The sequence below is a fragment of the Ixodes scapularis genome, unplaced genomic scaffold (assembly GCF_016920785.2).
Source record: "Ixodes scapularis isolate PalLabHiFi unplaced genomic scaffold, ASM1692078v2 PGA_scaffold6__148_contigs__length_123643588, whole genome shotgun sequence".
In the NCBI taxonomy this organism is placed as follows: domain Eukaryota; kingdom Metazoa; phylum Arthropoda; class Arachnida; order Ixodida; family Ixodidae; genus Ixodes; species Ixodes scapularis.
Window position 1 is genome coordinate 52,815,865 of NW_024609881.1, and position 144,179 is coordinate 52,960,043.

Below are 144,179 nucleotides of genomic sequence, written 5' to 3' on the forward strand. Positions count from 1 at the left end.
CTTCCCCTCCCATCCCCCTCCTCCTCTTCCACGCAGGTTGTATCATGGGGAATGTCCCATAATGCACTTCACGGGCCCCTCGTGACGTCACCTGTAACGTCACGATTCCCGCGCGTTGCATTTTGAGACATTCTCCATAATGCACCGCGCGGTTACGCCGACGGCGACGCCGACGCCGAAGCCACTCAAGCCGGAAACGGGCGCCTAAGAGCGCTCTAGAAAAGCAAACGACCAATCCAACAGATAAGAGATTCCGATAGCACTTGTCTAGGACCACCTCAAGGACGACGTCTAAGACGACGTCCTAGAGAACGACATCGTCAAGAACGACGTCGTCCTCGACGTCGTGGAAAGCGACATGAAAAGCGACGTCTAGGAAGACCTCTAGGGCAATCTGAAGGGAGATCTTAAGGAAGACGTCGAGGGCGACGTCTAGAATATTTTTTTAGGGCGATCCGAAGGACCACTTCAGAATGATCTCAAGAAAGACGTCGTAGACATCCTGGACGACGTCAAAGACGACTCTAGGACGACCTCTAGGGTGACCTCCTGGACGACCCCAAGAATGACGTCTAGGATGACCTCAAGGACGACCTTTAGGACAAATGCAAGGACGACCTTTTATGAAGACGTCAAGGCCGTCATCTAGGATGACGTCGAGGACGACGTTAAACTCGTCAGGTTCTTCGAAGAATGTGTGAATGTGAAAATGTGAGCTGAAACGCTCTACTGCTCATTCCTACTGCGTATTAGGAGGCCGTAGAGTATGGGGGGTAGCTGAATAATACTATCGCATTAAAAGGACGCTCGTGCGCACTGCGCGGCTCTCGGCAGAAGGCACGGCGGAGCGTCAGGGAACGCGGCGATGCAAATCCATTGGCGCTCCGGAGGTATGTGTGTGACCTATCTTTCGTCAAAGTGAAAGTTAAATTTGGGAGTTTTCCGTGCCAAGACAACGACGGGCATCTGGCACACCCCAGCGGAGGACTGAGGATTAATTTCGACCACCTGGGGATTTGTTTTACGTGCAACTAAATGCTCGGTTACACGGCGCCTTCTCCGCAAGAAGCCTCCGTCAGATTGCGAGCACCTCGGCAGGGATTCGAACCCACCACATGGGGATCCCTATGCCGGCGCTCTCGCCTCGGAGCCACCGAGGCGGCACCTCTCTTTCGTGACCACGTTTTCGTGAGATCGGTCTCTCAGCTTTGCAGCTCCTTCCAAGCGCGGAGAGAGGCGTACTTCTGCGTCAAAAAACCGAAACCTGACCTGGGTACTCTACGACGCCACCTCGCAGACCATGCACGCAAAGGGATAAGTGCTGTCGACAGATGGCGTACGCACCGTCGATGCAGCCCCAGTCGATTCGGGTTCCTTTGCAGGGTCGTATGCAGGCTATCGTAACTCGATTCGCCCGGCAGTCCCTCGACGTGGCGTACGCCATTTGTCGGCAGCAATTATCTCTATGCGTGCATCCTCTGCGAAGTCGCGGCGTAGATTGCCGAGAACAAGTTTCTTTATTTTGTTTGCTTCTTTATTTTAAATAGATAAATTTACTACCTGATTTTTTTTTGCTGTGAACTTCCACCACCTGCTTCCACTTCTGTAGTAAATCGCAGCGCCATAGGTTCAGAAACCGATTTTGCGGGCCGTCTAAATTGCCCTAAAACGTTAATCTTCATGCTGTAGATTACCGCGCTCCTTTTTCAAACTGCCTGATCCGTAGCAGGAGAAACCATGTGCACTTTTCTGCGTGGGGACGCTGCAACCCCAATTATTTTTGCTGTTCTACGCTGCTGCTCAGCGGGTTCTGTTTCACATTGCTCAGTGATTTACCCTTGTGTCCCGAAATGCAGGTCGACATTGGGGAAGACTTTTGGCGCGCCTATCTACCGGTGTTTCAACGATGAATTGCTATGCAACGCGTAGAAGACAATACTAAGGGGAATCTTTATTACGTCTAAGCGGGCTTTAAAGGGGAACTCCGCCGATTTTTTGGTATACTTCGATTTGGCTGGGAATTTGCAGACCGCGTCAATAACCCTTTCTCCAATGATAAACAAAATATTTTAAGAAAAGAAAAATTTTCCGTGAAGTTATTGAATTTTCAAGATACGCCGGCCGCGAGGGTTCCAGGAGGCGACTTTCTACTGGCCACAATGAAAAATCCCTACTTTTCCCTACCCGCGTACGTCACGAAGGTGCTGGCAGACGAGCGACTCGGGCAGCCGCGGCCCGCGAAGTGGCTTTCCGGACGCCAGCGATCGAGATAATTTTTCCGCAGCTTCAAGTTTGAAAGTTCCTTTGCAATGGGTAGCAATACGTGCTCCGCGATAGACTGTAAAAACAGTGCCGGGAAAAAGCTTCTTTTTTTACCCTTCTTTTCGTGGGAGAAATAAAGACAGCGCTCCCCGGCAGCATTGGAGGCCAGCCGCGTCCAGGTGCTTTTGCGCGAGCTGTGTGCCGAGAAAACGAGTTTCACGTGAAACATTTTAACTTTTGCTCGGAATACTTTATAGCCGCGTTCTGCGAGTTCAGTTTCCTTCAGCAGCTGAAACAGCTTCAAAAGCGGCAAGCGCAAACTCAAGCCGGCTGTGACCATTACGACACCCGTCTAAAGAAGGGCGCTAATAATATCGAGAAATACAGTACACGATCTAGCACTACAGTCGACATTTCGCAAAGTCACATTTGTTATTTACAATTGGCTGAGTGATTTTTTTTTTTACTTTTTATAAACGCTTTTTGTTTCGGACATCGAATCTAGCTCGGGCTACTCTCGGAGTTCTACTCACGCGGCCGATATGTTGAAGACGAGAAGTGAAACGTCTAAACAAAGTTCAAGTCTGAATTTAGAGATGGCTTTCGACATATTGCCATTCCTGTCTGCTATTACAGGGGTTTACGGAGCAGGTGTTGAGCTCCTTAAAATACGACAGAGCCTTCCTGGTTCGTTAAACGGTTGGCGTGCAATATTGTTTGCAGAAAAAGTGGTGACCACGTGTTTAATTTATTCCATTGCGGAGAAATTTTATATAGGGCTGAAGTTTTTTTTAACAATGAAAATATTAATGTTGTTGAGGGGAGGCATTCAGATTTACAGCTGATGAAAACTGTGCTAACAAAAAATGTTATATAGAATTACCCTTTTCCCAAGAGCTCTCGTGGATGGGTGTTTGAACGCGTTGCATTCTACTCGAAAAGTAAAGAGAAAAAATACGGGTACATATTTTTAGCAACTTTTGTTAACTTATTTTTAATTAAAAGATTTATGATGTCTTTCTGTACTTCACGCACTATTGTATCTTCAAGCAAATATTCTTCATTTTGAGATGAACAGTGTATTTGTGTATTTTATAGGCATTCCAAACCAGTCCCATGACCCGTATTCAAGACTTCTACAATACCCTCAGGGGAGCAGATATTGATGTTTTTAACCCAAATTTTGTAGCTTTCAAGACTGTTGTAACTAACCTGTGAACATTTTGTTGTGCATCGTTACCAAGGCGTCAAGCTGTTCATGAGCCCAGAAAATAAACAAATGAATGAATTCCATTGCACCTTGATGTTTGGCTTGGTGGTTTCGAAGTTCTTTTAATCGTCATTTTAAAACGATCTTCATGACCTGCCATCTGATCTACACGAATGCAGTTCATTCATTCTATGCATTTCATTGTTCACGAGAATCACAGTTTACATGTCTTAGGTCCCAGCCCAGCACGACCATGTTCATAGCATTGGAAGGCGAGCAATCTACGCGCCACACGCACTAACGCTGAAAATGGCATCGACCAGAAGCGCGTTTCAGAAATGGTCTACGGATCTTTTGCTAAATTACTTAAGCACCAAGGAGCATATTCATGCCACATGAGTAGTTACACGTGCTGACGCCTGCATCAGCAACTTTTCAAAAGGAGATCTAAAACAAATGGCAGGTTCCTTCAGGTCATACGAGCGTGTGGGGCATCTGTACCCACATTCCGAGCATTTTCCGCGATGCTTTGGCAATTCGTCAAATAATATATTGCGTGACCTTCGACCTTTCTTCACCAGCCATCTTCTAATAAAAGAAGAACGGGTTTACTGGCGATATTACGAAATAGCGAGCCGCGGCTTGAGCGTAGCGAGTTGCAAAAACGGTAAAATTCCAATTGCTTCCGTTCTTATTTTATTTTTTTTTTTACTTTCTTATAGGAAGCATACACTGGACGCCATATTTGTGGGTGCTGTTTAGAGCGCATGCCCAGAACGAGCTCACATCAGTAGGCTGCTAAGACCGGCGTTCTCGATGCTGCGGAATGCACGTTTCAAAAGAACTGTGGAAGCTCGCCGTCAGCACGCGCTCAGAATTCGCGCACACAGCTATGGCCGCCAGTGAATACTCCCTATAGTTAGGCACGTAGGCCAAGGCCATACTTTGTGCAAATATAGATAATTATCAGCTTCAAACAGCACGAACGGCCGGGCTCTTTTGCTCTTAGACGCGAGAAAGGCGGGCGCGAGCGTACCCGATTGCCGGCCGCGCGCATCGCTGCACACAAGTGACGTCACGCTTGGGCGGCGGGGAAAACTGGGGAAAACCTAGGGAGAACTATGTTTCAGTTTCGGCAGCAAACAAAATATCACTTTTTTAATTAACTAGAGTGAATCTGGGAGAACGACATAGCATTTCGGAATCAGGAAGCCATCCGCATTCAGATTATACCTTTGGATTAGGTAGCTCAAAGTGGCGGCGGAGTTCCCCTTTAAACAGAGAAATTGTGTACCGTGATTTTGCGCAAAGACGCTACTTCTTGTGCCCTGCTCACGGCATTCGCTGGGTCTTCGAAGGACCAAATGCCTGCACCTAAGAAAGTCTGAAGTGTACTCTGTTTCTAAGCTGTCGGCATTTTTGGCTGAAATGCAGAAAGCGAAATATGAAAGATGTTTACAAATCTCTGTGATGCGAAATTAGAGCACAGCTTTTGAGGAGGAGGGGGAAGGTACCGAAGGGGAGGTGGAGGGGAGCGCAGGATAAGGAGGAGGGGAGAAGAGGGTAATTAAAGGAGGAGGAGGGGATAGAAGAAGGAACAGAAGGGTGGAGGAGGTGGAGGGGAGGAGGAAGGGAGGGTATGCCCCTCCTCCTCCTGCGTACCCTCACCTCCTCCTCCTCCTCCTCCTCCTTCCATCCTGCTCCCCTCATATCCTGCTGCTTTCCTCCTCACCTCCTCCCCTCCTTCTTTCTGCTCCTCCTCTCCCCTCTCCTCTCCCCTCCTCCTCCTTTCATTATCCTCCTCTCTGCTGCTACGACTCCTTTCTTTCTCCTCCTCCTCTTTCCTTAGGAAATTGGAAACAGCGCACAAAAAGACGACGACAACGAGAGAAGAGCACAGGACAAGCGCTGACTATCAACTGAAGTTTTATTAAAAACGGCTCAAATAAGAAAAAACACTCAGCCAACCAACGCCGAAACAACCAATGGCGTTTCGCTTACCATGCATCTATAAAATCGATGTCTTTTTTGTGCAGATAAACCGAAGGCTGGCTGACGCAGTGCCCCGCGCCAGCTTTTTCGATAGCATACGCCTCCAGCACCTCTCTTTGCACTTTTGTGCGCCCCCTGCCAATGATTAAGGTATCTTGGAAGACGGGGTGACACTGGCGGTCTCTGCAATGTACGTATAAGTGACCTCCTGTCATTGACCGCAGGGAATTCGCATGCTCACGCATTCTCTCGTTGACGCAGCGTCCCGATTGTTCTACATAAACCCGCCCGCATGACAATGGAATTTTGTAGATGACACCCAGAACGCAATCCACGAACTTGTTGACATCCTTAACCGTACATGACATCTTGTTACTGCTTGCCTGGTTTACGCGCGGGCAAAGTTGTGCTAATTTTTGAGGCACCGAAAAAAACAATGGCACATTGAACCGGTTAGCCACTTTTTTTTTAAATTATGTGAAACCTTATGTATATTTGGGACAACCTGAGGACTTTGTTTAGGCTTTACTTTAGGTTTCTGAGAACCGCTCTTGACTTTTTTCAAGAGTGTCTGAGAGACACCAAGCAAAACGGACAGAGGAAATCCTGCTCCTAAAAGACGCTTGACCTGAGCTTCATAGCTGTCAAGCATGGCATGGTGACAGGACCTGTACAGTGAAGCTTGGAGGCATGACGTGGCAATGTTTCGTTTCACAAGTTTAGAGTGGGCGGAATCGTATGGCAGGATTTCCTTCTTGGTTCGCGGGTTGTAGCGCCAACACACATGTTGCCCAGTGAATTGCAGCCGTAAATCCAAAAACTGCAAGTAGTGACCGTCTTGCAGTTCGTATGTGAACGTTAGGCCTGGAGAGCAGCGCTTGAAAACGGTTATTACATCATCTACAATCTTTTGCAAAGACAATCTGCCGACACCCCTTAAGAACATCAGATAATCGTCAACATATCTGTATATCTTGCACACCTGTTGACACAATGCCGTTTGTATAGACCTATCGAACTTCGCTAGGTAAATGTCGCATAGCAAAAGAAAGTCAAGAGCGGATCTCAGGAACCTAAAGTAAAGCCTAAACAAACATATATACATAAGCCTAAACATATATACATAAGGTTTCACATAATTAAAAAAAGTGGCTAACCGGTTCATTATGCCAATGGTTTTTTCGGCGCCTCAAAAATTAGGACAACTTTGCCCGCGCGTAAACCAGGCAAGCAGTAATAAGATGTCATGTACGGTTAAGCATGCCAACAAGTTCGTGGATTACGTTGTGGGTGTCATCTACAAAATTTCATTGTCATGCGGACGAATTTATATAGGACAATCGGGACGCTGCGTCAACGAGAGAATCCGTGAGCATGCGAATCCCCTGCGGTCAATAACAGGAGGTCACTTATACGTACATTGCAGAGACTGCCAGTGTCACCCCGTCCTCCAAGATACCTTAATCATTGGCAGGGGGCGCACAAAAGCGCAAAGAGAGGTGCTGCAGGCGCATGCTATCAAAAAAGCTGGCGCGGGGCACTGCGTCAGCCAGCCTTCGGTTTATCTGCACAAAAAAAGATCCATTTTATAGATGCATGGTAGGCGACACGCCATTGGTTGTTTCGGTGTTGGTTGGCTGTGTGGTGTTCTCTTGTTTTGAGCCGTTTTTATTAAAACTTCAGTTGATAGTCAGTGCTTGTCCTGTGCTCTTCTCTCGTTGTCTTCGTCCTTTTGCGCGCTGTTTCAAATTTCCTAAGTCATGAACCAACTCGCTTGCATCACCACCTTAATACAGTTCCTCTTTCCTCCTTCTCCTCCTCCACCGTACCTTTCCCGCCTCCTCCGTACGTGACGTCAATTTTTTTGCTAAATCTAGCGGAGAAACTGAATTTGTTCCTAGGTGACCTGACACCAAGTCAGGCAATGTCATTTTGCAGGCTATATTTAGAGGGGAAGCTGAATTGGGATTCAAGTCAAGTGACGTCAATTTTCCCTATAAATTTAGCAGAAAACTGAGTTGCTGTTGAGGCCACGAGAAGTCAACGTTCCCATTAAATTTAGCGGGGAATAGAATTGGTGTTGAGGACACGTGTAGTCAGTTTTCACGCTAAATTTAGCGCGATTACGCCGACGCCGACGCCGACTGGGCTCAAGTATGTGGATGTGCCGTGTTACAACCATGGACGTCATCCTGCCTCATTGGAGAGGCCGTAAAACAGCTAGACCGTATCCATCAGTCCGGCCGTGACGTGCCGTTACAGCTTTTAGAGCGCATTTCTTAAGCGCCCGTTTCCGGCTTGAGCGGCGTCGGCGTCGCCGTCAGCGTAACGGCGCGGTGCATTCTGGGTAAATTTCCCCGCTAAATTTAGCGGGAAAATTTCCCCACTAAATCTAGTGGAAAAATTTCCCCGCTAGATCTAGCGGGAAAATGTTCCTGCTAAATGTCGCGGAAAAATATTCCCGCTAAATCTGGCGGGAAATTTTCCCCGCTAAAATTAGCTGAAAAATTTCCGCGCTAAATCTAGCCGAAATATTTCCCCGGTAAATCTAGCGGTAAAATTTCTCCACTAAATCTTGTGGAAAAAATTCCCCTGCTAGATCTAGCAGAAATTTTCCGCGCTAGATCTAACGGGAAAATTTCCCCGCTAAATCTAACGGAAAACTTTCCCCGCTAGATGTAGCGGAAAAATATCCCCGCTAAATTTAGCGGAACAAGTTCCCCGCTAAATCTAGTGAAAAAAATTCCCCGCTAGATTTAGCGGAAAGGTTTCCCCGCTAAATCTAGCGGTACAATATTTCTCGGGGGTCACGTGACCCCTCAAGGTCACGTGCCCCCCCCAAGGTCATGTGACCCCCCCCCCCCGAGGTCATGTGACCCCCCTCCCCGAGGTCACGTGACTCTCCTCCCCTCCCCCCCCCCGGGGTCACATGACTGCTCCCCCCTTCCAGTACCCTTTCCTACTCCTCCTCAAGAGCTGCGCTCTAGTTCGGCATTACAGGGAATTGTAAACGGCTTTCATTTTTGTTTTAGCCGCTAGGTGCAGCTGATTTTGCAGAAGTGGCCAAAACGTTTCTGAAGATTATAAACTTTTAGTAGACCATGCGCTAAAGTTTCACGTTGTCAGCGGGACTGGTGCCTCCACTCCCATGCATGATTTGAGCAACCTTCCGCTAGGACAGCAATTCCCAACGTACCGTCTGCTCAAACACTATTGAAGACACCATGAAATAAATTTTCGTCTGAGATAAATTGGGATTTGACTAATCACATATCGTTTAGTGCGTCAAACTAAAACTAGTGCAGGAGCATAGAGAGCCTGAAGCCTGCTTTTCGGTACGAACATTTCAAAATATAGCAGTATATATGGTACCTTCTTTGCTTCGAATGCCCTCCGCCTTTTCACTGTGATATAACTGCGGTGCTCATGCACGTCAGCCGTACCCAGTTCAAGCAACGGGCATGAGCACTGCGTAGCTCGGACGTGCGCGCTCGTCAACAATCAATCCGTCGATGAATATTTGAATTAGCGTTCGTGGTCAATGAGCGCCGCGACGGCACTTATCCTCCCTTGAGAATGACAAGCTTCACGGTGTGCTTAAAAAGCACGGTGGGAGCTTGGAGTCAAAACCTCCCGTGCCCGAGCACGTCACGACGACATGATTTCTCATTTCAATTTTTATTTGAAGATTAAAGTAAGTAGGAAGAATTTGGAAAATAAGTTCATGGTCTCGTTAAAGCAAAAGAAGCTTCCTTCTCTAAAACCCGTAAGTCTGAATTGCTATACACATCTTTCGTTCACGCTCGTGCTCAGCCCCCCCCCCCCCCCTTTGCTCAACTTCCAATATTCAAAATACTGAAGACTACAGGGATAAAGATCATATAAGAAAATGATTCATTCCTATTGCGTAAAAAAAAAAGAAAAAAAGAAAAAAGAAGAAAAAAACATCCGCTAACGCGCAAGTTTCCGACTACAGAGAGTTGGTCTGCCATCAACAATATACGTTTTATAAAATCGCCAAGTCGATGGTGTATACCATGTATCTCTGCGCAGTAGTTCGACACAGAATAGCCACTGGTCCACTAGCCCTCCTTTTTGTCGAAATATTTTTTTTTTCGGAGTGTCGTTGTACTTAAGCTTTGGCGGGAGCTATTCAATTAAACTTGCAACAGACCTGAACTTTCCGCTGTTCTTTTCAGCATATTTCTCAGAAGTGGCGATGTTAAACATACGCAGACAGATATCATCGCTCATGTCCAATTAAATTATACGCTCTAAAAAAAAAAAATACTTTTACGGCAAGACATATAAATCTTAGGTTTTGCGCTGCACCACTTGACATGTAACCACTCTCACCGATTTCACCGAGTTGTTTTTCCGCTAACTTTAAGGAACCTGTTAAACGGCAAACGGTAAGGGCCACTGTAATTAATGCTTAACTATTCAATAATCAAATATATGCATACTACTACTATCTTGAATGGGGTGTCATATAAGACGCCTGTGCATCCAAACTGCTGATAAACGCATTCTACAATCCTCCGCTTTTGTCCAGTACGTCTTAGTCTCACATCATTTTTTGCATGCTCTGGTGCAGAGTGATAAACATATTGGTTTATGCTTTTCTTCGGCGGAACCATAGCGTGTTGGCAAGGTTCATTTGTTGCTTTAGAGATTTCATGTAAATACGTGTATTTAGCTGTTTTCGTCCTTAATACAATGGGACTGCCACCTGTTCCTGCAGCGTCGACGAGTCTCAGAGACACGCCAAATGACGCCGCGGGGACGCTACAGCGGCGCAGCCTGGGGGCTTGCCGGGCTCCTACTGCTGTGCGCATGTATTTCGTCCTCTGCCAGGGAGTACTACGCCCGCTGGGATCATCTGGACAGCAGGCCTGTGCCAGCGTGGTTTGACGAGGCCAAGGTAAATTAAAATAAAAGCGGGTTGGAGGCGGGTGTTGAAACTACAGTCAAAAGCAAAGCTTACTCATATATCCAACAATGTCAAAACATATGAATGCTATATCCGTTGGCCCAAGACAACACACACAAAAAGACATTATCATGGAGATATTATGTGACCTTACTAAAACAACAGACAGATTTAGTATAGCGTTGCTGGATCTTACGTACGCCATACGCAATAGTATAGCGTACGCTAAAAATGACCTGCTCGGACTAAATTTAGCTGTGCGTCACGTTTTCGAGTGAACACCGCGCATGATCTTGGTTAAATTTGCTAGAGCCGTAGAATTCCGCGTGCTTATAGCACAACCCTGCTCCCGGAAAGGAATATTGAAAAAGAAAAAGTCCAATCGTTTTATTTCAGATCAAACCAAGCCACAGCTGCCTCGTCAAGCGCGCTTTTCAGCGGGGTACAGAGGCTGCGAGTACGAGTGCGTAGCCAAATTCGATCACGGAGCCTCCGTTAGTTGTCCCGTGGAAATGGCACCTTTTATCAATGCTATCGCGGAATGAAATTCATGACCCTGATGTCCAGTGCATAGCGAGAACTTCGGCGATTTCTTTTAGAATCGTTCGTCCGTCGGCGATGAACTGTGAGAGTAGGCTTAGCGTAGAGCAGATCGCAGCGTCGACGCACACTGCGAGCGGCGAACATTTCCACTGTGCACTCCTTCAGCTGCAGGGCGATCTGATTCGACCGCGGTAGGTCCCAGAAAGAATCGCCGAGCTGAACACCACGCAATTTCACGTAACGCAGAACTTCGAAAACACCACGTCCCCCTTGCTGCGCCAGTCGAGGCAACCACCATCTTGAAACTGGCGCTCTCGTTGGGTCCGAGATCTCTCGAGAGCGTCCCGCAAGGCCCGCTAGCCAGCAACGCAAAATCCCCAGCGTTGCGTGCGTACGCAATACTCTAGCCCCTCTATTGCGTTCTGCGCATGCGCGCTCACGACCCGCAATTTTTTTGCGTACGCAAAGCTATAGCGTACGGTCCACTAAAACTGTCTATTATCATCAGTATTATACCGTTCAAACTACGTCCGACCATTCGCTGGCAAGAGACAACAATGGTCGCAGTGAGCCAATCGAGGATTTGCAGAGGGACACGTGACTATATTCTATCTCACTAGTTACGTGCAGTTGCAACCTTTACTTTTTACGAAGTTTAAGTGATGGCCTAATCATCGTTAAGAGGGACAGAAAAGCGACGCCTGGGACACACAAAATGGACCGTGTCAGAAGGAGGGCTCCGCCTCCCTTTCTTCTCCAACTACTTTCGCTACGTTTTTACTCCTGTGCCATTGGTAAGGGCTGTCACTCACTTAGCCTCCGGAGTTTTGATTGTCTTGAAGACGCGGCAGCGTTTTCCTTTTTCCACGTTACAGTGAAACGAATTATAGTCTGTGAGGTGTGAGGACTGAGTCAGCACCACCTACCAGAGGTCGGCATTTTAGGTCGCCCTCACTCACCCTCACCCTCACAGCCAAACTCACCTAGGCCCCTCACTCACCCTCACCCTCACAGCTACGCTCACCCTCAGCTCCTCACTCACCCTCATCCTCACAGCCACACTCACCTTCAGCCCTTCACTCACCCTCACTGAACCTCACGCCCCTCACGCTAATCATGGCCCTCGCGCACTCACCGCCCTTACGCACTCATGACCCTCACGCCCCTCACCGCCCTCACAGCCGTCACGCCACTCATCGCCCTCACGCCCCTCACTCACTCATGGCCCTCACGCCACTCACGCACTCACCGCCCTCACGGCTCTTACAGCCGTCACACCCCTCACGCCTCTCACGCCCCTCACGCACTCACGGCCCTCTCGCATTCATGGCCCTCACGCCACTGAGGCCGGCTTCACATGGGGCAATTTCGCCTAGAAACTTGACGTCGCAACACCAGCAACACGCGCCACCCGTGTTCACGCGTAGAAACGAATTGCTGCAATTTGCCATCATCATCATGAAATTTTATTTTTCTTCCACTATTTAGACACACAATTACACTCTATGAACCTGTTTTTATGCATTAAAATGTCGTTGAGATTACTAATGCATCGTTCACAAGCAGTTTATTTCCAAAAACGATCCATTTCAAACCAGAACCAATTCTTTTGTTGTCATCATCACCGGCACGAGGTATCACGTAAAAATATCACGTGCCTGATTCGATGCAGCCGCTTCAAACGTGTTCGAATTGCTCCGAGTTGCTCGCTTGTTTCGAGCCGGACCCCATCTCAGCAATTCGTGTCGATCTAAGGAAAACTACGGAACAACCTGCCAGCAGCACCAAAATTGCTGAGAAAGTTGCTCCATCTGAAGGGGACTCACGCACTCACCGCCCTCACGCACTCATGGCCCTCACACCCCTCACGCACTCACCGCCATCACGGCCCTCGCATCCCTCCCTCCCTTCACGCACTCGTGCCACTCGCACACTCACTGCCCTCACGCCCCTCACGCACTCACGGCCCTTACTCACCCTCACACTCATAAATTTTTCTGGTTCAGAAACTCACTCACCCTCATCTCACCCATGAAGCTGAGGGTGAGTGAGGGTGAGTGAGGGGCCTTATGAGTGAGGTTTGCCGAGGTATACCACCTACAGGTAACAAGGACGTAGTGCCGAATTTCTTCTTTCGACCACCGTAGCCCATCGCGGGGACGCAGGTGGACATGAGTGCTACGTGAGTGTTGAGCTTCAACTTGCGATCAGCAACGAAACATACCCCGAGTCCCAACCGAACGCTCACTCAGCGCTCAGGTTCAGTATGTAACCAGATGGCGCAAAACATTTAAAATTCCTCAGCAATGCTTTTATCTACGTATTATGGCAGGATTGTGGTAAAAGGGCTCATGTGGCGCGTTGGAGCGGTGCGAGAAATATACACATAATACCTTTGACCACAACCAAAGCACCGCGATCGTTCAAAATCCATTGAGTGCTACCGCATATTTGTTGCATTTTACTACATGTGTAACTCAAGTGATTTCATCGTCAATGCATGCTGTGTGTGCGTGCTACGCAGGTGGGTGTACTGCTCTACTGGGGCGTGTTCTCGGTGCCGAGCTTCGGCTCCGAGTGGCTCTGGTACCACTGGAAAGGGCGACAGAACAGCCTCTTCTCGGACTTCATGCGCGCCAACTACAGGCCCAACATCACGTACCAGGAGTTTGCATCGAAGTTCACCTGCGAGTTCTACAACCCCGAACACTGGGTCGATCTACTACAGCGATCGGGCGTCAAGTAAGTGCAAGTGACACGATCGCCTGCGACGCAGTTAGCGCCATTAAAAATGAACTGTTTTGAGGTGAGGGTCGTTGGTTTTAGAGACTAATGGCCTGCAGGTTAGCTGAGCGCTGACAGCTTAAACAAACAGGGCGTGGTTTATATTTTAAATATTTTGCTATCTTAATTGTTCGGCGTTATCGAATAACCTCAAAATCTCATTGGCTGCTGAGTTATAATAAAACATTAGGGTCCATATGCCCCGCGTTTCGTAAGCAGACAATGACTCTAGCTTGTTTCCATGGAAGTACTGACGTGCGTTTGAGAAATGCCAAATGTGAACGGTCTTGTAATATTTGCTCCTCGGAACCAAAGATTTTTTTGAACTCTTTATTTAAGTGTTAAGCGATACACCGGAAGTGAAACTTTGGATGCAGTGTACAAGACTGCTTCTTACTGAGATCACAGAGGGCACATCGACTGTGATCCGAAATATACTTTATCTAATCCTAACATAAACGTTCTGTGCCTTGGTATTTTGATACTTACTCATGTTTACTTCATCGTGTCAGATTGTTACCCACCAGAAGGTGCTTGTTTGCTTCAAAGAGGTTTGCGAACGTTTCTTCGAATTCGACTACAGCACATTAAGCCGACAGTCGGAGTTCAGCGTTTCCTGCCAGGAACCGCCACAGGTTTCTAGTGGTATATTTTTTTTTTGTTTCTTTATCATTTACAAAAGACTATCGGGTGTTTGGGTTTATGTTTGGATATTAGAAACTTTGAGCAGTTCAACAGATGCAGACCGCGTGCTTTGCAACAAAATGGAAAAGTTCCTTATTGCCAGTGCACAAATATTTTTTTCTAATATTTTAAAGGGATGCAACAACAAGAGTTCGGCGCTTATTTCATAGTCTATACGTTTTCAAGGGAGCAGTATAACACACCAATCTATTGTTGAAAAAGAGACGAAAATAAATTTTAAATCTAATAAACGATTACTAAATGGCACTTGGTTGATGTCGATAAAGCCACGTTTGTTGTACCCGTCTAGGAACCTTGACAGGTGGTGACGATGCCTGTCTTGCCTATAACTATACAGGCTTTGAGCCAGGCGTCATCCCGTCAGGTCTCCGGCCACTTCGAGAGAAGAGGGGAAAGAGAAACTTCCCTTTCACCGGGAATACTTTTTTTTTCCTGACCTCGCTATTATCCCTCTACAAGATTATAAAAGATTAATCTATCACTCAAAATTCGCACAAAAGCAGCTTGGGGCAAGTTGTAGTGGCCCGATCCCTGGCGTGCCTCGGCCGCTTCGGTGACTGGCATGATTGGGGCATCCTGTCGGCATCAGCCTCGCCGCAGCTTTGCTCGTCCCGAGACAATCTACGTCACGATTGCGCCGAATGTCACGTGCTGTCCATTGGCTGCTCTCCGATTGCCAGAGTGGGCCGTTTATCAGAAAAAATACAGCCATCTGGCCCAAGATACAAACGTGCGATTCTCATTTACGGATATTGTGGATCATATTCAGCCTATTTCTGAGCACATCGGATATGTTTCAAATTTCGTTGAAGTACCTCTTTAAGACTACGGATCATTCACGGAACACGCTGCGAACAACAGGTTACTTCGCTTGGTAGCAAGCTCGTTTCTTTGCGTAAAACGAACGCTACAGGGTAAGGTCCTTTGCTTCTTATCAGCCTTTAGTAGCACGCAAGAGACTAGCAAGAAGCGACATGTGCGCTGGGATAGTAAACATTTTCAAGCTTGGAGGGGACACATTTTGGGTTTTAGAGCGCAGCTTTTAGGTGCCCGTTTCCAGCTTGAGCGGCGCCGCCGTCGGCGTAACCACGCGCGTTGCATTATGGGGCGTCACAGGTTTCCCGCTAAATTTAGCGGGCAAACTGAATTGGTGTTAATGTCGCGTGACGTCAATTTCCCCACAAAGCTTGGCGGGAAAACTTAACCAGCTGAATTTAGTGGTGAAATATTTTTGCCAAATTTTGCAGGGAAGTTTTCCCCCTAAATTTAACAAAGAAATTAAGTCACGTGTCTTCAACACTAATTCAGTTTCCCCGCCAAATTTAGCGGGGAAAATGACGTCACATGACTTCGGGTTACGTCACCCACGAACAAATTCAGCGGAAGGAGGAGAAGATGAGGGGAGGAGGATGAGGAGGAAAGAACGGGAGGACGAGCAGATCAATAGGGGAGGTTATAGGAACAAGAGGAGGGGCATACCCTCGCCGTCGTACCCTCCCCTTTTCGTCCTAAAGAGCTGCGCTCTAATTTCGCGTTACAGAGCTTTGTAAACGTCTTTCATTTTTGTTTTTGAGAAGCGTTCTGGCAATTTGTAGCGACCAGCCCTGTCTAAAAGGGTTTCAAAGGCGCTAAGGCAGAATACGACTCACCAATTTACCAATCGCATTAAGGATAAAAAAAATTAAAAAAAAATCTAATTTGTCGGCATTGAGCTGCGACTAGTCCGACTCGCTTTCCATGCACGTACAACTAAAATAAAGCACCTTCTATAGTGTCTGGAGAGTGTGAACGGGAAGATGATTTACAATGACGCAAACACTCAAATATTTGAGCCGTAGTCAAGTTAAGAAAGTACCACATAAATACGTACCAACCACGTAGTCAAATAACTCCACGAATCAACCGAAGGCGAAGTATGTACCGTGAGGGCGTCCCTGTATCTGACTATTCACGCATCGCGGAGTAGCACTAGCTGGTTGTAAAGAGATTGTGGGAGCTGCAGCTTCTGTCGCATTTGTTTACTTGTAAATTAGTTATTGTTTGGTCCTCGTTTCTCGCGCAGATACGCTGTGTTCACAGCAAAGCACTTTGAGGGCTACGCGATGTGGCCATCCAAATACTCCTGGAACTGGAATTCTAAGGACGTGGGCCCTGAAAGAGACCTGCTTGGTAAGGATGTGAAAGAGTCGTGACATTCCTTAGCAGAAAGTAATACGTCTGAAATATGGTACGATGTATTTCGAGCATATTTAGAGCATACGTTGTGTTTGGAAATATACTTAACATATACTTATATATTTATCGTATTTTTATTTATTATTATAAACAATTTTAAAGGTGCATGTAATTTACATTTAAAATAAAATGCATTCGCAGTAGGATTTAAATATGCCAAAATACTTCAATGCAAACATAATATGTTCCGAATACCACTCAAAATTAATTAATAATTTAACAAAAAACACTCATAAATACACTTTTAACATTACAAACGTATACTTTGCAACCTGTTGCTTAGAATATACTTTGAGTCCATTTTTATGGCGCCATTGTTTTTCCATGGAAGAGAAATTAAAAATATATTTTGTACTTTCGGAGAAAACAAAAAAACAACGCCGAAGAAGTGCTTCTTCCACAGACAACAGCTCGTAGTCCGGCAACGGTCAATTTAGGACCCACTTTTGATTAGGCACGACAGGCATGCGGTGATCCGTTATCAGATTATCCTAATGAAAGTGTTGCGCGTTACTCTAAGTGGCTTTGTTGCTGTAAACACAATCAACCGCCCAAACTAACTTTTCTGATACAATCTCTAAAATTTATTCTATCTTGAATTTATTCCTCTTTTTTCAAGAATGAACTTTCACTACTTTGAATATCGTGTCCCGCAACTGACTACCTCCGAAATTCAGTGCCGCGAAGGGCACCATCTAGGGGAGGCGCTGCGCACCCGTGTGCGAGTTTGCGGGTTTCTAGAAAACATCATTTTATCTAAAACAAAAAGAGAGAGAGAGAAACATGGATAATCTATGATTTTTGGAAATAAATAAAATATGACCACTGATTAGATGCATGAAAATATTTCAGGAATAAAAAAAGTGGCACAGTACAAGAAATGGTGTATATATAACAACTTCTTACCGCAAATTTCAACTAGCACATGGAAAGTGTTGTGATGAACAGCAATGACCTCCACAATCTGGCACCGCAAATTCATCTTCTTCCATCAGGCCTCGTATCTGGGTTAAACGATGTCAAGTTTAGTACAACAAACATGACTTTGATATTTTAATCAGACCCTCTTGGTAGTAAATCTCATCTGTATGTAGCACTTTTTACAATTAAGCTTAAATGCATCATAAATATTGTTTAAGTACAGTGCTAACGTTTTAAAAATATTTTTATTTATATTCCGAACAGATTTCAGAAATATTAAAGCTCTTTCACATCTACTTTGGCGTTTTCTTCTATTAATAAAAAAAATAGGTTACGTGTCTCTCTTATATTCAATATACATGGAAAATACGCGCATATTTCTCGCAACGTGCTAACACTTCACAGCGCACAAAACAACACACTATAAAAATACATACACACAAAGGAATAACTCACGCAGCGCTGCGTGAAAGTTATTTCTCTATATGCATATATTTTATAGTGTGTTGTTTTTGTGCGTTATGGAATGCTAGCATGATTCACCAACTCGCCGAAGCTGAAGTCTTGACCAAGTTATTTATGTCATATTTAAAATATAGGCTCTGCCGATATTCAGCGAAGGCAACGCGGAAAGTTTAAACATACTGGGATGAAGGAAAAAAATTGAAACGATTTGAGATAAGTCTTTAGATAACTAGGAACAATTAAGTTAGTAACCCAGACAGCTGACGTGCGCTTACTCTGAGGCGAGAATTATCTTGCGACTAACTTCTCCGGAGAGATTTGACTTAAAAATTGGCGAGCGGGAAATATTTTGTTAATTTCACTCTAATATTGCATGTATTAAAGGGAAATTGAAGGTGTTGTCTATGTAAGAAAAAAAACAATGCATTCGTCTAACATAGTTTATGAGAAAAACCCGTGATTTGAGAAAATACGATAGACAACACAACTCACAAGGTTTTTCGAGATCTTGTGTGTTGTGCTGTCCATCATCTTTTTTCCACGTTCAGGATTATATCTTAAATTATGCTAAACTTTCACCAGCTTGTTCGCGCCCTAGCTTTCTGTTCATAAATCGTCTTCATTTGGCCTCCAGGATTATGATTACCAAAATTATATCTCAGATTGATGCTCCAAGTATCCACAACAGCGCTACTAAAATAATCTAGAAGCCCCCCCCCCCCCCCCCCCCCCCCTTTCATGCAGCGTTCGTTGGGAGGAGGGAGTTGTGGCGTATTATACACAGACCTCGACATCTCCGCACCTTCCGCAAGCCTTCCCCCAGCGGTCAAAAACGCTGCTCGCGTTCCTCACGAGCGGCATGCATAATGCAGTTGAAACCTCTGGGTATAACGTCACACCCAGCGGTCGGTTATTTTGGTTTTCCTCGCGCATATTTAAAAATTCGAGACAAATGCTTCTGATATTAAAAATTTAAGGGACATAGAACACTTCAATTCACCTCTAACCCGTTTTGTTCTCGGAACTCTTCAGCATCCCTCGAAGAAAGTTCGCCCTTTGAGTGCGCTTGGGGCATTTAAACATTTTCGGCAGGAGAAAACGTATGCATGATGAGGCTGCGCAGAATTATCATGAAAAGATAAAACTGGTTAGAGTACGGTCGATGTAGCCCGTCTCAAAAATACATGTTGTGCTGAAACGCACTTTTTGTTTGATGGCTTTCACCATCGAGTCGTCGATAAATCTTCGTACTTTGATTATGTCCCGCTCTTTACAAATCATTGTGTGAAAACTGATAGGACCAGCATTGTAAATATCCGCTCACGAAGGCACAGAGCTTGCACTGATAGTTAGCAACGCGCGTTTTGCAAGAACAAACTCAAATTTCAAAAGCCCATCAAAATAAAAGCATAAAACATATGCAGAGTTTATAAACATAATGACTATTTCAACATACTAACGTGCTGGCGTTTCGGCGATGTTTTGTAATGGTGTGATTCATAACTTCATTTTGTCTGTTTAAATCTAATTTCCTCGTAAGGAATTTTTCTAAAAACAAAAGGAAAACTAAGTACGGAAACAAGCTGGTGTAAATTAAAAACAAAAAAAAGAAATTACGGAAATTCCCGAGACTATAGAACAACAAAGGGGGAGTCGCTGTGTTTTAGCCATTCGTGTCTTTCTTGTTCTACTTTTTCAGCCAGTGTAGGGTTTTTTGTAATTATATTTCAAAATTCATGCCAACCACTTCACCTTCGCAGTATTTCTTCCTATGTTCTTTCGAATAAGTGTGCACTCCTGCAGGTGACTTCGCCCGAGTCCTGAGGGCCACTAGCCGTCTCAAGCTTGGGGTCTACTACTCTCTGTACGAGTGGTTCAATCCCCTGTTCCTCGATGACAGAGAAGCCAGCTACAAGAAAAACGAATTCGTTAGGGTAATTTCCCACTCTTAATTTAACCGACTAAGTTACAAAAGTATTCTTGATCTTGTTTTTCAAAAATGAAAAAAAAAGAAAGATAACGGGGAGATATATGATAATCCAGAAAGGGGTGGTTCGGTTCCCTTCTACGAGATGAGACAACGCGAGATTGTGAATAGAGCTAGTAAAGTTAGTGATGGTCCGAATTACATGGTTAGATACTTAAGGTGACTGCCTGTAACTTGACACATTCTAGTAACCGTTGTTTCTGACTGGACAGTACAGAAGTCGCATTTCGGTAAGCTTTGGTTTCGCGCTGGTAGCTTTCAGTCCACCAGGCGGTCTGAAATATGAAAGGAGTGTAGAATAAGAATACAATTGCCTTTAATTGTACACATCATTTCTCGTAATTCTTTACCAGCATAATTAGACGAATCCAATTAGCAGGTGCTGATTCATAAATTATAGATCCTCTCCTTTTGACATTCACCGTTCTTGATTTCGGTGCTTTGTACATAACTCATTTGTTTTATTTGGACAGTAGAATCCTCAAAGAAAATCATTGCCATGCACTCTACTGTGGTCTACCTCGCTTTTCGTGCCACTATATTAAATGTACGCATCGCCAAAATCTTCAACCTTTACCGATTGTGGAATTAACGGTTAGGCTAGAAAAGTGTCAATGGGTTAGAAAAGAGTTTTCTGAGATGCACTAATTTCGGGTGTTCACTTTCCAGACTATTCATTCACACATTTTGTCTATGAGCATTTGAGCAGACAAATAATCTGCTTTCTAGATGTATGTTCCGATATAAACACACAACATACTTTATTTCTTGATTACCTCAAATTGCAAGTTCAATTGCCTGTATAACGTTCCTAGGAATTGATCCCACTTCCCGTCGGCCCTCCGATAATTCTTATATACATGTTGGGGTAACAAATTCTTACAATATCTAGAGAATATAGCTTTAACATACCGCTCATTGCGTTGGAAATTTAATGGAAGCTGACTTCTGCGCCTATTGGTCGCACGTGCGAATGAGCGCTGTCATATGACGAGGAGGGTAACAGGCGAAGAGGCGGGGAGGCTTGCCCACGATCAACGCTTGCGCCGCCTCCTCCCGCTGTGTATTGTAAACGCGGCCCATAAACTTCATGAACCCGATGGTAGCAGTTGGAAATACTCAGACCTATCCGTGAAAAAACGGAGGTTGAGGAGGAAACGAGAGTATGCTAGAATTCAGAACGCCGAGCTCTGGTTCGAATGGTTAGTGGACAGACCCTTAAAGCTAGCTGCCTTTGTCTCCACTGCCATAGCTTGCTCTGCGCTCACAAAGCCTGGCAGTTCGGAGACTTTGAGTGCCCGGTCTCAGGTTTGGCGCGCGGGGATCTGATAGCCCAGAGCGTCAAAGAGCCATTTCTTGGAAAGCCTGGAGGTCAGCGCCCAGCTTTTGCAGTGGCGAGAACCCGAAACACTTTTTCGCTCGGGAGAAGTGTGCTTTGGCGTTTCGCTGCAGCGGGGCGCTAGTCATGGGGCTCTACTCTCATCCGTTGTCTGCCGCACCCCTTTTCCATTTCGGTGCCCGCTTCTCGTGGCGATCTGCCAGAGTTTGTCTGTATATAGGATGCTATGTCGCTACAATCGTCGAAGGAGTTCGAATGCGAAAGCCAAACGCCGAACGCCGGTTTGCCACGTTCTAACGGGTTAGGGTTCAGCGGAGACAAAGTGGCTAGCTTTGTAGGTCTACCCACTAATGGGCGAGTTAACTCAACGCTCTCGAGCGCGCTCCAGCGGTCCGAGTGCACTCCAGCTAAACTAAAGTATATATCTCATTTCCGGTGCACGGTGGAGGAGCACGCTCTTCGAGCTCTGTCGTCGGAGATGGTGCGCGAAAGCTCGAACAGGTCGGTTTCCGGTAAGGTGACGGCGTTTCCACTCTCGCGGCCAGTCTCGCGTTGGTGTCACGTGTCTCACGTTTTATTCTCGCGCCGGCTTGAATGCGTGGATGCTTCGACGGCGATCACTTGGCAGCTCGTGAGGTCGTTCGTCATCGTGGGAATGCTGGTAACAGGCATGCATACATCTTTCTAATGCTTCTCGAAGTTCTTAATGCCTTACCAGAATTTCAGGATCACTCGATTCGATAAATTCGGCCATTCAACCGTCATTCTTTGAGGTTTTTGAGAATTCAGAGGACGTTCGGGGTATCTTTAATCGCCGCACCAACAGCTCGCAGCACAAATGCAAGCTCTTGCTGTTGCCGCCGTCTCCGCGCACTTATTTTATCAAAGTCGTCGTCGAACAAACACGTAACCTTGCTTCAGACGGGGCAATTTCTCCAATCAACTTGACGTCGCAACACCAGCAACACTGGCCACCCGTGTTGCACGTATTGCCAATTGAGGAGTTTCAGCGATGGTGTCACCGCCCTGGCGGCCGATCGGCGAAAGAGAACGAAGGGGATAGGTTCGCTGGGCGTCGGCTTTGTGTATATGCGTTGGCCGCGAACGTAGGCTTATAAACTTCGGCAGCAAGAATATTACGCGGCTCTAGTGTTTCGGTACGAGCAACAGAGGTGACACGATCTGCTACGACTAGCTACGACCACCCGCCGCAGCGATGCAGGCGTCGAAGGAGCGCAACGTGTGTACTACGCACTCAGTCGCCGTCGCCCGACGCAGGTCATTTGGCATTCAGGGCTTTCCACCCCGGGTTCTTCGCTTGTACTTGGAACCGAGTATTATTTCCTGTGCGTGTGTATATGCTCAGTGGCTGGATATGGAGCTCATAGGGCAGTTCTTCAGACTCAACTGCGACTCAAAGTTGACGGCGGAAGGGCTTGCAGCAACGCTTTCGGTTGCTGCACGAGTGCGACGACCACACGGATAAATTTTAAGATTGCTGCTAGCAAGGTGGGCCATAGTCGCTTTATGTTGACACGATTTTGCGTGTAAGTGCCTCGTGCCAAGGCGAATCTATCGCGTTTCTAATCCACCTTTGTTTGTGTTGTTTTTAGCACGCACGACCGACTGCTAAGCAAATGCTTCTGTACCGATCACGGAGGGAATGTCTTCGGCCTTACATTGCGGAAGGCCCAATAAAAAGTCAAATTCATTCAGCGAGAAAACTTCCTTTTCGAGTGACCTCCTGATCGATAATTTCTCCCGTACTTAAGTGCTTTAATTAACACGATCGATTAAGTTTGCGTCCCTTATTGATGCGCCCGCCTCTGTCACCGCACTGGCCGCCTGCAGCCGCTGCATACACGGACTCAGCGTCACAAGTCTTCATGGCTACCACGTGCTTTGTGGCAGCAGTTACCGCCGGACTTCACACGACTTTTCCCCCCTGAAGACGACAATATCTTGTCCCTGGTAAAGGCTGCCCAGCGCCTGCACTAGCCTTCAACTTGAACTCTGTAACCTTGCGCATGTGTGCGCAGTTCCTGGGTCCCCAGGTTGGGTTGCAAGCCTCCCCGGCATGGGCAGCTATGCCTTTTTGCACCCCCAGCATGCCTGGGATGCCTAATCCAATCAATGCGAATAAAGTATTATTATTAATATTATTAGTTAGGACATTTGTGTGCCACATGCGGCACTAATGCTTGGCACGATGTGTGCCACTGGTGGTATTGTGAATTGGTTTACTTCCAAAGCTAACAGTGTGACAGGTCGGACCATTCAATTTGCTAAAAATGTGGCGATATGGGAATTTCGTTGCATAACTAGCGTTTTACGTCTAAGATTGATAAGAAACATGCTCATGTGATGATGCATGTCTACAGCATAAGCTTTGCAGATCCAGAATGGATGTGCTATAGGCTACAGCCTCAAGATTTTTAATGGACCAAATTGGTGATTACACGGCAATAAATATTGTGGTGAAAAACTGCCCATTGACTCGGTGAGTTTTGATCGTGACCGTTGGTGTGCTGTTGGCAAATTAGGTAATGGTACACCTTTTCCCTGACCATCTGGCTTCAAGGAACATTGCATCTAGATGTGCTTAAATATCTTTATTTCAAGGTTCAATGGACCCCTCTGCATCATTACAGGAGGGCAGTCTCAAGCCACAACAAACAGCAGTGAATATAAAATGCATAATAACAGGCACCAGTGTCCAGAGTATAGTCCGCAGAAGCCAATTTGAGCCTAAAAATGTTTTTGTTTTGTTTAGATAGTTTGCATTTGGTGTATAATCTGCAGGGCCCGATTTCCGCGCCCAGTGCGTAGTCCGCCAAGCTGGTGTGTTACGTCTTCGTGCTTTTTTTCCTGGGTGGCATTTTCTTCAGAAGTTCTTCGGCGAACGCTATAGGCCTGAAGAACTGTTCTTGAGGCCCATATCTAGCCACTGAGCACACACAAGCACAAGCCGTGAATGCCAAACGAGCAGCGTCGGGTGACGGCGACTGACTGCGTTGCGCCCCTTCGACGCCTGCATCGCTGCGGTGGGTGGTCGTAGCTAGTCGTAGCGAGATGATCTTCACTTCAAGCAAGAAATATTGCCGTACCATTGTCAAGATATGTGTGCAAGTGTTCGACGATGTGGGCTCTCTCACGTTAGTGCAGTTTTCAAGAAAGGCACATATCAACAATGTTGCGTGTTTGAGGCTGAAACTATGACGCATACGTATATAAACCTAAATTTATCGGTCTGCGGCTACAAACATTTCTGTTGACGTTGCTTAAACGATGTAACCGTTCAGGCCTCGCATTAAATGGTGTTGCGAACTCTTCGGTTGTGTATGAAAACCTATTTTTGACCTAATAAAAAACATTTTCAAAAGGACACTGTCTTCTGCTGATACATATCTTCCAATTTACAATGCAGAGGCAAACAGAAAATCAACTGCATACATCTACCACTTAGCATAAGCACCTTTGGCATTCATTCTTGAGCACACTCAATAATCAGCTTAGTTTGCTCTTGTTTTAGAAGCTTTGCCCTGTTCTGTAAAAAGAAAACAGTTAAAAAAGCTTTACCTTCGTTTTCCTTGTCGCATTTAATAGACTTGTTTGTCAGCAGATATCACCGTGGAACATACAACTCGAATGACCGATGAGACTATTGCTATTACAATAAAGCTTTCCACAAGAGCCAAAACGAGGCTTGTAGGGGTGCACAAGCACATCGAAATGAAATTGGCGTTTCCGGGGCTTGTTTACATTATGCGTAAAAACAGGACGATCGGCGACCAGCTAATCGTAATATAACACCAAGGATACCGATGTTTCCATACATAGAACGCAGGATAAAGACCTCAATCGTCCCTTGTATGCTGTAGTTGTCATACTTTCAATCCAACCGCTTTTTAGCACAATTAACTAGAACAACCGAAGAGTTCTCAACACCATTTAATGCGAGGCCTGAATGGTTACATCATCTAAGCAACGTCAACGAAAATGTTTGTAACCGCACACCGATAAGTTTAGTCTTAGATAAAGTACGCGTCATAGTTTCAACACGCGAACATTGTTGATATGTACCTTTCTTTGGACCCACGTACATTAGGTTCAACTTGATGACAGCTGCACCGGCTGCACCAGCGTGAGAGCTCACGTCGAACACTTGCACGCATTCCTTCACTATGGCATGATTTCTTGCCTTCGACCGCTTGAACACTTCATTTGTAGCATCACGGTAGGTCTTGGTTGAAGCGATGATCGTCTCGCACACGGCAACAAACAGAGAACGACACGCTTTGTTTAATTTAAACGCTGCCGGTCTACGGGCGTCGCAAATCTATCCCCCTCTTGTCCGCCATGTTGGATCGATCGGAGCGCCCCCTATATTCGCTGAAACTCCTCAATACAAGATAAATTCATGTGCACGTGCTCTCACAGCAGCACGCTGGTGAAGTACTTTAGAAGTAACGCTGTAGCTTTGCCAATGTAGCACGAAATGAATGATGCCGAGCACCGAGAAAGTAAGATACGCGGGGGCGTGTGAAATTTTACGTTTCCGCTTCTTTGTTAGGTGACTCGCTATTCGTAGTTCTGATCAGGTAATACCGCAATCTTGTTGTTTGCGAAGCGATGATTTGGAAGCCCGAGACTCGCCACACCCTTCCGATCTGAAGCTGTTATAATCACAAAAAAACTGAAGAAATGAGTGGCGTGACTTTTCATGCTCCCGCTTCCAGCTTCGTAATTCGTTATACGGTGCTTTTATAGGCTAATGTCGTTATCCCAGTTACTGAATAAAAATACACTGTTAGCAAAAATAACACGCCCAGACGTGTAAACCGTTGTCCTATAGCGGACACGCCGGAACGTGTTAGTTTTACACGCAGCCATCTGTGTTTTTCGTCTACACATGAGGTGCTATGTAAACACGCTACACCGTGTCTGCCTTCCGCAAAACACGTTTCGAGCGTGTTCCTTATAAAACATGACGGCCAGCGGCCGAGAACAGGCGAAAGACGAGCCCAGCGAGCTGCGCGCCTTTCAGCCGAATTGAAAGCACACAGGGCAAGTTAGTTCTCGTTCGATGTCTTTTATACACAGTAAAGTCTCCGAGCGGCGGACGTAGCTACGTGCAAAGCTACGTACATTCGTGTGTCGTCGGCAGTCGGCGGCGTCGGTAGCTTCAACGAGCCGCTAGACCAAAAAAAACGAATGCCGAACTCACATGAATGAATAACTTGAGCAAACTATTTAGTATCAGACGGTAACTTGCGCCACCAATCGAAATTTCTAGCAAACTCGTCTATTTAAAAAATAGACGAGTTTGTTAACACTGCGAACGACCACGACTAGACAGCAAGCAACCTTACATACAACGCAGGCAACATCAGTACCACGTACTACACAGCACGGACATGTACACAAACAACAAGGACACTACGCCCGACACTTCCTACTCGATATCTATTTCTCCCCGTGTCGCATATAAGCTTGACGTGTGCGGGTGAGCTCTTTGGTCGCTGACCATTACAGATTTATAGAATAATACACAAAACACGGCGCAATGGACAGCCGTGTGTTAGAACTGTTTGCATTTAAAAAGTATGGAGGCAAAATCTATAATGTTAGTCCGTTGCAATAAATAACGATATGTTAATAATAAATCTTAAACCGGGCGTGAAAAAGTTCAAATTTTTGTCATTTTCTTGCTTGATTAGTGTTATGAGCAGTCCTTCTAGCTTGAATCACATAGGAAAACAAATTATTGGGATTTTGTCATTACGTATTCAATATTAAATGAAAAGGATCCTTGCGCAAAGCATTTTTTATATATTTTTGTGAAGGACATCCGCCTAACACTTCACTTCCGCTAGTTGCAGTACGGGTGCAGACGCCTTCACTTTTGGGGCGTTTTGATGCAGTTTGTTGTCGTATGTCGTGTCGGTGTCGAGTGGAGCGGTGGGGCTCGGGAGTTTGTGACCGGTGTTATTCGTAAACACTGGTGTGAGGCGCTGATGCGTGTTCTTTTTTATACTGCCACCACCCCGAACTTTGAAGATACACGGGCCCCTAGCACTGCATTGTGCTGAATCGCGAGCTCCTTCTCTGTTGACGTCGGTTTCCTGGTACCACTCGTGGATACTCCAAGCGTTTAAACAGTGTGCACCGTCTCGCCTACATCCCCGGTGATGTTCTCGACCTGCTGAAACTTATTCCTTCCGTCATTTAGGAGCACGAAAGGCAGTTATCTCGTTGGTCTCGTTTCGGTTATAAAAGCAAGGCAAAACGCTCGTACTTTCCGCCCTCAGTACACGTTGGACATCTTCCTTACTTTGACACCGGATAACTGAATGAACGACAATTTAAATTCACCTTCGAGGTTACTCTCGCCGCTTCCTCACCGTTGAGCAGCAGGATGGGCTGGCGACAAGCCGCGGATGAAAGGCTTGAGCATCAACAGCCCAAGCTCACTCGGTGCCGACGCGGGCGACGCGGGTTTCTGTCAACCAGGAGGCCAGCACAAACCGTGACCGTTCCAGCTCTTCGTCATGACACGGTGTTGCAGAGAGCAGGGTAAAATACAGCTACACGGATCACCGAAGCAAACGCACTGCTATCGTAAATCTTGGCTTGTGATTGCGCCTTTGTAGTAGATCATCTTATTCGTTTTGCTGGAGAGACGCAAACGACGGGCATAACAAAATCGCTTGCGTATTCCGCATACCCCGTCACCCTGCGAAAAGCGCGAAACACGGAGTCCGCACCGTCCTAAGCTTCCCGTTTTTTACCAGAGTGTCGAACCGAAATTTTTATCGGTTCGTTTCCGGTTCGGGTTCACGGCTTTCGGTTTGGTTCCGGTTCAGTTCCGGGGAGCAAAAAATAACGGTTCAAACCGGTTCGAACCGGTTCGAACCGGTTTGAACCGCTAAATTGAGAATATATTTTTCGCGTTGTTCTTGCAATATACCCTATTCACGCCGTGAAACGATTAACTATATCATTTCTTCGATCGTCCGTGAAATTTACTTTTGTTTTTAGGTACCAAATATATGAAATTCAGTTATTTAATTTCGACGGAAGAGTAGAAAAAACTCTACATTAACATACATAACGTCATGTCCATACGACTCCACATCCCTTTGTTTACCAGTGGCATATATTTTACCTGAATAAAAATGTTTAAGTACAAGAGTAAAGGGTTGAGCTAGTTGGTACATACCTGTAAATAGATCAGCTTTAAATTTACAACTATACTGTATTTTATTGTGCTTTCTTCGTGTTTAAGTAAAATTCTAATGTTCAAGCTGATCTATTTACACGGTATAAAATGTTGTCGCAAAGTGTGGTAGGTCGCCTAAAATACACGTGATTAATAGAACTTTGAGTCGCAGTGTTAAAAATGAAATCGTGATTGTGTCCTTGAACTAAGGAAATAATTACATCACATAAAATTATGAAATGAGCACCTCGTGCTCATGCTAATTATGAAATAAGGCTTACGAAGTACACTTCTCAATATATTTGTATATGATGACGACACAACTGAGCTAAAAGCAATGAAATATTTAGTATGTAACAAAAGTTTTAGGATAATTCCTTCCAGACTATTTTTTATAGAAACACCAAGCGGCAATACATATGCTTGTTGTTCTAACCAAACATTGTTTACACTCAGCACCGCATGCATGCCACTAATCATGCAGCAAGAAGTAATCGCAATTGTTCACTTTAATCTATACGCACCTTCGCACTCAGATCGAATCTGGCCCAAAATAGCACTTGCCCAAGTGAAAATTTTCTTATGCAGAATAAGCTGGCATAGCCTGGCTGTTAAAGTTTGTTCTTGACAAGATGCCGGTCAATTTAATTTGCAAATGAGCATCACCTTTGCTAACTGATGATTTTGACACGATAGCGTTAAAGACCGACCAACGAAACCATTTTCCGCAAGGTAGGAAAATGCCCCCCGCACGCTCCTCTTTTCACCCTCTCCCAAAAATCACGTGACGGCAGGGGCTTCTTTTGTGTCGGCTTTTTCTGTAGGGATAATCCTCAAAAACCGCGAAATGAGCGGCTAGCTGCGAGCGCCACAACGACCTTGAGACGTCCAGGTGTCTTCCCTCGTTGACGCGGGTACGCTCAATCCGCGAGATTGAGGAAGCCAGCGCGACCGAACGCTTTTTCCTATGAGCTGCAGGTCCGAGGCCGCTCGGTCGGTGGAGATTGAGGGGTCGTGGTATGCGGGGTTCGTTCCAGTAGCCGCTTTCTGGCATCGCGCGGCTGCTGGAACCATTCCCGTGTCTGCGCAAGGATTGGCTTGCGCAATAAAGGGTTCAGGTCGTCGATAATACATCTATTTTCGAAACTTATAGATCAAATGGCTTTCCCTATTCTCTTCTTTACTGTTTGAAACACAACTCCTCTCATAGGTTGTTTATCTCATTTTGGACTCTTTTGCGTATTTATTCGTCCTTACCTCTGCTGGATGTTTGCTTTATTACTTGATAAAGACCTTTAAATATTGGCACGGGCTTGCGCGATCAACGCCTTACCGGATTTATCCAAAATTGGAAAGATTGGCGTCAAGAGCGGTTGAAGAAGCAAACCGAAATCCTTGCTTCTAATGAAGACGGCACAATCGCAAGATAGGTCTTTGCTTTACTTGCCTACACAACGTCCTATCGTTTGCACTATCGCAACTTCTCAATAAAATAGCTGTATACCACATTTTACTCATGGTTACTATAGATGTGGCCCCACAGGCTTTCCCGTTATCAGCGAGTCGACGTTTTAACGACCGGCGACTCTCCTGAGTGAGAATAAATATTATCACCTTCCCACAACATCCACCCCTTTCTCTCTCCCCCCCCCCCCCCCGCCCCCTTTCCCGAGTAGGAAAAATATCAGGCCACTCCAGGAAGCAGCCTTCAGAGTGCGCTTTTCGGCTACTCATCCTCAACACATTCGAACGTGGAAGTAAACACATCGCATGAAAGACGCCTTTTACTTGCAACCTAAATAACGTGGCTCTACTGTTGGGGCCCAATCAATTTCATCATCAATCATTATTTGTTACGATTTCATGGTAAAAGTGTGTTTGTCGTGATGCCACAAAAGTGGTCGATTCAAATTTTGCTGAAATACTCGCTCCTGTGACGCTCTAGTGCGTAAGGTCAAAGCACCCGAGGCAGTGCGTAATACTTTACAACTGTCGTTGACAATGAAATATTCGTGGGAAGTGCGTAAAATTAGTTACACTACAAAAGCGTACCTAAACACAACAAAATATCGCAATGGCAAAAAAAAAAAAATATCAGCTTGCGAAACTCGTTGTTTTTATCTCTCTCTCTCTCTCTCTTTTCGCGCCACTACAAAAAATAGCGGCCGAGTAACGAAATTCTATCAAAACCTCGCTTCTTGGAGAAAGGACAGCAGGCTATGTGGTAGTGAATTTGCCAGGGAGCTTGTAGAAATTATAGGCGACCATTGAACATAGCCTTTTACACAAATCATGCCCGGGATATTTCCATTTTCCTTCCACGCGATTAGAAGGAAAGACGCTGGGAGAATTCATGTGCATTAACATGCTGCTTCTAAAAGAAAGTACCAGATTTATAGTGCATGCCAATTTAGATGTAAATAGTTTAATCACTGTGCACAAACATTCGCGGCCTGGAGGATGACATGGAAGCATGGCGAAAAGCAGCTTGCTGAAAATAGAAGCCTCTATTGCATTGCACTGGTGTGAAGAATTATTACGTATTTTGTCTTATTTCCGTGCCAAAATAAAAACAGCGTTTAGAAACCGAACCCTGTGCGTTTTGAGGAGCGCCGAAAGGACATAAAAAAATCGGGACAACCTGAACAATACGAGGCGCCTTGCGTCACTCAGCTTTTCCTGGTTGCTTGTTTTTCCGGAGCCTTTCAAAAGGGGATGAAAAATTATGAACCAATTGACCCGACTTGCCACATTAGAGCAGTTCATTTTCATTACGACAGGCTCTCTTAGAGCGTCTTGCATAGTTCAGCTTGTACTGGTCCGTTTTTATTTTCGGTTCCTTTGAAAACGTGAGCTCTAAGCCCCACTGGACCAAACTACCACATCATAATCTGCGGAAGCGGAAAAGTGGAAATGCAACAAAATGAATGATTCGCCCACGTTATTTGAGACCTATAGAAAAGCGGACCGGATAGAAGGGGGCCGAAATCTCTTTCAAGAAACACACAATCTTCTCTTCAATTCTGTCTAACAATTTGATGTGAAGGTGTACTTCGCTATGGCATTATTCGTTTAGGAATCAAGCGAAACTTTGTATCGGATCATTATACGTCTACGTTCACTCCCATTCGATGCTTATCATGTTTTCGACTATGTACACGGGGTGGTTTTCAGCGGTAGGTCTTTAATCTGATTGCCCGCCAGAGCGCGATCCAGAACGCACTACGGCCGCGGGCCGTCGCGCTCTTCTCCTTCTTCTCCGTATCAAGATACAATCAAAGACGCGGGCGGAGCCGTCAATCGTGCATGGTGTCGGGAACCAGTAACTCTGACCCTTGAAATGTAGGCGTGACGCAAAACCCAGAGGCGTCTCGTTCGCCCGCTTACGTTCTTCCCAGGCGGCGGAGATTGTCGTTTAGAGGGGTTTATCTTCTGAACGGATCCAAGTTACTTGAGCAAGCTCGCATTCTGCTCGCAAAGCCCAGCCACTAAACAAAGGTAACGGACGGTGGTTCGAGAGGCGTGCAACCCTTGCCCGCTTGGCCCTCCCAAACACTTCTCCACTTCCGTAAATTTTGAATGTTGTAGGTTGGTCCAGTGGCTTAGGGCTCACTTTTTGAAAGGAACCGAAAATAAAAACGGACCAGTACAAGCTGAACTATGCAAGACGCTCTAAGAGAGCCTGTCGTAATGAAAATGAACTGCTCTAATGTGGCAAGTCGGGCCAATCGGTTAATAATTTTTCATCCCCTTTTGAAAGGCCCCGGAAAAACAAGCAACCAGGAAAAGCTGAGTGACGCAAGGCCCCCTCGTATTGTTCAGGTTGTCCCGGTTTTTTTTATGTCCTTTCGGAGCTCCTCAAAACGCACAGTGTTCGGTTTCTAAACGCTGTTTTTATTTCCGCACAGAAATAAAACAAAAACACGTAATAATTTTTCACACCAGTGCAATGCAATAGAGACTTTTATTTCCAGCAATCTTTCCGTTATGCTTCTATGTCATCCTCCAGGCCGCGCATGTTTGTGCAGACTGATTAAACTATTTACATGTAGATTGACAAGCACTAGAAATCTGGTACTTTCTTTTAGAAGCAGCATGTTAGTGCACATAAATACCCCCAACGTCTTGCCTTCTAATCGCGTGCAAGGAAAATGGAAATATCCCGGGCATGATTCGTGCAGAAGGCTAGATTCAATGGTCTCCCATTATTTCTACAAACTCTCTGGCAGATTCACTACCATATAGCCTGCTGTCATTACTCCGAGAAGCGAGGTTTTGACAGAATTTCGTTGCCCGGCCGCTATTTTTTGTAGCGGCGCGAAAAAAAAAGAGAGAGAGAGAGAGAGGAGGGGGGGGGGGGAACAATAATTTTCGCAGGCAGATCTTTTTTTTTTTTTTTTTTTTTTGCAATTGCGATATTTTGTTGTGTTTAGGTATGCTTTTGTGATGTAAACAATTTTACGCACGTTACACAAATATTTCATCCTCAACGACAGTTGTAAAGTATTACGCACTGCCTCGGGTGCGTTGACCTTACGAGCTAGAGCGTCACAGAAGCGAGTATTTCCGCAAAATAAATACGAGGACCTATTTCTCCCTTTGAATCGACCACTTTTGTGGCATCACGACGAACACACTTTCACCATGAAATCGTAACAAATAATGATTGATGATGGAATTGATTGGGCCCCAACAGTAGAGCCACGTTATTTAGGTTGCAAATAAACGGCGTCGTTCATGCGATGTGTTTACTTCCACGTTCGAATGTGTTGAGGATGAGTAGCCGAAAAGCGCAGTCTGAAGGCTGCTTCCTGGAGTGGCCTGATATTTTTCCTACTCGGGAAAGGGGGCGGGGGGGGGGGGGGGGGGGAGAGAGAAAGGGGTGGATGTTGTGGGAAGGTGATAATATTTATTCTCACTCAGGAGAGTCGCCGGTCGTTAAAACGTCGACTCGCTGATAACGGGAAAGCCTGTGGGGCCACATCTATAGTAACCATGAGTAAAATGTGGTATGCAGCTATTTTATTGAGAAGTTGCGATAGTGCAAACGATAGGACGTTGTGTAGGCAAGTGAAGCAAAGACCTATCTTGCGATTGTGCCGTCTTCATTAGAAGCAAGGATTTCGGTTTGCTTCTTCAACCGCTCTTGACGCCAATCTTTCCAATTTTGGATAAATCCGGTAAAGCGTTGATCGCGCAAGCCCGTGCCAATATTTAAAGGTCTTTATCAAGTAATAAAACAAACATCCAGCAGAGGTAAGGACGAATAAATACGCAAAAGAGTCCAAAATGAGATAAACAACCTATGAGAGGAGTTGTGTTTCAAACAGTAAAGAAGAGATTAGGGAAAGCCATTTGATCTATAAGTTTCGAAAATAGATGTATTATCGACGACCTGAACCCTTTATTGCGCAAGCCAATCCTTGCGCAGACACGGGAATGGTTCCAGCAGCCGCGCGATGCCAGAAAGCGGCTACTGGAACGAACCCCGCATACCACGACCCCTCGATCTCCACCGACCGAGCGGCCTCGGACCTGCAGCTCATGGGGAAAAGCGTTCGGTCGCGCTGGCTTCCTCAATCTCGCGGATTGAGCGTACCCGCGTCAACGAGGGAAGACACCTGGACGTCTCAAGGTCGTTGTGGCGCTCGCAGCTAGCCGCTCATTTCGCGGTTTTTGAGGATTATCCCTACAGAAAAAGCCGACACAAAAGAAGCCCCTGCCGTCACGTGATTTTTGGGAGAGGGTGAAAAGAGGAGCGTGCGGGGGGCATTTTCCTACCTTGCGGAAAATGGTTTCGTTGGTCGGTCTTTAAGGAGCTCATGTCGCAGAAAAGCCGATGTCGGTGGCGTGACTGGAAAATTCTGATTGGTCGATAGGTTCATGACGTCAGAGCTACATACCCTCGCGCAAGAATTTCAAGCAACCAACAATGCTCACGTGAAACGAGACATCACGCGTGGGATGAGAGTGATTAAAACATGACATGTAATGCGAATTAAAGGTCGCCGTATGCCTCAAATGATTTCACCTTTGAAAGTAATTATTTTGCCTTAAAAATATAATTAAGAATTTTAGGCGGGATTCGAACCCACGACCCTTTAGTTGCGAGTCAGACGCTTTTCACTAGGAACGGCCCGAGCGTCTGGCACGACAAGAAAGTGCTTTTTGGTCAGAGCGTTTTTGCAAGAAAAGTAGTCTCCGGAGTCACGCGTTTTCATCTGCGCCAAAGATGCACGGAAGAGGGGCCTTTACAACACAGTATGTTTTTAAAACTCCCCCCCCCCCCCACACACACACACACACGCACGCACTTCTTTATACAGCGGAGCTGTTAAGGGCCAGTTTCCCCAGTGTCGTGTCCGTCAGCAAACAAATGATGACACTAAACTCTGGACAGCTACCGCCATCTATAAATGACGACGGCAACCAGACAACCGGCTTGCCTATTGTCTGCTTGCCGCCGTTCCGCATAGATGGCGGCAACTTCTCCAGCCTTTCCACTCTGGCTTGCCGACTTGCGGCCGGCCATTACTTCATTTACACGATAGTACAGCTTAGCTGGTATTCCTTCTTCACCAGAGTGGAAAGGCTGAAAGTATTCCTGAGGAATTGCCTCCTCCGTTGGTGTGTGGTCATTCGATAATTTTATGTGGCACTTGTTAACCGCAACCCTTCATTGCTTTTATTTTGCACCCCGTGAAGCTTAGATGGGTCATAAAACGACATCGGGTTGGAATGTTCATGACTTTTCCGAGGCGTACTGGTCCTCTGGCCCAAGTATACTCGCACAGGCCGCCACTAATTCAGAAACTTCTTTGTCGAAAATTAAATGAGACTATTTTTTTTAGTCTTGCCATCCCAAAGATTGATGTCGCAATTGTAGGATCAAAATCATCCGCCTGACCACAGTCGAGCGCGGCTCATGGATTGGACAGGAGGACTGCGTGAGCACCGTACATCGGCTCGTAACAATCAATGTCTTGGCAGACACTTAGGTAGTGTCTCCTGTCCAACGACTGCGGTGATGAGAATAGCCGAACTCAAACAATGCCTGCAGCTCCCCAGCACGCGTTTTCTTTCTTTCCGATTCCAGCGAGGGGGGTATGAATAACGTTGGCGGAAGATAGGCACCAGGCCACGTGGCCGCTTCTGGCTCCAAGTTGAGGGGATGAACGATGCTCATATTTCTCGCATTTTTTGGCGACTGCCATTGCCTAGAAAAAATAGCAAAGCCAAGTTCAAGCAGATATTAACGTTAGAGAGTGATCCTGAGTATAGTATTTACTATTTAGTGATGTATAGAAATATTATTATAGCTCCTTTAAGCAAAGTACAGAGGGAGTCGAAGCTTGGGCAATAACTTGAGAACGACGCTCGTGTGAGACTTACAGCGACTGCCAACGTTCGGCTGCCTCTCTGAGGTCACTAAAATATCCTTTTTTTTTAGTATTCCTTCCGTACACACGTGCTTGTATGTAACGTCATATTAATAAGTCGTATTTAGTAATTTCAGTGCTTCTATTCTCAGGGACATCTTTCGGATGCAGTTCAGCAACAACGAAAAACTATTTGGGTGCCTCAATATTGTAAAATAGGTCTTGCAACATTTTTTCTTGTACTTTCAATAAATAGTGTTCAGAAATAACCTATAATGTTGATAGCTTGCGGAAACATCCATTAGTTTTCCTCTAATAGCAGATGCAGAAAAAATAAAGGAAAGAGACAACTGTCGATATCTCCTCAACTCACAATTTAAACAAGCGGTCACGTGTTTTGATACCGCCAGTGTTCATCACAGTCATGCTCTAGACGGCTAGGGTTTGGAAAGCAAAAGCTTGGGCTGAGCTTCAGATATTGTTAGAATTGAGCTATTACCATACGTAATTGACATAAGCCGTTACCTGAATTTTTAGCGGTGCTGATTGCCATGAACCCGAGCACTCGACTAGAGGTTGTGAAAATCGCTTACGTCACGGTGTCACGTGACTCTCGGTGCGAAATCGTGATGTCATGTTACGTCATGGTGCCAACAATGTTAATACGTCTAGTGACTTCCTCAAACTAAATTGAGTTGACGCAGTGAGTCACATGACATCACAAGGTCACATTTATTGACACCATGACGTCACGTGACATCGTGGCACATGGTTAATTATAGTGCCATGAAAACCCACAACTTACGATACTTTTCAATTCTGTATATGACGATTTGATCCATAGATCCATACAGCCGCCAATTTTTTATTCCCATAAGTTCATTTTTTGATACTAAAAAAAAATAAAAAAAGAAGTATTACCTTGAACCGTTTTGAACCGGTTACCACTATATTTTTTTCCGGTTCGGCTCCGGTTCAGTTCCATGATGGCGGCAAAGATTTCGGTTCGGTTCAGTTCGGGTTCGGCTAAAAATAACGGTTGTGTTCCGGTTTTCGGTTCGGTTCGGTTCCGGTTCGACACCCTGTTTTTTACTTGCTTTAGAGCAGTTTGAAAGTACCTGCTAGAGGCACTTACAGTACCTGCTTTGCCTGCTTTCCAACTTTGCCTAAGAGGCAAAGTTGGAAAAGCTTGCTCGCTCTCCAATATCTCAACCCTCAAGTGATTGTACCATAATAAATGCACCAACGCCTCTTCCCAAAATAAAGGAAAAGCCCTACGTTCACTACGTAAAAAATGGTCTCAGTACATGCATCTGTGGGCAGGTAGGAAACCTTGCCCTAATTTATTCACGCCGCATGATTAGCGCAACAAATTCGTTGCAGGACCGAATCATCTACTCGAGCGGTGTGCGTCGCTGTGCAAACGCAGTCCAACAGGAAGCATAAAAACGGCAGATTTAAGACAACAATCCGGAGTACATTATTCAATTAAAACGAAGTAATTTTGTTGAAAACGGCCGCTGCTTCTTACTCACGGTATGTGTCGGGATACTTCCACAGTTTGAAACGGAACGAAGGAGGATTTATTTTTAAAAACGCTCGCTGCGTCCTTCCGGACCAGCTGGACCGGATCAGCTGACGACGACGGGACTGTACCCGTTGAACCTCCACCCCGCAACAAACAATTTGCGCTCCGTGTTAAAATCGCGGTTCAAACAGACCCAGAATACAAAGCACCGCACCACACACGACGAAAGTTTCAGCTCTTTTTCGCATCGCCGTGTTGCACCAAACAGAATGAGATCGCCGAAGTCAACGCCGCGCTGTCGTGAACCTTGGCTTGTAGTTGCGCACTCGTGCGTGGACCCTGTGGCTCCCTTCGCTTTCAAAGCACACACGACGATTACGATTGATACTTTCCGTCTTCTGGGAACATCACAGGGGCACTTCTCCGGTTACGTCTTCGCAACATGTGCTTGCAAACCTACGAGCTTCTAGCGTCCCGACAAACCAAAACAATACCGGAGCCATGCTAAACGTGCGTTGTTGCCAGATTTTTACGTACCAAACAAAAGTAACGAAAGCAAACCGGCTCTAGCTTCCAGCGTACATCGTCGTTGCGCCGTGGCCAGATTTTGTCTGTCAGACCTAACTTAAAGGTGACCTACATATGCAGCAAACTGGTATACATTTTTAATACGGCGGCCACCACGGAGCGCCGTAAATTCTGAGGAGGGTGCATAAGAAGCTTCGGCACCTTCGCTTGCAGTTGAAGGGTTGAACCAAAACGAAACCAACTGCAATATCACGTGTTCAGATCGAGGGCACGCTTTTTATATCCATTTTAACTTTATAGAACGAGTAATTAGTCCCATAATTTTATTTGTGGTATGTAAGAAACTATTATCAAGACCCCTAAAATAAATACAAACATGAACGACATGAGGGAAGCCGCATTGCCATCGACCAGAATCAATGGCAGGAATGGCATGGAGCGCGGTAAGCGCGGAGTTTGCCCCATAGAGATCATACGTACTAACTCTAGAGGAAAAAGTCCGACATTTTCCCATGCATTCTGGCTGCCGCAAGCGGCGGAGTATTGATGAAAATAATCCCTGGAGCAGGGGAACAAGAGGGACAAAGGACAAACACAAACCTCAAAACACAGCGGAGTATGCAGGCAGACCCTCGGGGTCCCACATGTTTACCAACTGCCTTCGATTTCACAAATATATTATCAGAGCAGTTTCATGAACTTCAACAATCCACGAACTTACCGGTGCAAAGATATTCGCGTTCCTTTCGAAGCTTTCTTTTTGCATAGCACGCAGATGTACGGCCTCCCGTCAACACTAAACTAAACCAGATAACCGGCTTCGGTTATCTGATTTAGTTTCGTATATCCGAGCGCGGGTGGCCGCGCTCGGAAATACGAAACCGCGCAACTACCAGATTTTCGAGATTTTGACAGAAGGGAAGTTAATGCAGCGTAATGAATATACCGCTTTTTATAAGCGTTACAAAAACCCCAAAATTTTGTTTACAATGCTAAATTATCACTATTTATATTGCTGAAAGTTTTCAGTCTTCGCGATTACCATTGCGACTGTCGTCCTTCAGCTGGCAACATTTGTTTCTTTCTCTCATGTTCTTTCGCTCTCGTTCGCGATCTTCCACTCGGGACCCAGGATGTCGGCGCGCGGGATTTGCCGCTCCTCCTCACCCACCTTTACCCCCCTGGTTCGCCCCGTCCCGCGACATGGCGTAATTGCTTTTGGTGCATATCTGTTTACGAGACATGTTTCTTTCCGCGGCATTTGTCTCCACGGTAATTTCTAAGTGTGTCCCCAAGCATTCCGGTGCTTCGATAGCCGGCAATGCCGCGGTCGTCGTCGGGGGTGAAGCGTGTTTTCGAGGTCGGCTACACGAACATGCGTGTATGACCGAACCGAAACACGTTTTTTACAACCTCGCATGATTTTTGAACGAATTATTCGTTACTCAACGTGTAAATTTAAGCTAATTTGTGTAAATACCGTGTTTTTCACCCCAAATATTTGCTAAATATACGGTACTTGCTAACAGTGTAGAAAGGTAGTGGGGCCTCGCCACGCCTTGCGTCGTTTCCTTAACTCTCAACGACTACTGTGGCAAACTGTAGAGAGACTAAAGGGAAGGCGAATACTGCTCATGTTTTTTTCCATTCGCTTCAGCACAAGATAGCTCCGGAGCTGCACGACCTGGTCCGCAGGTACGAGCCGGACCTGGTCTGGTCCGACGGAGACTGGGAGGCCCCGGAGAGCTACTGGGAGAGCACCAAGTTCCTCGCATGGCTCTACTCAAACAGGTGAGACGGCCGTGGCATTTTGGAATTAGGCGTTACCGGAGCGCGTCTGTCAGGTGCCCTCTCTCGCTTCCCCTCCCCGTTTCTCGGTCATCTGACATACTTATTCAGTCTCTCTATACCTGTCTCCCCCCTTCCGTCTCCCTCCTCCTCCCAATCTCTCTCCCCACCGTCCCACAGAGCTAGCTTCAGCTTTCCTCACCAGTTCCACTTCCCTCTCCCCTTGTTTACGTGACACACCAATTGAGTTTCCCCCACATTTATAAAAATTAGGGTCTTTACACCCGGATCGATTGTTTCATGTCAACCACACAGTAGAAACAATCGCTTCTAAATACTGCATTGCATGCGCTATAGGAGATTGGTGTTAAAGGTGGCTGCCAATTTTACTCTTCAAGTCAATCGAACGGCCCTTAGATCCGATTTGCGGTCCGTGAAGATTTCTAAATGCGACAAATATCAAATAATATAAATCGATTCATCGACAGATATCCAAAATTTGTAGAGTGATCGTAGTGATTCAAGGAAATACGTGGAATCGGATCCTATCGTTTTATGATGGACACCGAGATTGCGCAATGCGTTGTGGTGCAACTCCTATTGAAAAATCTAATTTTTATAAGAAATGTTGGTGTCCAATGAACATATATGAATCATGGAAGATATATAAGAACATATAATAACCATATCAGAACTATATAAGGTATATACGAACGTATAACAACCATATAAGAAACTTGTGAGAAGTGCATTTTGAAATTTCTCATATGGTTATTATATGTTCTTATATATCTTACATGGTTCTTATACGTCTTATAAATATTGTATGATTTATGTGTTTTTATAGGACAAAAGGAATTTCTCATACAAATGGTTTTTCACCAGCTGTGGGCTTTCTCTGAGCACGAAAGATAAGTTGGAGCAAGTTGAACCAAGAAGAAAATAGAAAGTAGAGAATCATTACTACTTTTTTTAAATATTCAACACATATTAGCCCCGAGAACATGGCGTGGCGCCACCTGACGGGCCTCTCGTCGTGACGTAGGATGGGGGATCACTTGACCATTTCCTGCACTCTGCGTCAAGGGTGGAGTGTCTCGGTCTTCACTTTTTTTTTTAATACTACGGGTTTTTAGTGCTTCTTTTAGACATATGTTTCGTTTCAATACTGGACCCAGTCAAGTTCCTAAATCGGCTACCGTACGAATGCTTCCGGGGATCCGTTTAGCCGGTTGCAGGCGAGCAGGAAAACGGTCGCTGCACGGAGGCGCGGCGGCGTGCAGGGTACCGGTCAACTTGTCGTTTTCGGCGGCTGTCTCGCGCACCGCAATGAATGCTTATGAAGTGCAACCTACCGTTGAAGGTAGGCGAATTTTTTTTTTAAATTATTTTCAACCGGGTAGTTTGTTACAACTGTGTACCCCTTTTCAGTTGTGCAGTCTGTAAGCTGCATCGATGCGTTGTTAAACAAGGCCCACGAAACATACCGGGGGTTGCTCGAGGGCGAAAGTGTTCATGAAATGGGACACGCGTTCTCCTGTAGTATCAAGAAGCTGGATAAGGGTTGCTACACGTTTATTGGATTCGTTCTCCAAACATCGGCACTCACTTCGTGCCCGCACGAACTAGAGATAACACTGAATGACAGAAACGTCGGTGACACATCGTGCTCCTGCAAAGCATGGGTGAAGGAACATCCTGTGTATCGTTACTTGGTTCGGTTTTATGTACCCACCGGCCGGCGTGCTGTGAAATCTATCGAGGAGCTCGCTGCCAGAGCCGGGAGCGAAACAACTGGAGGATTGCGACTTGCGATGAACGGAGAAGTGCGGCACCTTTTCCCAAATGTGATCGGTCGTTTCCCGTTGTTTTCGGTGCTAAGGAATAAAGAAGAAAAAATATTGTGGCTCAGTGGTAGTGTGCTCGCTTCCCAAGTCTTGAGTCGAAAAATCAATATGGTGCATTTTTTTAACGTTTTGAAGCACAGGTTTTGTAGCTTTTTGCGATGTCAGAATTTTCGAGCGACCAATATTAAAGCTTGTTGATAACATTTAATTTCATAAACAAATATCAGATCATTCAAAGGCCAATGACAGTTGTTTGTGTACAGCCTTTGCGGTTTTATCTCTTCTGTAAAAAAGGATTAAGCAAGTATTCTTGTAGCTAAGCGTATTAGAGTTGTAGAATAGTTTTGTTTGGGCCCTAATAAGAAAGACAGATGGGTCGCAAGAAAAATATTACTTGCTAATACGAGTGCAGCTACTTGTATCAGCAACATTTAAAGTAAAATAAATTGATCCACATAACATTCTCACATTTATGCAGCTGCTGGTTGCTTAATTACCACTAAGTTGTAGGTGATGTTTGCAATAAAATAGTCAGTAGAATATTATGTCTTGTTAACCTCTGAAAATTACTCTTTCAAGTCGATTGGCACTGAGCTCTACTTGCATTGCGTGCCGCCAACTTGTACATTCACTTTTAACCCCATTCAAATGATATTGAATTTGTATGAGAAAGGTGCTGCTATGCAGGATGAGACTGTTCACATTTTATGAATCATAACGGTATGCTTCTCCTTGGGGTAGATGTTGAAGCTGATGTTTGGGTCCTTCGCGTAACTGCGGCATTGCATCACTGAACAGTAGTTTACCATTGCTTCCTGAGATCGACAGTTGCAGAAGCCGATCCACGCGTTTACTGATCAAGCTTCAAGTACAAAAAAAAAAAGCTAGAGTACCGAGCGAACGGTTTCCGAAGACCCCGACCAAAGCAAGGCGGAATATCTGGCCTTATCCCGTGGTCCCCCATCCTACGTTACGGTCGAGCGATCGCAGCGCTCCAACTGGTTCCGCTCGGGACCAATCGCTGAACTTTTAAAATTATTACTTTACAAAATATCTACAAAAGTGTTCAGCAGCTCTAAGGTGTTGGCTAAGGACTGAGCTAGCAGACTTGTGTAGTGAAGGTGTCGAAAATTGTGTTTGCACGATTTGACACATAGGTTGACGCATAATAAAGCAACACATAACACATAATTACACATCAGAATGTATTAGAAATAAAGCACTTTATGAAACAGTTTTCCTGACTGTATCATATAAAAGCGTAATTTACTTTCCGGATTCGCCTAGCTCACTCAGGCTAAGCAATTAATTAGTTGGCTGCTTGGACTCAATTCTGTCACTTTTTGACATACAATGTCTATAATGGGAATTACAATACTACTGCTTTTTAATACCGATCAAGAGCGCTATATCATTATTTTCTAATATGTTCCTGTGCATCGCAGATGTATTGCTGCGTGATTGCTGAAACAGACATCATCAGCGCTGGTGAAAACTTTCGATGCTTTAGACATTAACGGTTCTGGATTAACAACCTAAGTAAACGGATCGGAGAATTTATTGCTTGCGTCATCTCGTTTAGCAAACCTTAGATAGGATGATTTATGGTTTTCTAGAATTCCTATTCTGAGTGCAATTTCCTTCGTTTCTTCGTCCACACAGCACCGTCCAAGATACAGTGGTGACAAACGACCGATGGGGCAAGGGCCTGTGGTGCAAACACGGCGACTTTAGGAACTGCAAGGACGGGAACAATCCAAGTGAGAGAAACACACTTTGAAGGGTCAAGAAGTGGAACCTCTAAGTATCAGCATAAGTTATAATTCGAAAGGCGGTCGATGATATCAATGGTCTGCGAAATTACCAAGTGTGGATAAAATAGTATTAACGCATAAATAATCATACATCCACACCGCTGGATTGAAAACCATTTTCAATACACAACTTCTTTCTTCTTTCTTAGCTATCAAAATGAAGTTGTTGTTTGATCTCTTTTCTTTTTCATCCTCCTTTTTAAAGCTGCGAGGTGACCACAACAGGACATCTCGTAGCTCATTGCCGCGCGTGCCAATGTGAAACAATAATGTTCGACCTAGCCCCATCTTGGAAATACCATCAGATTAACTCGGCCATGAACTGTTGGAAGCCCCCTTCATTCTACACCACCACGAGGAGGTAGGATTCTTCCGAAGGTCCACAAGAGCGAATCTGTGAAGAGGTTGAAAAAGAAAATAGATAAAAATCACAGTCACTCCGATAGATAAGAGAGAAGTGGCGTTATTAAATGATGGCTAGTTCAGGCGTGTGAATGTGTGATTGTTTATGTGTCTTTACTATTTTATGTTCTGGGAAGGTCACAGATTATGAACCAACTAATTTAGCTTCAACCCGAAACAAGATATAAATAGCATCTTTCTTTCAAGTTGAAAGGGATATAAATTGCATCTTTCTTTCACGTTGAAAGGAATCAATCAGTGGATAAGCAATAGGCTTTTTTTTTATATCATTCCAGAATGCCACGTAGAAAAGAGAATTGGGGCGTTGTTCTGATCTACGCGTGTGCCGACTCCAACCCTTCCTATATTCCAGAAGCTGTACAATGAATTATTTCTTATTATTAGAAGCTTCGAGCTCACAAATAATAAACCAATCACTGAAGGGGGTCTACAAATGCTCTGTCTTTCTTTCCTTCTGCCTTATCAATGGTCTGCAAAATCTTCTTCTATTGCCGAATAATCTCACGGGCCGTTCATAGTGTAAACGGCTTATTTTTTTGCGGGATCAATATTTGGCGAATTAAGTCAAAGCTGAAGTTTAGGAATAGTTCGCGGGTTCTCATTTTCACGACGAGGTAGAATCTCAATTTAGTTTCAAATATGCTTACATTTTACATATTTCCTTCGCGGGAACTTTTTGCGCGAATTGTAGGCGATTCCCGAAATGGGCGAAAATCAAGTCTTTGCGAAAATTAATTCATTTACAGCATATTAGAACGTCACAACGCGTCACCCAGACGGTGGGGGCACCATATATTTACGGAAAGGTCCGAAGTTCAAAACGGTGACATGATGCTGCTCTCTCTAGTGTAGTGAGAAGTGTATATCTTTGCTCACTTCTTGCGATCATAAAATCCTGAGTGAACCTGCGCTCAGGAGTGGTTGTTTATTTTTTTCATTTACCCATAATATGTGTAGGCCCTACACAAGTGTTATTAATATCTCATAACGTTTGCTAATAAACTTTTTCGGGATAAGAGCAAGAAATGTGTTTAATATCAATACAGGAGAATAAACTAAAAGTGGTTTTCAGTAATCAGCACATGGGAACACACTGTGTCATCCTATTAGAAATAAAAATACGTTTGAACTAATTTATTCTTAATGTTCGCAGGCCTCAACAATGCAGGTATATTTATCATGGCACATGCGTACGTTAATTAAATCATCCTCTTGAGGATAAATTGTCGCAAATCACATTCTCTTCTAACTCACGCTGCGGTCTTGTTAATGTTCAGACAAAAGAAAATGATGTTCCAGGGCCGCTTTTTATGCCATGATGCTCTTTTTTTTTCATTCATTCATCCCTTAAAGTGGCACTAAATGCTGTTGGAGATCATCGTATTATTGTCATGGCTCAATCTACAAGAAATGAACATCCTAAAAAATCCAAAATTGCATTTATGCCTGAGCCATTTGCGTATTAAACAGTTTATCAAAGATTGCGACACTTACCTTTGTCGCAGAACGACAGGCGGTGCTACCGAACCGTGCTGAACATGATCGAACGACGCGCGGCGGTTGTCAGCCACTCGCGACGATGGGTTACCGCGTGGACGAGCGTGGTTGGCCGTTTGTCTATGTGGAAACCTATCGCTCGAGAGTCGCTGGTAAGCACCGACCGTTGTTAAACAATATTCAGCAGGGTGCGCTAGAGCTATGTGTCGTTCTGAGACAAAGCTAAGTGTCGCACTATTTCGTCACTTTTTTCATATGCGAATGGATTGCGCATAAATGTAATTTGGTGTTTTTCTTTTTAGGACCCGAGCGCTCGTAGATGGAGTTATGACCATAAGACGACGATTTTAAAAACCACTTCAGTTCTGCTTAATGATGATTTGCAGGGGCCCGTAACGAATGAAGATCTTTATTTATACAAAATTAAGCACTCCTTAAAATTGAAATGAAAGTTTCTTTTTTTTTTTTATGCAAGATCATGTTTATATTAAAAAAAAATGATCTTGTAGCTCTTTAGCGAAAGTTGGCCAGTCTGCAATGCATATCGCACCTCCTTCTGAAATGCGTCTTGGTACACTTTAAAAAAAGTCTGTGCGTCTACTTTCACGCACACCACTCGAAGAGCCAATCAGCGCAACTTACGGAGGCAGTTCAGCGAATGATGATGCCGAAACACATGTTTAGACCAAAAAACGCAGTCTGAGTTGTGACATTAAGCAATGCAAGCGTGACGTTTTGCATTGCTTAATGTCGTAACTCAGACTGCGTTTTTTGGTCTAAACATGTGTTTCGGCATCGTCATTCGCTGAGCTGCCTCCGTAAGTTGCGCTGATTGGCTCTCCGAGTGGTGTGCGTGAAAATAGACGCACAGACTTTTTTTTAGAGTGTAAGGGCTTAAAGCTAATTCAATGCTGCTCCACTGACGTTTCGTCCACATGGCAACTAAGGCACGCATTTGTCGATCGATAGTTTAAAAAGACGTCACCGCAGAGCTGAATTCAAACAAGTCTTTGAAACTAAAGACCCAAATATTAAGAAATAGAGACCCTAGCAACAACTATCTAAACGACAGATTCGTAAAAAAAAAGTATTATTTGGTTTACGCAAGAAAAAAAATCCGTAAGTATCAGGCGCTTTCAACAATCTTCGTCTAAAATGCATTGGCACGTTTTAAATTTTCGACGACGACGACACCACGATGTTGTAAGAGCTTTGCTCGCTCCGTCAACCTTTCAACGACTAGCGACGAACGAAAAAAGGGGAGTGGAAGCCCTTGATTCATTGTTCGCGCGATGTCTTCATTGAATTACCGAACGTCGCGCGTCAGAACCGATAAAAGCCGGCAAAAAGCCTGCGAAAGAAATAAAATCCGGGGCATATTTTGCTTCCGCTTGCCTAGAGATATGCTCTATTGCTAAGGAGTAGAAAATTGTGACTAAAGGCAGCGATACAAAAAAAAAATTTAACAAAAACTAAGTTATGTAAGTTTCGAGACTTGTTAGCGCAGGATATTTCTCGTCTGCTTCTGCATACGGTTGAAAATGTCTTGGAATGCATTAGTGAAAGTGCTTGGCGAATGCCAAGAAATACGGTGTCAAACTGAGAGAGAGGAGGATATCAGAGTGCGGGGGTCGTCTGAGTGCTGAGCTCTGATTGGAATAATACCCAAAGAATAGCCGCCTCTTCCTCTTGTCACTCTCCTCTTCGAATCCGAGTAAAGAAGAGCGTCGTCTGCCCTATGCGCGTTGTCTTTCCTTCGAACGCGTTGGATCAGTGAGCAGAGACAAAGGCAGCTACCCTTTGCATATGTGCGGTCAACCCGGTATAGTTCCGAGAAGAGTTCGGTGCTTTGATGTTCCCCCAGGCTCTTGTCTCCTTTCCTCCCTATGTCTTTCACCGAAAACATATGTAGTTGCTTACCGCTGAAGGTGTAGGTTATCCACTTTTACCGGTCGAAACACCGATGTCTAAGACGACCGGAAGAGGCTCCGCCTCTTACGGCGCGTCTGGACCGAGGACGAAGCCCAAACGTCGGAAATGGAGCGTACTACAAGGAGCTCGCTCAAGCTCTTGCAAAATGGCCGGCGCCACCGCGCTGAAAACCAACGTTCTGAAGGTTGGTTCACACTGGACCGTTTACTTAAGCTGTTTTAAGTTACGCATGGGTCATCGAAACATTCTCGGCTCGAATATTGCGCGCCAGGCTTTCTCCCTGAAGTGGTATAACCACACTTAATATGAAGCACAGATGTCCGTTGGCTTGTGGCATAACCGGACGCACATTTTGGCAACCTAACGTAAAACAACAAAAAAAAAGTGGCTGTGTGAATTAAATTTACTGGATTCTGGGAAGGTAGCACCGGACACAAACATAGACTAACATAAATACGTTCAAAAGCTCGCAAGGTGATTGCTTAATCGGCCTCCGTTGCCGTATCAATATCCATTTTGGTCTATCAAAATCTCCGAAGCTTCGAGGCCGTTCTAAACCAGTTTCACCGAGATCACCATAAATCATTATCGTATTGAATGCGTTCTTTGGCAGCATAAGTGTCTAGGCACTGTGTATGCAATAAACTAATCAATCGTGCCCATCTCCATGGATGTCTCACAATGATTTTGCTCCTTTTGCGAATTTCAAGAAAAGAAAATTATTTTTTCATGCCTTCATGCGCCGACACCGCATGTAGTGGCGGTACGTAGACGTACACTTGTTTTGCTGGTGTGTGCGTAGCAAAATCTCGGCATTCAAGAAACTTCTTTATAAAGTTACCCGTCACCAGCGAATTCAGATGGACACACCACAAATTAAAAGGTCAAAAAGAAATTGCTCATTTTTTTAACGAAGATGGCGACAATACGGGACATCTTGTCGCTAGTCTCCCAGAATTCATTGACCTCAGTGTGAGCCCCCCTTTGGAGGTTGACAAGCTCCGCAGAAGAGTGGTGTTTGTGAATTTTTTTCCTCATCGCTTGCATGCGGGCAGGTGCATGCGGACAGCGTTCTTAGCGTCACCAGCGGCCATGCCCCCAAGAGAAACGCAGAAGGACCGCATTCGAAAGACGCTGTTTTTAAGCAAACTCCATGTTCATCGTAAAAAACACATTAGAACCACTTTCCACCTGGGGCAATGTGTATCCAGGGTTACACCAGTTCCGCCGCTTCTCTTCGTGGGGAGGGCGTAGCGTGCGCCAACGAGCAGACGCTGCGACGAAAAGGCTCCAGGGGTTAAAATTTGGTCAAGATGAGAGCGTCAGCCTTCTCGGCTTCTAATGGAATGTGGCCGTTGTAACGTTGCTGGAAACATTGTTGTGGCCATCTAGCAGTGTACCCGCGAGGAACGTTTTGGCTCATGTCATTGCAGTGAACCTACGACTCGATAAAGCAATTCCTTGCTGCACTGAGGTCAGCAAAGCTGTTGGTTAAAGCCGAAATGGGGGTCATCAGCAGGTACTGCAGTAACATCTGAAGTGCTAGCCACATCGGCGCGCAGTACCGCTGTTCCCGCAGTCGCCGACAGCTGCCCGAGGCACTTTAGTCTTAAAGATATTTCAACGACCTTTTTAAGGGCACCATTAAATTAGTTTGAACATGTTTGTCCTTAGCTTTCCTTCTCAATTCAAAAGCGAAATTAGTGATCTTTAAGCACACCATGGAACTTGTCATTCGTAAGTGATGAGAAGCGCTATCACGGCACTCATTGGCCACAAACGCGGATTCAAATATTTGTCGGCGGATTGATTCTTGACGTGCTCAGACGTTCGAGTGACGCAGTGCTCGTGTCCGATACGTGATCGTGGTTTGGCCGACGTGCTTGGGCTTTGGGTAACCATCACAGTGAAAAGGTGGAGACCTGTCACAAGAAAAAATCAAATTGTCGGCTATATTAAATAAAATCGTACGGAAAAGGAGGGTTTTGGCTTTCTACCCCCGAAACTAGTTTTCTTTTGGAGTACTAGAGGAAATGCGATTAGTAAAATCCCAATTTACCCAGTCGAAACTTCGTTTCGTGGTCCCATTACGTCATCGTGTCGGCCATAAGGACCTTCGCACGTAATCTGGATTGGAGTCTCATAATGAATGGTCTCGTGTGATGGTTTTACGCTGCTCTAGTGACACTTCTAAATAACCCTGTCCGAATAGGTCCAGGATGGTGTACGTGTATGCAACCAGGGTTTCTGCAGGTTGAGGACACAGGGACAGGAATTATGCAACAGACACAGCGCACTTTCCCGCTGAGGCAAAAAGAAGCAGCAGTGCCTCAACTAATGCGAGAAAAGTGGCCTTCTCATGCTCGGGAACATGTTGAAGGACACCAAAGGCGTGTTCCTCCGAACAGTGTTGGATGCATGCACGACAGCATTCGGGCGTAGTCCCAACTGTTCGCCGACGTGCAAGCGCCGAAGAGCTTGGCCTAGCATTCAAAGTTCTCCTCACAGGTTAAGATTTCCGGCAGTACAGGGCTTGTAGATTTAGCCGCCGTCCCACCGCTGCCGCCGCTTGTAACAGGCCGAGGATTGTTTTAGTTGACTCTAATGTCGACTTGCAACTATAGTAAATCTGTAGTTGCAAGTCGAAAGCTGTGTCGTCTGTTTCGTCCTATTGTGTGCTTCTTTTGTTTTAAGTCAAGAAATCTCATTCACCGCATTCGAATGTTTATTGCACGCGCCACCTCTTTCCTTCGCGCTTTGTCTATATATATACATATATATATATATATATATATATATATATATATATATATATATATATATATATATATATATATATATATATATATATATATATAATATATGCTGTTGCGCTGCTTCTTGAACAAACGAAAATTTTTACTAACATCAGGTCTAAAGCGAATTACAAATATTCAGAGGAGTCTGAAACAAGTTTTTGATGTGGAAAGCGATAACTATATGCCATTTCAAGTAAACGTCTTTGTGGGTGAATAGCCGCTATACAAAAGCTGTGTTTTGAAGAGGTTCTGGCGATTCGCCTCATTAATTTTACACCAATTCACTCTATTAAAAGACCCTTTTAACACTGGAAGTAATTTTACAGATGTAAAAGCGGCGTAAAAATGATTTCTTAGTGGTGGCGCTCAAGACCGCAGAAGTCGTCAGGGCGCAGATGTGACGTGACAATTAGAAAAGTAATTACAAAAAATAACTAAAGAACTATTCAAACTACCTAAAGAATCACCTCAAAGGTTTGCGCACCGAAATCCAGTTGGAATGTTTTTCACTTAACAAGAGCTTACCGGAACTGCTAGGACCCAAGTATACTTGACCACAACGCCACTGACCAATACATGTCTTTGTTGCTGTGTAATTTCAAAAATTAAACGCAAGCTTTATCTTTAAATCTTGCTTTTCGCAAAACATGACGGCTTACAGCACGGATATAGCAGTATTAGCATATACTCAGTGCGACTATTTTTGAATGACGCTCAGGGATTGGACCCGAGCTTTGAGTGAGAACTCGCTTTGGACACGTGATAATCAAATGCTTAACAAGCTATCGGCTGTTGGCTGGTGTCAAATAGGTCCAATCACGACACCAGCAGAACCCATATTTTGTTTGGAATTCCACACGTGCTATGTGCTTGGCCGACACCAGCGTGTGGCCATGTTAAATATAGTCCGGAAGTGCGTAACGTTTTTTGGAATACATATACTCTTCTATAGTAAGACAGAAGTAAAGTATATAGATATATATTAATATATTCCAAAAGCTCCTCCTACTTCGCCAACTGCCACCAGCCAGTGTTCCTCCGCGTGACGCGAATTTAGCTCGCTACAATGGCGCACGTGGCGCGGACGTCACGTAAGATTTCTCATCGCGACTACAGCCTTCTCCTTTCGTTACTCGAGCCGCTTCACTGCCGTGACAGGTACGTAGTGGTGTTCATTTGGAACATTATGAACTCGTAGACTTCTTTAGCGCAGAACGCTCCAATAAGCTATTCTATTTCCTAAAGGGGTAGCAGGCCTACAAAAAGACACCTGAACGCAATTAAGATGCATGGTGACCACAAAACCTAATTTACTTTGGTGTTGGATGAGTATCGCTTTTGCCGGAATAAATTATCGTGCACAGGCCGACAATATATCATATCTAAGTGCATGTTAAAACATAAAGTAATGCGCATTTCTAGTTGCCTGGTATCCGTTTTTTTTTTTGTTTTTTTTTTAAGATATGCATACGAAAACGCCTATTGTTCCAACAATTGTGCGACCCAAAAGATTAACCGATATATATGACGGCTGAGTTTGAAGCTATCAGTGATAAGTCTTATTTGTAAACATGGTTCTTGTTAGCGCTTGAAATACTTCAGAATTATTGTATTTGCCACTGAAATCGGATGTGTATTTGATTAGTCACAGTGTTTAGACTCATCATGTTTAGCCCAGTCAAAAAGCTTTTGTTCAAGTCAAACAACAGATTAAAGAACTTCGAAAACAACGCACTGTTTAAAAGAATAATAAGAGGTTCGCGTTTTTGTTTATGCTAAGGTTGCAAGAAAAAAAACTAATAAGGTACATATTTTCGTTTTTAGTAGAAACAATTGCTCACTTTGTAACACGCAAAACCCATAGCAACCGGATATCGAACTATTCCTTCATTGCGAAAGTCGCATACGCAAGATGTCTCCTGTGGACATCACGTTTCGTCGAATTCCCGGGCGCTCTCCAACCTTCACCGCTATAGAAATTCGAGGAGAGCTGGGGAAGTTTCTGACACAAGACTACTATCTGAACGAGCACAGGCTAATGTCTATAAATACCCGCTTATATGCATGTATTGATTTCACGATGTTTGATTGTCGTCGTAGAGCGGGACGGAGCGTTTTTTCCTTTTCCATCGCGACAGTGATGTTGTAATATCTGCTCTAATCGCATTTCCCGTACATCTCGTTTTTCCAGCAGCGAAGGGGAAAGGTTAAACAGGGAAGGCGCGCAGCTCGCTGTAGCGAACATCCGCGCATCCTAGGGAAAGCGGGAAGCTGGCGCCATCTAACTTACTGCGATGGAACTGTAACGCTCATAATGGTTTCAACGTCTTCTCGGTTGATGGCGCTCGCCGCGTCGTTTCCCCGGCTTTCCTAGAGTTGACGACTCCAACGAAATCGCAACCGTCTGAATCACGGAACTAGATCTCTGTATATCCTCGAATCATCCCCGGATATCCGCAGTAAACTGGCGGACGCGGAAAACAATAAATCAGATTTGGCAGATTGCGGATCGAATGCGGATGCCAGGGGCTGCCGATGCGGATCGGATCCGGATATCCGCGGGTCCTGATCTATATTTTTGCCGAGGCGGCCCACAAACGTCTTCGACCGCGCAGTGTAGATTGAATAAGTTAGTGATACTATGAAGTGCATCATCGAATGTATCGCGGGAGTAAACTGCTCCCTTAGATAAAAGGTGCCAATCGGGAACAAATTCGTTCTTTACGTCATGAGAGATTTGATTCTCACCAAAGATAGCTTTAGAACGTTTAGTCTCACCAAAAATGTGGTCGTTTGAAATATATAGAACGCGGGACCGTCAGTCGTCCACGGAAGGTGTTTAATGTTTTGGAGGGAATGAGCGTGAAACGTTCTTTTGGCAAAGAAAACCAAAAAGGTACAAGCCACAAAACGTCGAAGCCACAAATTGTTGCTAAAACTGAAATCATTACTTGGCCCAGGACAAATTGCTAGTTGGTTTGAAGCATACTTACTGATAGAAAACGGTTTGTCAAAGTTAATGGTCAAAGTTCACCATTAACCACAGTTACTTTTAAAGTCCCACAGGGGTCCGTGCGAGCACACTTCTCTTTTCACATTATATTAACGACATAGTAGACAGAATTGATGTAAACATTATACTGTTCGCAGACGACTGCATATTTTACACCGAAGTCAAAACTCAGAACGACCAGCCTTTACTAGACAGTGCACTGCACGTGATCAGTGACTGGTGCTCTGATTGGCAAATGGTATTAAACGCAAAAAAGATACCCGTTTGCATGACAATCAGTAACAAAATAGTACCTTGAAATTTCTCTACCGTATTCACAACACTCTCTTTCAAAAATTCGAACAATAGAAATAACTGGAACTACACTTTCATCTGAGCCTTAGATGGGAAGCCCGCATAGACTTCATTACTGGGCGTTTTTAGATAAGATCAAACAACAATGTTTAGCGACTTTTTTTTAATTTTTTTTAATTTTGATGAAAAAATATATTTCGCTGGCTCCATGCAAAAAAAAAATCTGATTAAAAAAATCTCTTTGCGAAAATTATTTGTAAGTACCCCCTCTGCCACGTGTGAGTTTTCCGTATCGCGATGTTGGCATTTTGGGAGGCTTCCTTAAAAAAATAAATGGTATGGCTACGGGTCTAGAAATATCAAGGACATTTAAACAGACAGGACCCGGCATGACGTCAGCCTGAGTGAAGCCGGAAGAGGCGTTTAATCCCAGACTGCCTTGTGCACCCGTTCCGAGGCCGTGGGGTAGCGCACCGGCGGTTCGTCTGCTTTCTAATCTGCTCCGGCGTGTGCTTCACGAGGCTAGCTTTCGATGCGGTCGGCGTCCGCCGTGGGCGTCCACGATGCAGATGCTTTGCAGCGTGAGTGTTTATACTTAGTTACACATTATGTGCGGGCGAAGTCGGAACTGGAAACGCGAGCCCGTTGTTCTGTGCGCTCCTGGCTTGCATGCGCGCTCGTGCGATCTCCTGCTGCTGTTTATTAAAAAATGCGTTGCGCACCGCCAAGTCCTTCATGGTGCGTCGTCTTGAGCGTCTCAATTCTAGTCACTTACTTTCTGCTGGGCAACCAGGCGTTCGTTTATAATAATCTCATCCAATTCCGACCATACCGGTTTAAAAGTCTCCCGTTAAGCGCTGTTTCAAATAACGGTGGGTGCCACCATTCTTTCGGTGCACACAGTCGTGTTGCCACGGAAATGTCATGGTAACGCGGTTGTTTGCACCGAAATTAATGGCGGCGCCCACTCACTAGGCTTCCCATTGGTCAAGAAATGTTCGTTGCGGCTCGTGGCCACGCCTACTTCCGTTACACTTCGCTCTATGCATTGGGGATAAAGACGCCACCTCCTGCCCAATATAACCTCCTTCAGAAATATCTACTGACAAATTAGCAAAGAGAGGATTGACAAAAACTATTAATCACCGAGTATTTTGGTCACTATTTTGAGAAACAAGATCGAAAACACGGCACATCGCGCAATAACGCTCTGGATTAAAGATTTTTTTTTTCTCCGTATATCTAAAAGTTAAGGTCTTCAAACTTTGCCAGTGTGCTGCCATGTGTATAGTTAATATTCGGATGTGTCCTGGTTAGCGGGAAAAATTTACAAGAATTGCTCACACAGGGACATTTAACTCGATTTGCATTAGTTTGAAAATCACTTTAAAATAAGCATTTTTTATTTTATTTTTGCACTCTCCAAAATTGACATTTATAATATGTACTAACACGATCTGCAAAACCATAATGCCATATTTGTGTGGCTCTGAAGTTAGCGATAAATATGACCAAATTGACGCTAACGCGGTTGCCATAATATGGGCGAGCAGATACCCCTCTTCACAATTTCAATATTATTAAAAAGCGTAAAAATGCTACGGGGTGGTCAGGAAAGGACAAACTGACAGCACATAGGTGGACGGCGGTTTTTAAGGGAAATTTCCTAGTACATTTTTCATAACCGACACAAGAATGCCCATGGGTCGGATCGATCGAGAGGCGCCACCCTGTAACATGCTTCGCGGGGCCTGTTTCAACAGCCGGTGTGCACTGTCTCCATCTACGGGACGTAAGGGAAGGATCCGGAGCGACTTTTCAAACAGATAAGCCTACAACCTTGGCGGTAACATAAGATAGTAGGTGGGGTGCGGCAGAACCTGAACGTGCGCCGCCTTTAAACGCGAGTAGATCCGCCGCCGTAAAAAGTCGCACAGCGCAAAAACAAAAAAGAAAAAAAAAAGAAAGAAATAAAAAAAAAAAGAATTTTGATTGAATGAGAATGTTCGAAACTTAATTTATATAACCACGGTTTGGAGAATCGTGAAATCTAATTTGGGTATGCTCATGTGACCTACGTCAGTGATGTTGCAGCAAGCCACTTTAAGAACGAATACCAACCACACGAGCTGCAGAGCAACGAGTACACTTCAGCGAAGTGTATTGTTTCTCTAAGTGGACATGGCAAGCGTGCCTACGATGGAATCGGTGGTGGTGTCGAGCACCAAGCAACGCTGCACAAACTCCTACGGCCCACCACGTCGGTGATCAAAGTCTATTTCAGAGATGGTTGCCCCACTGAACACTAAGCTGCCCTACGTGAAACTAATCCACCGCCCGAAAGCTGACGTCAAAGCGTTCAGGGACATGAAAGCAAAGGAGTGCGACTCTGTTTCTGTTGTGCGTGGAATTCAGCCCTCTCACTTTAGCAGTGTACATGGTGAGACACTTCTCAACCACAGTTGTTTAAGCAAGAGCAGTAGACGCAGAAAAGATATATCTTTGATAGTAGTCTCCTATGGCTGCGAAAAGCAGATCGAGGTCGCGAGCTTGCGGTGCCACTGAGATGAAACGAACGGGTTCTCGCGGTCGCGCTGCGCAAATTGATTGGCCGCACCAGCGTGTCTATTCTTCGCTCGATAACGGTCTCTTCTACACAACGCTTGACGTTCACGTACCGTACAATCTCGACGTCGAATGTGTTCATCCTATCAAACAACCAACTTATTAATTTTCCCCATTGGCGCCTACACATCGACGATGTTGTCTCTCAGGAGCGTGTTTACGCTTTACGCCGTCCAGCAGCCGCTGATCGCTCCAGCCTATGCTTCTGCCCCACACTTGCGCGACTAGTCTTAGAGCGACGAGGGAACGGGCAACCAAAGAGGTGAAACAGCTGCTAGTAAGAAGCGCAATCACATGACTCCCGGCGCTGTCGTAACTGGCAGAACGCGGACACCTCAACTGAGACTATTGCGAACGAAATGGCGATCTTATCACTTATTTACTTGCCCTCTCCCGGCGCCAAAAACTCGTGCAATAAACTCACGCATGCACCGTTTGTTTTGAGATGGCAATACGACACTCGCTGAACACAACGAGTCCAGTAGAGCTGACGTTATCAAAGAATATCCGCATTCAGTGCATTTGAAACATAAGCGGATTCGAATGCCATAGCGCACATTATAAAATTTAATTGTGATTGCGTATAGATGGACGCAAAAATATATTCTCCTGCCTGGCTGATAGACGTTTACACAGATAACTAAGTTTTGTAGATCACCTACCATTTGAACAAAATATATCGTGCTAACATACCAGGCAAATCGACAGTATAGTGCAAACAATGTTGCGGTTTAGTTCAGCGCAAGCTTAATTTTTACAAATGCACATCCATAGGAATTTCGTGTAGGTTACTGTTTTGTACCTAGCTGCCGTTCAAAAAACTATGTTATGTTACATGTAACACTTATCTTACGCTACAACAACAACAAAAAAAAAATTATGGTTTTTTTCGCGTGCTAGACGATGAAAACGACATCTTTTCGTTCGCCATTTCACCTGACCAGCGCGCCATCTATAATTCGTTCGATTCGCCAGTACCTCGGAAAAGGGATACCGCGAATAAGAGGTTTCATATCTAATCCCAAGGTTCTACTGTGTCGGCGATGCCATTGATGTCTATTGTATTACTGTGAATAGCGAACCTATACGCTTGTCTTGGTAGGGTCGAGTGACACCACCGGCGGCCATTGCTTGGTACTACCAAATGCATTGAACACTATGGGAAAAAATATTAAAAAGTGAGCTCACTTTTAATATATTTTGAACGACCAAACTTCAACAAACTTTTCTACGAATGGCGGGAAATATTTGTTTTGTGATGTCAAGACTTTCCACGCTAAAGGTTTAGGGGAAAATACTTTACTATCCTCTGTTGACTTCTTCCGCGCGTCTCGCGAACAGCCGGTGGGAGCAACGCTGTCATACAAGCCGCAAGAAAGGTATATGCTTCAATGCCAATCTTAATTTAGATTGTTTTTTACGAAAGGTTCATATTGTGTTTGAGTCATAACTTTTGTTTTCAAATTGAAGCAGACAATGCATAATGACAAATATACTGTTCGCTAAAAAACTTCTTTCAAACAAACTCATAAAAAAAAAACTGCGTTCGTGCTGCCTGTTACTTTAAGCAAGAACAGAGGTTTTAAAGCATGACGTCAACGATTCGTAACAGCCGAGCAGACGAGTTCCGTCCACGACTGCAGACGGCAGATATTGACAAGTCATTTGTGTAATTTAATAACCTCCCCAACAGTTACTAACGACTGCAAATTCTGTACCACTATTTCTTCGAAACCTCATAAAAGTTTGTTTACACGACACTTCACACAATTTGAAAAATTGCATTTTTATTCATTCCTTTCATAGACTTGCATGTATTCCCTGGTGTTAAAAAATGGCGGCCGATGGTGCCACCGTCGGGCTGCCGATCTGCGATCCAGCCTGATATAATAGAGATCGATTGGTGAATCTTCGAACTATTACCAAACCTTGAAGAAGTTCCGCTCATGGAGCCCAAGAAGTTTGAATTTGGGGGAAAGAGATCTGATAATTTATTAAACAGCTTATTTTATTTTCATTGAGGCATTCACAATATCAATGTAGTATAAAAACAAACACGGGCAGTTTTATTGCTTCAGTTATTTTAATAATGTAAAATAAGGAAACAATGTATCTACTCACTGGGTATTGCACTTTTTTTTTCTCCAGTATAGCGTCACGTTGTGTTTAACTTTGCTGCATGCGCACTAAAGTCTCAATGTTCTCGCGCTTTTAGAAATCTTATTAGAACTTGAAAAAATGTCAGTCCTGGTTGAGCCCGACCCTCAGTAGGTTAGCTATATCCATACTTGACTGCCTTCAAAGTAGACAGATACAAGTGCTACTTGTGATTCAAACAATCCTGAATAAGTGTGGCATACAAAATCAAGAATTCACGTTGCATTGTGTTTACAAAAACATATTATAGTAGCGAGAAGAAATGCACTGGAAGCGCCTGCTGTCGGCGGTAAAAGCATTCTTTATTGGTAGCGTTATGAGTACTTTGCTCATTCATTTTCAGTCGTATAAATTATCGTGTCTTTCTAATAAAAGCAGCGCTCGCAATCGCGTTTAGAGCGTCTTTTAAACCTGCATAATTAAGGAAGAAATACTCCGGAAGCCGGGAGTCGTCGTAACTAAAACCAGTTATACCGATCCGTCAAAACATACAAACTGAAGTCGTTAGACGCCTTGCTTCGCACGCGGGAGGCATCATAATTGTATGCACCGCAAATCCGAGGGCTTATTTTTGGGAGGCTATTTATCCGAGGTCCCCAGGTCTGCGCTGCGCTCGGTTTGTTCCGATGTGGAGAGCACTGCAGTTTTTTCGCGGGATCATGGGCACAACCTTCCTTTGCGCGTTCGCAGGTGTCCGATTTCGGTCACCGTGAGAGCGGAGCGATGTTTAATATGTCTAATTTGTCTCGTGGAGTGAGCGAAGACAGCGTTTGTAGATGGATCGACTGCTAACGCGACCAAATAACGCAATTCGTCTGCAAAAGAACGCCATGCAGAGACAGAAACAAACCAAGAAAACACCGCACGTCGTCTGCTAACAGACGGGAAGAAAAAAAATCGTCTGTTATGAACCGCGCGCCACGGCGAACTGAGACCGGCTTAACGAGTTACTAAAACACTTAGTTTGGAACCTAACTCTTGAAGCCGCTCCCGCTTTCCGAGAGCAGACAAAATATGACAACCACCGCGCCCTCTAGCCACGAGTCAAAACATGAAAGTTGATTCCTACAGCTACTGCGAGATGGCGCCAGTGGCCGCTACGAGAGAAATGGCGGCGTTGCAGTTGCCTTTACTTCGGTTCTCGGGGAAGGGGGGGAAGGGAGGGGGGGAAGTAGCGATTTGCAAAGGTAAAATCAGGCGCTAATGGCTTCTTTCAAATGCGCCATATTACGGCGAGGTTCTGGGCTTCAAACTTCAACGTTTTAGAAGTCGTTTATATAACTAATGGAGCGTTAAGTTACAGGGATTTAATTAAATATTAAACATGGCAGGTTATAAAAGCCATTCCCTAAATCAATGGTGCGCTCAAAAAGTGATTCTCAGGATTGTGTGGTTTTCTCAAAATTGGGATATTGAAAGTCGCTTTAACTTTAGACGTGCATGAGGAGAGTAAAATCATACAATCTTTTTTCGGTATAAAATTTAGATTTTTCTGCGAACTGTTATGAGACATTTTCAATGATGGGATAGATGCTTCATTTGCGCCGAATTCCATTATGAAGAAAAGCCTGCTACATATGCGACAAAGCGTTCCATTTCTTCTTCTAAGAGTTGTGCCACATCTGCGCCATATAAGCTTTGAAAATTGCGCCATCCCGAATGCAGCATTACAAAAAAGAATGCAGCAAAGTAACAAATAAAAATATATTCTTATTTGTTGCCTCTAATATTCGGAGAAGTAAAAGAAAACAAAAACGGTACAAATATGTATTTCTAGGTCAGAGCACAACCCAAGGCCCGAAAATATACTATCACGAATACACATACTAAAAGCACAAGTAACAGGAACTTCGCTGTGTTTGATCGGTTTAGTCGATGAAAGATCACTTATTTGGAGAAGAACGAATGTCATGACATCTAACTTTGACGTTGCTAGGTTGGCCCTATCGGCTCGTAGCATCGGCTATGCTTCGAATCAAGGGGAAACAAAGTATATATATTTCTTGTCGATTGATTGATTGAAAACACGTTTATTGACCTTATATTGCGTGGAGCGCAATATAAGGTCAAACACGCTGGAAGGCTGATGCTCTGGCGGGTTGATCGCCGGCAACGTCCGAATTTCCAGGCGATGTCAGAAACCAAAAGTCGCGAGAAAACATTTGCGTAATAGTACGATGGCTACTACTAGGATAAGTGACAGCCAGGGTCTCGTGCTTCTGGTTAGAGCACTTTATCGTCGCGTCTGCCCCATTGAACTCCCCATATAAGAGCTTCCTACAAGTAAAAACATAATTTGAAGTGCCGACAGCGTGAAGGTGCAGGTTTTAGGAAGCGAAAGGCGGCGCCTCGCAGAAGACGCAACTGAATGACGCCATTTTGTTTCAGCGAACTGTGCTTTGTCATTTCTATTGGTGGCCGTTACTTTTAAAAAGAAGTATCGAGGGACTTCATGCCCCATGCCTCCGTGCCACCTCTTGCCAGCACGCGCGCCTCGAGTTTCATCGCTTTGCACCGTAGTGCTAGGAGTAGCGGCTAACAAGGGTGTGCGCTTGGGTTAGCACGGTATGCTAGGATATTATACTCAGTACTCTTACAGGTCTACCTTCTTTAGTCTTGATTGTAGGTTAGTCTGTAATTTTCAAACGCTGCGCCAAGAAATGGGGCCAAAGCGCGAGTCAATACTGAAATAAATACGGCAGGCAAGGTAGTTCTTGTGAAGGTGTCGACCGGAATAGCCGCGAACTTTTAATTCACTCTCGCTCGGACGTTGCTTAAGAGCAGAGTAACAATTAAAACACAAGGGTGGGTTTTCGTAATATTTGTTATTAGCCGTTTTTGTAGCCTATAATATTAGAGCCTTGATTTAATATAATCTGAACTTCGGGGGGGGGGGGGGGGGGGCATCTTAAATGGTAGAGATGTAAGCGGGAATACTGGTCTTCTTTGGCATAATATATAAAATATAATTACATTATACATAAACTACCCCTTGTAAACTTCGGAGGAGGAGATGTGTTATCCTCAACTCAAATGTTGCGGTATATTTCTATTTTGCATCGATTTTTAGTACCCATTGTAAATCGAACCTACTCTGACCAGATCCTTGTTAAAAGACAAAAGGCTCTGTCTTCCTTTTGCTCTTACCTATTCTTAATACAAGATGTAATAAGTGATATGCCCCAGTATCAAAGGGGTACCCTTAATCATTAGCAGGGTTCTACTCATTTAGCGATGCAATCACTTCCTTCAATTGTCAAGTGTAGGAATCTCCTCTAAACGCGTGAGGTGCCGCTCCAAGCAAATTTTTATTCATGTTACGGAAGCTGAGAAAACAAAAGGGGAATACCGCTTCCATAACTACATTTCGGAAGCTAGTGGTGTGCTAAAAAAGGCCTCTCAGAATTGTGCAGATTGTTTTGCTTAAACTCAGGATATTGAAACTCTTTTTAAATTTAGAGACGTACGACCAGGATATAATTATGCTTTATTTTTATTTTTTTACTTTTTGTGATGAAATGCAGATGTCTTTTCAATTCGTCTGCACCTGCAGTACGATTGATTTATTCCATTCCTGTTCATAGTTGCTTCCTGCTTCGTTGCTACAATGCTCGAATAACTTGCCAACACCTTCCATACTATCTGTTACAGTGATGTCTCGTTAATATGGACACTTCCGTTCCCGCGTCTATATTATGAGTTCTGCGTGATAACGAGACAAATACGTATGTATTTCCACAGTTTGTCCCCGAAAGTGGTGCCCATATAGCGGGGTATTCGTACTAACGGTGTCCATAGTAACGAGACATGACTGTATCGTATCGCTCTATACAATATAGCCACAGGGTGAAGCGAAGAAGTGCTCGCGGTACCAACACGAGCGTCGGGGACATCATTCGGAGCCTTTGGACTGAAAGGACACACACTGGACACAGTTGGACGTAGTATCGACCTGACAATAATGTCGAAAGATTAAAAATGATACTTGGTATCAGAAGTGGCCAGACCATGCAGCCCACTATACACATCGCCACAAGTAATCGCTTAGGAAACATCAGCCTCAAGAAATGGACCTACTCAAACCCCTAGACCCACTTCGCACGACATTTGGCGTAGGCCAGATTTGGAAATTGTTCAAGCAAAAGCTGGAGCTATACTTCACCGTGACGGAGCCGCACAGCAAGCCGTTAAGGGACGATGTGAAGACTGCGCTACTGTTAAACTTGGTGGGAGAAGACGCCCTCGAGGTCTTCAATAATTTCACTTTCGCCAAAAGGGGAAGCGCTGACAACTATGAGACCGTCGTAAACGAGTTGGACAAATAGTGGGACGCTCAAACTAACGAAATGTACGAGGGGTACAGGTTCCGGAAAAGGATCCAGGCAGCTGGAGAGGCCTTCGAGCAGTTCCTTCGATCCGTGAAGATACGAGCACGTTCATGTAACTTTGGAGGACTGACGGAGTTGATGATCCGCGACCAAGTTTCATCGGAATCAACGACGACCACCTAAGGGTGAAACTCCTGCGAGACAACCAACTTACGCTGGCTAAGGCAGAACAAATGGGCAAAACGTCCGAAGTAACAGCCCTTCAAAATGATGCCTGGGGGCGTAAAGAGGAACAGGTAGATCCCGTAAAGTTAAAGACGACAATGAAAGATCTACAAAAGAAATTCAAGTGTTCCAGATGCGGCCGGAAGCACAAGCCACGCAGCTCTCCCGCCTACGGGAAGAGCTGCAAGGCATGTCAAGCGAAAAACCATTTCGGAGCCTGCTGTAAAAAAAAAAAAAAAAAAAAGAGATAAAAAAAGCGGCTGAAGCCGTTGAATTGAAAGACAAAGACGACGACTTCAAGATTCTTGACGTACGAGTTGCCAACCTCAGGAGCCAGCGAGACTGAACTGTGAAGGCAGTCGTTGCCAGCGAAGAAGCGGTGCTAACATTTGTCACGGGATCCTAAGCGAACCCCCTTTTCTACTTGGTCTACAGGAAAATTCAGGCTAGGGCTCCTCTTCGCTGGAGCAATTCCATCTTGCGGTTCTACAGCGAAGGTGTGATCAAACACGTGGGTGTTAACAACCTACAATGATGCTGCAGCCTCGGTTTCTTCGTCAAAAAGAAAGGACGTCAGGCGCTATTTGGTCTGCAGGCAAGTGAAAGTCTTAGAATGGTCGTCCACAATGTGGACCCGTAACAACAAACAGCTCTGAGCAACTGCTGGAGGAATTTAGCGACCTGTTGGAAGGCACAGGGTGCGTGCAACGCCGATACAAGAAGGTGCTACGCGTCGTCGCAACCCCAGTTTTCCACGCAGCTCAACACGTGGCTCTGGCAATACGAGAACAGCTGCGCGACGAGCTGAAGAGAGTGAAGCAGGCTGCCATAATAACAAAACTCAATACGCCAACGGACTGGGTAAGTTCGCTCGTGATCGTCAAAGAAGAAAGCGGACATCTTAGAGTTTCCATGGATCCAAGAAGGATGAACACGTCCATTAAGGGGAGTACTATGAAACGCCGAGACGCCGAAGATATAGATACCGATTTATCAGGCGCGAAAGTGTTCACCTGGCTGTACGCCAAGGCTGACTTCCACCTAATCCCTCTTGACGAAGAAACATCGAGAATTTGTACGCTCGGTATTCCTTTTTGTATGGTACAGATTTCTAAGGCTGCCTTTTGGAACCTCGTCCGCATCAGAAGTATTTAAAACATTTTGAACAAGATGTTTTTACTTTCTTCCCGATGGTCACGTGTACGTTGATGATATCGGGTTCGGGGAACGTCCAGGATTCAGCATGACCAACGAGTAAAAGGTGTGCTTGAAGTCGCCATGCCAAGCAGGACTACCTTTTATCCAAAGAGGTGCAAAATCGGATTCTCGAAAATTTAATTTTTGGGCGGTACAATACCTCAGGAAGAAATAAAGGTACACCGCGAACATATTGAGTCTACGAAACGGATGCCGATTCCATCCGACAAACCATGCGTGCAGAGGCTGCTGGGTGTAGTTATTATTTTCCCAAGTACCTTATCTTGATGGCCGATAAATCGCCCCTGTTGCGAAGCTTGATTAAGCACGACGCTGTCTTTAAATGGACGCCTAACCACACAATAGAGTGACAAGGAATATACAAATGCCTAAGCAAAGAACCACTTCTTGAAATGTTTGATCTGCGTAAAGAAACAAAGGTAACGGCGGATGCAGCAATGAGTGGTCCGGAATCATCGCTTTCCCAGCGCCATGGCGATAACTGGCGTCCCGTGACGCACGCATTGCGGACGCTAACGTCAGCCGAGCACCGGTACTCGAAAATCAAAAAGGAGGATCTAGCTGTGAGCTTTGGGTGTCAAGAGTTTCACTGCTTCGTTTATTTTGCAAGATAATTTGGAAACAGATCATCGGCCATTGATTGCAATCGCTCAGAAGGCGATTGGAGAGATGCCGCCCAGATTGCAAAGCTTTTTTCTGCGGTTACCATAATGACTTCGGTAGGGAATATTTTTCAGGGAAACAGCTCCTTTTGACCGACATGCCCTCAAAGGCCACGCATGACAAGCACGGGGATGATACAGCAAGCAAGGGCGGACGAGGTCGAAGTGTACTCCGTGAGTATAGTAATAGTCTTTTTTCAGCGCTACCAGTGTGAAAAGCATTGCACATGAAACCGCTAAGGACCCGTACTCAAGCGACGTAATACAAAGTGTCTGCAACGGCATGGGAGTAGAAAAATAACTAAAGCCTTTTGAGGGCGAGCAATCAGTGGTGAAGGTTATGTTTTTGAAAGGCACGAACGTTTCGTACTTGAGGTCATGCAACCCGAGATGTTGACGAGAATTCAGCAAGGCCACATGGGTGCAAAGCGAGAGCCACGTAGATTCGTGTTTTGGCCAAGTATTAACGTATATGTTACATCTCTGATCAAACAGTGTGGGGTATGCAGACGCTACGCGTACATTCAGCCAAGGGGACCACTCATCTTGAGCCAAACGCCGGAATTTCCGCGGTAGGGTTGGTGTTGATCTGTTCCAGTGCGAAGGAAAACCATACTTAACGGCATCTGACACTCTTTCCAACTTTCCAAAAGTAGAGTAACTAATCGACACGTCGTCAAGCACAGTCATCGAGAAGGTGGGGGCCATATTTGCGGGATACGGCATCTTAGTCGAAGTATGCACTGACAGTGAACCCCAGTTCTCATGTCGAGAGTTCACCTTGTTTGCTCGCAATTTTGATCTTGAGACACATAACGTCAAGCCCGGAGTTCCCTCGATCAAACAGTTTATCAAAGAAAGGCGTGCACCTGGTGAAGCGGATCTTCAAGAAGACAAGAAGACCTGTGAAACTTTTGGCTGAGTTTGCTTAGCTATAGATCAACCCCACTAGAAGGCGGACGTTTGCCAGGGGAGCTGCTGCAAGGAGGGCGGCTGAGGTCAAGCCTTCTGGACTTCAGCGACCAGCCGGGTTTGAAGGTGCAAAAGCACGTCCAGACCGAGCATTCCAGAAGTACACTTCCGCCATTCGAAGATTGCCAGGTTTTCAGGGTCAAAACGAGGCTGTGGACAAAGAAGGCGAAAATCATCGCCAAGGCACACCCAAGGTGGTACCAAGTTTTAACCGAGGATGGTAGGGTTATTCAAAGTAACAGCCTACATCTACTACCGACAGGCGAGCCTTTGGTGCTGCGCACACCGCAAGGTGACCCCTCGGACGAGGAAGCTCATATAGACTTACCGTCGGTGGCGTCATCGGGCAATCAGGACGCTTTGGTGCCTTTAAGCAGGCGTTTGAACTCTCCTTCACGAAGATCCCAGCGGAAAACAAGTCCTCCTACGCGACTACACTATGACTGTAATTTCATCAAGTGCCTTAGTGTTTAGTTCGACGTGAGCGCGTTGGTGAAGTTAAATAAAAACAGAAAGAATAAACATAGGGACGGACAGAAGAGCACCTCTTTCGACTTTCAACACAAATAGCTTTATTAGGCACCGGCGCCTTAGTGTGTTTTCTTTTTTTAACTAACGTAATTGCAACGGGTTAAAAGTTTCTAATAAAGAAGGGGAATGTATTGTATTGCGCTATACAAGATAGCCACGCGGTGAAGCGAAGAATTGCTCGCGCAACCAACAAGAGCATCGGGGACATCGTTCAGAGCCTCTAGACTGAAAGAACACACACTGGACACGGCGGGACGTAGTATCGACCTGATAATGATGTCGTAAGATTGAAAATGATACTACGGAAGCTGCCAAAAAAACAAAGTGGAATGCCGCTCCATAAGTACATTTTGTAAGCCAATGGTGTTTTAAAAAGGGGCTTCTCAGAATCGGGCAGATTGGTTTTGTAAAACTCAGGATAATTAAACTCGCTTGAAATTGAAGGACGTACGACCAGGATATAATTATACTTTTATTCTTTTTTTTTTACTTTCTACGATGAAACAAAGATGTCTTTTCAGTTTGTCTGCTCCTGCAATACGACTGATTTATTCCATTTTTTTCTTAGTTGCTTCCTGCTTCGGTGCTACAATGCTCGAATAATTCGCCTACACCTTCAACACTATCTCCAACGCCTCCCTTCACAATTCGGCATCGGTTCCATAGGGACATAAGTATAAATTCGTGAACTTTTTATTGCGTCAATTACATGCTGCAGCACTGAGAGTGAAGATGTGTTTGCGACATCGTCTCGAAACGGTTTATTAAAGTACGTCACATCTTATCATTACAAAGGCCGGTCTTCCAAATTGAAAGCTATTTATAGAAAACAAAAATTATTTTGACAAATGAATGGAGAGATCATTAAATATGGCTGAAACCTTGATTTTGAATCGGGCTACGGCTTGTGTGACCTCGCCTTGTGGTTGCTTTTCCAATTGCATTTATCATTTTGAAATATTATGGTGCTACGTTTTAATAGAATAATTATTATAATTGCCATTCACCTGACGGAATTCCCTCTGCAGAAGCGTGTGCGCGCACTTCCCGCCGCGGGAATCACCAGGAAGAAATAATGGAATTACAGGTCGGTCCCTGAAATTATCCCACCATTTTGAAAAAAAAAAAAAACCTTGGCTTCGTTATCTCTACCTTTCCACGGCTTATCTTCTCCCGCGGTCTTTAAACGCCAGTACTTTAACAGAATCATACCAGGCTTCAATAACTGCAGCGTAAATACCTTCGTAACAGAGTATTAAGTGCTAGCTATTTAATCTTCCTCTATATATGCTCAAAACTTTGTGTATGCTTTGTAATATCAGCTCTATAAACCTCAGAATGACCCACTCCCATCCTGAACATTTACAACAAAAAGCTTTTTTTTTTTAATTCGTTAATATGGTTTTTCTTGCTACATCCCTATCAAAGGATTATCACGCGTCTTGATGGCTACTTCTAACATACCTTGCCTTAAATATTTCATTAACCTTAAGAAGAAGATGAAGGCGGTTTGTGGAGAATATCATGCTGGAATTCAAAGAAGACAGAAGTTTACTTATTGTTTTGGTGCTCGCCAAAGTAGCTATCACTGTACGTGCGTGAACGGGGGACCTGCTACTTACGTGATACTAATACAAGGGTACTTAAGCCCATTTAATTGCACATATGCACCCGCCAGAGTACTGAAAATGTTCAGCCTCCTTCACCTGACCGCAGTAGTGAGGCCACCATTGCTAGTCTAGCAAACATAGCTGTAAAAAAAGAAGCGGCAGAGAAAGTACAAATAGGGCCTCAAAGGATGAGGCTGTGCAGAGTACGGACGATTTGGTTCGGCAGCTGCTGAGGATGGTCCAACTTCTTCCGAGCCAGGTTGGTTCCCTGAAGATTGAATGCCCTGCGTGACCAGTTTGGTGTGCCTGGTGTGACTGTGGCTGGGTCATGTGTTTCATATCGTGCAAACTCTCCTTCCAGAGAAGTTCCGTAGCATAACAGTACGAAACACCGTAACTGAGTTACAGCATTTCCTGTTTGTCATTTTTTTTGTCTTTATCGAGGGTTGCCATGGAAGTCTTCAATAAGCTAGATGTACTATTCTTTTAGATGCCACAATCCAAGAAATAACATTACATGCGACATACCAAGCGCCGATGTCCCTGTGACTCATGTAACGTATCCCAACGTGACGTTAAAAAACGTGGCCGAACGGCGCTCTGTGAACGGGCCTTTAGATTAAATGGCCACTATTAGCGGCTATTTGTTTTGGTGACACCCACATATGGTTCCCTCTCTTGACGCAATGGCATTGTGAACAACAAGTTCAGTGGTGTTTGTAATTAGCATGGGGGAAGGTCTAAATCATTGCGCTCTGAAATCAACATTGTCAACGCCGTAAAAAATGAGTTTCCAAATGTCTCTTTGTCGCTGACGATGAGAAACCCTTCCGTGACGTCAGAGTCAGCATTCGGCCAATCGCAGAAGACCGACCAGAGCGACGCTTTTGATCGGGCACGTCGCCGATAGTCGCAAACATTAGAAGAACGGCACGAAATGACCTTCAACTGTCTTACCTTCAGCGCGAGCTTGGCGTTCGTTTAATCGTCTCGTGAGCTTGGAGCTTGCACGCGCAGCCAGAACGCAACGGAAGCGTTTGAGCCCGGCATGGATACTGGTCATTTTTAAGGAGATGCACTATCATTCTCATTCTGTCAGTGTCCATGCGGAGCTCAAGTTCGTCTGCTTCTCTCTCAGGGGTTGTGCTGATGTCAAAACGACGAGCTCTTATTGGCTCATTAATAAAAAAAAAAGAGGAAAGAGTTCGCAAGGCGTCTATAGCTTCGAGGTCTACATATCGTAGTTTCAATCAAATCCAATCAGAGCTCGGCGTCGTTCTGACATCATTGCCACTTCTGCGCAAGAAGCAGACGACTTTCTCTCCGTATAGTCCATACCACCCAGGAGACCAGGACCGTACATGACGTAATCGTTAGTGGTTTACCGTCCCAAGCCTAAGCGGTAAACACGATGAAGCTCAACGAGAGTACGCCGCGAACCGACAGACATGTGCGTTTGGCGTCGCTCGGTGCTAGCGTCACCCTCGTTCTTTGATGCTGCAAGACGCTTTGATCGCGACGCTGACGCGAGCTATATGTGACGTTTCTTAGATCCTCTCCCGATGACGCCATATAGGTGATATCACTATAGTCCAGAGTGCCAATACCGGAAACGTTTTTGTTTTATTGTTCGTTTTTCAGAAGTACTGCAGAAGCGCAAGTTTGAAAACGTCATGACCCTGGACAGGCTCTCGTGGGGCTACCGCAGAAACGCCAGACTCCGGGATTTCCTCAGTGACTACGACCTTGTGCGAACCCTAGTCGAGACTGTGAGCTGCGGCGGCAACCTTCTTGTCACCGTGGGTCCCACACACGACGGACGCATACCGCTGCTAGTCGAAGAGCGGCTCGTCACCCTGGGCCAGTGGCTAACTCTCCACGGGGACGCCGTGTTCGGGTCGAGACCCTGGGTCGCCCAGAACGACTCTGTGTCCGGAAATGTCTGGTTCGTAAACCGTTCGGGCAGTTATATATATATAAATTAAAGCTTCAAACTGAGTTTTTTCATCCCAGGCATCTGTCTGTCCGTTCGTTTCCAGCTAAATTTAGCGGAGAAATCGACATGGCGTTAACTGGTGTCAGGTGACACGTGCACCGATTCAGTTACCGCTCTAAATTTAATAAGCAAAGGGCTAGAGCCAAAGGGTTGCTCGCACGGAAATGAAAAGTAGCGCTACCATTCTCACCTTAAAAGTGACTAAAAGAGGTGGTGGCTGTAGGCGACCCCACTGAACCGGCTCATGGGCTCGACCGTCCGAGCGGACGTACTTGCACGTCGAATGGCTAGACTTCCTAACGGTCTTAGCGGGTCCAAAGAAACCGAAATTTAATTACGGACGCAAAAATGACGTTCAAAGCCTCGTAATCGTGCTTAGAAGACTGCGCATAAACGACCACGAATCCAAAATGGCAGCCAATACGCGAGCGCCGCGTTGATGCCACTGTGACACACGGTACGCGATAGCGTAAATCTACTCGGAATTGTTTCTGATATAATAAATGTGTTTTACTAGAACTACTATTATTATTTAGGAAAAGAATAACAATATGAGCTCTTAACTTTGAAACGACTGATTAATGTATGATAAACAAATCGTAGATATCGATACTTAAAACTGAAGCAAGTGTACACGCGAGCTTGTTTAAGATAGACGATATTGAGCAGTTAATTCCTCATTTTTCTTCCCGCGCCCTCTCCATACAATATTTCATGCATTTTAAAACTCTGGAAATAAAGGTCGCTCGAAAGGTGTGAGCGTATAGAAGTTCGAATTTAATAGGACTGCGTCATTAATAACTAGAGCAATACAAGTCAAAGACACAACATTCCTGCCCTTCTTAAAGTGTTGATGCTGGAGCGAGAGTGTGATATCCGATTTGGACATCGGTTATGTGTATAACACAATAAAAATAAGATACTCCTTTGATCTACCGCCTAGACCTCCCATTTGACAAAAAGCATTACGCCGGGGTCACACTGCTCTTACCCCCCCCCCCCCCCCCCTTCATACACAATACACTTTGCAAACACGAGTCACCGCAATATCCGTGGTTTGAATGCCGTGTGTCAAGTTATTTCCTTAAATTCATTGTCATGCGGCATTCGAAGCACTGATCTCGCGGTGTATAACGAGTTATCTCCTTAAATTCATTGTCATGCGGCATTCGAAGCACTGATCTCGCGGTGTATAACGAGTGTTTTTAAGGTTTTAATTACGGCTCCTTGTTTTCGGTGAATACCGAAAAGGAACCAAATAAACAGCCCCTAGGCAATCTTTGTTTTTGTGCTGTTTTTTTTTTTTTCAGATTCGGGAAATTCGGTGAAACACCAAGTTACAACCGTATACAAGTAAAAGAAAATAAAAAAAAAAAGCTAGAAGAGCCGAAATTTTAAACTGCAGTCTTATTTTGTTTTGCCCCGGAATAAAACCTGCATTTGAGTGTCCGCAAGGGTACTTCACTCTTCAGGAAACACACCCCATTCCTCTTATATTTCGTTCTGGGTTTCGGGAGATTTCTGATTATTCTTTTCGCGTAGATATGTGCTGAGGGTCGAGAAACCGTAGTAGTCCTCAAAATTTGTCATAATGAACCAATTTCACAGAGAAAATATTTGTACACTTTCTCCAGCTCTAGAGCGCCCGGACTGCTAGTCAGAGTGTTAAATAGGGATAAAAAAAAAGTACGATTCAGACCTAGAAACCTAATAACTGTAGAACATCTATAGTCCGCGGACTGCATTACGGTAAATACGAACGACTGTGGCAAAAAAACACCATCATTTTACTCTTTTTTCCCTCTAGTAACCGCGAATGTGTGCCTCCTCTGCAGGTACACGTCTTCCGAGATGCCCCCATCAGCTGCGTCGAACGGGTCCACTCCAAGGGCCGCAACACCGTCTGCACTCGAGACCGAGCCTCTGGTGCATGCCTTCCTACTAGAGTGGCCTTCCAGCGGCCTGCTGCGTCTCGGCTCGATATCGCTCAGCGACAATAGCCAGCTAAGCCTAGTCGGCGCGACGCAGAAGCTCAGCTGGAAGGCCGTGGGTGACATGGTCATCGTGAACCTGCCTACGCCGCCGGTCAACGTCGCCTCAAGAGTCGGTGTTTGGGTAGTGCGGATGAGCGGCGTACAGCCAAGACCCACGCGGCGCGTTAGTACGCGTCTAATTGGAATTCGAAAGAATACAGTGTAAATTATAAATGAAATTCCAGGTTTCTTGACATTGTCTTCTGAATTAAAGCGGCGATGAAAAGACTTCCTGCACTTTGCGTAAATACCACTTATAATGAACCTCCGGCGTTTATTAGCCATGAAACACCTGTCCGAATTTATCCCCGTGCAATTGTGCGCTCAAGAAAAATGTTTATAATCTTACACCCCTTGTCACATATAATACACCGTTAAACTTCAGTTTGACGTGCAGCGCACTGACATTAATCCAACGGTTCAATCTATGAGCCGCATTCAAATATCATCAGAGAAGGACTATGACAGCACTGCGACCTCCATACTGCATCATCCAGTTTTGCGGAGAGATTGAAAGAAAACGCTCGATTTTATTGTTGAACTTATACCGCAACGAAGAGGTATCCTGGTGAATCACGTTGCGTGAGAGTATGCTTGAATCCCCCTAGGAACAGTAAGCTCGAGTAAAGTGAAAAAGAAAAAAATAATATTCAAACATAATATTTCTGCCCTGCCACTTGAGCTGCAGCGATATGCGAGGTGCTGTACTTTTTGCTTCACTATAGTCCACACTGTTTCACACGGCTGGACACTGCTGCGCGCAGTGCCACTGCCACGTTTAAATATAGTGGACTAATTGACTACCGCTACATGTAGCGAACCTGGTTGTTGTGACATTAGGGAGTTTTAGAATAGCGCACGCTAAAGCCTTGCGTACGCAAAGAATAGCGTCGTCGCCACTGCGCATGCTCCGAACGCAAACCAGGTTTTGCGCTTTGCGTGCGCAATTTTAGCGTGCGCTATTTCTCGGAAACAGCGTGCGTACGCAAAGAGTTTTTGCGCTTCTCCAAGGAGGATTCGTGATGAGAAGTTGGCTAAAGCCAAGACGAGCAGAGTTGAAAAAATTGCCGGCTTCCAGGGTTATGTCGGCGGCTGCTTTGGCGGCGTCGTAAGTGCGACGTCGGCGGCATCCTCGCGACTGCAATTTTCAATACGGGACGACATTGTAATCGGTTTGACAGCGATCACCGGCAACTTGATGCTTGCGACGCGCGAACATTTCACGGCGAAGGAACGATGTGCGAAGGTCAGTACACGAGACCTCTCTTGCCGAGGCGACGCAAGCGGACACGACCGGTCAACCGCTCGCGTCGTGTTCTCATGTTTAAACAAATTAAAATGCTACTCTGGACCAAAAAACTCGTTTTCTTTTAAAGTTACATCATTCCATGTGTGAAATAAAAATTTGACTACCTTGGTGGCGTCGCAAGCGCGAGATGCTTAGGCTTTTGCGTCGCGGCGGAGAAACGCTGTTCTAAAACTCCCCTGCGTCGCGTGCGCTAATACAAGCGCTAAATTTAGCGCTAGCGTGCGCTAAAATTGAGTACGTTATTCTAAAACTCCCTATTAACTCTTCGGGACTTTTATGACATCCCGCGGCACTAAATTATCGATAAAGTTTGGGAATTCATATTGCCAAAATTTTAGCGGCGAATTGTGATGTTATAACCAGACACTTTGCCATCGCATTGTCACGTGACACCCTGCCGTGACGTCACACTAAATTTTCGCTAAATTTAACAGATACAAATCTCCGCCCTACCAAAAAAAACAAAAACAAAAGAAAAAACGAATAATGCTTTGCTTTCTGGAATACTGAACCGGAAATCTATCAAGATGCATTTGGATTTCAGGTTTTTGAGAATCATTCCTTCGGTTGCAACTTGGATTTGAGGTATCTAGAAACAAATTTCCAGTTCCATAACCCAGGCAGTGAAAAGTTATAGTGGGTTTTTCCTGTGGGACGATAAATCTGTAGGGTCAAACGTTTGACCACGTGATGCTGTAACGTCACGCCAAACTCAGTAGAGAATCTGTTCGTCTATATCTAGCTACATATCATGCAAGGAGTAAAGTTCCTGCGAAATTTAGTGGAAAGATCAGAAAGTTTAACTAGATCGCTCCGACTTGATACTCCTCTTCCTCCTTTCCTCGTATATCGTTTAGTTAACCGCTATCGTTATCGGGGGCATTGGAGATGCCCGGAACGGTATACTAAGACCATCTATTGTTCCGCCCTATCTAGCGGGGAGCCACGTAGAAGTTTTCTCGCTAAAGTTAGCGGATAAAGCTTGGCGCTATATTTACGGTCCGCGACGTTAACATGGACGGCCCTCATGACCAGGTGCGAGGTTTTGTCACCAATGGCTACCGTCGAAAAAGGTAACCCCTCATCTTTCTTGTGCATCAAGGGCTTTATTTTTCCTTCTAAGAGCCTGTCAGCAGGCGACATTAGTCAACATTTTCGGCGGCCATAAATCATTGCTTTATAATTTCGGCTGGATGGAGAGAGCCATCATTCGTAGCTTTATAATTAGGTCTGCACGGAAGAAGTGCAGAGAGGTTGCCACGAACGTAGACTTTGGCTAGCTCCTATAAAGGGGAGGGGGACGAAAGCCATGGTGATAAGGAAGAAAAATAGTGATAAAACTGCCAATGAGGGCGAATATGCTAGTGGAAATAACGTTCAAAGTCTCAAAAAAGTATATTCTACAAGGTGTCGGACAACAGCGTATTTGTGAGGAACTCTAGGCTGCAGACAGCCTTTTTAAGTATCCCTGTGGGAGTAAATGGTTCTACCACCTCGACCTGCTTAGGTTAGTTTTCGTGATAGCATTGGAAGACGAATGCATAGTGTTAAAAAAATAGATATTTATAAAATCATAAATGTGCACGGACCAAGTGGTCTAAACATGAAATTGTAAGGAATCGTTTAGAAAGGATTAAATAAAGTAGTCATAAATTGCTAACACAATCTAGTAATCAAAGCATTAATTTTTACTTCTTATAATTTTTAAATATATATTTCTTAGCCTTTTTAAATTTGTATTAGACATTTTTTTTAAACGCATCCTCGAAGTTTTTTTTTTGTATTTTTTTTTTTTTGCTACAAACAGAGTTGACTATACTCGGCGTCAAATAGTTTGTTCTACTTTGTCAAAACTAGCGTAGCTTATACAGTGCATCAAGGGATCATGAAACGATTTTTGTTTTGCGTTCGCTAAATACTACTTATACTCACTTCCTAACGTTTTTAAAGGGATACTGAACCAAGGAATTTGGTGTCCATAATAAGTGGCGCACGTTCTTTCCACGAGCCAGCAGCCGCCGGTGTGCGCGAGCACACGCAACAAAAATGACGTCACAGACCTCCATTCGTGGTTGAGATGACAGTGAAATGTATGGGCTTCGGACCAAAGGAGAATAAAGACAAGTTTTTCATCTACACAGTGGTGCCTGGTGTAAAAAGTAAGCGATGAATTGGTCTAACAAGCACGTAGCTTTCGCTTGTAGAGATGAAAAGCCTGTCTTTATTCTCCTTTAGTCCGAAGCCCATGCATTTCACTGTCATCTCAACCGCGAATGGAGGTCTGTGACGTCATTTTGGTTGCGTGTGCTCGCGCACACCGGCGGCTGCTGGCTCGTGGAAAGAACGTGCGCCACTTATTATGGGCACTAAATTCTTTGATTCAGTATCCCTTTAACTGCCAACAAATGCAATAGATTTACATTCTAGGAAATGGCAGTCGCCAAAAAATTTCGAGAAATATGACAATTGTCCGTCCCCTCAACTAGGAACCAGAACAAGCGACCACGTGTCCTGGTGCCTATCCTGTGCCACCAAAATTGAACACTGGGGTTTTAAAAGTGGAAAGTAGGGTCTGAGCTCCATGCAATGTTAGAGTTCGGCTATTCTGATCACCCCAGGGGTTAGACACGAGCCATTACCCTAGTGTCTTCAGAGGCATTGATTGGTACGAGCCTAAAGGCTCATTCACACCGCCCCATTTTCTTACGTTAAGTTACGTTATTCACCGAAACATTCGCGTCTCGAATGTCTCGTGCCGGACTCTCTCCTTGAACTGCTAGCCACGCTTAGCATGAAGCACATATGTCCTGGTGACTTGTACGTAAGCTCTCGTAACGTAACGCAGCGTAAGAAAACGGTGCAGTGTGAATCAGCCTTTAGCCGGCTGCTCACGTTGTTCTCGTGTCCAATCCATGAACCGCGCTCGACTGTAGCCAGGTGGGCAGTTTTGATTCCGCAATTACTTCATCAAGCTTTGCGAAGGCAAGACTGAAATAAATGGTGCCCTTCTATCCTTGCAATTTCACCGCCACAAAAGAAGCTACTGAATCGGTGGCGGTCTTTGCGAGCATACTTGGGTCCCAGACTATATACTCCTTCCACTCTTAAAGGGGCCCTGCAACCCTATTTAAGCGTCTACTTTTTTTTACGCTTTCCGCATCTCTTGTGGCTCGGGCAAGCACAGAGAGAGCCACTAAATATCAGTGCATCATATTTTAAGCGGACGACGCGGAAACCTTTTCCTCCTGCGGCGGCGCCCTGTGGTGCCGAACGCGCGCGGCATGTGACGAATCCGTGACGTCGTCGCTCCCGGTCAGGTGCTGCCTTATGACTGGCCAGAGCCGCTAAAAGCATTGCCTAAACATCTAACAAGAGATAACTTACGGTGCAGTTGCAAAAAAGAATGTTTCCTGCGCAGAAAAGAGCAGACGTCATCGTCTTTCAAGGTCACGTCATGAATGTTTGATATTTCCAGTACTACGCCACTTTGCGGAGAGCTGGGGATTGTCCTACCCTTCTGTCGAGAAAATAAAATGTCGTGCAACAAAAAGTTCAATGTTGTCCGTAAAAATCACGCTGGAAGTTTAAAATCGTCGCCCTCTCGTAACAACAGCACCAAGGTGGAAAATCTGACAAGGGAATTAATTTTTTCTTTCGTCGATGGAAATATGGGCAGCGTCGGACTGTCAACTTCAGAGTTGTTGTTTTAAGAATGCAGTGACTTCAAACATCCAGCATGCTTTTCATAAGCATCTTCAAACTTCTCGAACTCGTCGTTCGACGCCATCTTTATTTCTCGCCGAGCGATGGGCAATCTGTAGGGAGGACGGTTTGTCGTTCCTGCAAAGTACGGGGATTAGCAAGCGTCCATGGCGTGACCTACATAACCTCAAAACATGGTGACGTATATTCCTCTTCTTCTAGAAAATCTCCGTCGTGCGACGGAGATTTACTAAAGGTTGAGTTTGACGCTGTTAGTGTAAGACTGTGACGACCTCAAGCTTCCTACATGCTTTTTGCAGGCGCCATCAAACTTGTCGTACGACGCCATCTCCTTTTCTTGCCGGAGCGATAGGGTAATCCTCGCCTCCCGGCGGAGTACGGGGATGATCAACAACTAAATTGAAGTGGCACACTCGACCTCGAAGCCCAGTGGGGTTTTCTTCTTTCTGTGGAAGAAATCTCCGTCGTGTGAATACGCCATTTGAGGCTTGGGAAAATCGGTCCTCGCGTGCAATGCTGCACAAAACTAACTAGGATCTTGCGAAGATTTAGAGTCGCATTCCCCGAACTTGCCTTATTTACACGCCACCATTGTTCAGAAAAAAATGTTGCCTCTCATTTGGTGACATTAGGCAGATAACTTGACACGCTGGGTTGTAATAAAAAAAAAAACAACGACTCGGCGGGGTTTTTTTTTCTTTTTTTTTTGTTTAACGAAAAAACAAATGTTGCTTTGCCGAATGCTTATTTTCTCTTCAAATCTAGCGCTAGAGGTCCGAACCAGATGCCAAAACAGTGTTGCCAGATGGGGAAAAAATCGAAGTCAGCAGATGGACCCCCTACTAATCAGTAGGTCACCCAAACATTCAGCAGATACTACGAAATAAGCTTCTTGAAACTCTCGACCCCCCTTAAAAGACAATATAAGATAAAAATAATATATTTATAAACACACAAAGAATAAGCTTTTTTTTGTTTTGCTTGCTGCGTGTTTTCTTTTTTTTTTTTTTAATTCGCACTTTCCATTGGCTAAATTCATATTACATCCCTTGCAGAAAGCGAAATTAGTACTTTCCCACGCTGTATTACATTTTCGTATATACTTTTTTTCGGAAATTAAAAACAGCGCGGAAAGACGAGGACCAGACAAAGAAGTGACACGGACGTAGCGCTGACTTACAACTGAGTTTATTGAACGCAAACTCGCAATATTTATTTGCGGTGTACTTTTTTTTTTTTTTTAAGGCGTGGAAGGGGTGCGGTTGCCGCTATCTGAAGAGTCGCGGCTCATTATTGTACGCTGACGAAACCAGGCAATACGAAAGCCGTATCGGTTTCGTAAGTACGCGCGTACGCGGCTGCGTTGGCGGTGCACGGCTTTGGGTGGATAGCTTAATAAATCGAGGCATGCGTAGATGCATATGTATTGTTTTGTTTTTTTATAATATTACATGCGTTTGCTGACTAATATGAGAGCCGGCGCTTCAAACTGCCTAATATTATGGCCTTAAATTATGGTTTTCTATCTTTTAAAGACGTCAGGAGATTTTTTTTTTATCCAGGAGTCAGCAGACAGCATGCAAAATAAGTAGATCTACTGAGGAGTCAGTAGGCCTGACAGCACTGTGCCAAAGTCTCAGCACTGATCGTTGTTTTATTTAATAATTATACGATATTTTCTTAAACTTAAATGAAAAAAAAAAAAAATCAGCTGACAGACCTCTCGAATACATGTTTGGGCTTCAGTAATCGAAAACTGACGAAAATGGCCCCTTTTTCTCAATGAAATTTTCAGAAAATCACTTAGAACTTCTGAATAAGATAACGGTTACTGCTGGAAATTGGAGATCTGAATCGGATCATTCCAGCTAGACTTGAACGAAGAAAAAACGTTCGGCAATGCATAGCTAATATTTTGGTGGTGTAAACAAGCGACTATTTGGTGGGCAGTAATGATAAACGAGCGCACGCCGGAACGATGCACATCCAGATCGAAACGGGCAGGGGCGGGAATTGAACCCACAATCCCTGGGTTAGGCGAAAGATGGTGTGCGCTTGCTGATTCGGCCACCGATCCCAAGCCCCCCGCTGCATAGCCCGTCCCACTTTTCCCAAATAAAAGAGAAAAAAAAATAGGCTAGCAGTTGTGCTGCGTGCCCTGACTAGAACGTATCATCTACAGCTGAGACACCAGACGTCCAGTAAGGTTGACTAGCCTTTTGGCTGTATAAACACACATACAACACAATTATTATACTCTAGCCACTCAAATTTCAATACCGCTTCTCTATTACGGTTATTTGTATTGGTGGCGTTCCTGTCGCTCGAGAGTTTCTGCGTTATTATTGCCTAACTAAATCCTCCAGAAGAGCTGTAGAGAAAAGGAAACTTGACTGTCGCGTTCTTGGCGCACGCAGCGCTTGCATGGGTCAATCTGATTTCCACGTTGGCGGCTCATGTAATTGGTCACAAAGTGATTTGTTAGTGTTTTAACACGGTATTTGTTTTAAAATAAACCTGTTGGAGTTTATAAAATGCTGCATTCTTTTATCACTGAAAACTTTAGCTTGCCAGAGCAGAACTAAAAGGGGATATACGAAATAGCTTGATGATGTTGTAATACTGAACACGGTTAGTTGAAGATCGATGTTGTGTCTCAGTTTCTCAGTATTTCCTTGGCTGTGCGGTCTGTCAGTGGGCGTCATGTCGTACATTTCTGGTTTCATTGGACTTCACTCCCATTCCGACCATCTGGCTACGACGCCCGAAACGAGCATTCGACCGGTGTGCGTCGCACCCTCAACCGTCCACATATCAAAAGTGGTCGCGAAGTGGCACCAAATACTATCACATGAGCCCGAGTGGCATGCTGTCGTATGTCGCAAGCGTTGTAGTTTTTGGTAGAAGCTCCGGCAAAGAGTAGGAGCAAACGCGAGTGTCGCTTTCGTCGCGGCTAACGAAGCTTTCGTGGACAGTCGCGCTGCAGAGCGACCTGCATGAGAACAGGCGTCTGTCATTTTGACTTTCGCTGCAGTACCACCGCCAGGATTGCGCGGAAGGCAACACCATCACATTTGAATGACGTCATCAGGCAGAAATCGAGGGACCGCATCTAAAAACTGGGCAGGCACACCCGCCTGTAGACGCATTCCACATACCAGAATCAAACCTGGACGGAAGACCTCGTCATTGAGCTTTCCTTTCTAGAGGACATTATTAATTGTGTTTTTGTCACAAAGTCGTCATAGGATTACCAGATCTGAAGCCGTATTGTTTAGCGGGTTAAGTATATTCTCCACCGCATCGTTTCCATGCCAATGCGTACGACTCAAGGTTAGTAAATTTTTCTTTTTATATATACCCCTATTGGCAAAAGCATCAATCGGTCAAAAGCTATAAGTTCAGGTAACACAAATTGTCTTTTTTCTTCTATCTCTCCGCGCAGGGGGCACCTGTGAAAGCAGGTGTTTGGTGAGTGGCGTCACCACGGACCCCGAGCCATGCGGGTTCGCCCGCCCACGTCTGGCTGTGCGTGGCTGTCCCGTGTCTGGGGAAAAGGGCATCCTGGTGGTTGAGCCGAGCCCGGGGTAGGTATGGACCCTTCGGGGCCCCCGGGCGAGGCAATACACCACTTCGGCCCCCGCTTGTCATAGACGGGAGTCCTGGTAAGGCCCGGCCAGGATGATTCAGTCTAGTCGCCACTCCTTCTACTATCCCCTCCCTTCTTTCACCTTTGTCTTCTCCTTCTTTTCACTCTTCTCATTTCTCTTCTTTCCCTTTCAACTCCTTTGGCGGCAAGGGCTAACCTTGGGTGGTGACAGATACTCTCGTCCAGATCCACACTTGGTTATAGTTTCTGGGTAGCGCTAATAGAGTAATGCTTCCAGCAAAGCCATATTTGTCATGGGGTGTTACCTATTCCCTCGTTGGGCTCCGTGGTGGGCGGCGCACCACAGATTCCGAAAAACCTTTGCCTTTTTATGGCGCCCCTCTCTTCTCAACCCCGAGCAGAGCGACCCCCCAAAAAGGGTTCGCCCCGCTCCCCTTACTTTTGAAAAAGCTAATGAACCTGAAAAATATCCTCGATTACTTGTAGTACACTCCGCAAGTGACACTGTGCATTTGTCAAAGGTTTCTCCCTTTGTGATTGCAAAGCATCTAGAACAAGTGGTTAGAAAATGTTACAAGGCAAAAAAGCTTGCTGGAGACCTCCTTGTTGAGGTAGAAAACAAGCCACAGAGCACAGCACTCTTGAAGATGACAAGCCTGGGAGACTACCCGGTTACTGTCACCCCCCACCGTACCCTGAATACTGTTCGCGGTGTCATCTCAGAAGATGACCTTCTCGAATGCAGTGAAGACGAGATACTCGAAGGTCTTCGCAAGAGTGCTGTCGTTGCTGTTCGACGAATCACCTTAAAACGTGACGGACGAGAAAAACCAACCCGCCATCTGATACTCACATTTGAGCTCCATGCCGTTCCATCCACCGTGAAGGCAGGGTACTTGAACTGTAGAGTCCGCCCTTCATCCCAAATCCTCAGCGGTGTATCCGCTGCCAACGTTTCGGACATGGTTCCCGAAACTGCCGCGGCCGAGAAACGTGTGGAAAGTGCGGTGGTACTGACCATGTAGCAGACATCTGCGAAATTGAAGTCAAATGTGTGAACTGTAGCGGAGCCTACCCTGCTTTCTCTCGCTCCTGTCCAAAATGGAAAGAGGAAAAAGATGTCCTCACTTTTAAAGTAAAACATAACCTTAGCTACCAAGCAGCCAAAGAACAGCTTGCCTTTCAGGCAAGGGGTTCTTATGCCCAGGCAGTGTTGAGGGGACCCCCAGTGTCTACGGCATCTGTGGAGACACAGACTTCTTCGGAAGACATGTCCTCTCCACATGGGTCCCCTTCCGAACCTCTGAAGGTGACGCACACTCAGTCACCTGCATGTTCTAAGGGTGCTGTACCCTCCAAGGAGGGTACCACTCCCTCCACGGCACCAGAGGTGCCATCAGCGGCCCTAGCTGGCCCTTCTGGCAGGGGTCGAGGGCTCTCTCCTCGTGCTTCCTGCAGCCACCTGAAGCCCAGGCGGAGAGAACAACCTCCTCCTCCGCCCAAGGGCCCAACGCTCTCGCCGGATGAAAAAAATGGACGAGAGCCTACCGCTCTCTGAAGACGACCAGTCTCTCCCTGAAACAGAGTCTCTTCCTCTGGTCTCCTCTGAGGTTGTAGGACGACCAAAGGACTCTTCTAAGAAAAAAACAATCCCACGTGTTGAGGCACCAAAAGCCCCGTAAATTTATGTTCTAGCTTTCTCTGGTATATATATATATATATATATATATATATATATATATATATTGATCTGACTTCCTTTTAATATATCAATGTCCGTGTTTCTTCAGTGGAACTGTAGAGGCCTCCTTCCTAACTATGATGATGTGAGCCAGCTACAAGACGATCACGGCCCCATTGCATTTTGCTTGCAGGAAACACATCTAAAAGCGAGCCACACTAATATATTAAAGCACTTCCAGGTGTTTCGCAAGGACCGATTACAGGCCGTTCATTCATCTGGAGGCGTTGCAGTTGTAGTGCAACGCTCAACCCCATGTAGCGAAGTGACTCTGCAGACTTCGCTGGAGGCTGTGGCAGCCCGCATTTTGTTAGATCGTTTAATTACAGTTTGTTCCTTATATATACCCCCCAGTTATCAGCTAAAGATTGAAGAGCTTGAAGACCTTGTTAGCCAGCTCCCACCACCTTTTCTGCTTTTGGGAGATTTTAATGCGCACAATCCTTTGTGGGGGAGTGGCAGACGAGATCCCAGAGGGGCTCTCATTGAACGCTTTCTTCTTTCCTCGGGATTGTGCCTAGTTAACACAAATGAAGCCACATATTTTAGTTCAACAACTCACACTTTCACTTCCATTGACCTATCTATTTGTCACCCATCATTATTCTCATTGTTTTCATGGAAGGTCATCCCGAATCCTCACGGAAGTGACCACTTTCCTATCATTTTAGAATTTAACCATCTTCCCATGACAGTCCCTACGCGCTCTCCTCGATGGAAATTTGAAAACGCCGACTGGTCAACTTTCAAAGAATCGTCTCTTTTGGCATGCACATCACTTGACGATCTCGATATCGATAGAGCCACTGAACATATCACTCACCACATTTTACAGGCTGCCATTCTTTCCATCCCCATGACGTCCTCGCATCTACCCAGGAGACCTAAGCCCTGGTGGAACAAAGATTGCCGTTTGGCCAAAAAAGAACAAAATCGAGCTTGGGGTATTTTTAGGCGCTACCCTACAGCAGACAATCTTATTGAATTTAAAAGAAAAAGGGCCCAGGCGAGGTGGATTCGAAGACAAGCAAAGAAAAAAGTTATAGAGGGTACACTTCCTCAATTAACAGCACTATACCTGCGAAGGAAGTCTGGGATCGCATACATAAAATTGACGGCTCATACCGGGCATTCACTGTCCCACTCCTGAGTCGAAATGGAGTGTGTCCTACAAATCTTGAGGAACAGGCCAACATCCTTGGCGAGCATTTCGAGTATGTCTCCAGTTCCCAACATTATACTCAGACGTTTCAGCGACACAAGATAAATGCAGAAAAAAAAGCTGTTAACACATCAGGTGGCGCGCACGAACCCTATAATACTCTATTTACATTATATGAGCTTCAAATGGCACTTCTTTGTCCCTAACAAACTGCCCCTGGACCAGATGGTATTCATTATAAAATGCTTGAACATCTTCATCCATCCACTATGGAGCTACTTTTGTACCTTTTTAATAGAGTTTGGCTCGAGGGCTGCTTTCCATCCTCTTGGAAGATTGCTATCGTTGTACCAGTGCTTAAGCCCGGAAAAGATCCCTCTTGTGCGTCTAGCTTCAGACCAATAGCTCTAACTAGCTGTCTTTCCAAGACACTAAAAAGGATGATTAACAAGAGACTGATGTTTTTCCTAGAACGAAACAACTGCCTTGATAAGTTCCAGTGTGGCTTTCGTTCAGCACGGTCCACTGTCGATCATCTCGTCCGCTTTGAGACCTTCGTACGTGAGGCGTTTGTCAACAGGCAACAGTGTCTCTCCATCTTCTTTGATTTGGAGAAGGCATACGACACAGTTTGGCGTTACGGCATACTGAAGGATTTGTTCGATCTTGGTTTCCGTGGCCGAATGTTGAGTGCTATACAGAGTTACCTGCAGCAGCGTACTTTCCGCGTGAGGCTGGGAAAAACTCTCTCTAAGGAATTTTTACAGGAAAATGGAGTCCCTCAGGGGGGTGTGCTGAGTGTCACTCTTTTTATCGTCAAACTTAATTCCCTTGGCCGTGCAATTCCTCCTTCGGTACAGTATTCTTTATATGTTGATGATCTCCAGATCTCCGTTTCATCCTGTTATTCCTCAATTTGTGAACGTCGCGTCCAACTTGCCGTCAATAATTTGGTCAGATGGGCCGATACAAATGGTTTTAAATTTTCTCCCGAAAAAACAGCTTGTGTCAACTTTTCTGGTCGACGTGGTGCTCTTCAGGAACCGTCTTTGAACATGCATGGTTCTCCTATTGTTGTGAAAAATGAGCACAAGTTTTTGGGCCTTGTGTTCGATTCCAAGTTGACTTTCGTTCCACACATTAAGAGCTTAAAACTCAAGTGCCTTAAATCTCTAAACATCCTTAAGGTCTTGTCACATGCATCATGGGGCTCTGACCGACTGTGTCTGCTGCGTATCTATCACTCAGTCATTCGCTCCCAGATTGATTATGGTTGTATTGTCTATAACTCTGCTCGGGCATCAGTTCTAAAGATGTTAGATCCTATTCATCATCAAGGACTGCGACTGGCTACTGGTGCATTTCGTACCTCCCCAGTGCTTAGCCTTTACGCGGAAGTAAACGAATTTTCCCTTGAGTATAGGAGGTTTTCCCTGGGTTTTATGTGCTCTGTCAGGGTTCGTTCGGTCGCGGAGCACCCCGTTCGAGATAATATTGAGACGATCAAGTTCCGACGGACATTTGAAAACAAACCTTCCACAGTTCCCCCTTTTTCTATGAGGAATAATACTGCAGCACAATCCGTTGGGATGGATGCAAAGCCTCAGTTAGTCCAATACCCTCCAGATATAGCTCCATGGAAAAACTGCCAGATACATTGCGACCTTACACTGAACAAGTATAACAAAAAGAATGTTCCACAGGAAGTCATAAGGCAGGACTTTTTGGAGCTTCAGACCAAATATCATGAGTATGCCAGTTTTTATACAGACGGGACAAAAAAAGACTCCGTAGTAGGCTGTGCTATGGTGGGACCATCGGTAAATCAGGTGAGGAGAATAAATTCAAAAGCCTCTATACTAACAGCAGAGCTTTATGGTTTGTTGTTAGCTGTTGATTACATAATCAAAAAACGCCTTTCTCACGCTGTAATCTACACCGACTCTTTAAGCTCTCTGAAGGCTGTCGCATCAATGAACCGTGTAAAAAACCCACTGGTTTCCGAGTTAAAGTACAATATTATCCTGGCTGCAACGAAAAATTTTGACATAGTCTTATGCTGGGTTCCTAGCCATGTAGGCATTCCTGGAAATGAAGCAGCTGATAGTGCAGCCAGCTCTGCTAATGATAGAGAAATTGACACACACCAAATACCCTACAAAGATTACCACAATTCTCTGAAACGTTGCGTCAAAGCAAAGTGGCAGCTGCAGTGGAACGGCGAAACCGGCAACAAACTTCATGCAATCAAACCTCTTCTAGGCGAGTGGGAGAGCGCCCGACATCGGGAGCGCTTTTATGAAGTCGTACTGTGTAGGTTACGAATCGGTCATACTCGTCTCACACATGGACACCTCTTGAGCGGGGAGGATGCCCCTGAATGTGTGCACTGTAACCTACCTCTAAGTATTATGCACATACTCATTGAATGCCCTATGTATGACAAATGCCGATATAAACGCTACTCACTGCTTTATAAAGAACACATTCCACTACACCTTGCCCTACTACTAGGTGACGAACCGCTCATTCCATACAGTTGTGTTTTTAATTTCCTCACAGATATCGGCCTTCTACACCGACTGTGATTTCACTTTCTATCCTAAATTCATTGTCATATTGTTTACACTTATACACATTCATGTTCATGATTTTATCATATATTTCGCTACTATAGCTCTTTCCTCTTCTTAAACCCGAATTGCAATAGTCTAAGCTTGGCGCAATATAGCCTTAGTTGCTGATGCGCCATAAACCCCAATCAATCAATCAATCAATCAATCAATCAATCTTCTATCTCTACAAGTGCTGGGAGCTCACTGAGCTTGCTTGGGCCTAAGTCGAACACACATGGCTGATGTCGCAGCTATAAACGACGTGTCACCTAGAGTAAGAGGAATGGCACTCCATTCTTAAGATATTTCGTGGGCGCCGCAATTTTGTTGCTTTCTGAATAGCCGGTGCCATTTTGTTGCTTTATAAATAACCAGCAACTTCCTGAACTTTACACACGGTGCGAGGCGCCTGAAGCAATGTCGTCTTGCTCTGTTGTGGATTGTTTTGAAACTTCCTGAAACGAAAAAGCGTTAACACGAAAAAAATTCAAATAACTGGCAAAAGGTAATTTTGTATCAAGAATATGGCTGATGTGCTTGTTTAGTGATTCTAGATTGAACCAAACTTGTTAGAAAGACCGTATTTGGGTTTCCGTTTTCTAAAGAGCTGCGTCAACTTACAAAACCGTGTGAAGAAACACGCCCACTTCTTTCGAACAAACATATTTTAACGCAGCTGTGATTAGAGAATTGAGAGGCAGCGAAATTAAGTGAACGCCAGCAGTGTTGCAGTTACCGGGTGCGCAGCTCTGCGTCGTTTTATATTATTTTTGCTTTTAAATTTTTTCTGTAGCTGATTTTCGTGTGTCATTTACTGTGCTAGCCCTAGGATGATAAATGAGTCAAATGCGTTCTTTTCAACAAAAAAAAAGAAAAGGACACGACACATGAATGCTTAGGTGTAGGAATGCGCAGAATATTCCTACAAGCAGCGCGCCCCGCTCTTCTGCCGTGCGACATGGCTGAAAGCTTAGCGTAGAGCATGTGAAGAGCGGGAATTTCCAGCTCCTCCTAATGCTGTGTCGACGTTGTAGTCGGAATCATTGTCGACGAGATAGCTGAAGCTTATACTTCAGCTCAGATTTCAGTACAGTCACACTTCGCCAAAAACGGTAGGCATTTGAAACGAACCTGGCGGATCTCATTTATATCGTTTTTATGTTGTCGATTAGATACTGCTGGTAATAATCCTAGAATTCGTATGCATATTAAAAAAAATGCTAGAATGCCCGGGCTAACATATATTCAACACTGCTGCAGCGGTGCAGTGCTGCGAGAGGATGTGGCTTCTTATTGCGTCTCATTCGCTTTCGTTGCACGCGGAGCATCGCGAAAGCTACACTCTAAAAAAAAGGGTGTACACGGGTACTCCCTTCAGGGGAGTCAAGCGATGTCTCAGAAATAACTCCCCGGGCGAGTCATGTTATCCCCCTAAATCGGAGAGCTATAGTACACCCCGTTTTGCAGGGGTCATTTGGCTCCTTATCTGAATCCCCTTGTGCTCATCTGACACCCCTCACTAAGGGTGCTGCTTAATTCGTTAAGTAACACCTAGGGAGTCAAGTTATCCCACTAAACAGGGGTGTTGTCTGGCACTCCTTATAACTCCCGGGGGTTCACGTGACCCGTCTTTTTATCGGTGTTGTTTAATGCTCCTTTCAACTCCCAGGTATTCACATGACTCCCAATTTTGTGGGAGATATATTGCGCCCTTTACTACTCCTAGGAACTCGCAAGACTCCCCAGTCCAGTGCGGCTTCGCAACACCATGGGAGCTGCAAAACTCTTATAAATTGAGGATTCCTTTAACTCCCCTGGATACTTAATAGACACGCTCGTACAACGGTGCTCACAAGCACCCTTTGCAACCCCCTGAGATTCAGAGGACTCTCGTCCCATAAGGGGTTCCTTGGCACCATTTTCAAGTACCGGAGAGTTCAATGACTTCGCTTTTTTTCGGTGTTTGTTGATGCTAGCATTACAAAACAGGGGGTCAGATGAAACTTTTTGGGGGAAGCCTTTTTGGGAAGCAAATGCCCCAAACAACAGCTCACATTTCTTTGAAGCTGGCTCTGCTACAAGATTTCTTAGTAAAGAAGGGGTGCGTTCCAAGGCACCAGTTAATGCTCTCGGTATTTGCATCGCTGAAAGGAAGATGCACAAAATAGGTAATTATGGTTGAAATCTTTATTATGACAACATATATAAAAAATTACAAAAGCGTTTATTTGAGGTTGTAGGAGGTCATTTTCAACAGTTGATTTGTGTTGGCTCCTCTGGCCTTCACCGACAAGTGGGTTCAAAGCCAGGTTCCAAATGTCGTTTGGCTCGACACTTCCCTCCGCGTCGACGAACAAACCTAGATCCTTATCTTTGACCTGAAACAATAAAACGCGGTTATAAGCATTTCACAAAATAAGTCACTACTATCTTTCCAGCACTTCTGAACATTTAAGAACTACGTGCTGCAGGCTATTTGAAGTATACGATTAGCAAACGGAAGCTTGCACATCAAAGTCATAACTATACTAGGGTGTGCTTCCGCTCCCTAGCCTTGTACTGCGCTTATGCAATATGTTTTAAACAAATATTTCATAGGGCGACATCAGGTTTTTACACAATTTCAGATTAAACTTTGGTTTCATACACTGGTTCTAAAATAAAAGTAGCTAGCAATTAGCAACAGTTTTTTTTTTATTACTATGTGTTCAAGATCTAGTCCGCCTTGCCCTTTACTTGCCCCTCTGTCTCCATCGCGTCATGTCGCGGTCATGTTTCTTCAAAATTGTTTTAAATCGTTTAATGAATTTCTCACCTACCTCTCGTAGTCTCATACAAAACCCCGCAGATCAGCGCAAAAGCCTTCTCCGCTGTGACGTCGTCGTTACGTGCACATTCCGTATCACAACGCGGCGGAACTGATAAGTTTTGCCCTCGCTCGCAGCTGTTACCAGCTCCGCTCCGTTGTCATGAGGAATGTCGTGCAAAACGACAGCTCTTGCGCTGATATTCGCGGTTTTGTAAGCGTGCACTGCGGGATTGAGTTAGGAGGATTGAGTGCTAAATTAAAAGATGGATATATCGGAACACAGGCCGGCTTCAAGTTCCCAATATAAACTTATACCTTAATTACACTGATTCATAAATGTGTTATTATTTTTTGTTAATTAGAAAATTAACAGTTACGGTTAAACTTGCACATAGTGTCCGCCAAGGAGTATAACCTAGCTAGATTTCAAAACCTATTTTCAGTTTCTGTCCTAAACTTTTTTTAATCTGTAAAATTTAATTTTAAACACTTTGAATACAGGTTGTACATTAGCTTATCTGAAATTTTAAACTTTTTTAGCATTGTTTGGCTGCGGTAACGTGTTCAACATGCGCAAAGGGAAATATAAGCTTCGGTAAAGCTGTACTTAGAAAGAGCTCTTTCGCGTTTTGCTTTTGTTTACCGTTTGCCATAAAATGACGTTGGCCTCGTCAAACCATCAACTGTCAGTCATTTGTTCACGCCCTTAGCGCCTGTATTTGAACAAACAGTCGAAAATAAAATTAATAAATTAATGAATGCATGAATGAAAAAAGAAAAACCTTATGGACGACGTCTCTGGGCATAATAGTGAAACTGTAGAGATTTTGAAGTTAAATAGTAAACCCATAAAACTGCGCTGCTTTATTTTGAACGAGTCTACCCTACCTCACTTTAAGTCAGAATTGAATAGCCGGATATCTTGTTATCTGAACCTAATAATTTTGGTTCCAAAGCAGGACGAAGTCGTTCGGCGAAACGGGACGCGATCGCCGGATGTAAAGTTTCGTATCGCGTTGCTGACTTCTTTACTTTCTACTACTGTGTTGATATAATCAAATCGCACGTTAATTGCAAAATAGTTGGCAATTCATAACTGACCAAGTTTAATTAACGCCTCTATAAGATTATTTAATTAGACAAAATTGGGAAAAATGTTAACTAAAAATATTTCTTGCCTGTTTTATTAATAAACGCAGAGGAAGGCAAACTTAAGGAAACAATTACTATGTTTATCATGCATAATTCTAAATATTAGCAATGTTACTTCGTCAGTTGGTGGAAGCAGAGCGTGCGTGGCATAGACCTCTACCATTTTTTTTTTTTTTTTGCGGGTGATTAGGACTTTAAGTACGCTCTCGATTCAACGTACGACCGATCGACAGACCCAGCAGTCATTTTGACATAACTTGGCTATGGCCCCTTTGGTGGGTTTCTGAGAAAAGCGCGAACAAAACTCAAAACTAAGCATAAGCAAACTGCTGACCGTTAAACGAAGTTTTCAGAGACAGGATATGAAATATAGTAACTTGCCTGAATGAGCAGCCCCTCGTTCACGAGGTCCTTGAACGGTGACGCTAGAAGCGCGTGGTGAACATCGCTCTCCTTGCGCATATCTTCTACTATGATCTTCTTAGTTGAAGTTGTATAGGTTACAAAGCAAGTAGCTGTTTCGCTCATCGTGTCATACATACAGCACTGTCCAGGCGTATCCGCACACATGCAAAGAACTTGGCATGTGCGTTGGTTCAGTTCAAATGTATTTCAAAACGTTTACTAAGGCTTAACACACTGGCCGCGATGGAGAGGGCCAACCGGTCTACCCATCCAAATTATCCCCGTATACGTCCGGTAGGGGGACGCGGTTGACATTGCACGCCGTGGAGTCCGTCGTCCAGATGGCAGCAATTACCGACAAGCTGGGATTCGCCCTTGTGGCGCGTGTCGAATTGGCAGCGTCTCTCTCTTTTGTGTTCCTTGAGACGGGCGATTCTTCGTCTACCCGTCTCACCGATTTAAGTGGCGTCGAGTCTCCTCTCCACAACTTACTTTGTGCACTACCTTACTTCGGGAATCCGGAGGGGAGCCCTCCCGATGTCCGGACATTTTTGCTCGTGAAGGCCTCGGGGTCTCGGCGCTGTTTCCCCTGAATTCCGACCGTAATCACTTACTGCTGGGACGGAAAGGTTGAAACAGGAGCTACCTAAATATTTCGTCTATGTTTGAAAAGTTCGTGAGCTGCTGTAGAATTTCAATTTCAACTGATGCTAAGAGCTAATTTCCCATACGTCGGGACTTTGATCTCTTCCGGTTGACCATTGCTGAAAAATGAACAGGGATTGTATTGTGGATAATAAAAATGGTTTTTGTGAGAGGTAAAAGGTTACGCCCTATATAAGAAATAGTAATAATCTAATTATATATCTGTTGTGGGTACGAGTTAAGAACTTATTCAAAAAGACGGGATTTCGATTTTAAATAAATCAAAGGGGGACATTGGGAACTGACCCTTCCACAGAATGGTCGAAAGGTTTCTAGGAGCCGGCGACAAGTCACAAAAAGTGTGACAAGTGATCGGGCAGTCATTGAATGAGGTTGTTTATTTTTCTATTTCGTTGAAGCAGCCAGCAAGCGCCTCAAAGCCGCCTCTGTGGGATTAGCGTGGCTGTCACAATCCTGGAAAAACTACACATTGGTAAAGATTAACCTTATTGATCGCGTCTTTTTAATAGACAAGTAGATACACTAATCAGTGAGTTGGTTTGCGAAACAATTTATTAATTGTTCTGATTCGGTGTTGTACACGTTCCTCAAAAGAAGGAACGAAAGCTCGTTCCTTCCGACTTTTGGAACGCGTTCCCGTTACAAGTTCCATTTGTAAAAAAGAAACTCGTTCCCGTTACATTAAAAAAATTGAACGTATCGTTACATATACGTTACATTTGTATTTTGATGATTACCACATCTATTTAGATCGAGGAAAGTGTTTTTTTTTCTTATCTATCCCATTAAATAGGAGCAAACGAATCTGAATGCCGTGATGGAAGGGCACCAGGAGAAGAAAACAAGAGGAAGCAGGGTTTCGTTCGTTGATATATTCACCTTTAAAAATATCAGCTTTTAGTCATATTCATCTTTGTGGTGGGCGATTCAGACTAGCCAAATGTGCTGTTACCCCACACTGCCACGACCGTTTTCAGCAGCCTCACAAGTTTCAATCTAACGAAGTCCCTTGTTCGAACTTAACAACAGTTTTTTCTCGACGTTGCTGTTCACGCAGGACGAGCAAGTGAAGAAAAGAGTAGGGCTTTTCGAAGGTCAGTCTTGAAAAATACAAGTCCCTCTTCGTAAAGGTTGGATTCGTTGTTCAGTTTAAAGCTGGGGACAAAAGGAACAATGAAGAAAGGTTACTTTTGTGTATATTTTAAGTGACAAATGTTCGGGATACAAGGGTGTGTTCGATGTCATGGTAACCGGTTATTTTGTTGGAACTGTATGTCTTTTTGTGGAAGTTCAATGATGAATGTGGTCGGCCTTAGGTTTCTGGGTGTATGAGGATTCGTGGAAGCAAAGAAAGTAACCGAGTTTGACACTTGCCTGTTGCTGTGGCTTTTCCTTCGACTAAAAGTTTTGCTTTTTGTACCAAGGTCTCGGGCACCTAGAAAAGTATCAATGTCCACTAGCTCTCCTCCACCCGACTGTTAAAAAGCGAGGACCACACAAATTAAACCCTAAGATAAGTAACCAAAAAGTAAACGAGATCCCGGTCTCTTCTTTGGAATGAAATGAAAATTACCCCACTGGACAAAAAAAAAAAAAGGAACGCCGTTCTTTTCTTAGCTTTTGTAAAAGTGTAACGAGTTCCAGTTCCACCGATGCAAGATGCGGCGGCGGCGTTCCTTCGTTCCTCCTAAAAGGAACGCGTTCCAGGAACACCGTTCTTTGGAACGCCGTTCCGTACAACACTGCTCTGATTATGCTAATAATCTCAGAGAGGCACGAAATGTGTTGTGAATGAGCAAGGCACAGGCTGTGTTATGTTGCGAGAGCCATTATTTGCTGGAATTGGTTAAATTTGCTGATCTGCTAGGATTTGTCAAGCTTGTTATCACTGTGTCGCGGGGTACCTGCCGTGCACGACATGTGTCTAGATAATTTACAGCACATTCTATACCTCCTCGAGTTCATCAGAATGATTAAGACAAGTGTAAACTTTTTTTTTTTAAATGAGGAGTCCGCTATTTAAAGATGTTTACAGTTATTTTGGTTCTAAATGAGGTGCGGGCAAAGCGTTCAGTTTTACAGGCCCTTGGATGAGGCTCTTGTGATAACTGCAGAAGAAGGAGGCAGCTTCTCAAGAGTAATTATTAGACGAGTTGTTTGCAATTACTCGAAGAAAAAGAATCAAGTCTGTGACGCTCGAACGTGGCACCCGAGCGTGGTGATCGAGCGTGGCGGCCTAGCGGTAAAATGGATTTAAAGTTGTTTTAAAACAAAAGCTAGGCACTGCCACAACTGCGATTTGTAGTTCAAATTCAGTTTTATGCCTTACAAAACGAGTACAGAAGCGTTGCATTAAAGTCAACGACAGGTGGATAAGCTTAGGACGAACACCCGTCCTGTAACTCGTGGTGGTACCAACACTGTCAAATGAGAAAGAAAGAATGCGTCCAATTCTTTGAGTCCGTAACATTGAGAAATTTGTTATTTATTGAAAATAGCACTTCGGGGACTGGGACACGTGAAAGAGAAAATATCGGTTCCCAAACAGAAAAAAAAAAAGAAAGCTCATAGATGTTTTGCCACTTATACGGGTGGCGTTTTCAGCACACTCTGGCAAGGATGGAGGGATAACCAGTCTACCCGCCAAAAATATCCCCGTCTGGTTGTCTCTGAAACAAGCTTCGTCCCAACAATTTTTGTTACATCATCAGAGCACAGAAACAAGATGGAGACCTAGAAAGGAAAACGCTAACACACAACTACCGCCAGAAACTCTTCTTTTTTTTCCTGATCGCTCGCTACGACTCGACGATGTGGCAGCTGTGCACAATTTGCCTTCCAAGAAGCTGTCTCTAGGTCACGTGAGTTTATTATGAAAGGTCCGGAATTTTGCTGTAGCTCAAAAAAAAAAAAAAAAAAAAAGTTCAGAAACGGGATATCGTTGTGGAGGCTCAGGAGAGATTGCGTCACATTTGATATCTCTCTCGTGCCCATCGGCGCAGAGCCGATTGTCAGCCCTGTCGGACGCCAGAAACGCTCGTACGAACCTGAGTGGTGGTGAGCGCGCATGCGTTGAGTGATCTCAAATTGAACAGATCTATCGTGATCCTATTCGCCGATAAATGTAAAGGCACTGTCTTGTTAGACCGGAAAGATGAAAACGCGAAAATGTACAAGGTTTCGAATGATAGTTTGCACTTTGTCTCTTTGAGCTTTGATCTAAAGGCGAGGTCTGAAAGGCACCTTGTTGACCCTTTGCGGGCGTTAAAGGGCCCATGAAACGAATTTTGGGTTGGAATGAATGAGTTTAAATTGAGACTTTACTAATCGCATATCGTTTTGTTGGCCAAAAGAAAGAGGCTAGAAAGTCAAAAGCCAGCTTTTCGGTACGAACATTTGAAAATATAGCGGACTATTTTGTACCTTCTTGCCTTCGAAAGCTCTCCGCCTTTTCACTATGATACATCCGCGGTTCCAAAAGCGCGTCACCGGCGCCAAACTGATGTCAGCAGAGCCCAGCTCACGCATTGGACACGAGAACTGCGTCACTCGGACGTATGCGCTCGTCAACAATCAATTCGTTGACGAATATTTGGATTCGCGTTCGTGGCCAATGAGTGCCCTGACGGAACTTATCGTCACTGGGGAATGACAAGTTCTATGGTGTGCATAAAAAGCACGGTGGAAGCTAGGAGTCATCGCACCGGTGCCGAAGGAATGTCACGACCACGTGATTTCACAATTCGCATTTGAGTTGAGGATTAAAGCTAAGGAGGAAGAAGTAGGAAAATCGTTTCATGACCCCTTTAAAGACTAAAGGACGTCTCGGTAAGACATTGTACCGCCGGCTTTGTTCGACGGACGGTTAGACGTACTGGCTGGCCCATCTCCATCGTAGCCAGTGCATACTGATCTGTGTTGCGATGCAACAATTTTTTTTACTTTGCGCAAATACGGCTTAAAGGAGCGGTGCAACGATATCCAATTGGAATGTTTTTCACTTGACACGAGCTTACTGGCACACCTGGGACTCAAGGATACTCGCACGCAACGCCAGTGGCCAAGAAACTCCTTTGTTGTGGTGTAATTTCAAGGACAAAAGCGATCATTCTTATTCAATCTCTCCTTTGCAAAATTTGATGACGTACCGTGGGGATCGCAGTACACCCAAGTGACGATATTTGAATGCTGTTCATAGATTGGACCCGAGCATTGCGTGGGCACTCGACTTGGGCTCGTGATAATTGCTACCTCGAGAAGCATTCGGGTAGTGACCCGTGTCCAATCGCTGCAACGACGACAACAGCCGAGCCATAACAATGTCTGGAACTCAGCGCGTGTCCTGCGCTTTGCCAACCCCAGCGCGTGGCTATGATCAACAGTGGCGGCATATAATCGGCTTCAGATCACGTGGCCGCTTGTTCTGGCTGCGAGTTGAGGGGGAGAACGCTGCTCGTTTGTCTTCAATTTTTTTCTGGGACTTCTATTGCGTGGGGTGAAAAACGAACGCGTGTTTCATAGGTCATTAACGTTAGGGATCCGTTTTAAGCGGTATTTGCGCAAAGTACAAAAATTGTTGCATCGCTCCTTTAAAGGAGCGATGCAACAATTTTTGTACTTTGCGCAAATACCGCTTAAAACGGATCCCTAACGTTAATGACCTATGAAACACGCGTTCGTTTTTCACCCCACGCAGTAGATGTTCCAGAAAAGAATTAAAGAAAAACGAGCACCGCTCACCCCCTGAACTCGCAGCCACAACAAGCGGCCACGTGATCTGGAGCCGATTATATGCCGCCAATGTTGATCATAGCCACGCGCTGGGGTTGGCAAAGCACAGGACACGCGCTGAGTTCCAGACATTGTTATGGCTCGGCTATTGTCGTCGTTGCAGCGATTGGACACGGGCCACTACCCGAATGTATGTCGAGGCATCGATTGTCACGAGCCCAGATCGAATGCGTACGCAGCCTTCGCGTCCACTGTTTGAGCAGCATTTGAATATCGTCACCGCAAAGCTCGATGACGTATTCCCGGGGATCGTACTGTTGCCATTGTCCCCACAGCTCCGTCATCAAATTTCGCGAAGGAGCAAGAGGCGGCTTTGAAAGGAGAGACTGAAATAAAAGCTCCGCTTTCATTGCTTAAATTCCGCCGCGACGAGGACGCTTCTTGGTCAGTGGTGTTGCGCTCGAGTATTCTTGGGTCCCACTAGTGCCAGGAAGCTGGTGTAAAGTAAGAAATATTCCTACCCAATGTCGTTGCACAGCCCCTTTGAGCCGGAGTAAACTTTTTGAAACATGACTTCCCCCCGGCTTTTGGAATATAAAGGTACTTATCGAAAATTCGCAAAGGAAAAAAAAGGTACAACGATAGGGATAAAGAAATCATATGAACTACAATGCGTGGGGTGTGCACGCGATCCCGTCGCAATTGTGTTGCCATCAGCACAGGAAATGGCTTTTTAGTGTTTTGAGCTGACTTGAAATCAAGCCGTTTATGCAAAGGGACTGAACCTGCAGGCTTCCTTTTCAAAATAGGTGACTGCGTGATTAGCTTTTGCAAACACGTTTGGCCAGAGACGAACAATTTGAGCAGGGTAATCAGGCGAAACATGACTCAAAGCAGCCAACGTTGAGTCATTATTAAACTTATAAACACTGTGTAATGTTATCAATTGTTTACGTATATTGCCGAGTTGCCTGTATCGTGAATATCCGGGGGGGGGGGGGGGGGGTGCGTGGGAAGTACCAAACTATTTTTTGTCTGATTGAAACAGGTCCCAGATGGGTGGTTGACGTCCGTTTGGGACGGAAACCGTATTTAATTTCATTTCTTCATTGAAAGTGTCAATAATGGCCGACGCCTTTCCATTGGCACACATGTTAGTAGCCATACACAAAAACAATAAAAACCAAAATTGATTTCTTTCGTTTAATCCTTTTCCAAAGTGCAAACTTGAAAATGACAGGGCATAACTATTAGCTACACACATATCGCAAGCACTTTTTTTAAATAGGCTGAAATATTTGTTGAAATACATAAGTCAAAACCAAAATTCTAGATGATTGATGTAGTTCTGAATACGACCTGAGGGAGACTGATAATGAAAATTTCTGCCGGGTGCATAATTTTTATAAGCGGAAATGGGAGATATATTTACACGCGTAGAAAACTATTAAGATATGATTGAAACATGAAATAAATGGACGGTCAAACACGGCTCCCATTACCGGCAACATTTATTCACCTTGATGCCTGTACTTGCAGACGAAAAGGAGAGGGGAGTGGTAGAGAAGGGAAGAAGTGGAAGGGTCAGGTCAGTACGGGTGGGTTAGGGGGGCATCCCCAAGGCTGACCGGTTTACGGACGTCATGGATCGGGAGACGGCGGCGACGGCGGCGACGAGCTCCGGCTCCGGGCTAAGAAAGTTAATCTCTTTTCGAGATACACTGATGGGAGGGGGTACATGATAAACACCTCAATATTTTCACTTCCTCTCCTCGATCTGTGTCCACCGATCCTGGTGCTCGAGGGGAAGTCGTCCGAGCAGGTTCCACATTCCGAAACGTGCTTGACAATGGGGGGGTAATTTTGCTCCGCGGCGTGGGCTGCAGCTTTCCCTACGTCATTGTCACGTTCTCAGAAATGATCATTGAGGCAGCGCCTCGTTTGTCCCTGCGCCGCAGGGTATAGGGATGGAATACGAGCATTTCATGTCGGCGTGGGTTTCTGGAATGTTCCAGAAACCCACGCCGGTATAAAAGGCGCTCCGCGTGACGATCCGGGATCAGTTTTCGCCCCAGCGTTCGGCTCTGCTGTCACTCCCACTTCGACGCCCGCGACGTTCTGCTTTCTTCTGTTCCCTTTTTATTTTCGGGCACAAGTTCATCCCATTAAACTTTTCAGTTTCCCCAGTTATTCTTTGTTTTACCTTGTCATTCGTGACAATATTAGTAGAAAACTATTAATTGTGAAGCAGATGTGATATAAATAGGAAATGCAATAGCAAGCCCCCACGTTCATTGGTGACCATAAACATTTCTTATAAATAACTAGATAATTAACAATAATAAAAATGAATAAATATTAGCTGGATAAATAATATAACTTTGTATGAGCTGGTATCCGGCCCGCACAAAGCGGAAGTTATTCTCGTAATTCACAAGGGTGAACCGCCAATCTTTGCGCGGGTGGCGCAGATTTAAGCAGCAACTGAAAGAGTCGCTCTTGTCTTGAAGACGGTGCGGGTACAAGAGTTTTGTAGCCATGCTCATTCGTTTAAGGTTGCTGAAACAGACTTGTTCGAACTACCTGACCCTGGGAAAGAAGCCTCATGCCAACGACTAGACATGTATCTCGGGACGCATGTGTCCCCGGGGTGCGAAGTTTTATTTTATTTATGCGCTATCTAATCCGGGACCACTTTTTTGCATGTAGATCTGCGAGTGAGCATGTATGAAGGGCTTGTTTAGGGGGTAAATAAAGTTATGTCTGCACTTCTTCACATTGTCTATTACATTTGTACTACATCGAGAGGTGGTCGTTATAAGTTATGTAAAAAATATAATAGAACACTTTATACGTTCAAACTTACTTTATTAGGCATTTATTAAATATGTAATTACCATCGAAGAAACGCGTTCCAACAAACATTTAAATAAGCGATTGTGGCGTTGCAAGCTCAAACAGACTACCCCTTTCTTTATCTTGTATCAAATACTCACAACGTTATTATTTTCATCCTTCTTGACATTACTAGGTGGTCCTTCAGCAGCTCGGCTAAAACGTATAGGCTCAAGGACTCACAAACAGAATAACGCAGGCGCCCACGCCCTTTGTATAAAAAGGCTTTTCCCATGAAAGGATGGAGATCAAGTCGGAGGAACGATGGTAGCGCCATCTTTTGCCAGGTCGCGAAATCTTTCGGGACAGTTCAGGGGTCACGCCACCTGTGGGCAGGCGTTCGAAGCTCGTCTGGAAGTGCAGAAAGGAGGAGAAGAACCAACCAATGGGGAGCCGGCGTCCCTCTTGCTTCATTGTTGGCGTGACGGGAGTTCTCCAAGGTTCTTGTTTAGCACCCCTCTGCTCCCTTCCCCAGCTCATTCCCTCGTAATAAGAGAGGAGGTGCGCCAGGAAGGGGTGCTGCTCCTCGTGAGGGGTGCTGAGCACCTGCTCGACTCCCTTCGACTCCCTTTTTTTTTAGAGTGTACGCTAGCCTTAACAACATCGGACAAAATAGTTAACGACGAAACGCTACATACAAAACTGTCGAAGCTATTGGTACGTGCGCGGCTTAATCTTTAGTTTGTGGTAAACTAAGGAGCGGGACTCGAGGAGGATGGCCGCTCTGTCGGGTCACTGGAGAGGCGGTGACACCATAACGGCCAGCTTGAGCCTGCGCACCGTCGAAGTCGTTCTGTGTTGTTCCATGTTTAATTCATATTGCTCCCTCATTGGGCGTCAATATAGACTCTTTAACTTCAAGCATTCTCGTGCAAAACAAACGTTGTAATAAGCCACGTGCTCGCTCTAGAACCTTTGATGGCATTGTATATAAAAAATCCTAGCTTTGGAGGCTGCTTTCATTCCACGAGCTTGCATGTGCTATTAGCCCATTCAGTAGCGCCAAACTCCCGCTCGGTGTTCTCGGTAAAACATTTATAGTCCAGCTTTTTATCGCAGGAATCCGCATGTTAAGATTTCCAGAATAATTGACCGCTGCACTCTATTGATGACTTGTGCGATCGAAAGCGTCGCGGCGGTCGGCCTTCCACGATTCGCCGAATGCTGACTATGACATCAGCAAAGGAGTTCTCGTGGACGGTAAGAAGGGGAACGTGAGGACTAATTTTGACGGTGCTGACAGTGTTGGTTCAAGAACGCTATAATTTCAAACTTCCGCCATGCTTATTACAAACAACATCGAACTTGTTGTTCGCAAGGTAATGACGTTATTAACGAAACATCTCACTGCTAAAGGCCGGCGTCCTCGATTTTCGCCACGTTATCAATGCTACCCCAACTTTCAGAATGCCGTGCCCCGCACAGTTGCGATAGCACGAGGCTTCGACTTGCGTCGTATTTTCGCGTGTTCACGTAAGTTGCTTCGATAGCGTTGGTGGACCACAAAAACTGCGCTACCCTCGACAACAAGCAAGCATGATCAGGATGACATAAACCACTAAAGAGAGCGTTCGACCGACGTGATTGTCAAAGCACAAAGCTCACCCTCGTTTCTTTTGTATTTTAATGGCATATATGGTAGTATTACATACACACTGTTGAAGGCGGTACCCTTCGGAGATCATGAACTGGGAGGTTTTCACACTCCAGCCTGTGATTCCTCACTCCGCGAAGAGAAAAGCATATACAGAGACAGTAAAAATAAGAAGCCAAAGTAATAAAAACAGCAGTGAATGGGTTAAGGGCAAGACAGCACTTGCCTAGCCTCATCAGACGACGGCGGGATCACGAAGGCTTCGATGTCTTAGTTAGAGCCCTGTAGGTTTCAGGATCTAGACATTTTACGATCCTCATCGGAATTCTCAACGATAAAACTGTATCGTCGTAAGCTTTACTGTGCCGTGGATAAAACTGCCGATGTCTAGAATTGCGTCCCGCCCTTGAGAAGGAAACTACCAAACGCCAGAGAGGCATCAAGCTTACAGATTGCTGTATTGCCTGGGACGTGAAATTGTGGCTACTGCCAATGCGCTCCCGGCTGGTGGAATTAATTTGTCTACATATTTCTTTAGGCGTAATACGGTAACTGCAACACAGCATAACTAGTGTATCGATCGATGCCATTGATTTTTCGGGGCAAACGGCGGTAATCAAGTTGTTTCTATTGATTTATCGATGCTAACGGCCGTTATAAAGTTAGTTTGTGTTACAAGTATTTTTTTAGAAACAAACTGTCGCTACGTCTAAATTAATTGTACCACATCAATAGGCTTTCGGGAGACTTCTGTCTTTTGCGTATATTCGCAATTAACTAAATATTTCCACCATTATGTGCTACTGTTAAAAAGACCATGAAATTATTTTTTACCTCCTTCATCCTTAGCTTTCCTCGTCAAATCAAATGCGAAATGAGAAGTCACGTGGCCTTGACGTAGTATATCTCCGGAACCAAGTGTTTTCCCAGCCGTCTGAGGGTCGACGTGGTTAGACGTTCGTGTTCCATGCGTCTGATGGAATCGTCGACAAATATTGAGCTATTGGCGGCGAAGTATTTTTGTGTCGTCCTCGTATGATTCCCTCTCCTGACGTCATTACATTGCGAACAACTAGTTTGATGGTGTTTGTAATTCAATCGTGGAAGCTTGAATTCATTGGGCACTGGAAGACAGTGCTGCATACATTGTCGAAATTGTTGCTGTTACAATACTCTTCTTTCCGTCGATGAGGAATTATTTGCCGACATGATATTTAGCATCCGGCCAATCGTGGCCTACCGACCACTGAGACGCTTTTGATCGCTCACGTCGCTGATAGCGACAGCCCTCCCAGCATTCTTGCCGACGTAGTCGGCCTTTCATGACTGGCCATTTTGCTTTCATCGGCATAAATAAGAATAATGTCCGATACTACTATAACTATAACGGCGTTGGTTTGAAAATGCGGTGACTCCAAGCTTCCGCCGGGCTCTTTAAGCAGACCATGAAGCTTGCCAATCGACAGTGAACCTAAGTGTCGTCACGGCACTCATAGGCCACGAACGCGAATCCAAATTTTCGTCGACGGATTGATTGCTGAGGAGATATAGACGATTTAAGGCAGCTGTGCAAGGGCACCGCCATAGCCAACCTTCAGTTTTGGTTTCCTCTTATTCCGCTCGCTTGACTTCATCATTGCCGAAGCAGCACATGTTATTGCCACTCTAGGTGCTACCGTGTCCGTCTTTCCATCATAGGCATTTGAGGGGGCTTGTCAACGCCCGCTTCAGTGGCTCGGTATCTCGGTAAGACAAGAGAAGGTCGGCTATGGCAGCTCAATCTAGAGCGTGTTTAAAGGGCTTATACGCCCGCGTGATGGGATGGTCCTGTGCAATGCCTAAACTGTGTTCGGCTGACGTGCTTGGGTACCGCGGATGTATCACAGCGAAAACGCCGACAGCTTTCGGAGGAAAAGAGGTAAGAATGAGTTCGCTATATTTTCAAAATTTTGTACCGAAAAGCAAGGTTTTGCCTCGTTGTCCTTGTGTACTAATTAGGGGCGAAGCTCCTTAGGGTCTAGCCTTGTCCGTGCGGCGTCCGTGCTAACATCGATTGCCATCTCATCTGTCTTCTTAAAAAAAAAAAATGCTTGCGCAGTTGACAGGATTTGAACCTGTGCGGGGAGACCCCTATGTATATTTAGTCTATCGCCTTAAAGGAGCTGTGCAACGATTTTAACGTTGAAAGGATTGGCATCTTGTGCTTTTGATATTGTTCACTGTGTCACAAATGGCAGAAAACACACCTCCTTTCATCAAAATGTTGCGATTCCGCCGCGTAATATTGAGGCAAAACTTGGAATATTTCCCGACCTGCAGCCACGAGCGGCGGCCATGAGAAACAAGCGGCGTGACGTCACTTGGGTAGTTGTAAAAAAGATAGCAAGTTGTGCGAATACCTGCTCGATAAAAGGTAGCTTTTTTATAAATCTTGTCGTTCCAACATATATATAAATGCGTCAAAACCCTGGTATCATCGACAAAACTTTTATTATACGGAGTTTTAGTGGCGCCATCTATCCTAGGTCCACAAAACCGCGAACAGCCGCCAGAAGCCGGAGGGGGAGGGGGACAGCGCAGGACGGGCAAGGACGGGTATGGCCGGACCCGGATGAGACTTTCCTCCTTTCACCGTATATTTCGCGGGGCGCCCGCCAGCACGTGGTCACGCGGTCGCGAGCGGATGAGTTCTCGCTGCTCACTGAGGGCTCTAAAGACAGAACTTTTCCGGAACCCTGCGCCTACTCAAGTGACGTGACTGCACACGTGACCCGGAAGACGATGTACGAGTTGAGAGGCGGCAAAAACCTGGATCGTTTTCATTTTTTTAAATAGAAACTGGGGTATCCAGGCAAAATCTGTTTTCTGTAGTTCACTGCAGAAGTGTCAGGCATCAACTTCCACAATTATTCAAGCAAAGCCCTGAAATTGTTGCACAGCTCCTTTAACCACTCGGCCACGACTGCGGGACGAGTAGGGGGCTCTGAGATGTGGAAGTAACTCAAGAGCTGGGGATGTCATGGATGAAACGTTGCATGTAGCCGCTCAACGTACATACACGAGAGGGCGCTGTGATCAAATGCGTACACAATCGCGTTAAACTTTGCAAGCATTGGCTCAAAGTTTATAGACGAGAAAGCGCTGTGGTGAAATGCTCAATTACGTATATAATCATGTTCCATACCACACATTCTCTTTCTAGCATGGGTGAAAATGAACGAAAAACTCGGCATGCTACGGCTCAGCATCTACGCAGACAGCAAGCTGCTCCGGAGACCAGGGCGCGAGAAGCTGCTGCAAAGCGTCAAATAATGAAGTCGAAACGCCACCCGGAACCCGGCACCACCTATGAGCAATAAAAGAAAATCAACACCATCAGCCCTCCCTATGAACAAAATCAGTATCGTCAGCACCACCAAAGCTTCGCCCAATCAACATCATTCACGACGTGGAGATGCGGTCATTTTTTCTTTTAACACACTAAACGTTATGCGAGTAGTAAATTATCAATTCAAGGTTATTTATTGCTGCCCAAAAATAATTTATTTTTTCCCATTAAGCATCGTCACACTATGACGTGTCTGACGTAGTGGATAGTATGGTCTTTTAAGCACTTTCTATATAAGGTGCAACTCATCTGATATGTCGGAACAAGTTGCATGGTATAATTCTCGGATGTTTTTTTGTTACCCATATGATTACCATGCCACGTATCACCAATAAACCTGCGGGGACTCTCGTGCAAGTTAAGCGATATTTAGTGAGGAACTCGCGACGGCATGTTTCAAGAAGTTTTAAATATCCCGTAAAACGGCTCGTATGATTTCACTAAAACTTTAACGCGATTGTCAAAGCATCCAAAGCCTTGAATTCAAACCATCGTACATTCTCAGAACGGGAGTTTGTGAGTTCACTTTCCTGCATAAAGTTTCCTGCATAAACTTTTCTGCACAAATTTTCACGCAGAATCTTTTATGCACAAACTTTCATGCATAAAGTTTCCTGCGTAAAATTTCCTGTCCAAACTTTCCCGTATAAACGCGATGCACATATGGAAAGTAACCAAATTAAGCGTGATTCAATTTTTCATTGCACACATTGTATGTTTTAGCTCTAATCGTAGCCTGAGTTTCGTCATTCGCTGGGAATCTTCGATTGTTTGATGTGATTGACTGTTTCCGTATTATGAGTGAAAGTAAGTCTGTAGACATTTCTAGAGTCTAGCGGTCGTTTCTTTCGCCACAGGTCAGCGTTGAACGCCCATGAATGTCTTCGTTTTTCGGTTCACGGTAATTGGTGTAGATGTATAGCTTAGTTCATTTTAGAACGCAGCTCTTAGGCGCCCGTTTCCGGCTTGAGCGGCGTCGGCGTCGGCGTAACCGTGAGGTCACGTGATCCCCCCCCCCCGAGGTCACCTGACATCCAGATCACGTGACCCACCTCCCCCTACGTCACGTGACCACGCGAAGTCACGTGACCTCCCCACTTGAGAAGGAGGGGGAGGAGGAGGTAGAACGATAAGGAGAGGAGGAGGAGGTGAAGAAGGAGGGGGGAAGGGTAGCAGGATCACGAGGTAAAAAGGAGGGAGGAGGGGTATACCCTTCCCTCAGTACCCTTCCCTCTACCTCCTCAAGAACTGTGCTCGAATTCAGTGCTACAGGGAGTTGTAAACGACTTTCATTTTAGAGCGCAGCTCTTAGGGGCCCGTTTCCAGCCTGAGCGGCGTCGGCGTCGCCGTTGGCGTCGCCGTCGGCGTCGGCGTCGCCGTCGGCGTCGGCGTCGGCGTAACCGCGCCCCTCCCTCTCCTCCTCCTCCCCCTCCTCCTCCTATTCCTCCCCCTCCTTCTCCTCCTCCCCTCATTGTGTAGTATGGTCCGGGCGGGTCACGTGACCTCGGGGGGAGGGGGTCACATGACCCGTTTCCAGTCTGTGCGGCGTCGGCGTTGGCGTCGGCGTCGGCGTCGCCCCTCCCCCTCGTCCTCCTCCCCCTCCGCTCCTCCTCCTCCCCCCTCCTCCCCCGCCAAGGTCACGTGACCTCGGGGGGTGACTCCCCTCCCCCCGCCGGTCACGTGACGGCCCGCCCAAGGTCATGTGATCCCGTCCCCTCGAAGTCACGTGACCCCCCGGACCTCTGCCCTCCTCCTCCCCCTCCTCCTCCTCCCCTCATTGTCTAGTATGGTTCGGGGGCGAAAGGGTCGCGTAAGAGCACAGCTCTTACGCGACCCTTTCCGGCTTGAGCGGCAAGGAGGAAAGCAGTACGAAGGTGGAGGAGGGGGGGATGAGAGACGAGGAGGCGGAGGCGAGGGGAGGGGAGGAGCTTGAAGGACGAGGAGGTGGTAAAGGAGAGGGACGGGGAGCAGGAGGGGAGGAGGACTAGCAGGCATGATCACGAGGGAGGAGGAGGAATATACCCTCCACTCCTCCTCCTCAAGAGCTGCGCTCCAATTCGGCGTTACAGGAAGTTGTAAACGGCTTTCACTTTTTTGTTCTCTTCATCAGATTGACCATTTTCTTATTCCCACCGAAGTTTGTGAGCGCGCGCTAGGTCATCAAGGGGTTAGGAGTATCGATTCGACAACATTAACAACGTTATTAGCGTGCTTACAAGTATTTCACATAAAAGTGGTCACCTGAGCCACACGAATATTGAAGGTGAAGTCGCTGAAAACAAATCTCTGGTTTTCGGATTACACCGTGTCGTTTGTATGTGACCACAAATAAACATGTTGATGCAAAGTATTTTTATGTCGATGGCATTGAACGAGGTTCATTATAACATTCCTATGTGAAAACTCGAGAGTTATGAATGGTTTATATTCTACCTTTTGCTATTGGTTCATTTTTCCGTGATCTCGAAATTACTGCTAACAGATGGATCAAAGAGTTACCCGTATACCTTGACTGCAATCAAATTCAGTTAAATGTTACGAAAACAAAAAAATGCAATATTTGAGCCACGAATAAACTTCATGATTATAAAATTATTTTGAATGCCAAGACTTTGTGATTGAGCGAGTCAATGTTTAAAATACTTTTTAGAAATATTTTTGCAGAACAGCTAAGCTGGACACCTCATATACAAAAAATTCAATCGAGCGTCTCCAGATCACTTCGTAATTTTTACAAAATTAGATGACTGTTTCCATCCATTTAAAAAAAAAAAAGCTGTACTATGCTTTGGTGTACTCTTGCCTCCATTAATGTGTATAAGTTTTATAGAAAACCTTGAGCGTACTGACTACAAAGCACAGCCATGTTTTAAACAGGCTTCTTACCATTAGTCATCTATTCCTCCTTAAAATTTCAATTCCTATTCTAATCAACAAATTAGTGACCAGTCCCGACTTTTCGAAGCACTTCTTCCTCATATTGCACAATACAATCTTCGACATGGTTCTTATAAAATGCCTTGGTCTCGAACAAACTATGTACATCACTAATTAGCATACTTAATACCGGATTTCCTAAACAAACATCCAGTCGTTATAGAAAATATTTCCGATTGTGCTTGAAAACATAGCTTCAAAAAAAGTTTAAAACTGTGCATTCTATCATGTCCCATTGAGTAAATACTTTCATTGTGTTTGCATTCATTTTTAGTTGTGTTACATGGTTTTTTTTTTAAATTTAAGAGTTAAGAAAAACACAGACGATTTGATAAACTCAATACAAAATGTGCTGTTCTAATTGTTGATGTGCTCCTGTATCCTTATGCACTTTTTTAATGTGTATTGTTTTGTTTTCGCGCGCTGAGCAATGTAAACGGGTTCTAGGGCAACGACAGTTTGTATCAATCGGCCTTTTCCTTTGTTAGCCTATACCTAGTGTATAAATAAGGTCAATTCAAAATAAAAGTTATTCATGTCGCACAAATTGTGTTCGTATTTCGGCTGCTTCATGTGACCCTTATTCATCGTCTTTTGGCAACACCTTACCGATAACAAAGCTGTAGGCCTGAATGAGATGGCGTCATCAGAGAAGGCCAACGCTGAACAAAGATTGGAAGCGATTTCTACTTCAGCGCTCGGCTTCCAGTCAAGTTTGAGACGAACGGTGACGCAATCGTCATGTTCAGTCTGTGCCCAGTGTTGGCCTTGTCCGATGACGCAGTTTCATTCAGCACTACGGCCTTTTTATAAAGGAGATTTTGCTTTCGGAGTGCCAGAGTTAAGCAGTTTTCGTACACTTTTATTTTATTTTATATATGAGTAAGCTTCGCTCTGTGTCAAGAACTCCCATATGTTGTTGTTTGTTGATGACATTAAGCTGCTTCGCTGAAATAACCCTCTTACACACTGCATGCATCTTCAAGATGAGGCTTTGACAGTAATCCTCAAAAATTCCCTGGTTCTGAATGGGCCGCATAGCAAACAGAATGCGTGACTATTTTGTATTTAATTGCACCTTAAACTGCACTGTGATTGCCCGATTTTGGCCAGTTCGTGACCTTGGAATTAGTACAATGACTAAGCATTCAAATTCGATACCCTTGCATCAGCAGTTTGTAGGGTATCGCTCATGACTCATGATGCGATTTATTGTTTCACGCAGCGATTTTGTTTCACACAGAAGATGGCGCACAAAGGCAGTGCTTTGTGCGCCATCCCCTATTGAATGTGTTCAAAGACGGTTTATAAGAATAATTCACGACATATTTCTTTTTGCGTAAGTGCTACTGGACGTATGATGAATTACTTAAAAACTGGGAGTGTGTTCTTTGTTAAAATGACGTCGTTTGCATAGCTTATTGTTTTTGTATAGGCTATCAACGGAGCTGTTGACTTTTCACGGCTTTAAATGAATGTTTGCTATAATGTCTTATCTCATTCCAGTCGGTCTCAGTATCCCTATTATCCCTTGATTTTGTTGCATACGTCGCGATTTACTAGAATACTGCTCGGATATAACAACCTACGCTAAATTGTAGGAGCTGCTTTTCTTTTTTGTTTTATATGAACTCTTTTTGACGAGTAATCAAGCAGTGTGTGCGTGATTATGACATATTTGTTTTCTATTTTTATGTTTTTTATTACTATGATGGTGTATTACTTTTTAGACTATGTGATGGACGGATAAGGTGGACACATTTCGTTAGCCTCGTATGAGTTATGTTTTTGGAGCGCTGTGCAAAATTCTGCGGTAATGCTAAGCCTAACAATCGAGTCATATACGGTGTGTCCCCCCCCCCGCCCCCCTCCCCGCCCCCCCCCCCCCCCAAAAAAAAAAGAAAACGAAAAAAAAAAAACGTTTACAGGCTTTTTTTTGGGGGGGGCAAAATTAAATGACGCATCGCGGAACGCTTATTCTCCGCCGAAGGGTTGCGCTAGAAGTCCATACCAGATGCCAAAGTTTCAGCTCGATCCGATTATTTATTCAAAAATGATAAGGGATATCATAACAATTTCATTAGGAACATGGTGGCCGACGGAGCTCTGAAATATATGGAGCTCTGTGGCGCCAGAAACTGAAAACTGCCGAAAAACCGGTCAAATTTTACCATTGAAATTTTCATAAAATCACTTATAACCTTTGAATAAATATTGGTTCGTGCCGAAACTATGGCATTTGGGTCGTACCTCTAGCAAAATATTTGGGCGGAGAGTGGGTGTTCGGCGATGCTTAGTTTAATTTTGCGCTGAAAAAAAAATTGTTATTTTTTTTTCCGGGACACCCTATATTTGCGCCGACTGCACTGCTTTGCGTTGCGTCGACTGTGTTGCGTTGCGTCGCGTTGCGCTGCGTCGTGCAACGCGTCGCTGCCCCATCGGCACGTTTATAGGGTCGCCAGGGCAACCCGCAGTCGCGTCTTGCTGCGAACCGACGCAGCGCAGTCCAAAGCAGGTGTCTAACCAGCGTTATCAACGATGGCGGAATCTGTGATCTCGCAGACGACGCTGTCCTTCCGTTGCCCTTCCCCACTCCCGTCTGTATCGCTGGATATCTTCCCGAGTAACCCCAGTCCCTCTGTCCCGTTGACATTGGCGCCGGCGTGGCCTCAGCAGAATTACGTTTGGAGTGACACGTCGCACCATTTAGCTTAAAATAACTGCAGCACTTGGAAGGCCCTTTCACCAACCTGCTTCCTCGTGGGGCTGTTGATGCACCACTTGAAGGTGTTGATTCGAATGTTTGTTTGCCAAAAGACGAAAATAATTCCTGGAGATGGGGTACAAGAGGGGCAAAGAAGGAGCGGGGAAGGGAAAAAGCCTTTTACATTTAACGTTGCTGTCAGCTGACATAGAAGTGCCAACGTGGAAGCTGTAGGCACTATTGCCTAGCTAACTGTGGAAACCCCGAAAGCTTAGCAGGCGTGAAGCTTTGCAAGTTCTCGACGAGGTCGTGAAAAATAACGCCGTTGGAGATCAATAAATACCGTAAATCGTGTAAAATTATCATTCCGTTAACGTTACATCACTTTGGTGGGTTTCTGGATGGGCTATTTTACTTAAAGGAGCAGTGCAACGATATTCAATTGGAATGTTTTTCACTTTAAACGAGCTTACTGGCACGAGTAGGGCTCACGGATACTCTCACGCAACACCACTGGCCAAGAAACTCCTTTGTTGCGGTGTAATTTTAAGGACAAAAACGATCATTTTCATTCAATCTCTCCTTTGCAAAATTTGATGACATAACGTGGGGATCGCAGTACACCCCAATGACGATATTTGAATGAGGTTCATAGATTGGACCCAAGCATTGCGTGAACACTCAGTTTGTGCTCGTGATAATTACTAACTCGAGAAACATTCGGGTAGTGGCCCGTGTCCAATCGCTACCACGACGTCAATAGCCGAACCATACCAATGTCTGGAGCTCAGCGCGTGTCCTGTGCTTCGCCAACTCCAGCGCGTGGCTATGATCAACATTGGCGGCATATAATCGACTAAAGATCACGTGGCAGCTTGTTCTGGCTGCGAGTTGAGGGGGTGAACGCTGCTTGTTTTAGAGCGCAGCTCTTAGGCGCCCGTTTCTGGCTTGAGCGGCGTCGCCGTCGGCGTCGGCGTCGCCGTCGGCGTAACCAAGGTCATCCCAAGGTCACGTTACCCCTCCCAAGGTCACCCCAAGGTCACTGGACCCCCAGGTCACATGATTCGAGGTCACGTGACCCCCAGGTCGTGATCCCCCAAGGTCAGGTGACCCCCCGAGGTAACGTGACCCCTCCCAAGGTCACATGACTCCCCCAGGTCACGTGACCCCCAGGACACGTGACCTCACCAGGTCACGTGACCCCTCCGAAGGTCACCTGAAGGTCACGTGACCCCCAAGGTGACCTCCACGTGACCCCCAAAGTCACGTGACCTTGGGGGTCCTCCCCCAAGTCACGTGACACCCTCTCCCCCCGAGGTCACGTGACCCCCTCCCCCTCCGGAGCATATTAAATAATAGGGAGGAGGAGGAGGAGGAGGGGTCTACCCTCCCCTCAGTACCCTTTTCTCCTCCTCCTCAAGAGCTGTGCTACAATTCGGCGTTACAGGGAGTTGTAAACGGCTTTCACTTTTTTTCTTTAATTTTTTCTGTGACTTTTATTGCGTGGGGTGAAACACGAACGCGTGTTTCATAGGTCATTAACGTCAGGGATCCGTTTTAAGCGGTATATGCGCAAAGTACGAAAATTGTTGCATCCCCCTTTTAATATTTGGTATTCATGGGCTGAAAATGCGGTGTTGTTTTTGGGATCCATGTGACGACTCAATAAATAAGATCAGTGATTTGTCATTCTTACTGTTCTCTGCTTCGCGGACACATCTTGGTCGAACGACGTTTTGCAGACGTTTGAGGAGTTTAAGCGTTTTTTTCTCCACTTCGCCGGTTGCGGACTAGACTGTCGTTTGCGCCTTTAGCGTGATTGCGTAGCTACCCGAGATGGTAGCAGCTCTATTTTGACCCGTTTCTACTTGATTCTACCTTCGTTCCCGCTGCAAAAAAATAGCCTACTCAAGAAAAAAAATGTACGTACTCCACGACAAAAACTATTCATGCGGCATTTGTTGGTGTTCCATGTGCAAGAGCACAACAGCATATTCAATCGACGACGAGCATCACCTTGCTACGAGCAGCTGCATTCGAAACCTTCCATCTACAGTCAGTTGCACAAAGAACACATCCCTCGGACACCGCGGTCGTCTTCAACATGTTGACGAGGGGACGGGAAACAAGCTTATCCTCAAAATGAGCTCAGCTATTCATGCGGGTAGGGCTCACTTGAAAAATCAAGGGTATTAAGACCATTTAGAATAAGAGGGGGGGGGGGCTTTTTATTTCTGTTTTTGAAAAGGAGGGAAGATCGACGCAGTCTTCGTATTTGTGAGTTTGAAGCAGGGGCAAAAAACGTAAGAAGAAAAAAAAAGTGAAAACTGCGCGTGTCTATCTGATTTCCCTCAAAAGTCGCCATAATATTAGGACATTTGATATTGTTCTGCTTGTCCCCGCTTTGAGTTGTGTCACCCTATCGAGGAAGGCACTTAATAACACTCTCTAAAACTAGAACACATATGCATACACATTAAAGTATCGAACTTTTGATGCAATTTCAAAAGAGTTGGTGGTGTACTGCGCCACGTCACAACACTCGGATTTGGTAAAACCTTAGTCTTGCTAGGGTGCATCGGCAGCGCTGCCAATTTTAGCCTCCCCAGTGTTGCCTCAAGTGGCGGCGTTGGCATAATGATCAAACGACGATGTCGCGTTCCGTAACCTTGCCCAGCGCCTGTATTGTTACTGTATTCTGTTCCTTGCCTGTTGTTATTACTTCCCAAATGTTTTGATTCAACAGTCCGAACATGTTCCACCTCGTACTATGTTTAAATGTTGACCTTGTTTTATTCTCATGCATAGTGCATAATGCGTTACCATTTTTAATTTGTTTGTGTGTGTTTTATGTTTTTTGGCGTTTAGCAGTGTGTCAGCACCAAGACAGGTTGTTACTGGACACTGTTTAAAAATATAGATGAGTTGATGAAAAAATTTCTTCTTCTTCTTATATTTCATTATTTCTATTATTATTAGTATTACAAGACACAGTTTTAATTATGTTCAACAGAATAATCGAGACAGGTCACATGCCCATCAAATTAAAAACTGCCATAACTAAACCTGGCATAAAGGGAGACCAACATGGTTAGATCATAAACAAAAGGACCATATCTGTTTTACTATGCCCCAATAAAATATTGGGAACATTTATTTGCATTTAAAACGTACAGCGAAACAGACGGGACGGAAGAAAGGAGACGAACAAACGCTGAACTCAAAACTGAAGTTCTAATTGCCAAGGCTCAGCCTATATACACAATCGTGTCTATAGGCTGCGTTTTGACGATTAATATTTCACATGCCTTAGCTTACCAACATGCCTCACCAACACGCCCAAGCTTCCATTAAGAACAATTTACTTACATTTCTGTGTCTTTTTTCGTAGACAAATAAAGCATTATGTTCCCCACCCAATACGGTTTCGTGCCGGGACGTGGGATACAGCCTCTTTCTGAATCACTATCTGTCAACTTGAATTAAGGTTTTGAGTATTGCCTGTAAATTTGTGCCTGTTTCTTCGATGTAAGAAAGACATTCGACAGTGTGAGTCGTTCCATTTTGTTACCAAACATTTCTGCTGTTGGATTCCGGGGTCTTTTTTTTACATTGCTAACTAATTTTCTTCAATATCGATCGCAACTAGTTTGTGATCAATATTGAACATAGCACCGAAGTTTTTTTAAACGCTGCCCACAGCCCGATTTTTTAACCTTCATTGTTTATTATCGACTTCAATAATATGACTATCACAGTTTCAAATTGCACTCCTTATCAATATGCGTATGACACCATTTTGTTAACAAGTCATCTTTCGTATCCAAGGGCTATGACGCTGCAAGAAAATTTCTCAGACTTAATGAATTGGTTCGCCAACAATCGTATCGATATCAATGTTAAAAAAAAGTTCGTATGCTTTCACAATCCTCTTAAATTTGTTGACATAAATATCAATATTTACATCCACAAATCCCATTAAGCCACTTTTCCTTGTACTCCAATTGTTTCCCCAGACACACTGACGTATCTAGGTATAATTTTTGATTCTGATCTTTCCTAGATTTCACGCTTTACAAAAACATGTCCCATATTAAGGAGCCTTACTTCCGTAATGTATAACATCGAGACGTTTCTTCAATTTAATCTTCGGAAGCTCATAGCTAGTTCACTCCTTAGCATATGGTACTCTCCTCTATGGCATAAAACGTTTTCGGAAATACTCTGAATTGTAGAGGTCGACAGTTAATATCATCTTAAAAGGAATGCTGCACAATGATTATTACGAGCCTGCTACTTCATTTCTGGATATGGCTTCCATATTATTTATGCCCAACTTCCAGTCCCTGTTTATTGAAACGGTGGTCCTTGACCACTACTGGAATGACGACTATAAAACGCTTCGACCGCACATGCGAGAACTACAAAGTGGGTTCACAATTCTTTGTCCCTGTATGTTACACTCGTTACGACAAGAGCCGGTGGACGTTCTGTGTTCCTCAAATTTTCAATTCCTTACCTTATAAATTTTCTGATTTCACTTTTAGAGAAAGGCTTAGGAAAGCGCTTCGCCATCTCCCATCCACCAATGTATCTCTTTAAAAATTTACAACATTTTGTGTTTTTTTTACTTCCTCTTTGTACTTTATTCGTTTCTTGTTTTCGTTTTGCGTCTGAGCAATATCGACACCAAATATGTGTCTTAAAACATGCATTTATTAGCAATATAACCCGAAGGTTAAATGTTGCTTTGTATATTTCCATCAAGAATAATTTTGTGATTTTTTTTTTATATTGAATAGCTCAGACTGCATTTGTAATGTCCTACAACTTGCACCGTTTTGAGCAACAATTCAATGATGTAAAGTGACATTAATTTTTTTTAAATTTTTGTATCTGTTTTTTGTGTTTGTTTTCTTTTGTGAGGCCGGAGAGGGGTCGGGGGGGGGGGGGGGGGCTTAAGGCCTCGTCTGGAGCTTCTGTAAAAACTGTTGAAGTCCACATTTTATTGTTATTATAGAACGTCCGTCTTTTTGTATACTTGTAACATCATAACTACAATTTAGGTTTAGTCCCACAAGCCCTTGAAATCTTTGACGAACCTGCGTAGTGCCGTGGATAGGCTGCTTATTCACAAGTAAATTATAATTATTCCAATTAAAGAGAAAGCCTTTTACTTTTCCCATTGAGAAAAAGCGGCGTATACTGCCACAACAATAAGATTGAGCGGCACGCGCCGCTCAATCGTATGCTCAAAGATGATACTGTCCTTGGCGCCATCCTTGAGGTCGTCCTAGAGGTTGTGCTAGACTTCTAAAACGACCTTACTTGTCCCATTGCGTGAGAAAGCGGCGTCGTTGTGCCCGAAAGATGGCCGTAAAAATACGCCATTAAGCACGCGCCACTCACACACAAGTGCGGGAGCATGATGTCACCACCGGAGCGCATGGGCAAAAGGTCCGCTTCAGATTTCATATCTGCTTGTTGCGTGCTTCGTGCGATGGACTGTGAGACGACCGCGTCTACATCGACGGCGTCAGCATCGGCAGCAGCGTCTTCATCTGCGGCAGCTTCCGTAGGCAAACCTAGGCGCCAACGCACATACGTCACAGACTCCTTAATTGCCCTTTTACAGGTGTCGTTCGCGGCGTCGACCTAGGCGTCGTCCTTAAGGTCGTCATAGAGGCCGTCCCAGAAATGTTCTTAGACTTCGCGCTGGACATTGTCCACTAGGACGTCATCTTCGACGTCGTCCTAGACGTTGCCCTTGGGGTCGTCCAAGAAATCGTCCTCGGCGTCGTCTTATTGGCCGCCTTTGATGTCGTACTGGACGTCGTCGTTGACTTTGCCTTCGACGTCGTCCTATACGTCGTCCTATATGTCGTTTAAAATGTTAGTACTTGCCGAAACATTACTCGAAAACATTTCTCCCGCAAAACTATAATGCTTTGGCCTTCCCGCACGTAAGCAGTTATGAGTGCAATCCTGCCATTTTTATTACAGTAATGATAATAAAAATAATAATTATTACTATTAGGATTATTATTATTTTATTACTGCAATTTATCATCATTGTACAGAAGACCTATAAATTGCACTTTGTTATCATTCAGCTCAGTGTATGTCGTGTACGATTATATACAGTTTTTGTACATTGAATGGCTCTTCTGTATTTGCCCAGGCAGAACAAGGTGTTGGGCCAATATTGGAAGAGCATTGGCAAAAAAAGGTCCAATGATGGTCCACTTTAGCCAATCTGCACCCGATATTGTCTATGCCATTATATAGCATCTTCAGTGATGGCCCAGCTTCTCCAATGACCAACCAATATTGGAAGCACATTGGCATAAAATGGGCAATCTTGGCCTGTCAGTTCCATTCACTTGCGAATATTGGATGAACACTGGCAAAACATGGACAATGTTGGCCTGACAGTTGTATTGGCTTACGGAAAATGGATGAACACTGGCATAAAATGGACAATGTTGGCCTGTCAGTTCCATTGGGTCGCGAATATTGGATGAACACTGGTATAAAATGGGCAATCTTGGCCTGTCAGTTCCATTGGCTTGTGAATATTGGATGAATACCCTATTGAAAATCGCTCTGATGGGACTTCAGGATTTTTTTAAAGGGTGTGAAAGGGACTTCAGGAATTTCTGAGATGTTTGACGGGGGCACCGATATTTCCTGGTGGGTTCACTGGCCCCGTCAGAGGCTCTCCTGAAATGTCTAAAGTCCCCTTTACGATGCCTTGAAATGTCTGAAGGCCTGTCAAGAACTTTTCTAATGGGGTCGGGAAAACCTTCAGGCCTCTTGATATGTCTGTGTGGGCAACGGCCAGGTGGAAAAAACACAGTTCGCAGAATTAATGAACATAGCTGCTTATTGTACGCTACGGGGGAAAAAATAAGTATTTGGAGAATGCCGATCGTGTGTGAGTACGGTCAGATTTTTATTACTGCTCTTCTATCAAATACGAGTGGGCTCCTGGACCCGTCTGTCACTGCCCGGGTGTTCGGTCGCGAAAGAGCTACTGAGGGCGACCGCCCATGTGGAGAATTGACGAGCCGCGGGCCGAGTGGTGTTGGCCGAGCGGCGTTTTGAGGCGAACGCAATCCTGTCCGCTCGAGGGGAAATACGTGCAACCATGTATAAAAAAAGAAAAAGAAAAAGAAAACAAGAAAAAAAAGAAAAGAAAGAAAAAAAAAGAACAAGCTGAGAGCAGTGCGCGCTTTCCAGGAACAGGGACGCACGCGGGAGCGACTCGTTCCGGGAACCGGTCCCCCCACGGGGGACTGTCCCCAAAAAGCAATCGCCTCTCTCCGCCCGGCGATGGGGAGAGGGTGCAGGGCTGCCAGGCCAGCGGTCGGGGGGAGGAGGGTGGTGTGTGCAAGCGGGGGAGGCCATAGCCATTTTCTCTCTGCTCGTGTGCGGTTCCGGTTATCCCCCGAGCCGGGATGTTTGGAGCGGACCAATTTCCTCCAGGAAGGTGAGCATGCATGGTTTTGAGGCTCGCCCCTTGGTCTGTTTTGATCCGTGCAGTTTCTTTCTTGGTACCGCAGGTGAACCATAGTTCGGCGCAGGCCGCCTTCAGCACCGCTCGAGCGCCTTTGTGTTCAGCGCATTCAAGGAGATGGTGGCCGGTGTCGGCTTACTCGCTGCAAAGCCTGGCAGTCGGGGTCAGCGTCCCACCGCATGTTGTGCCTGCGCACCGGGATTATGGCACTGCGGGTGTTGAGACGGTGGATGACGGCCGCTGTCCGGACTTGTTCCAGGCCTTGCGCCTCTTCGTCCGTCCGACTTCAGACCAGCGAGCAAAGAATACGCCGAAGACGCCGGCGCGACGTCATCATGGACGAAACCGTGACTGTGCTCGGGATTTCTCAACGGCGGCGGGTGCTGCTTACGAGTTTGTGGTTTTCGCTAAACGTGCTTACTGAGACTGTGTATGTGTCCGTGAGGTGCACCTGCTCGGTTTTATTAGCTGAACTACCGTACATCAGGAATATACCCAGCGGCATTGTGAGTACTTTGAAAGGTATTTTTCTTTGTGATAAGGATGTCAGTTGTCCCTGTTTGATGTGATCCCTTTCGTCTACAGCTCCTTGCGCCGGGTTTGAACAAGCGTTGCTTTTTGAGTTATAATATGCATGTAAAACTAAATGTCGGCAATAAATTTTCAGTGTTTTGACCTGCATTTTTGTCTATGGTTCACAGTCATTTGGGCGTCTAAAGGGTTGATGGGCTAAAGGGCCTGACGGGTTAAAGGGCTGTGGGGCTAAAGGGTTTTCCTATGGGGTATCCTTAAAGGGTTTTTCTGTGGGGTATTTTTGAAGGGTTTTGAAGGCCTGTGAGGTCCCATAATCCTTCAAGGCTGACGGGCCCTTTTAGAAATATTTTCAATAGGGTAGTGGCGTAAACCGGACAATGTTGCCCTTTGAGTACCCTTGGCTTGCTAACATTGGATGAACACTGGAATAAAATGGTCAACGTTGGCCTGTCCGTGCCGTTGGCATTCCAATATTTGATGGGGACTGAAAATGGACACTGTTGGCTTGTCTGCAGCATTGGCTTGCCAATGTTGGATATACACGAGCTTATAATGGTTACTGTTGTCCTGTTAGTACCATTCGCTCATCGTCATTTCAAAAACACAGTGGCATATAATGGTCAAAGTGTATTAGTCTCACAACACCATTGGCTTAATAGTAAAAGCATGTTGAAATAGGCTGGTTTTGGCAAATTTCGTTTTACCTCAACAAGTTGAAATTGCTCGAGCGATTGTCAATTTAATGTTATTTTTTCAAAGCGCGATTCAGGTGCTTTTCTGCAAAGCAAACAAAACAATAACAACGTACAGAACTTAATGGCGATGTTTTGCTCCTTCACTGTGCATACTAAGGAGTCGCGAGCGATATGGGCTCATCAGGACCGCCCACTGGGAAAAAAAAAGAAGAATCGATGTGCGCATTATAGTCACCATAATAGATTATTATGTTGACTTTATGATCTTGACAGAAAAGCTTCGTACTCTGTCTACGGGCTTGTAGGCTTCACCTCGTGTCAGGTGAAGAACGTCTTTGCGATTGATTGGAACAAGGCACTATTCTGAAATGTGGTTGTACAATGACGGCTCTATGACTTTACGGCACTGCTGGTGCTACAATAAGAGCCCTAATGCCTCCTACATGGCGCCAAGGCACTGATAGCAGACGACAATGTTGGTTTGATTTAGAGTCTAGCCCCTTTTTTCCGCATTTGATTTATCACTGTCTCTTTTCAATTTTGACATTAGGCTCCGAGCTGATTTCAGAGCTTCCTGTCTGTCAGTCCTTCTCCGTCCTCTTGCTGTATAGTTTATCATGTATAAGCAATCTCTTCTACATTGGTTTTAGAGCGCAGCTCTTAGGGGCCCGTTTCCGGCTTGAGCGGCGTCGGCGTCGCCGTCGCCGTCGGCGTCGCCGTCGGCGTCGGCGTCGGCGTCGGCGTCGGCGTAACCGCGCGGTGCATCATGGGAAATGTCCCATAATGCACCGCGCGAGCCCCCCACCGGGGTCACGTGACCTCGTGGGGGTCACGTGACCCCCCGAAGTCACGTGACTCCCCTGAGGTCACGTGGCCCCCTCTTCGAGGTCACGTGACCCCCGCCGATGTCGCGTGACCCCCCGATGACGTCATCGTCACTGATGACGTCACCGGCATCCACATCGTCATCGTCATCATCACTGATGACGTTACCGGCATCCACATCGTCATCGTCATCATCACTGATTACGTCACCGGCATCCACATCGTCACCGTCATCACTGATGACGTCACCGGCATCCGCATCGTCATCGTCATCATCACTGATGACGTCACCGGCATCCACATCGTCATCGTCATCATCACTGATGACGTCACCGGCATCCACATCGTCATCGTCATCATCACTGATGACGTCACCGGCATCCGCATTGTCATCGTCATCATCACTGATGACGTCACCGGCATCCACATTGTCATCGTCATCATCACTGATGACGACACCGGCATCCACATCATCATCATCATCATCACTGATGACGTCACCGGCATCCACATCGTCATCGTCATCATCACTGATGACGTCACCGGCATCCACATCGTCATCGTCATCATCACTGATGACGTCACCGACATCCGCATTGTCATCGTCATCATCACTGATGACGTCATCAGTGACGTCACTGATGTCGTCACCGGCATCCGCATCGTCATCGTCATCATCACTGATGACGTCATCAGCGACGTCACTGATGACGTCACCGACATTCGCATCGTCATCGTCATCATCACTGGTGAAGTCATCAGTGACGTCACTAATGACGTCATCGGTACCCGCATCGTCATCGTCACTGATGACGTCATCAGTGACGTCAGTGATGACATCATCGGCATTGGGGGTCACGTGACCCCCAAGGTCACGTGACCCCCCCTGGTTAGTTTAACCCCCCCCCCCCCAGTGCCCTTTGCTCCTCCTCCTCAAGAGCTGCGCTCTAATTCGGCGTTACAGGGAGTTGTAAGCGGCTTTCATTTTTTAGAAACCCGGATAGCAAATTCCAGCAGAGAGAAACGAAAGAATTCGAGAGAGAGAAGTATGCAGGGGAGGGGTCGCGCCGACGGCCTCGGAACTATATCTCCGTTCCACCTTCAGTCCGAGCGCAGTGGACGCCGCGAGCTATCCCAGCCGATCCACTGCCGGGAGAAAATCGCGTGACCTGCCGGTTGCGCAGAGCGCCACAGGGAGCGGAAGGTCACACGACACCGACGACACTCTCTCAACGCTGGGTTGGCTGAGGTGGCTCCTAGCGTCCGCTGCGCTCGGACTGCAGGTGAAATGGATTACGTCCCTGAACGGCTTCCCCTCCCATTTTCCCCACGCCGTCACTAATCTCTCCTTTGTGGGTGAAGCGGACTCGACGACCTTGAGGGTGGAGGACACTGCGCATTCCTAAGCTGACAGTGCCGGGGAAGCTACGCGCCGGCCGGACCAGTCATCACCTGCACCGCTCTCTGCGCGTGGTTACGGGAGAGAGTGTGATCACGTGAATAAAAAGAAATCTGAGATTGGTTCACCGAGCTTCTTAGCTTCCTCTGCACTCTCAGCTTAGGGGTGATGGAGTCCAGACAGCGAAACACACGCACACACAAGCACACAAGCACACAGAAAGTGGGATCGCGAGCACCAAGGCCACACGATAAGGCAACGACTGGAAGGCGGTGGGGACGGTCTCCTCAATTTCCAACACGCGCATCCGCGAACTGCAAGTGGGCAGGTGCGCTTCGCAAATTATGCACGTTTTTTCATCTTTATTTTTTTTTTTGTGGCAGAAATAGCTTTTTCCTCGAAGGAACAAGAATGGCAAGATAATCATGCTGATACAAGGACACCGTGGGTTCGCTTCCAGGTTGTCCGAGTGCATTTGATTGCTTAGCAGCAGCATCGGGCGAAGCGGCTCGGCATCTCCGCCATTCATGGGCAAGAACGGTGGTTCTAGAGTTCCGATCACCAGCAGCGCATTTCGTCTTAGTGCCAAGTGCGATCTTCAACATGCGGATTGCCAAGACCATGGATATTCTTTCGGCAGCGCCTACATACCGGTGATCTTCCTTTGTAGTGGGCATACATGGGACCACTAGCTTCGACGGACCGAAGACACGACGGACCACTTTCTCTTCCATGTGAGTGACAAGGAGAGGTCCTTTTGACCATTGGGGATGGGTATTCTTGCTACGCAATGTACATTTTGTCACTTTCCGATGAGTTTGAACCGTGTCACACTCTGTGCCAGGGATCTCCGACGAGTTCAACGCGGAATCCACAGCGATCGGCCCGAAAAGCCCTGTACAGCGCTATTTGTAGGGCTTTTTATTCTAATAGACCGCGAGAGACGTTCTGATTGGTTATTTCTGTGCTCGAAGTTTTTTTGTTTCATTTTCCTTGTTAAAATACGGCTGTCATTTTGGCGGCAGATGTGTGCTGCAGTGAAAAGCCCTCCAGGTATGTCCAAAGCCGAATACCACAAAGCGTTGAGTAGTGCTTATTTGACAAGGTTCGGCTTGTTGGGTGCAAGTTGAGTGTCAGCTATGTCACCGCGCTCTGCGAGTGTAATTGCCACTAATTGTCTTTACACGGCAAGCTATTTTATATGCGTAATTTGTTTTTGAATTCTTGATTGATTTAAGCATAAAATTTTGTTCAACTGTCATGTTCTTACGTGTAGAAATATCGGTGTGAACTTAGATGGCGAGATTATAATTCTTCAAACTTCTTAAAGTTAGATGAAAGGTTAAGGGACGCCATGATGTTGCAAGATTAGAGCTAAGCAATTGATAAAATAACCTTCGTACTATTCGAATATTTTTTTTAATCTCTATAAATATTTGAATCTAGATCGATCGAGCTTTGAGTAAGGACAAGTCGGACGAACAAAACAATAGTAAGCGCCTGGGCCGTCTTGCTAGAAACAGCGTCTCAGCCGAGACGGGGGAAGAAAAAGCACTGCCAAAGCCAGCGTACGAGCTGAACGGGACTGAAACCTCGACTGAAGACGCTCGCGCGTTCCAGCCTTTACAGTGCTTTCTTTCACCCAGTCTGAGCTGAGACACTGATTTCAGCAAGCTGGCCCGGTGTTTTACCTGCGCATCTATTTATTTTAGAAGGCAGTACTAAGGTTTTTATATACTAAATAATAAAAAATAAATTACTGGAAAAGGAACTTTATCATATAAAAAAGTAAAAATAAAAAAGTCCGTAGGCTTTTCCGAGATTTTATACTTAAAGAGCAACTGAACCGAATAATCGAATAGTTAACTAAAGGGCACCGATTACTAATGAAGCTATGTTTTATTTTGATATTCATTATTGACAGGCGTAAGAGAACTGAGAGCCTCTGAAACCCTTCACCTGAATCCAACCCCCGCTTCTGTCTCTTTCAGAATCCTGTGGTCATGCCCCTGTGTGGTATCCCCTTCCTCGCCCAGCCCTCTGCCCTGTCCACTACCGAGCCTGCCGCCGTACCCTGCCACCGAGTCTGCACAGGCCCCCGTGGTTGCACATTGTTATAAATATATTTATTCGATCTAAATAAATTATGAACTGTCAAACGTTATGAACAATTCATTTGCATGCTTTAATAATTTCTAATGTGCCCAAATATGGTCAAATTGCCGCATTTATTAGATTTTAGTATAAGAAAGAAAACAGTGCTTCAGGAAAAAGGGAAACATACTTGCTTGGTTCTCTGCACTGTTTTTGTGACACTGGTTAGAACACTGGCTGAAAAATAGCATCTAATAATGACATAGACAATGGATGCAATAATTTGCCAGTGTATTAAACTGGATGCCAATATTGGAATAGCCAATATTTAAGCCAATGCTGGAAGAGCCAGTGTGTAAGGCGTTGGATGCCAATGTTGGTTCAGCCAACGCTGAAACTTCTATGCCAATATTGGATAAAAAACCGGAAACCACGTTGGTCCAACGTGGGCTAGAACGTTGGCAAACAAGTGGTCCAACATCGGCATCAATGTTGGACCACCATTGGATCGGGTAGCGGTTTTCGAAAATGCTAACGTCAGACCAATATAGGAACCATTTTTTGCCAACATTGGACCAACGGGGGTCCAACAATGGTGTGCTGCCTGGGTGTGTGTTTCGAGTAGTCATTTCCACCCAGTGTGCCCGCTACCAAGACCGCAAGGTTAATCCTGGGCGCTATATTAAACAGTGACTGATTGATTGATTGATCGATTATCAATAGTATTATTTGTATAGGATTTATTACATTGCTTGGTGAGTTGACATTGTATTATTTTATGAATCACCAGATACTGTTGAACAAGCGCGGCAATTACGAATTTCGGGGTTCATTTTTTTCGTTGCTTCAAAACTTTCTGTCTGACAAATCGCAACAGGTATTTGTTTGCAACAAAACAAGCGCCAAAATATGCCTACAGATGGGAGTACCGCAATGCTCGGTCCTGTACCTCTTGCTGTTGAATTGTTACGTGAAAGATCGAGCCAGATCAGCATCAGTATGTTCACTTGATCCATATGCAGATGACACATTATTATGCACTCATATCAGCGTGCTTAGTGCAATCAAGGTGCTGCAAATTAATTCTACAAGTGTCATGAACTGGTTTGAAGCAAATTGAATATCCGTGAATGCGCAAAAGACGAAACTTGTCTGTTTCTGTACTCCACTCACGCGGACTTGCATAGACATATATTTTATATTTCACATATCGTATTGTGTTTCTTGCAGCAGTACGCCTGCAACATACGTAAATACAATAAAATGCTTGGGCATTTTCTTCGATAGAAATCTATCGTGAAATAGACACTTGGAGAATTTGGCTAAAAGATTGCGAAGTGTATGATGTTTATTGGATCTCATAAACATCCTTCCTCTCAATTTCCGTCATAAAAATGGTCGTTAACACTCTCGCGATATGGGATTATTCTTCACCAACTGTTCACCTCTTTGGAGATAAAAAGATATTGATGTCATTATTAAGAGCACCACCAAAAACGTTGCCTATGATCCCAACATAACACAGGATGGTGACGTGTTCTCCGCAAAACGTCCTACTGCGTTTTTCGCAAAAGGCAAACTGCGAAAGACGCAGTTTGCCTATTGCGTTTTTCGCCCCTTTTTAAACGATGTGCCATCCTAAAACATTATTGAAATAGTCCGTTTAGAACACCTCACTGTATAAGACATAGTGAACGCTTCAGAATCCCTCGAATATACACCAACTATGGAAAGTTTGTACGTTTATTTTACGTGCCTGATATCCTTGACAAACTACCAGACGTTATTAATCAACTCCATTCACAACGATCTTCCAAAAAATTATCCAAGAAAAATGTGCAAGAAAATACAAATGCAATTAGTTTAATGAATACCATCTATATTTGTGCTGAATCCATCTGTGCATCTGTTTGTGTTTGTATCCATGCTGCAAGTACTTCTATATTTGTATATCCGTGTGCGTATGTGTAGATATAAAATATGAGTGTATATATGCCTGGTGCACCTTTCTGTGATGTATGCCTGTGTACATGGATGTGTGTTCATTTTTTTAATATTTAGGTTTTCTTTTACCTTTTTAAAAATGTAGATTGTCCTTTTTATGTGTTTAAATATGTAGGTATTACTTTGTCTTCAAGGATGGTATAGTGTAGCTGTAGCAATGATCTATGTTTGTCTTATTTATGCCATTCGTGAATTGTTCTCAATTTGCATACTGACAGCTATCAGCAGTGCCGAGAACGCCCATGCACCACTCATATTGGCTATCATCATTGCAGGGATGTGTCACACAAGCCAACACTGACTTCGACAGACCCGACTCTCAGTAATCATGAAATCAAAATGCTGAAATTCATTTTTATTATCACTATTATTATCATTATTATTTCGTTATCGCATTATTCCAGAATCAGTATAAGACTACATGGACCAATATACAGGATGTCACAGAAGAAAATTTTCAGTTTTTCTTTTTTTTTTTTTACCGCAAAAGTAAATTAGACATCGCCGAACGCTCATTTTCCGCCCAAAGGTAGTGCTAGGGGTCACAACCAGATGCCAAAGTTTCAGTCCAATCCGATACCTTATTAAAGTTATAAGTGATTTTCTGAAAAGTTAAATTGGAAAATGGAGCCAGTTTTGGCCCGTTTTCGGTTTCTGGTGCCAAAAAGCCCCATGTACTCGAAAACTCCGTTGGTCGCAATTTTCCGATTGAAATTATCAGAAAATCACTTATAAATTTTGAATGAGATATCGGATCGGGGTGAAACTTTGGCGTCTGGTTGTGACCTCTAGCACTACCTTTGGGCGGAGAATGAGCGTTCGGCAATGCCTAGTTTATTCTTGCGGTAAAAACAACAACAAAAAGAAGCTTTTATTTTTCTTTTGTGACACCCTCTAGGTTTTTCCGAAACCCAATTCCATCGAGGTATAGCCGCAAAAATATTAAATTATTCTGGGTTCAATAACCTATAAATTTATAATTTCTCCCCGGCAACTTAAAATAACTAATAATTCACCCTTCATACTAACGACGCTTCAGTTATTTTGATGCTTACCATAGTCATTTATCTAAAGCTTGTTCCGAATTAGCAGAAAACGGTCCTCCGACCTCCAGAAACGTTAAAGCATTCCCCAACAAAAGAAACTTTTATCTTCTGGGGATTCGGAAATCGAATCTAAAGCTTAAAAAAAACGTACATTGAAATCCTAAGGATCGCCCATTGCGCGCGCTTTGCACTATTCGTTAAAATGGCGTAATGCAAAAGATAATTCGTGAGCAGGAAGCAAACCTTACATGGTGGCTTCACTGCAAACCCTTATCTTCTCTTGTTTCTTCTTTATTCAACCATTCACTTTTGCAGGCAGTATGATGGGTAGAGGATACACTTTTTTTTTCGCATCGTAGTTTTTGTCGCATATCCGGGGCCTTTTTTTCTCATTTTTTCATGTCTTTGAGCGCAGCTCTCAGTTGCCGGTTTCGGCGTTGCGCGGCGTCGGCGTTGCCGTCGCCTTTGGCGTAACCGCCCCGCTGAATTTAGCGGGAAACTGAATTGGTGGGAAGTCACGTTACGCCAGTTTTCCCGCTAAATCTAGCGAAGAAACAGAATTTGTTCATGGGCGACGTGACATGAAGACATGTGACGTCATTTTCTCCGCTAGATTTAGAGAGAAAATTGAGGTCACGTGACCTGAACGCCAATTCAGTTTTCCCATTACTGAATTGGTGTTCAGGTCACGTGACGTCCATATTCTCGCTAAATTTAGCGGAGAAAATTATGCCACATGACTCCATGTCACGTCACCCATAAAGAAATTTTGTTTCTCAGCCAGATTTAGCAGGATAACTTCAAGGGGCCCACCAAATATTTTTTGACCGGTTTGAAGTTCGCGCTAAACGAGGCTCCGTGAAAGCAGAACACCGAGGAAAAAAATATTACAGAAATTCGCAACATTTTGTGATTTATTAGCAAAATAAATATTCCAGAAAACAACATTAAATAAGCAAAACATTGCGCTTCATGGCGTAAAATGAAACAGTTTAGCGATTAGAGCAAAGCGGTTGGCCAATGGGACGCGAGTTTGGTTGATAGCCCGTCGGCCCGGTCGTTGGGACCGGTCGGCTCAAGGGTCGGCTCGTCGGCCATTAGGCCTAGCTGCAACCATCGTAGCTTTGGGATCGGGTTACCATCATCGATGAATTTACCGGGCTTATCGGATTTTGAGTGCGGAGCTGGGCGTCGCGCCGTACGAGGACACTCCACGCAAGCGCCGCGACGCGTCTCTGCCTCAGTCCGCGTCGACAGCCGCGGAAGACTCGTCTCCCGCAACTCCGCCACCGAAGAAACCTCGGCGAGTAGAAGGTACAGACTGGTGAGCGGTCGGGCACCATATAAGCTGGGTCCCGTCGCCGCAGTTCATTCGAGCAGTGAAAAGTCTGTCACAGCACTAAAAGAAAATGAGGGTTCCCCTGGCTCCTCTTACTGCTTTTAGTTGACCGGGACCAGGGGCGCACAAGTGAAAATACGATGCGCGTTGTGTGCACGGATCACTTGTCGTCTGCTCGCGACGGTACGTCGCGGACGCCGCTGGGAGGCGCGCATGAGTGACAAAGCTTTGTTTTCGCCCTTTTTGAGCTTTACTTTGCAACTTTAGTAGCTCTATAAAAATGACTTGTTAGAGAAATAATTACGGTTAACGTGTGATATACTTTATTTCTGTTCAAAATTCCTGGGACGGCTCTCGCCAATCACAAAACCCAGAGAATGTGACGTATAGTGAAAGGGACAGTGGACAACGAAAAAACTCTTTCGTTGTCCACTGGGTTTCCGGGACCACTAGCGTGTAGAAACCGGAAAAAGGAGTCGACGCTCAAATAGTGTTGGAGGGCCCCTTTAAGGGGGATAATTTAGCGGGGAAACTTGAACCGCCAAATTTAGCGAGCAAATTTTCCCTAAATTTAGAGGAAAGTTTTGCGGGGAAATCTAACGGGACAAGAAGAGAAGAAAAAGAGAAGGAGGAGGGAAGAAGAGGATGAGGAGGATAAAAAGAGGAGGAGGAGAGGATGTGGGAAGGAGGAGAGGAAATGGGGATGATGAGAAGGAAATGAAGGGACGAGGAGGAGGAGGAGGGGAAGAGGAGGAGGAGGAGGGGAGGATGAGGGGTGGGTACGGAGGAGAAGGGGCATCTCATCCCCTCCATACGCTTTCCTCCTCCTCCTCAAGAGCTGTGCTATAGTTTCGCATTACAGAGATGTCTAAACCTCTTTCATTTTAGAGCGCAGCTCTTAGGGGCCCGTTTCCGGCTTGAGCGGCGTCGGCGTCGCCGTCGGCGTCGGCGTAACCGCGCGGTGCATCATGGGAAATGTCCCATAATGCACCGCGCGAGCCCCCCACCGGGGTCACGTGACTTCGTGGGGGGCACGTGACCCCCCCGAGGTCACGTGACCCCCCGAGGTCACGTGATTCCCTGAAGTCACGTGACCCCCTCCTCGAGGTCACGTGACCCCCCGAGGTCACGTGACCCCCACCGATGTCGCGTGACCCCCCGATGACGTCATCGACACTGATGACGTCACCGGCATCCACATCGTCCTCGTCATCATCACTGATGACGTCATCATCAGTGATGATGACGATGACGATGCGGATGCCGGTGACGTCATCAGTGATGATGACGATGACGATGTGGATGCCGGTGACGTCATCAGTGATGATGATGATGACGATGTGGATGCCGGTGACGTCATCAGTGATGATGACGATGTGGATGCCGGTGACGTCATCAGTGATGATGACGTCATCAGTGATGATGACGATGACGATGCGGATGCCGGTGACGTCATCAGTGATGATGACGATGACGATGTGGATGCCGGTGACGTCATCAGTGATGATGACGATGACGATGTGGATGCCGGTGACGTCATCAGTGATGATGACGATGACGATGTGGATGCCGGTGGCGTTACCGACATCCGCATCGTCATCGTCATCATCACTGATGACGTCATCAGTGACGTCACTGATGTCGTCATCGGCATCCGCATCGTCATCATCACTGATGACGTCGTCATCGACGTCACTGATGACGTCACCGACATTCGCATCGTCATCGTCATCATCACTGGTGAAGTCATCAGTGACGTCACTAATGACGTCATCGGCACCCGCATCGTCATCGTCACTGATGACATCATCAGTGACGTCAGTGATGACATCATCGGCATTGGGGGTCACGTGACCCCCAAGGTCACGTGACCCCCCAAAGTCACGCGACCCCCCCCCCTGGTTAGTCTAACCCCCCCCCAGCGCCCTTCCCTCCTCCTCCTCAAGAGCTGCGCTCTAATTCGGCGTTACAGGGAGTTGTAAGCGGCTTTCACTTTTTTTATTGATCCTTTTTCCTCGTATTCATGCTACTGGAGTTACTAAATTCAACCTAATTGAGCAATCTTTTGCTGAAACTACCGAGTTAGCATGATTATAGCAATAGCGCAATAAGCACGATACATTAATTACCTAATGTGCTAATTACTACGAAATGTTTATTACGATCATCTCATTCGCAAAATGGACAATAGTATAACGTAGAACTAACAAAGTTAAGACTACTGGTGCATCATTCCTTGTTTATAAAATCAGCTTTGTATGACTCAAATAGCTCGTTAATGCTTATATTATTTGCCACAATACATCTTCAGTTTATTAATAAGTGAGTTTATTGAGTTACGATATAGTAAAATAGCATTACGAGTCCAGCTTTTTTACCTTTAATGAGATTACAGAAGTTATCAACGATGTCATGTTTTAACCCAGCCCAGGAGTGCGTTTCTTGCAGGCATTTCATCAACGTCTCTTTAAAAGCTTTGTTTTGGCAGAGTTTTAGCGTGACTCTAAAAGCTCTAGCAAGTATCGTTTAAAGTTTCCAGGGTGTTTTCGCTATTTAAGTAGATATCCTCGTACTAAGGGGCTACGACTGTCGAATTTAATGATATGAATAAGAAAAAAAAAAAGAAAAGTCTAGGAGCCTTTTTCAGCACATAAAGGTGTCAATATTTTATTGCGTATTTCAGTGAATTTCAGTAGAATAATTATCTTGATTGAATATTATCAAAAGCACGCCACCAGAGAAATTCCTAAACCAGAGTACAGGAACGACGTGCTAGAAAAACTTTTCTCTGAAGAACAACATTTGAGTGGGACGCTGTGATTGAGCAAGTCGTTAATTGTTTTCACTTTAAAGTATTAAAAATTCAGCTGAATGAGGTTGTTAAACCGTATTGAGTTCATGGTTGATCATTTGTGATGTAGTTTAATCGTTTCTTCCTGTGTAGACCAAAAGGACCACAGTAATTGAAATAAGACTCGCGATGATATTCATATAAAATTCACTTTTGTTTTTGTAGAGCGCATAAAGTGGTGTAGCTTTGAAAGTGTTTGTGCAGCCGAGAGTAATGATAATTTCTAAATTAATTACCCAAAGACGCAATAAATTGGTAAGTTTGACAAAGTGCGTATGTTTACATATAATCATTATGAAGACAGGCGTTATGCGTGTCTTTATACTTTTATGCTTTGCTTGGCCGAAGTTGTTTAATGTGCGTTCGGGTGTCCTTGGGCAGCTAGCTGAATTTTCCGTTTCACCTTACGTCTGCTATAGGTGTACCTGTAAGAAACAGCTGCTTCTGAAGGTTCAAAAACATAACTGAAATCGGTGTGTCTGACACGTCGGCCGTCCTCCCTTTTCACATAACGCTCGTGCCTGATGAAAAGACTGGCGGCTTTGTTCAGCAGAAACAGTTCAGGTGCCGTAACCGTAGAAAGAGACGACGGCGCAGACAATGTTTTCAGCGTCCGCTTGTTTACGTAACATTTGTCAAACTGTTGTTGAATTCATCGGCTCCTCAGTCAAAGCTAGAATACGAGCTTTCCCAGTCAACAGATCTGTCCCTCAATGAGTTGACATGGAATCGTCTGTGAAACAAAAGACAACATTTTAGCGAACAGACGTGCGTGAGGAAATAATGCGTGCGATTTAAAATCTATATACAAGGAAAACACAAAATAAAACATGTTCATACGAAGCATATATAGAAGTAGTGGTTGCGGTTCTTTTTATTAGTTGAACATTAGCAACCGTCGGTTCTAATATCTACGTGTGCCTAACATGCGATCATTTACCCAATGATAGGTGTGGGAACTAATGCTAAGGAACTGTGCTTGAGTATCGTATTGTACTGATCATCTGATCACCTCGCTCAGGCCTGCTTCCAATTTACCTTTCTAGTGTGTTTCGTGTACGTTTGGCAACAGAAGTTCACCTATTCTTTTTTTTTTACAGTTAAAGGGCCACGAAATGATTTTTCAGCTTCTTCATCCTCCACTCAAAAGCGAAATCAGAAATCACGTGGTCGCGATGTAGTAGTTCACCAATGCAGAGTAGCTAGATTAGCTCAGTCACGGAAGCGTCCATAGACCCTGCATAGACAAGCAGTAGCCCCCCCCCCCCCCCCCCTCCTCCCCCATGGCTCGCCTCCAGTCGTTCGACGCGCCGCAGTTTGTGGGGTACGGCTGCTATGGTAACTAGAAGGTATTTTATGGAATATGTCCGTTTTAATGCACAGCGTGTAGGTGGCTTTTTACCGTACTCTATAGAACACACAGAATTCAAACAAAAAATCTAGATAGCGGCTCAAACGATAGCGAGTGAACTGAAGGAAGTGAGGGAGGATAGAGGGCTGTGCCCTACCCTTAATTCCCCCCCTCTCACCCCCCATGCCCCCCCCCCCCCCTCCCGTGGCAGCTTTGATTCAGCTCTGAACCTTCCAAACGCATGTGTTGGCTGCACAAGAAAAGGTGATGAACGCAAAATTACTCAAGAAAAAGTAAAAACGGTTCGTAGTGCTGAGGGAAGGGAAAGGCGAAGTAAATATCAAATTTGAGTTGTTCCCCCAACGTTAAAAGTAACTTTCAAAACAACAAAATTGGGAGAAGCCTTTTTATTTTTCCCCTGAATTTATATATCCCATGAAATTTTTCATACACAAACGTTAATCGCTTTAATCGTGGAAGCATCTTTCCAGAATTCGCCGCGAAGCATCCCGCGCGAAATTCGTTTCTATCTGTCGTTGCTGAAGGGTGTCCTGATTTCATCATTAGTCTTTATGAGCCGGCAGTTTCCGCTCTATTAGAGAAACTACACAACATTGCGGGGGGATTCGCACCCGAAAAAGAAATGGGCGAGAAAATACGCTGTCTGTTTTGCTTTTCGAATCAAAAGAAATATTGTGCCATTTTCACACTTGTAACACTGCCGTTAATTTATTAACCACGTGGCGCGAGCTGGTTCCGGATATTTTGTTTTTATTATTCGCGTGTAAATATAGTTATATTTCGAGACTATTTTAGAAGAAAGAGAACATGTATTCTCTAAACTAAATAACATAATTAGAAAACCTTTGCCGAAAAATTGAGATGATGACTTGACATGAACACTTTGCCAAGATCGAGTGCTCACTCTCATATATCAGCGCTGCCCAACGTTTGGGGTCTCGCATCGATAGAATAAAACCTATGCGGCGAACAAATGACATAAATATAGTCTATGTGGCATCGAAAAAAAAAAAAAAGAATTGTGCACAAATCGAACTTGCGATGACAAAACTGCGACATTCGCGCGCTTTTATTGCTTGAGGTCGCGAGTAAACAAAGTCATGGGCGCATTTGGCAGGTAAACAAACGAACGAAGGTCACAAGGAGCAGACGAACTTGGGCGCGCATACAGTAGGCGATAAGCCCGAGCATATCATCAATGCTTTGTGGACACAGGAACGAAACGGAAAGCAAATATATTAAGCATAAGAGCTACAACGCCCTGGGCGTGCGTTTCTTACCCTGTTAGTCACTATAGCAGATGACGAGTAAAGAATTGAGCAGATGCTCTGCCCCCAGCGACACCTTTCTTCCTTTTACAATAGTTTCTGGCACGCGCAGCCCACGCCCAACAGAAGGCATGCTGGAGCCCACGCTAAAGGTGGAGATTCTACTGAATCTCTCCTCTCCCTGACTATAGCTGGTACTACGGAAATATCTGCGCTGAAACTAATGGCTGTACCAATCACAGCGTTTATAATTTCGATGGTCAGAGCACCACAAGCGATGAAGGAATACGTAGACTGCAAGAAATTGGACCGACATATAACTGTATACCCTAAATTCAAGCCTGCATTCTGGCAATGAAAAACACATAATTGCACAAACAGGTCTATACATTCATTTTTAGAGTCTCAATAGAAGGGTTTCGGATAGCACTTTCTTGTAATTTTGTAGCATTCCATTACAAGCTGCACCTTCCGAACGCCTCCTGTAGCTCCACACAAACAAAATTATCCATTAAAAATACACCAAAAAACTCTACATAAATCCACTGAAATGTCACTCACTCCTCGAGATGCGTTCAATGCATCTTGAACGGATCCAGATGAAAAGGCTACAACAGATTATGTGAAAATGAAACGCCTAACTTTTGTGTGTGTTCTTCTTTAAATTGCTCTGGGACTGACAGGTATTGTGGGAAATGCAAACTGGAGGCGCACAATGATGTCCCACCGAGATCGTGCGACGTAACCTAAAGTTCGCGTTTCCTTGTGCACCCACGTAACCAGCGTACCTGTTGCTCTACCCTCCTGCAAGATTCGCAGGGAAGAGAAATAAGAAAGCGCCTACGCCTTCAAAACAACGGCACAAACAACTTTCCGCGGCAGCTGTTTCCTACAGTTACAATCGCACTTTTCTTCATTGTACGCGAGGCTAGGCCCACCACTTCAATCGTTCCCTTCTTCGGAGTTTTATAATGTCAATCTTCTTTACGTTGCGATCAGGTGTACAGGAGCCCGAGTTACGTCAGTCTTCCGGACTTGACTCTCGAAATGTTGCTTGTTTGCTCATTGATTTTAACCTTCGCGCCTTGGACTGCTCTGCTATCGCCGCCCGGCCGAAAAGCGATATCCCGGATGACTTGATCTGCGCGGCTCTCTTGGACTTCCTGCTGTCGGAGAAGACGCGAAATTCTCATTAACGCGATTGCTTCCGCTGGGAAACCTGACTCTCTCTCCAAGATCACGTTGGAATTGCACGTTGCATTGAGACTCGTTAAAAGGGCGCGCTCTTGGCTCGAAGACCTTGAGACCGGACCATCCGACCGCCCAGTCACGTGCAGCGAAAATGTACAGCCTCTTCTTGAGGAGGCAGACGAAACCTGAGAAAGTGACCGTAGAAGTATCCTCAAGGAACGCCATCGAAAGCTAATCTGTTTAACGTGATGTCTGATTAGTTCCATTGAGTGCGGAGTCCAGATGGCTCACGCGTTAACCACGTGCAGATGTTGCATCACCTCATTGCTGATTGTTGTTGTTTATTTAAGTTTCGCCTTCTCTACTGCAATTGATGCGTTGTTTTGGCTTGTCTCAGCTAAACGTGCCGCCTGATAGCTACACTAGACGGGTTCCCGACAAGGTCCAAAGAGAACATTAGGAGTGCGATGAGACCCTTACATAATCCGAATATCCTAATAAAAAGTTCGTTTCGGGGGTAATAAAACACGACAGTGTACACATCGCGACACTGTTAGCACGAACACGGCATCGGCGCATTTTCGCATTTTTCTTTTAAATTGTATTAGCGAGCACGTAATCTTGTCGCTTACATTATAAAACAAAATGAGCCCTTTCCGCAGCAATAATAACTTGGATGACATGTCTTGATTTCAAGGACAAAAACTGGAAAAACCGGCGATCGCTTGTTCGCGCTAACAGTGTCGCGCTCTGTACAGTAGTATGGTCCCTTGTGACCTTTCATAAAAACTAAAATTTGCAGGAACCTTCTTTCCAGAGTTCTATAATGCGCGAAGTGTGATATTTAGAAGCGATTGAATAAATTTGGTTAAGACACATTTAGCAGTCCTTTCGAATCCCACGCATTGTTTAATAATTTCCATGCTAATGTTTCCAGAGAAATCGATGTCATGTGATGTAAGATGACCTGACGTCGTGAGTTCATGTAATACAAAGGCTTGATACCGTGACGTCAAGTGACGTAAGCATGTCGAGCGACGGATATTTCCCCACTAAAATTAACAGAAAGTGCCTGAACTGATGAATAACGGCCAATTTTATGGACATTAAAGGTTTTGTTAAAAAATAGCCTCCCATGTTTTTAAACATTTTGCCAACATGAATAGTAAGCAGCTGTCTTCGACGTGTGTAGCACAGTTGCAACATCTTTCTGCACATTTTGGTAGCAGGTTCGGGCCACTTGCCTCTTTGCAGCGTCGAAATCACATGGAGTTTCCGCTGCTAACGGAATTGTCCACGCAATCATATAGCTTTATTCGGAAGAGCTTTCGGCAAGGTTCCCTCAAAAAATATATACATATATTTATTTTTTATCGCAAAAATTATTTTTGCACTGACGAACTTCCAGTTTCTGCCCAAACGTGGCGCTAGGGGTCCCTAACAGTAGCCGAATTTTCAGAATGAACCGTTGTCTTATTCACAAGTTGGAAATATGAATCCGCGTTTTTCGTGTTTATTTCACTTTAAAATTCAAAGAGCGTCTTGTGGAGTTTATTTTTTGCTGGAATTTAAACGTTTCTTGGAGTTCATTTCTTTTCGAATGGAGATGGCGTTTTTCGAAGTTTATTTTTAACGTGAAAGCGTTAAGGAGCTCGTGTCGCAGAAAAGCCGGCGTCGGTGGCGTGCACTAAAATCCAAGATTGGTCGATAGGGTCACCACGTCGCAGCCACATGACCTCGCGCAGGAATTTCGAAGAATCCACAACGCACGCGTGAAACGTGACGTAACGCGTAGAATGAAAGAGATTAAAACGATTACATTCAATGAAGCCTCAATAATGAAGAATTTAAAAGTTTCCGTCGGGATACGAACCCACGGCCTTCCGGTTCTGAACCAGTCGTACTACCAAAAAAGCCACGCAAGGCACTTTTTTTTTTCTTAATTGGCTCCTTTTTTTCTTTTTTTGCAGGTTTACTTTTTTAATAAAGCTTAAAATATAAGCCAACTTGACCAATGAGGAATGTGACAATGAGTCCAAGTCGTCAGAAATCCTTGAGGGCCGCAAGCTCTTCAGCCCGTGGCAACCAGTCAGGCAGCGGCTGCTGCATGTAATACATTTCTTTCAGGTAGCACATGCTTTCAATGAAATAATTATGCATAGGACTCACAAAAAAATCTGTGTGCCGTACCGCCATACGACACTGCCTCAGAGTGTAAAAAGCAACGAGCATAAACATTTCGTTGGTAACTGTGTTTCTACCTTCCACTGACATGCATCGTATGCCATAGGGCGTTAACGAGAGCAATCTAGGAATACATGTTCTATGGTCTCGGGTTTTTTCACACAAAACAGTTTTCAAACCATGCTACTTGTATGTCCTTGGACAGTAATCAAGCTTCGACAGGGAGCGTTTTACTATGCAGCTTCCAGAAAAATGTTTTTGCACATGCGGGGACTATCATTTTTATGATTATTTTAAAAACGTCTTGTCCTGATGCGGCACTCTACAAAGATAGATACAGAGGAGCGCGAGACAGCGCGTCAGTCAGATTTCTCGACCCCTGACAAATATCTAAGCGAAAATCGCGCTCTTAAAAACCTATACGAGTTAATGACTTTTTTTTAAACACCCCCGAATCCGGAATCTGAATTCACTCGACGCCACAGTAAACTCGGGCAACGCGTCACGTGACCTAACTTAAATCATGGTACGTAAAAATGGTTCCCGTTGGTCTTCAGGGAACATAAACTGTTTAGAAGCTGCCTGATGAGTAAATGGGAAAGGCCAAGACCCGCCGTTTTGATTTGGCGGAAAATTATTGTTTGACTAGTTCGCTCCCAAACCGCATTCCAAGTAAAAACCAAAGCACCCGGTGCATACGTTGAATGTTATTCCGCGAATGATACAGCACCTGTACCACGTATCACTGATAGACGAAGAAAGGACATTGCACACTGTGGCTTGAGAAGACATGGGAAAACAGTTCCCTTCCCACTTTGTCGCTTTTGACTTCTTAACTTCTGCTTTCTCAAGCTAGTACTTCTGATTGTCTCGGTGCTGCCCCAAAGGCACACTAAGGTAACGTACGGGCGAGGCGGACCAGGCTATACTTCCAAACACCATGGGCGCTGACGGCCAGTTGCCGCACCAATACTCAGTACACTTCTGCCAGTTCACTGAACTAAACGTGGGTTAAAAAAAAAAATCCTAGTTACCTCGATTGCTCTTTTCACACTTCCCTTATCGGTACAAAAATAGCTACATCTTCCGCGTACGACAGCAAGGAATATACACTCCTTCGTGCAGCAAATCATTTCAGATAACTATCGCGAATAATAATGAAACAAGAACGTCGCAATAAGATACCAAAAAGCAGCGGTGAAAGAGGACAACCTCGTCGCACTGATAAACAAAGGCGACTCCATTCGCAAGCGCGTTTGTTGAGAGCTAAACTTGTGTCGCAGTTGCGGTATGCCATGGGCATACCGCAACTGCGACCCGAATTAAGACGCTTCAGAATAAAAAAAAAAAAAAAAACTAATAATGTAGGACACGGGTTCAAAATCTCTTTCGAGGTCGATTTGTAACATTGCGACCCTTGGGTCCATAGCATCACAGCATTCTAAAACAGAACGCGCAATACGCACATTCGTGGCGATACTTATCCCCTGAATACCACATGTTGGATGTGGACTTACTCTAATATTTCTGACACTCTGTTACCGTTATGCTAAGGCTTTCCTACACAAATTTTTAATCGACATTGGTCAGTGTTATAGACGACAGGTTCCTATTTGGCTGAGTTTTAAATGATCTTCACACCTGGGAATTCAAATCGTATGGGTACATGAAACGGACGGAGGCAAAGAATTAGGACGGTGCGCTTCACTTAACTCGCTAAGCAGGCACCGCAAGGCACGCTTGCGTGGCTTGTGAACGAGCGGAAGTTTATATCTTCATATATTTCGCTATCGCGTTCCACCTTTAACGGCGAATCCAAAGCGTCCTCCAAGTTTTTTTCTGAAAATCCGTGGTTTTTCTGAGTCTCTTTTTTGATCATATTCCAATTCTTTACTTTGTTCCTATACCTCAAAAATTAAAAACACAAACAAGAAAAATAAGGTATGGGTGCCATGACCGGTTATCCTGAAGGATCCTCGGTGTGCTAAAAGCCAAATCCCTTTTGTCAGCAGATTTAGATTTCAAAGCAATCTTAAGTGAAGAAGCCTCTCCTTATGATCACTGAACCGATGCTCTTAAAAAGCTTATTTCATAAACTACCGTTTCTGTTTTGTTTTTCATTTGGTTAGTGTAACCACAATGTACGGAGGTGTGTTTTTTTGTTTCTTTTTTTCGTTTTTTGCATAAATCCGAATTGACGGACAGTTTACCGATGATCGTTTTTCGAATTTGTATGAAAACAATAACAAATCCTGGATATTGTGGGTCGCTCTATGAAACTGCTGCCCAATCGGTCCCTCCCGGGTCCGCCCTCCCAAGAAGTCACACGTTCAAGAAGATGTGTGAAAACGAACTGCTGTTCCTGGCGCTTTCACTTGACCGTACCCTGGCCCGGATCTCGTGGTCGCCCAGTGTGTCGGCCGTTGATCTCGGGGTCGCCCAGTCGTCCGGGTGTCGCAGCGTTTCAGCCGTTCTCTCTCGCGCCTTGTCTCGGACTGCCCGTGCCCACCTCACGAGCGCCGGTATGCCAGCAGCAGCATCTGCCCCCCGCGCGCCGTCTTCCTCCTCCGCTTCCCACACTCACCCCCCCCCCCCCCCCCCCCTCAAGGCCCGATCTTCGGGGGGCCCGGGTGCTCATGGGTTTACTTGTCTTGGCCGACGAGTTCTTCTATCTCGGCCATGATGGCGTCGTCGGAAGTCGAAGGGGACGGAGGGGGCAGGTGGACGACACTGGCCCCATGGCTTGGGCCGGAAGAGGTGGTGGCGGCCGATGTTGTTGGGACCGTCGTGGTGGCGGGCTCGACGGCGGCGGCTGCGGCAGCTGGTGCGGAGGCATGGTTATCGGGAGGCCGGGCTGGCTGTACGGAGGCCAAGGCAGCGAGAGCCAGAAGGTCCGGGCGGCTTACCCTCAAGGTCTCGACCGCTGCCGCCTGGTTGCCCGGGAGGGGCTGAGCCTTCAGCAGGTCGAGGTGAAGTCGACCTGCTTCGTTGGTCTCCAGGTGTATGATTGGGACCCCGCACAGCCAGAAGGTGTCCGGCGCTTCCAAGACCCGTGGCGCCAACGGCTGCGTGTGGCCACGGAACGGGAGGGGGACTTGGTGGTCGGGCTGGCCTGGCGTTGGTCTCGGTTGGTGCTTCCAACGCCGGCGAGAGTAGTGGACAGCCCCTCCTTCCTCCCACGCCGTCCACGTGGCCACGGTGTGGCAGGGGGGCTGACTCTAGGCAGGTCCCCCCCATCGCAGACCGACCCGCTCCGTGGTGCGGGGGTGCATTCGCGGACGGCCCTGTCTCGTGCCGCGAAGTTGCTGCGGACGGCCCTGCCCCGTGCCGCGCAAGCGTGCCTGCTGCCGGGCTCGCAGTGCCTGCAGAGCCTAGGCGGCCCCTTTCTTGATTTCTGGATATAGCAAATTTAGAGCGTGAAACGAGGGAGAGGGGGGGAGGGGGTTCCTAAACATATAGTACGCTGACCAACACCTGACCCCCCCCCCTCAGGAAATTCCTGCATCCGCCCCTGGTAGTGACTCTCCACCGAATGCATCAAGCCCGGAGGCTTCCCCCCTCTGGGCTTGGCTTTCTGGCAGGCTGGACAGCTGCGAGCGTATCGGAGTGCGTCTTGCTCCATCCCCGGCCAGGTCGCGGCGCGGCATTACTTATGAAAAGCCTTGCTGCAACTGCGATGACCTGCCAGAGCCGAGTCGGGGAAATACCCGATATACCTCTTCCGTAGCTTCCTGGGAATCATCACCCTGATTACTCATTACTCTCCCCGTCATCGATAGTTGGAATGTAGCGAAGCAATAAGCCGTCTTCGCCGAGCAGATATTAATCAAATTGTTCCATAACTAGTCCGCCAGCCTTCCCGGTGTCAACCGCAATTTCCGCCAGTTTACCCAACACCCACTGTCAAAAACCATCTGCTTTTGGGCCTCGATATGCCCTTTCTTGCTGATCACTTCACCCCAAGCGACGATCCTTTGCTCCTTTATGCCGCGCGCTAAGGCTGCTACAAGTGCCGGTTGCTTTGACTCCTCCCAACCGTCCGTGAGTGACCTCACCCCTGCATCCGGAGACATTCTCCTGTTCTTCCCGCGCTCCTCGTTATTCTTTGGTTGCGTCACCTCCTCCGAACCGCCATCCTGGGGCGCCCGAGAGAGCGCGCCCGCGACCTTGTTGGCCGATCCCTTTCGGTACTCAACCTTTTACGAGTAGCGCTGCAAGGTTAGTAACCAGCGAGCCAGCCTTCCCGCGGCCCTTTTAGCCTATGAATCCAGGTAGGTGCTGCGTGATGAGTCTAAATAACGAAAGTCGTACCGTCTAAAAAGAGGTCGAACTTCTTCAGAGCAAACATGACCGCCAACCCCTCCATTTCCGTGACGGTGTAGTTGCGTTCCGACGGTGTGAGTGTTCGACTAGCAAATGCCACAGGGCGTAACTGTCCATCATGCTCCTGTAGCAATACTGCACCAACACCGTAGTCGCTCGCATCTGTCTTGACAACGAAATGCCGATAAGATTTGGCAGGCGATGGCTAGCGGTGTTTGCTGTTCCCTTCGCGAGAGTAGAGAAGGCAGCCCGCTGCTCTGGACGCCAGACCCGCCTTGAGCCTTTTCGGAGCAGCAGATTCAATGGCCGCGCCAGCTCCGTGCACATCGGGATGAAATGCCGGTAAAAAACAACCATCCCCAGAAACCTTTGAAGGCTCTTTACATCGTGCGGTTGAGGATAATCGAGAATGGCCCTCAATTTATCATTGTTAGGCTTCAAGGTACCGTTGTCTACGACAAAGCCTAAAAGATTTACCTTTGGGGCGGAGTAGCTGCACCCTTTTAGGATTCATTGTTAGACCGCGCCTCACTCATTCGACTTAAGACGATCTCGAGATGAGTTAGGTTCTCTCTGAACGACTTGAAGAATACCACAACGTCATTCATGTACGCCTCAGCAAAGGTAAATTTCGCATCACCCAGCACGATGTTCATGAGCCGTTGGAAACTAGACGGCGAGTTCGACAACCCAAACGGAATATGCGTAAACTCAAATAACCCCCTGTAACAGTTCAACGCCGTCTTTTGGACATCACCTGGCGCCACCTGGATCTGGAGAAAAACCCTGCTACAATCCAGCGTGGTGAAAACCCTCGCGCCTCCAAGCGAATACATAGACTAAATAGAGGGAAAAGGATGCGCGTCCCTTCTAGTGACCTTCGGTCACTAGTGACCTTCGGTAATCAACGCAGAGGTGCGCGGTGCCGCCCTTCTTTGGTGCCAAAACCACTGGAAACGCCCAGGGACTCTGCGATGGCCGCACCGCCCCCATGTCCAGCATCTCCTCGAAAACCGTGACTAGGAGAGCCCGTTTATGTACGATTAGTGGTCTAAAATTACACCGCCACGGCCTAGCCTCTCCTGTATCTATGCTATGTTGCAAAACAGTCGTAAGCCCCGGTCTCTCAGTAACCTTGTCGGGACAAGGTGTTCGCTAGCATCCGCCGTTGGTCGGCGGACGCATCGAAAGACACAATTATCATTTCGACGTTCCCGGGCACGACTCGCGCAGCTAATAGCTGCTCCGGGTGTGACGCAGCGAGCGAACGTTCCATTCCCTGCGCCAGAGATGATGGGGCAACAAAGGGAATAAGAGGTGAAAATGCACTATAGCGATACCCGTTATTCCTCAAGTTCAGGATTATACCCTCATGGCAGATAAAGTCCTGCCCCAAAATAACAGGAATTGACATACCGGGCAAGTAAACGAAACGTTGCCTCTTGCGTCTCCCGTCAAGGCCAAAGTGAAGGCGCATCGCCCCTTGCGCTTCGGCGAATCCTGTCGCTAAACGCAGCGGAGTTACAAGTTCCCGCGCGCAAAGGTTTCTCTTACGGCAGTCCTTATACACAATATCGCCAATCAGAGAAAAGTAAAGCGGGTATCCTTTAGTGACGAATATTCTTTACCACCGATCTCTATGTGCACGAACGGGCCCTTCTCAGGTGTCGTGCTCTGAGCCCGACACGCCGATGGGGTCATCGCCACGCGGACGCCGGCCACAATTTCCGCCCTGCCGGCACACTAATGCTGGGCCCCAGCAGCGGCCGGCAACCTCGACTTGAAGGACCTGATTAGTGGCGCCGGCCTCTGGCGTTTCCCTGGAAACCCTGAGAACAAGACGGTACCCAGGTGCATTGCCGCTTGATGCGCCCAAAACGATGACAGTTGTAACACCTGACTTGTGGTCGGTCGTTACGCGCAACCTGTCTATCATTATCCTCACGCGACACTTCATTTGTGGCAGACCGCGGTGAGTCATGATTCCCGCCACTGTCGTGACCAGTCGCGCCTCCGCGGTGGTTAACCGCCGCGCCATCCCTACGGGTCTGCACTCGGGCCGAGTGTGCGTTGGCTGCCCTGCGCCTTTGCTCATAAGCGAAAGGATCCGAAGCCCGGGCGTTATGGCTACCCCGTGACCGCGCTCCGCAGCGGCCATCTACGCGTGTGCGACCCGATGTGAGTGTCTGCGGCGCGTCCTGCCCACGCGCATCTTGGCTCTAGGGACTTCTCGGCTTTCGGAGTGGGGTAACACTGCAGCTCAGCGAGCAAGCCCGCTTGGACCGTTCGCGCCTCTCTGGCGACTGCCTCTAGATCCGCGAAATCCCGTCCGCGCAAGTAGGCTTTAAATATAGGGTGGCATCGCCGTATAGCTAGCTCCTCTTTGTCAGATGCGGATGGTTCGGCCTTCGAGTAGAGCTCCTGGATCGCGCGAACGTACTCCACAAGGCTCTCGTCAAGGTGCGGAGTGCGATTAGCCTAGCTTGTCCCTAATCCGCATCTCATAATCAGGGGGCAAAAATGTCTCCCTAAACCGCGTCCGAAAGTCCACCATCGATAGAAACGGTCGTTGCTACCGTCTTCAACGCGACGCGTCGCCCGTTAACGCGATCGGCACGATCTGCACCAAGGCCGTTTCGTCTCATGCTCTCAACGCGGCTATATAAGCGTCCAAGTCCTGCAAGAAATCATGAAACGGTTTTCCATCGGAGTATCCCACATAGGTCGGCGTAGGTACGGTCGGGGAAGATACGTAGACGCGGCACTCACGACTCCTGGAGCCGTCGCGATTTGCCGCGAGAACGTCTCCATCATCGCCGTCATGGCGTGCATAAACTCGCCGATGTCTGCCGTGCCTCCAGCTGGAGCTGGTGGTAAAATCCCAGCATCTGAAGATGCCCGCGTACTAGAGCCTTCTCCGGCCCTTGCAACGTCAGACAGTTTCTGAGTTCTGCTCTCAGACGAGCCGTCCTCGTCCCTATGGGGGCCGAGCTCGTCTTGGGGGGCATCGTTAGCGTCTACCCTTCTACACCACGCTGAACGCTCAATGAATCTGTGCGACTTCCCGGGACGAACGAAACGAGCAGCAGACCAAATGAGCTCCCCGTTGGATGCGCCAGTTGTGGGGGTTGCTCCATCAAAACTGCTTCACAAACGGTCCCTGCTTGATCCGCCCTCCCAAGAAGTCACGCGTTCAAGGAGATGTGTGAAAATGTTTTACTCTTCCTGGCACTTTTACTTCACCGTGCCGTGGCCCGGATCTCGTGGTCGCCCAGTCGTTCTGGTGTGGCTGCGTTTTCTGGCCGTTGATCTCGGGGTCGCCTAGTCGTCCGGGTGTCGCTGCGTTGCAGGCGTTCTCTCTCTCTCCTCTTCTCGGACTTCCCGTGTTCACCTCAGGACCGCCGTTCTGCCGGCCACAGCACCTGCCCCCCGCGCGCCGTCTTCCTCCACGGCTTCCCACAATTTAAGCCATTTTCGGAAAATTTCAATGGTAAAATGGAGGTCAATGAAGGCCAAGAATGAAAAGGACTGAAGGGCGCAAACTACCGAGAATAAGCCCCACTTTCCCGTTGGAGGTTTAAAAAAAATCACTCCGGCGTTTAAATAAGGTAACGATTTCTTCTGAAATTTCAGCATCTGGTTTCGTCCGTTAGAGATACTTGAAGGCAGTGACTGAGCGTACGAAAAGGTGTATAAAATGTTTGGAGTTTAAGGAGGACAAACGTTGTGTATGCAGTATATTTGATACCTGAATGTTTCCGCCAAGGCTTAATGCTGTAATGCATGCTGATGGTAAACAAGTATACGTTTAGATTGTCGAACACCTTTTAGAGATTGCTTTAAGTGGAACATGTTTGCAAAGCACTATACCTTGTGGTAACTTAAAACATCCTAAATTTAAATTAAGAAACAAAAACTGCGGGAGACTGAACTGAACCGGTTACAAAATATTTAAATTAGTAAATAAAAACTAGATTACAAACCTGAAAGGCGGCCTGCAGTTTAGAAATTTGTACGGAAAGCGCAAAAACAGTTATGCAAAGCTGTTTTTTTTTGTATATTTGACCAATATGAATATTATTATCCCACAAGTTGCTGGACAGGAACTAATCATTGGATACACGTTTATCTGATTACTAACCTGTATACGTTTCTTCATGTTTATTATCAGTGGAAGAGGTGCTGGAAATGATATATGGTTCATTCCATGTCAAACGTCTAATACGTTGCGCTCGACCACCTTCGATTTCTTAAAAAAAATGCATTGCCTTTTGCACCGATGTCCGTAGCCATGCCCT

At 45.4% G+C, this 144,179-nt stretch overlaps 2 protein-coding genes across 2 annotated transcripts; one reads left to right on the top strand and one right to left on the bottom strand.

Moving 5' to 3' along the window:
- Positions 1–3,485: 3,485 nt before the first annotated feature.
- Positions 3,486–71,990, top strand: LOC8024008 (alpha-L-fucosidase-like; the record flags this gene model as incomplete). The annotated part of the gene is made up of 10 exons (XM_040502406.1): positions 3,486–3,513; positions 10,309–10,388; positions 13,465–13,682; positions 16,492–16,598; positions 19,854–19,984; positions 39,691–39,824; positions 43,331–43,428; positions 69,409–69,712; positions 71,599–71,920; positions 71,982–71,990. Coding segments are annotated over 10 exons (1,431 nt in total), but the record flags the coding sequence as incomplete, so codon positions are not given.
- Positions 71,991–88,076: 16,086 nt separating this feature from the next.
- Positions 88,077–90,568, bottom strand: LOC120843144. Its single transcript, XM_042294764.1, has 3 exons — positions 90,299–90,568; positions 88,173–88,334; positions 88,077–88,100 (listed from the first exon to the last, which is right to left on the bottom strand). Exons 1-3 carry the CDS (start codon positions 90,485–90,487, stop codon positions 88,077–88,079), a joined length of 375 nt encoding a protein of 124 aa, XP_042150698.1. The 5' UTR covers positions 90,488–90,568.
- Between the last annotated feature and the right edge of the window lie 53,611 nt (positions 90,569–144,179).

Excerpts from the sequence above, each read along its gene's own strand:
- LOC120843144 (XM_042294764.1), bottom strand. The coding sequence starts at position 90,487 with ATGTGTGCGGATACGCCTGGACAGTGCTGTATGTATGACACGATGAGC. Across the intron at positions 88,335-90,298 it reads ACGAGGGGCTGCTCATTCAG|GTCAAAGATAAGGATCTAGG; the intron begins GCAAGTTACTAT and ends TTATTGTTTCAG. Across the intron at positions 88,101-88,172 it reads AACCTCAAATAAACGCTTTT|CGATGCAAATACCGAGAGCA; the intron begins GTAATTTTTTAT and ends TCTTCCTTTCAG.